This window comes from Vanessa atalanta, chromosome 10 (assembly GCF_905147765.1).
Source record: "Vanessa atalanta chromosome 10, ilVanAtal1.2, whole genome shotgun sequence".
NCBI lineage: Eukaryota > Metazoa > Arthropoda > Insecta > Lepidoptera > Nymphalidae > Vanessa > Vanessa atalanta.
The window spans coordinates 8620715-8764893 of NC_061880.1; the positions used below are offsets into that span (position 1 = coordinate 8620715).

Here is a 144179-nt window from a genome sequence, read left to right on the forward strand (position 1 = left end):
ACCGATGATTTCGGGTTCAAACCCAGGCAGGCACCACTGAAATTTCATGTGCTTAATTTGTGTTTATAATTCATCTCGTGCTCGGCGGTGAAAGAAAAACATCGTGAGGAAACCTGCATGTGTCTAATTTCAACGAAATTCTGCCACATGTGTATTCCGCCAACCCGCATTGGAGCAGCGTGGTGGAATATGCTCCAAACCTTCTCCTCAAAGGGAGAGGAGGCCTTTATCCCAGCAGTGGGACATTTACGGGCTGCTAGTGCTAGTGTGCTAGTGCTTTGTAATACAATGATTACTTGGGAAAATAAGACGTGGTATATTATTACTGTAGAGACATTACACGAATTCAATATGCTAAATCGCTAAGTAAATTACAGACGCTAAGAATATTTGCTAAAATCACCGGTATCTTGCAATTCGGTTTCCAGAGATATATTCACTACTCCTAACAAGAGTAAACTGATCGTGCCGTTGCGAAATTCGTTATTTAAATACAACTATTATTTAACATCGAGAAAATTTTCTAAGTATATAGAAATATAAGTAACCTACATAACATAACAATAAATAGTCTAACAACTCAACAAAACAAACGTAATACAACTTGAAGCAATATTAAAATAAATAATATTTTAGGTCGTCATCGAAGTTTCCCGATTATTTGGGCTCGATACTATACGATACGAATAGAAGACTAGTTTTGATTATTATTAACCAAATGACTGTTGAGTGCTGTATTTAGAATTGATGTGTCATTGTGTTCGTAGCAATATAGTTCAGGATCCATAATACATTTTTGCACTATTATATTAACTAAGTAAAAAAAAAAAAACAGCTAGTTAATAATCATTTTTGACGACTTCATCATCGATACATATTGGAAGGACTCTGATCAAACCATACATTTTGTAGGACCAATATTTTTTCAAATATTTTAAATGATTATTTTGTGATTAAGCAAAAATAACACCAGCTAGTAAGATATTTTTGAGAATCATCAAATCGACATATTTTATTACTGTTACCTCTGTTAGCTACCGCAATCGAGAGTATTCGTATAGGAAATTGTTGGGCGTCTCATCATAATGAAGCTACTCACGAAACATTAGCTTGATAGTAATCAAGTGCAAAATGGTCCATGGATCCTGGACTAATAACTATAATAAGTATAATTTTTTTTTAACACCCTATTTTATCACATACGTGCTCGATAGAGGCATGCGAACAAATTATTTACAGTCATTTTTAAAAGTTGTGTTTATTTTAATAAAAAATATATAGTTGTTTTTTTTTGGTGCGGTTAGTGAATTTATTATTTATGAGTATTATAATATTTTATTTGTTTTTTAATATTTAGTTTATTATTTTATATTTTTCCTGTATTTGGTTCTTTTGAATAGGTATTGAAAATCTATTAGTAGGTATTTAGAAGCTTAGCTTACATATGTAATAAAATTCAGTGATGAGGCAGCTTTTAATGTCCATGAAATTGGCTCTGATTGACAGATCATATTTAAATGACATTTATTTTTAATATGATTTTGAAATTATCCAATGACGAAAAATCACAGCAACGAGGAAGCCAGTTTATTGGTCCAATTTGTGAAATGAATTGTTCGAAAAATCTGTCTTTCAATTATTTAATCGTTAATTGGTCATCTTGTTAGTGCGATTTGAAACCATTGGATTATTTCTGGCGTAATATAAACCAGAAATAATAAGTAAACTCGGAAGCCAAAATTCAGCACGTTCTTGCCGAAATACTGCAGAGTTATAAGCGTTAATAGTTAAATACTTAATGTTGTCTTAGATTTTCGCGATTATTACACATTGAAATAAAACTAGTTTTTTAACGGATTTAATCGCGTATATTAATTATTTATTTTAACATCCCGACGTTTCGAGCACTTTGCAGTGTTCGTGGTCACGGGCAGACTCCCCGACAGTCTATACGCGATTAAATCCGTTAAAAAACTAGTTTTATTTCAAAGTTAAATACTTTTTTCTATCATAATTAATTTGACATTTGAAAGAATAAGATAGCATTTTATAAATATATAACCCCTAAACAACGTTTATGTTTAATAAAAGAATTGTTAAATAAAATTAGATATTTTTTTTTAATTAATTTGTTTCATGTTACCTAAAATATTCGAGCTATTAACTAAACTTTTCGGAGATTGGCTCTTGCGATATTCATCTAACTCGTTAAATTTTCGGTTTTAATATTATTAAATGTAATCAACGCTTGTACAATGTTTTTACAATATAGGTCGGTTTTAATCATGAACGAATACGTAATGAATACACGCACGGATTTAAACTTATTAAACTTATAAACCTAAAAATGTATCACGATTGTAATAAATAAAGGGTTTTTTTTAGTACAATCCTAATATAAATATATAGCAATATTTTTTCCGTTGGAATATATTTAAATAAAAAAAGTGACTACATTTAAATTTTCCAGAAGTATTTTTAATTACCTATTATTGTTTATATTTTTTTGCCTTATTGTTTCCAATTTTCTTCAAATATTTTATGTTTGCGGGTTCAAGTCCGCGCAAGCACTGATTTGTCATATACTTAATTTTTTTTTATAAACATTTCATATAGTAGATCGTTTTATATACCCGTCGCCCGTTTGTTCTATGTATATATAATCTGTGTTTCATGTTTATTATCCATACCTATTTCATATAGTGGTATCTTTACTTAATATCGTTTTGTAAAAGTGTAAAAGCCTACTTGTATAAATTATATTTTGATTTTGTGACGTTTATAGTTGGCTTCGCTCTTTCGTGTATAGGAGTTGTATACTTTTTATGGTGTAGGTACGTGTATAAGCAAATGGGCCTGATAAGTGGACGGTGGTGTTATAGACAATGGTGCTGTAAGGAATATTAACCATTCCTTGCATCGCCAATGCTCCACCAACCTTGGACTTTGGTTGTGCCTGTAGTTACACTTGCTCACGGAGCCTTCCAACCGGAACACAAAAATACTGAGTACTACTGTTTGCGAATATTTTGTGTATTTTAGAAGTTATATAATTTGTATTATTAAATAGATAATTTAAAGCATTCATAATTATTGAAATCGGACTGGGTGTGAGATGTGCGCGTAACAAATTCGCGAGCATTTTATTAAACATTAACATAGGTATACAAAAAAAAAGTTATATAAAAAGGACTTATTGAATCATGTTTAAACGGAGCTACAGAGATGTTATTGTTATTCCCAACATGTGTGTGGGATCGAATTGTCTTATTTCGGTCAATAAACCGCGGGTAGCTTTACTTCAGCCCCTTGATATTTCACGAAACCTCGACGTTAAAAATGTAGAACGAAAGAAGGTTTTGAGTGTTTCGTATGTGCAAATAACGTTTACGAAAGATATTTGTAAGTAATAGTAAGTCGCTTCGACTTTGAAAAGGTCTTATGTAAATACTGTTGTTTAAAAAGAACTGCCCTTTAAGTAAATATGAAAGTAGTATGCTTAGTAATATACAATAGATATAATATGCTTTATGTAAATAATTGAAACCAAAATCAGAATTTTTTTATCTGCTTGATCTTCAAAAATTATAAAAATAAAATTATTCCATTTTATTGGAATGAAATTCTCCCTAGATTCCTCTCTATGGTTTATCTATCTAACGTTGTATATAACAGATCAACTATTACGTAAATATAAGTTTACTACTATTTTAGGCAACTAATGATAAGAAGGTACTTAATTAATAACTAAACGCTAATTAATATCTACCAAAACATTATTCCAGGTGCAACACAGATTAATCATGTGTAAAACTGTGGATAACAGCTAACCGCTCAAAACTTAGTTTTTTGTAATAATTTATTTTCTATTTACTAGATAGAGATGCGTGTGATCCCGTTAAGTTAACAACAAATTAAATATAGATTTAAATAAAGTTATGACAATTTATGCAAATTAAATATATCGTGACGCATGGATTAAACGACCTTGTTATGTCAAATAATGGTTTCATATAATGTAACGGACATCCTTATTCACGTGACAAATACAATTATATTGTTTTATAAAGAAATGAAAGTGTGAGGTATGCTATTATGATGATAACTGCTTCGAATATTATAAACCTATATAAATTTAATAAAGTTTTTACATGAAAAATGATAAAAAGGCATTTTTTTTTAATATATTTAATTCGTCGCCTCAAACTCCTGGAAGATTGGTTTGGTGTACCGGGTCCCTATAAAAGGTAACGGCTCAGACCCGTCTAATAATAGGGGTATTATATAACCATTACCTCCTTGTTCTCAAAGATAATAGTCCATTATTAACTGCCAGCTCCTGTGGTACCTGGAATAATAATACCCGCTAATAGCGATCGTCAGCACGGTTTCCGTCGGGGTCACTCAGCCGGTTATATTGCGGAACATTTGAGTCCGAGGAAGAGGCGTAAACAGCCAGTTTGTACAGTAGCAATACTGAGCCTTGTAAAAACAAGGCGCTACTTTCAATTATGCAATTAGATCGCCAGGTTTTTGGCAGATTGGAGTATCCAGGTCGTTGTTGACGGTGCGTGCTCTGACTTTATATTCATCAATTCTGGTGTTCTAAAAGGGATCAATCTATAACTTTATCTGTTTTTTCTTCGTATCAATAATATGTTGAATAACAAAAGCATTCTCAGAATGATGCTGATTTACTGAAACGTACCTTATACACCGGCTATACTTATATATTTCAGGAACTCATCGACGAGAAGCGGAACAAACTTACATGATTGATATTCCAATTCATGCACCCCACGTGGTACTGTAGGCAGGTAGGCAGGTCGGTATGGCAGCTATCTCGTACCAGCTTCTTTTTTCTTGATATTATTCAACATTTATCAGCTGGAATTGTTTACGATCAAACATTTTTCGAACAGCTCGATCCTCTGTCTTTGCACAGAGATTTTGGATTTTACTTCACATTTTCGTCATATCTTTCACGTGGGCTGCTAAATTTTACGTTCGTTTCAGAACTCCTAATTCTTTCCACATCACCTCGAAGTCTGGAAATCCACAACAACGCGATTTTTATGGCACTTTCTGCATCACACAACTCGTCTGTGGAACCGGCGTCATCAATTTGACGAAAAAGACTTGGGAACCTGCTAATAAAAAACTCAAGGCATCGGCTAGCCCTTCGGTGTTGCAGATGTTTACGGGCAGTAGTCACTTTCCATCAGGTAATCCTCCCAACCGTTTGCCTCGTATGAGGGATATAATATTTTAAAGTTTCGGTAAACAGGCACTATCGGTGCTCTGAACTGTTTATTTGGTAAGAGCCCAGTTTAGCGATTGTTTTATTTATTCTGTAATCATGTATTTAACTTTATTATTTTATGTGGAATTAATTCTAATCAGTGTTTACAAATAAGTATAATTAGCTGCTATTAAATATACTTTGTTTACTTATATATTGGTTTTACTATTTATTTGCCTTTCGTTCTCTCACCCTAGCTATATTAGGAAATAGAAGGTAAATAAAGGTCTACGGATCTTATGATTAAATTAAGTAATCATTATACTGTACTATTTATTATTATTATTATTATAACCATTCATACTTTAATTGGCCCCTACAGCCGCTTTTACAGTATTAAGCTGCTACTCGCTTTCAATGTAGATTCTACTGATAAGAACCGATAGGATACTAAATTATTCGTTTTAATTACTTGAATTGAATATATTCATTGTGTGTTTTTAAAACATTTACACAACATTACAACAACGCAACATTTATACGTTTACTGTATAAAAATAAAAAAAAATACTGACTTAATGTTTTTATCTTCTATTTATAAAGTATAAAGTAAATATGCCTCATTTATTAATTCTTCCGCCGTCGTATTTGAATCATATACATCAATTTATAACCAGTACAGTATTAATGAAATTACGAATTTAATTATTAACAATAGTGCATATTTAAAAATATTTTAATTCTCAGAAGTTAATTATGATTATTTAATATTCAAAGGTCATAATTATCCACAATTGCAAGGTTTTGGCAAAGTAGAGAGCATTTTACGCGGTATAATGGTCTACCGGATTGCACTGATTAATATGGTTAAGTTTTGTCGTTTTGTATACAAATAGCAGAATAAATTTGTTGATTTAATAAAATGTTTGGACAGTTTAATTTAATAATATCAACGTTAATATCATACAAGCTGAATTACGGTTTTATTTCGTTGTATTATTTTTAAATTTTATAATTAGTTCGTGTGATAATTAACAGTTACAATTCATATTTTATTTTATTTGATGATATTACTGTATGACAATATTTGTTAAATTTATAGTTTATTTTCATTTTGTTTTATTCATAACTGAATCTTTATGCGATGTTGCAAACTTTCCTGTAGACGTACAAAGTTTTCATGTTTCACCTAATATATTTTTGTTAGTGTGAATTTCAAAGCAACGGTACCGTTTATTACTTACCGATGTCGAAACAATAAGTTTAATTTAAAATTTCTCAAAAATTATACATTATTGTTATATTTATAAAGCTTTCGTCTATCTTTAAGCAATAAACAATCGTAATATAAAAGTTAGTCAGAAAATTAATAGGCATATTTTAGGTTAGGATTAAATTAAATTTGATAAATTCACGTATTGTTTTGTTATAAATTAATTATTTAAAAATATATCCGCAGATATTTTTAACTTTGCCGATTCATAATAACAAATTATTTGATTAAAATACAAATAAATAAAACATATGTTAGCGAGCAGCCCTAGCCCCCAATATGGTGTTATGCATTATATCATTAATTATATCACATTATTATTATTATTACAGATTATAAATATATACAATTATTATTGTAATTAATTGATCTATAATTTGTACATCTTTAAATAATGTTATTTTATATGGAATAACATTTAATACTGGCATGTAACACTATTTCTTATTTTAAAAATGATTGAGCTGTCATTTGGAAAACAATTGGATGATTGTGAAGGATTGTAAAGAAATATAAAGAGATTGGAACATCATTGTAAAACATAATTTTATTTTGCCATCCCGAACTACTGAAATTACACATATCTTTCAACACAAGATTACATAGATGATAAAAAACATGGAGGTCATACTTTTTGACTTTCATAGAGGATATATTATGTATAAATGTATTTAAGTATTATATCTAAAATATTAGAATAGCGTAACTACTGCGTTTCTTACCGGTTCTTCTCGGTAGAATCTATATTCCTAACTGGTTTATTTTTAATATAGTTCTTTAAAATTACGATCTAAAAGTGCTTGTAAAAGCCTATTGGAATTAAGTATATTTTGCTTTAATTCAATATCCACTCGAGTTATAGTTTCGAAACCATAATTTTTACATTAAATTTATTTTACAACATACGATACCGCTTGCGTGACAGTCGCATAGAAATATGAGGGTAATATATTATACAACAAAACCTTTGAGTATAATCTGAATTTTGGTAAATCGTCATTCAAATTCGGTGGTTGTGGTGTACGACTTATGTTATACATAAATATATATGTAGTAACATGATATTAATATAGATATACCTGCTTATGTATATATATATATAGAGTACATTTGAAATAAATGTAAAATCACCATAAGTTGTAAAAGAAAAACGCTTATATATTAATAAGTTATTAACGATGTGACTTAATATAATGTCAATTAGTGGTTTATATTCGTATAAATATAAAAATATATACGAAGTGCAATAAGAGTATTTTCTTTGGACGAGTAAAAATAAAATTTCAACCTTTATATTAATTATCGGCTTTTTATAGGCAGGTGGTCTGTCTGACACCACTGTCATTATACATTGATACTTCAATAATTACTATTGATACTATAAGAATTTGAAACGGGATATTTACCATGTTTTTTTTTATTTCTATTTGGTGGAGCTCGATGTTGTTAATATCTACCCGCTAACATCAGTCTCGTGAACATTACATTCGTAGATAATATCGAAATATCCAGCTCTACCAAATAAAAATGAAAAACATGGTAAATATCCCGTTTCAAATATTTATAGTAATAAAAATAACCGTGTTAATTTAAGATCTTCTATACTATAGATACTGAGGTATGTCACCAATGTGTGTACAACAATGCTTTTGTAAAATATTGCTTTTTGATTGATTGCGGAATACATGAACAGTGGGTACCTACATAGATAGGCTGGCACAAAGCTTTACTACCAAGTATTTGATTATAAAGATTATTTAAAAAATAAATAATTATTATATTTCGAAGTGTATCCTATACTCTGCATTCACAATATACATGAATATTAATTATTTATAGGCTTTAATGAACTAATACATATAACAAATTAAGCCCGACTGAATCACATACCGATTTACATCACAAATCATAATTACCTATTGGAATTCCATTCACATTAACTGTAAGTGCCGCGTGACATATAAACTAAACAATAGATTAATATCAGGTCTGTGAAATATAATTGATACTAATTAAATTTTCCACGTAATTAGATGGATGGTCGAATCGGAATTTGTAGCCGAATAACGAGTTTCAGTCCGTGTGTATATATGTGCATCTGTTCCTGCATAACTTGTAAACTATTTATCATAATTCAGTATATTTATCGTAAATGACAGTTGATGTTTATTTCGAAGCTTTCTCCTCATAATACACTTTATAATGTAACATATTAGCTATACGGGAATTTCAGACTAGTCTCGTCAATAAATTTAAAGTAGATTAAACTGCGCATTTCAGTTACATATATAATATATAATACAATAAGGGGACTACCTCGTTGGTCTAGTGGCATATATCTTGTGTTCAAACTCCGGGCCGGTAAAAAGTAATTATTCTTTATAAATATTTTGAATAGCTACCCAGCGTCTAGAAATTCTAATTGTATATACTCCCGTGCCTCGGGAAGAAATTAAAACCGTCGGTCCCGCGCCTGAACTCTTTATATTGGCCACGCGATGAAAATCGGTTGGGATGACATCAATATTGCTAGTATACCAAAACCTTCTATAAAAAAGCACTACATATTCTGGTATAAGCTGTAGGTATATTTGTTGAGTAGTCTTTTGAGCTAGGCATTACAAAGATTCGGATCTTTTCATATAAAAAATATTATATTTATAGGTCGCGAACGTATAAAGATTGTATATCGCAAATGCAATCTTATGTACGAATACCAAGCGTTCCAGTTTTTAATACCTACAACGATACCTCTAGCAATAATTGTTGGAACATATGCCGTCAGTTCGTTGTTTATTTCTATTTAAATTTATCAAACTATATCGCACATATCGATATATTTTTTGTAGGAAACGAATTCTTAAATTAATCCGTTGTTTTTAAATATTATTTTCTTAAGATTTAATTTAATAAAATTATATCTATCAAATCATAAATAAATATATTCGTAGATAATCTAAATATTAATAAAACAATATGACTAGATTTTACTCGCTAACCTAATGACTATAGTAGAACTGATACAAACCCTCTTCGAAACGAATATCTCTATTTGCATGGCTAACTATTCTCGTTAGTCTCGTAAACTGAAAAAAATCTATTGTTTTACAATGGGGAATATTGGTGGAAAGAGGCAGATTTTGTATTTTATGTTATGTGTGCAGCTTAAAAATGCCGGTAACGACGACCGTCTAATGATTGTTATCAAACCATTTTCAGACGGTAAAAATAAAATAGCAAGTAGGTACAAACCATAAAAAGAAACACATTGTCAACTTGTAATAAAAATAATATACTATCGAAACTAACTTATTTTTATGATTTTATGAATTATTAGTAAGGAAAATGCTAATATTAGATAAAAGAATATTGTAAAATAAGTTATTTTTTATTCAGTCAAAAACGTATACATACAATCTTTTTTGCTGTCCTTTACTTGTATAGTCTACATAACTCAATACAATGGTAATTAATGATATCGGACTTTAAAAGAGGGGTACAGTGCCGTTTGCCACAGTATATGCAATGCGTTAGGGAGACTCCCAAATTTGGGAGGGCGACGAGGTCTTAGGTCTCCTCAATACTGTGCTTTACGCATATCATGTTAGAGACAGTCCTTGATCACACGGCATGTTTTAGGAGGGGAATCGAGTGACTCTCATATATATGTCGGAACACGATAGCTTAGCTACCACTTACGTCAATTTTAGTGAGAGAGTGGTACTTCCCCGCGCGTACCGGCCCATTCAGCTGCAACCCAAATGTATGCAGCGTGGCACTACTACAAGGAAAAGATGGTCTCGGGACCAGCCTAATCCTAATAGCCCAGTAGCATTTCCAGTCCTAGATACCTAAATTATTAAAGCTGGCCCTGATTGTATAGCTGACATTGATTTACCTTTTTTACCTCATTTTAGCACGTAGTAAGATCAGTTCAGAAGCATATTGCCAAGAAATAAAACATTCGTCCCATTATTTATTGATATACAGCAAGAAACTTTCGTGTCGTGACCGTTTGTGTCATTGATAGTGTCTTTATGATGACTTATCGTCTTTAGTATTGCAATATTATGTATGTGTTACAACATTTTGGAAACATAATCAGGACCAAAATAACATTTTGTTAGTTAAAACCTTAAAATTAGGTCATTTATGTAAGGTTTTAATAGATGAATTTGTTAAAATTATTTTATATTCCGCATAACATATAAAACGATGCAGATTATTAAAATATTTGAAAATGTTTATTAATAAATTAAGTTAATTTTGACCCTATCAATTAATTTTTCGATTATTGGATGTTCATTTGACTAAATCTGCGATAACCAATCAGAAGCGTTGGCCAATCACATCAACTACTGAATCGTAGATGAGCATGGCGGGCTAACGACGGGCACTCTGGCTTGAGCAATCATCGAAGACATAGCTCCAAAGTTAAATAATATATAACAATTATTGAAACTAATTACAGTGTTTAATGTAACTGTTCTAAGATCCCTTTATTTATCAGATAAACTATTATTTTTAGGTTATAAAAACGGTCGCATTAAATTCAAATCACGTCAACCTTCAATTTAAAATAGTTCAAGCTTAGCTGAATGTTCTTTGTAAATAATTAATTCTGCTCCGCGGTTTTATCTACGCCCGATATAATATATTAGAAGAGGAAACGAAATGTATTTGTCGATATTTATGGCAACTGATTTGCAGTGCTATTCTTTAAGGATTCGCTTCCTATCTTACACATGAGATATTGAAAAATTGCGTTATACGCTATTTGTATGACCTCACAACGTCAATGACACGAAACACTTCTTCAATTTCTTATATCTATTATTTAATCTATCATGTTCTGTGAGAAACTAGTTTGTACGATGTTACTAGTTACGAGCCTACTTCGATAAAATAACTACTGATTTTGGCATTATTATGATCAACAGCAGCTTTATAATAGTTATACATTTTTGTTTTTTTATATTTTTCGGGTAGGCATAGGACTCCACTGCTACTGCTTGTAAGCGGTGGAAAACTAACTTTACAGTCAGAAAGAATGAACTGCACTAGCCGCCTATGTCTCGTTTGAAGGAATCCAAGTTATAAGAGGAAGAGAACATGTGTGCTGGTAGAGAATTTAATTTTTTAGTTGTGCGTCAAAGAAAAGAGATGCCAAATTTATTCATGAGCAATAGCATTGATGACACAGCTAGGCTGTAACATCGCACATCTAGACTTGTGAAGGAAAGGTAAAGTTGTGACGCAATAGTAAAGTTACAAGGGTGTATGTAATCTTTACATCGGCAATATTGCTGACCGCACGTCGCTGCAACTGACCCAAGGCCTCCATTAAGTATAGGTTCGATATAATCCCTTGGATTAAGGTCGCAGCGAACTTCAATAGCCAACATGGCAATTTTGTATCACCAACGTAGTGGCACAAATTGGAACAGGGGATAATGGTGACTTTTTTGCGGCCATACCTACGTTTTGTGGGCATTCAATTTAACAAGTATCAGACCAATATAGTCACCTAAATAACTCAGCTCTTAAAATAAGAATTTAAAAAAAAATAATAAGATACCCCTTGAATGAGTTCTAACGCCCTATTGAGTTCAACAGCAAGATCCCTCCGCCTCTCCTCAATTTGAACTCGTCCAGCTGCTGCACGTCCGAGGTAACCCCCATGCACTTTACTATCATCTATATTTAATTTTTTTTGGAGAATTCAAGGGTGAGCAATGAGCATATAATTGATATGAAAAAGAATAAGTGCGGGAGAAAGCATGGAACCTTGGGATCATCCAGGATTCTCAGCTTTTCCCCTTTCTTTTGCCTGATTTTAACGTTAGTCGTTGTGTGCCCACGTGGAGGTATTGTTAGAGGTAGCGCAGTATAATCATCGATCACAGAGTTGTCAGCAAAGAGTTTTGTCAGAAGATCGGCTTTCTACTGCGGATTGTAAGCACGTACTACTTAGCTAGTGGTAGGTCTTTGTGTATGCCAGTGTGAGTAGGTCCCACCATATAGTATACGGCTATTTAGCAATACTAAGTATTTTTGTGTTCCGGTTTGAAGGGACAGTGAGCCAGTGTAGTATTATTGTAATAATTATATTATAATTAGTGTTATTAATATTTCTTACAGTGCAAAAGTATATGGGCAGTGGTGACCCCCTACCATCAGATGGGCCGTTGCCAGTCCGCGTAAATATATGACATAAAAAAATACAGACGTAAAGATTTAATGTTCCCGGGTATCATAGTTTAATTATTTGTTGTCGGATACTTACTGCATTATTCAATTACATCACAGGACGCTAAATTCCAGAATCACATTCGTTTGTGCGATTGTAACGATTACGATTTTCGCTTCACCGAACAATAAGGAAATAAATCTTTGACTTTGACATGCAGTTCTGTTACAATAAGTCAACTGGATTTCTCATTTGAATACATTTTAGAATGTCATATGTCTATGCGTATATGAAACTTTATAAAAGCAAATAAAAAAAACTCAACAATATGTTTAATAACATGTTAAATTTTAAAATGTGATTATTTCTCAGAAAACTTTACTAATTAAAAAGCACCTTAATAGATCTATTAATAAAATTAATCTTCAAAGAAATATAGCGTAGGAATAACTTTGTGCTCCATACTAATTTCCAAGAATTCATTAAAGTTAGATTATTAATTATATATTTTAATTTAATATATAATTTAAGGTTTTGGTTTAATCACGAACATGTACGATCAACGATGTATATCTAGGGTTTCCGAGAGTTCGATTTGATTTGCACAATGCACACTTAATATTAATTTCATAAAAATATTTTAAATAATTATTTCAATTGTGTTTGTATCGTTACGCTGATTATCATGTTTAATCTTACGTTTACTATACGTTCAAAGTTACTATTGTAATAGTGCATCATTAGTCACCAATCAAAGTCGAGGATAGTCCTTGACCGAGCGCCATCTTCAAGTTTTGGCGGGTAATACGTAGTGATTATGTAGTCGGTCGGTAGTGATGGGACTTTGGAAAATACGGATTCAAGATGGCGGGAGGCTGGATCGAGACGGATCATTGGATAAGTTAATATCGCGGACCTGTTACTCAATTGTAACTGTTTGATGGATTATAATTTATGTAGTGATTAAACATTGTGAAAATTTAATTAAATTGTACGAAATAGTTTATATATTGTTTGGATGTGAAGGCTATGGATGTGAAGGGCCGAAGATCGGGTTCGATGGCGCGCCTTGGGGGAGGCCTATGTCCAGCAGTGGACTAATAGAGGAAAGTGTTTTTTGTCGCCAACATGTATACATATCGAATTATAGAGTTAGATTTATTCTATTAATTCTCAGATTAGCGGATTAAGATTAATAGATATATTATGCACAATACATATGTGCATACATCCGTGTCTTACTTAATAAGGGAATCCCATCCGGTTCGCACTGGTTACACCCACGCTTAAATTACTGTATCATTAGAATTCTGTGTTGTGTCCGGTTTGAATGTGAGCCAAAGTGATTTCTGATCCAAAAAATACAATATCTTAGATCCATGATTGACAACATATTAAGGTTGTAATGAAACACTAAAAAAATAACAAGTTATCATAACTTCAAAATAACCAAGACCGAACCGGAACTGGATCGAGGTACTAGCAGAATAGGAAAATGGCAAAACGGCAATGATTACGTTTTGATTCAATTGCGATTAAGCTACAATTTGTTAGTAGAATTGACCCATCTCGGTATTTATTTATTTCGTGACGCACGATCGTTATAACGGAATAATAATAAAACCTACTTGTTTTAATGTACGTTCTTTAACTATCATAATTACGTTATGTGCAATGTTTTAATTTATTCAACGTTATTTTATATGAGTTAATCTAGACTATTTATCTAGATCATTATAAAGAGGGAAAAAAAACCTTTTTTTTCTATATACAACGGGTAATCTCCAGAACTAAAAAAACAGTTCTAAAAAGATATTGGTAGAATGTAGTAACATTATTACTGTTTGTTTTTGGATATACGTTAAATTTATAGCATATATATATTTTTATTATTAAATTGGACCCGTGCGAAGCCGGGGCGGGTCACTAGTTATCAATATAAATAACATTGACCTTTTAAAGGTAACCCTTTTTTAGCTAAAGGTAAGTAAATACACTTAGTCATTTGAATAAAAAAACCCTCAAATAAAATTCAAATTGTATTTTAAACGAGAATTAATTGAATATTGCCAAACATGCATAATTATATCATTGATGAATAGTTTTTACTTCGTCGTATTCGATAATGACGATTTAAAGGATATACAAACACTTTACGGATTATTGTTTGATTTTATCCGCATTCTATAAATAAAGAATTTCCATGACTAACCAGGGTTAAAGACCTCGCTGGGTTTACTCATAAATCCGGTAAAAAGAAAGGTAGGTCGACCTAGAGATACATAAAAGGTCACATTCTATAACATTTATTATGTCTTTTTTACTACATTGTTAGTACGAACTCGACAGTGACATAAAATACAATAAAGACTCAACTGGTAACATTCGAAAAAATAAGTATTACGCAATATGGCAACACGATTTCAATGTCAATTAGTAAGGACTTAAACGTAGCTTCTGACGAATTCTTTATTCATATTATGAAAGACTAGAGCCGAGATGGCCCAGTGGTTAGAACGCGTGCATCTTAACCGATGATTTCGGGTTCAAACCCAGGCAGGCACCACTGAATTTTCATGTGCTTAATTTGTGTTTATAATTCATCTCGTGCTCGGCGGTGAAGGAAAACATCGTGAGGAAACCTGCATGTGTCTAATTTCAACGAAATTCTGCCACATGTGTATTCCGCCAACTCGCATTGGAGCAGCGTGGTGGAATATGCTCCAAACCTTCTCCTCAAAGGGAGAGGAGGCCTTTATCCCAGCAGTGGGACATTTACGGGCTGCTAATGCTAATGCTAATGCTAAATATTCCACTATAAGTTTTGTAAGTAAGTAAGCTTTACTAGCTCAACGTTACACGAGTCGCCTAGAGAGATTAAGGTAGCAGGTTCGATAATTTCTTCAAACAAATAAAAAACTAACAAATACTTTAAAACTTGTTTAGTAACGCAATGTTTTAAAGGTATAAATAGTATAATGTGTATAGCAAAGTATTTTTAGTAAAGGAGCACACTTGCTTTTTAACCGACTTCAAGAAAGAATAATAATCATTAGGCTATTTTTATGTTCGTTACCTAAATACTAAGATTTCGTCGTAATTAGTATATCGTTCTTGAGGCAGAGTGTTCGATTCTATTATAAAATTCCGCTAAACATTTTATATTTACCCATAGCATTATTAAAAGAATTATGAAAAAAGAACAAATGAAGGATAATATTAACCTAGAAAAATTACGATTCAGAAATACTTGAATAAAGTATATTCAGATAAAAAAAAAAAAACAGATCTTCGTAATTTATGAATCGGTTTGATAATTCTTTTTTTTTTATAGCTTGTACTATTATTTCCATAGCAATTTAAAGAAATGAAGATTTTTCTTATACGTCAAGATGAAAATAACCATTCCATGCATAAAAGATTACTTAAAAAATATATTAGACTGAAATGACCTTATTACGTCTCTTTTATACTATCAAATTTAGTACGATTTCATCGACTACTAAATTTATTCTTAGACACTAAAGAATTAAATTAAATTTTTCGACACGAAGTATTAAAGAAAAGTAATCCATTGTTCGCTTAACATTTATTTATTAGAAGTAGCGGTGTCGTTTTTAATGTATTTTTTATGACAATTTGAATAACTAGTAACTACTGCGATAAAAACTCTTATCTATTTTTGTTTTATTTATTAAGCTTGCTATATGTAAATACTTTGTTAACGTTATGTATATATCAAATAAGTAGGGCTATTCTGTAACCAAAAACTCGATTTGCACCGCAGAACACGGGTGTGACTGTTACATTTTTACATTAGTAGCCTGTAAATTTCCCACTGCTGGGCTGAGCACTCCTCTCCCTTTGAGGAGAACCCTCTCCTTGGTTGGCATGTTGGAATATGCTCTAAACCCTTAGAGCATATTCCAACATGCTGCTCCAATGCGGGTTGGTGGAATATATGTATATATATATATATATATATATATGGAGTATGACTATAATAATTAAAAAAATATATAATTAGTGATTGTGGGTTCAAGCCCAGGCAACTAGGCATCGGTTAAGATGCACGCGTTCTAACCACTGGGTCATCTCGGCTCATGAAACCTTTACGCGATAAAAGTTCTTCGTAATACAGGCCCAATTTACTACACAGACGTGATTTACGTTTGGCCTTAGATGAATGACGGGCGTAATACCTAGATTACTAAAACCACATTTTTATTATTAATGTAATGAAGGCAATTTATGTAATAAGCTTATTATTTCTCGGTTCGAATCGAAACAATGTTTTCGGCTCTGTTATTAAGTATTGTAATTTCTTCACGTCTAAGAAATTGATTACTTGGACGTTAACTTGGTTCGGTTAACTTTCGACTGAATTATTTATAAGAATAAATATGTATTCTTTTTTATTTTATGACATAGTTGGCGGACGAGCAAATGGGCCACCTAATAGTAAGTGGTCACCATCGCCCATAGACAATGGTGCTGTAAGAAATATCATTCCTCACATCGCCAATGCGCCACCAATCTTGGAAACTATGATGTTATGTCCGTTGTGCCTTTAGTTTCACTCGCCCTTCAAACCGGAACACAACAATACTGAGTAGTGTTGGGCTGTTTGGGGGTAGAATATCTGATGAGTGGGCGGTACCTATCCAGACAAGCTTGTACACACCACTACCACCACCAATATACATATACGTGTATACAATTTTTCGCTTGCGGCTTCGATCACGTTTTAGCTATATAAAGTAGATATTCTTCTTTGTGGGTTCAACTTTGCTTCATTCTAAATTTCATCAAATTTGGTTCAATGGTTTGGCCGTAAAAGAGCAACAGACATACAGAGTTAATTTCGCATTTATAATATTTGTATAGATTATATATATGTGTGTGTGTTACATATGTGTGTCAAAATAATCAATTCTGTAGTCGAAATTAGCTTCTTTATGTATAACATGTATCTATACATTATAAGTAACAACATATTAGCTGTCATTGTCGCTGGGGAAGCTACAATAGGATTTAAGGAGGTGAAATATTACGACATATTAAACGGCATTTATAACGATCCATGTCAAGAATATTTTTATACAATAAAAACACACAGATGTGTTCTACAATTTCTAATATTATAAATATTTTTATAACGATTTCCAAAGGGTTCTCGAACCAGTTCTACCCGTTTGTATGTAGTACGTATGCTGATATTTGTTTTTTTTTTCTTTGGTTTTTCGTTTCTATGAAAGTAGGTTTTTACATGTCCTTTAATGAATTTTAATAATTTATTTATTAATAATTTAAATTTATTCTCGAAAACTATACTTTAAATTTTAAGCAGTATAAGTATTTTCAATCGTGAAACTTATATATTATTAACAGTCGTCTAAAATTTTCTAAAATATGGCACTAATTTAGTTGTTTTACGGTTTTGAATAATAAATACTTATTTTCAAAGTACTTATTGCGTATGTCGACCCGAGAACTTAGTCTCAAGTTTTATTGCCTCCAGCGGTGCCTGGTGCTGATAGTGGTAAGCGAATACTGCTTACAATTAATAAAGCTTACAAAATTCTGTTCAAATTCTTTAAAAAAAAAATAGTTTTTTTATTTTAGTTGTAACTTTTGTTATAAAGGGCCTCTAAGAGGTATTCCCGTTAAATAAAAATAAATAAATTAGCACAGCGAGTGAGGATCGAAACAGGAACCTTCATGAATTGTTTTTATTTTAAAAGATAATTGCTCTCATCGTTCAGTACTTTCTGTTTGTGTGTTTGTTTAAATGTTTATTATTGTAATATTATCCTGCAAATCTTTGATTGAATATCCTAAAGCATCCAATTCGAGTTTTTTATTCAACATAGACGTTTATTTGTTACATTTGCTTATTGATTGTCAAAAATCTACCATCGGCTCGGAAAGTAACACCTCCGACTTGAGAAGAACCGTCAAAATAAACTCAGTGGAATTATTTTTGTTGCTTATATTCAATTTATTGTATTTTGCAATTTCTTTATCAAAGCTGTTTATTTGTTTCATAAAAGAATTCATTGAAGATTCAATGAGCGTGATGTTATTCGAACATTTATTGACAGTGTCAATAACTTTTTTGAATTCATCTCTTGTGGAACTTTGAAGGGACTCAATTGATGAATTCATTCGACTATAATGCTTATTATAAAAGGGCTGTAAAAACCTTCGTATCTATGTTTACATTTAATTGCGAAATATCTTTTGTTTTTTTGTACTGTTATATTAATAATTCCATGGAATATTTATTTGTTTATAGATTTTCGAAACATATTTTAAGAAATTATTTAGTAAATGTAGGAAACAAGTAATTGTATAGCGTGATAATTAACGCAATACTATTGAAGTAATTACGTATTAATTATGCGGTCTTGTCATACGTCTAGAGTGTTTTTAAGAAACCGGAGACGCGAAGTAGTTGTTCCTCATCCCCGAAGCCGAAGGTCATCGCGTTTCTAAATTGTTGATAAACTACCTTTTTTCAGGTGTGTCCTTTTTCTATGAACGGAAAACGAATGAGGTAATGATAATCAGATGACTACAAGAAGTAAAATTAGATAACTAGTTTAAACATATTTTTTAAACAAATAAACAAAAACTATTTTTTCGATTTTGAATTGACATTGCTATTAAGGCATATTATTTCGTAGTATTTTTAGATATAACGTTATTACAATTATTTTTCACTTTGTGTTATATTTATTATTTTATTTGACATTTGCAAAACTATTTTAACCGACATTTGACAATACAACAAAGGATTGTTTGGCATTAGTTCAAATAAGACAAATTAACACCTCCATAATAATTTACCGTATATATAAAAATGTGTGATGTTTACACGCTCACACACACAAGCACACCAAGTGTTTCCTCTTTGACGATTATAAATGACAATATTTTTTAACCCAATATTTAATGACCAAACACCTCTTTCGTAATATTATCATACAGATTTTTATATATATTTTATATATACATCATTATTAAACAAGATATTTAAGCGAGGCAAATAAACCGACATTAAGAATATATACATACGAATATGTTTTTTAAATTTAGATCCTATCTAAATATTTAGTGTATTGGCATAAGATTCCTCAATGATAAAAACACGTGGATCAGACAAAATTGCAAGAAAACACCGCTGTATATAGATGCTTAATTTGTTACTAACTCAATATGCCTAAGCCTAATAATAAGCCATTTAATTAATCATTGTTTGTACCATGACTTGATTAAAGAATATTAAGTATATCTTCTTCTATCTTATGTAAAATTTATAGTGACAGAAAGAGAACAACGTTGTTACTAACCAGTTCTAATGTAGTTGCTCAGTAAATAGTATAAATATCAATATGTTGTTGAAGTCGAAAACCAAAAGATTTTATAAGAAAGTAATTGAGTTCTATAAATAACTGACTATTGCATCAGAGCTGGTAACATAATGTACTTATAAATGCATATCAAGTTGTGTGCTATAAACCGGTTAGAGGGACTTACCCAACATCTTTCAGTTGTTCTATACAAATAAACATATTTACTATATATTAATACAAGTAAATACTTTACATACAAACAGTAGATACTATACAATATAAAAATACAAAAAAAGAAGTATATTTTATTTTCATCTAAAAAAATACTTTCAAGATTCATAATAGAATATGAATGCCCACCGCTGGGCTAAGGCCTCCTTGTCTTATTTAGGTAAAGGTCTGAAGGTTACTACCGCGCTGCCTTTAAAATCAAACACTAATCTCTATAATATTATAATTTAATAATTAAATATTTAATATGAATCAACAGGATTATTATTATTCATTCAAAACTTAAGCCTTGACTATGAATAGGTTAAGAAATACCAAGGTAAATCATTGAACGGTACGAATGATGAAGTGACGTGTATACTATACGCGTCATACCTACTAGAGTCTAGTCATATTTAAGCGAACTCCTCAACAACATTGAGCGACATTTCACGATCGGTCCGACACCTAGCAATACACTTAAAATGGAGAATATATTTCTCTCAGTCGCGATCTTATACTTAGCAATGCCAATACATACGAGGCATACGTATTATCCTGCTCACCCTTGGCCGAACGCTATAGTATTCGAAGGCCCAACAAATTATGACGAAAAAAATTCAATCAGTGATTTATCAAATAAAAATGTGGATGAACAATTTGAATTGGATGTGAGATTTAATCGGCCTGACGATAACTGTCCTGATGGATATCATAAGGAAGGAGACGTGTGTTTTCCCAATGATTAAGTGTTAACATTAGTTTTAGTGGATTCATGATTATTTCCAGTGAAAGTGAAGTTGTGTTGCAAGAACTAAAAACAATTAGGACTAATTAAATTAGTCTTAGGGAAGAAAATAAGTGTACAATTACAACAGAAGACAGAATAAGTGCAAAAGAACTTTATTGAAATTGTAAAGTATGTAAATATTGTAATTTATTATTATTATTTTAAAAATTTTTAATTTATTTTACATTGTTTTGTTTTATTAACAGCTTCCATTATTCCCTATTTTACTGTATGTTTTTTTGTATATTTTTATCTACTTGCCAGTTCTATTCATAGTATTTAATATAATTGACTGATTATATTTACGGAATCTGTAAGAAAATGTAAAAATTTATGTAAAACATTGTCATACATTTAATAACGAAAACCAAATATCGAATACTCAACTAATTTTATAGTTTAATAACATTATATAAAAAAATCTATGTTTACTTGTATAAATTTTAAAAATTAAGTATTTATCGTAATATTAAAGTGTTTTAAATCAAGCTATTAGAATAAATACGAAATATATCCCTGGATAAACCACTGATCACTTTGTTGTGTTAAACAGTTTTATTGGCTATAAATAAAGTCTGTAAGCAGCGATTTTTTTTTTTACGTTGACGACGGTGAGTTATCTAAGAGAAGAAGAAAGATAGTTGGATGGTACAAAACGAATCGCTTTTTGTTTTATTCAAGGCAGTATTTTACGGCCCATAGAAACGACTCCCGTTGTAATCTAGTATGTTTGTTGTAATTACAATATTATCACGTACTTAGGAACGCTAAATTTGTGCTAAGTTAATTTACTTATAGGTGAAAAAATAAGCAATTAAATAGGTATATATATATATTCAAGGAAAATTCTTGTATTTTTTTTATAATTGTTGAAATAATTATTCTAATCATCATCCTATTAGATCAGCCTGATCGAAATTCTCGGATGTACAAATTACACTATTGTAATTGCAATCGTGGAACCATTTACCAGAAGACTATTAATTGTTGGTATTACTTAAAAAAAGATTAACTAAATAGAAATTGTAGTTTTTTTTCTATAAATAGTATGCCTGTACATCAAATGGCTCACTGTATAATAATTATTATGTTAACTTATTTAAATTTTGTAACAGTCTTTCTGTTTGCAAATTGGACATGTATAATAAAAAATCTTCCATATTATATATTAAAACGTTTTTGAAAAATCATCTTACATTCATAATCATTTCTTTGTAGATAGATTTTCTACGAGTATATAAATGAAAAGAATTTTCAAATGTCATATCAATATCTTTGCCCGTTGTAACAATTACCTGCCTACTTTAGTTAAAATATAACTTTAAATTTATATTTTAAATATTAAATATTGGTTTGGCTCGTGAATTTGTCTAGTTAATTAGGGTCCACATAACGTTGATTTTCTGAAATAAACTTGTTATTTTAGAGCGTCAGAGTTTATAAGTTCATTCGACTTTTGCTTTATTAATTTGCGTAATAATAATTGGAGTTATGAAATACCAGTCTCATTTCCTTTAACACCTCTTACGATACTTTTTCTATCTTTATATATTTAACTGATTTTGAACAATATAAAAGGAAGAGGTTGAATTGGCCCCACCCGCTATCTACTGTAGATTCCAACCATAGATCGGTGAACCTTGCACGAGTATGGGACGTGCAATTTTATAGTACACCCACACTTTGTTAAATACTACATGGACTAGAACGAAAGTCCAGCCTAACAACCGAAGCTAAGATGTGTAAAAGACTATATGTCTTATTAAAAAACTAAACCGTAATCCAGCGGATTACACAGTCATAACTGCGGTGTTTATAAAGTAGCCAATGCCACAATAATAATAAAAATAAATGATCAAAGTAAATAGTGAATCGGTCATAGCTGAGGTAATCTGTAGCCAAAGGGTTAAGCCATGTATTATCTTAGTATTAAATCACTGTTTCTCATTCTAATTCAATTGCACAACTGCCATGCGGCCTAATGCAAGCAAAATTTTCTCGTGCCTATATCCATTGACGTAGTGTCGTTATGATATGTAATAATTCCAAACATGCTGGAATAATTTTCAATCAAACGCATAGATTACCGCGTAGGATTCATTTAAGGGGATTTAACATAATTGTTATATTTTGTAGCGTAGTAGGCTCACTTGTTCATTGTAATGCTATTTATTAAGTATGAAATATGAATGAATATGCTCCAAACCTTCTCCTCAAAGGGAGAGGAGGCCTTTATCCCAGCAGTGGGACATTTACGGGCTGCTAAAAAAAAATGAATGAATACTTAACATATCATATTTATGATATGTAAACGCAGTACTCTTTTTATAACTGAATCGAACGCTTTCTAAACTAGCTTATAAACCTTTTATACGCTTTGCGTATAACGTTTTACTTAAATCTAAAACTCAACAGTGATTATAAAATTTAACACTAGCCTAAACTAGTCCTTAAAAGGACAAAAGTTATTTTTCCTACAAACGACACTTCTCGTAAAATTAAATTAAATTAAACTAAACGATTAATGCGCCAAGCCGTGCAATGAAATCCGTTGTTTGAGTTCCGTTGTTTTCCCTTAAGTGATCATACCAAACAGTTTTATACTCCAATCTATTTACTGATAATATTTTTAGAGTTTTAAAACGACCGTTTTACGGACTTGCGTCTGTCGATCGACACAATTTTACACGAAGAGTTGTGATTTCGATCGGAATACAAAAGTGCGTCTGGCCGGTCGTCATAGTATTATACAGGTGACTGGTGAATTACTATATGAATATTTAAGGATGACACTCGGTACATGATTCTCATTCGAATTATGTAAAAAAATAGGTAAGTAATTTTTGACCAAATTTCCAAAAAAATCCATTTAAATAAATTATGTGTAGACACATTGCCAGCGGCGCGTGCGGCGTTGTGTTGCACTGTGCCGCTTATCGCGCAACCCCCGCCCCTTGGGTCGTGGCTCTAATAAGCCACAGTAGGGCGAGCGTGACGGTAACTTTCTTATGTGCGTCTACCCGCGCGCGCGCCTAGTGGTTGATCTTACGAGTATACCTAATCTACCGTGTGTGAGTGTGACCTGTCATTAGTAATTAGGTATGGCTTATCAATACACAAATGCAGAGTACTTGGACATGTTTCGTACTTATTCGCGTGCGAATGATAGCTTGCCGCGTGCTAACAATTTGTACCGAGAGATGTTCCCAAATCGCTGAGTAACAGCATAATCTTAAACGCTATTCAAAGACTATGACACTTCGGAAAGTTCCGTATTCCAACACATGTCCAAGGAAACGTCTCGTGCATGTTAAAGAATACTCTTCAAACAGACAGGTGTTGAAATTAAAAATCACCAGTACTTTCAAACCGTTAAAAGTGACCGATTCGTGTTAAATCGTGTGAAGGACAATATGCGTAAACACGCCGAACTTTGTATCACACGAGAAGGTTAGTGTAGTTATATAAATTAGGTAGTTTAAAGTTTGTTAATCGTTGGAAAACGTATGATTCCATTTTTAAATAAATCGGAAATTCCATGATCGGTAAACAGTTCTTATTAATTTTTTGTCCTAAGTTCACATCATTTAAGTAGTCAACAAATTTGTTGTTTAAACGAGTGAAATATCTTAGTATTTTTGCCTGTCCTAAGCGAGAATTAAAGTATGAAGGGGGATTGGATCATGCTTGTTTATCAAAGGACGCCTGCTACCCTGTTAATCCGTGGCGGCGTTTGGACGTAGGTGAACTACCGCGCGATAACTAAATGTACCTACCTACATACCTGTTTTGTGTCGACAGTGCAACTATGGTGTCCACACGACGCGTAATTAATTACATAGCTTTTGGTTAACTTTACTTTTAGTTTATTAATATTTATGTTATATGTATTTTTTTGTCACATATGACCATCAAATATCACGTCCTTAAATATCGATAGTATTCAAACAGTCATGAGGTATAATATCGCTAGTACTTGCTTCGTTTACGGTTCACAAGAATCTGCAACATAGAAGACAAAGTTGACGAGCAATATGTTTTTTATTTTAAACAAATTAATGATCACTGAAGGAATTTCAGTCATTATTATTTATAGCCTTATTGCTGTTTGTTAATATACTTGATTTAACTTTCATATTAAATAGTCATCGAGGTAACCCTCTAGCATTAGTATGTATGTATTCGTAATTTGATTTACTCGCAAGATGACTACCATCAAACCGTTTTTATATTATATTAATTTAAATTAAGGTAAACCCCGACCTTTTTATATTGATTTTATATAGGCCAACCCACCATATCGTCATTTATTACAATTACTATTTTTATAATTTATAGGTAAAATGCACAAACCGCTTCTCCATTATAATTATATTTTGCCATGCATTCCATTGATATAAGAGTTGGTACTACACCGACACACGTATCTGCGTCACTCCCTTATTCCAAAATAATCAAACATAGATAGCAGGCTCGTAGCATCACCTGCCCAGCTGCACCGCCTGGTATCATCAATCGCCAGTCATCGTATCAACCGTATGCCTGGTACTGCCATCTCTGAACCGAGACATGACATTTGATATATGACATGACATATGACATTTGGCATGGGGTATCCTAAAATCTCTAGATTTTATTATTAAAACCCTAAAAATATGATGTTGTAAAAGATACGTATAATTTTCAGTATTATTAAATTTTATCGCATTGTAAAAAGTTACAAGTCGGAAACTTGTCGTGAGTGGCACAAAGTTTTGTAATATGTGTTATAATTTTACAAGCATGCCCAGCGGAAACGCGCCTGCAGTGTTAAGTTACTCCCCGGTCTGAATAGATAACTAGGGCCCTTTATCATGTAAAATTTATGTCATGGAATAGTTTTGTCTCGGTACGAAAATAATAGAAGCAGTCAAATTTATTTCATTAATATACTAGTAACTTTTAAAATGATCTTCTAAAATATTTTGCTTAACTCTCAAATAATTATTGACTCATAATATTAAGGAACAAAACCTGTTTAATCATATATTTGTATATCTATTTTATTTTTGATCATATTACTCATATTTTTGTCATAAAATAAATCTTTTCCGGAGACCTAAGCTATCTCGATACCAAATTTCATACAAATATGTTCAATAAAATAATTAATTGTGAAGGAAGTTTAAGGCACAAGTAAAACTTTTTGCGACGGTGTTAGAAAATAGGTTTTTACAATATTATCTTCTTTTTATAAATTTGGTAGCCAATGTCTAAAGGCAGAAGGTACCTGATGATAATCCACCACTGACCATAGACGCGACAACTTTATCGCTTCATATTAATTAAATAGGTGAAAATTAAATAACACAACTTTGATTAATAATAATTTTTAAATAGCTTGAATTACAACTGTTCGATTTTAGAATATTGTTCGACAAATTTAAATTCCTAAAATCGAAATATTGTTCTATTGAGCGTTTTGTGATGTCGTTCGTATCTGACACGAACGACCATAAAAGGTTTGAAGGCCAGACCATTTTCTGTCGATTATTGGGGAATAAACATTCTAAGTAGAATCTATGTATGCGTTACTAAAATCATGACATGATATAGTTTACTTGTTTCCATTTCTAAAATTCCTTTACTTTAAATATTTCACATTTAACTAAATCTATGATATGAAGTCTTGAAATAATTATTTGCCTGCCTAGTTTAATGATTGGAATTCTTTCGTTTTTTATAATAAATAGTAGATTAGTTTTTAAAAGTTACGATTAGTGATATACACTGTACAAGAATTAAAATAACATCGAGTTTATACCTAATGCATTCATATGATATAAACAATTGAAAGTGGCACGGACACAAATATGAAAATATCAAATTAAAAACGAATGCGTTAATTACTTCTTTGTGAATCGAACACGTACTATCCGTGGTTAATGGTATATCGAGTACGTAGTATATATTATATATTTCTATGAAACATGTAATCTAAGGGCTGCCAGGCATAAATATGTCACGAGATCGTGACAGATATGAGTGACAGATATGAGTTTATAAACATATAAGAACTAGCCAAGTCAGACCTTAGGCAACAATATATTACCAAGTTATAAGAAGAAATGATATTTTATGTAGTTATAAATAAATTTCAGAAAGGACTATTTAACTTGGCACAAATTTAGATCTCACTTCTTTTGTCGACGAAGACAACAACCAGGGTATTTATCATAATATTTAACTTGGCTCTCATTTTTACATTTATGTTTTTGATGGGATATCATTACTTTTTGTATATAAATTATTAGTAGGTACTTATTAATAACAAAATTAATACCAAATGGTTTTTGTTAAGCTATTCTATTTTCTTATGTTTACGGGGTATAATTGTCTTTTTTTTATACGTTCTTATTTTTCTTGTAGGTACCTCTTAAATGTTCGAGTGAATTGCCCATTCAGTGTCCGGATATTTTTTACGCGTTTTCTGTTTATACTTAATTTGCCCAAGTAGGGATTGTATAATGTGCGCAGACGGTTGTACTCTACAATAGAGCTCTCTTGTGTCTTGATTTGACTAGGACCTAAATTGATAAGATGTACTCCATCTAAGTTTTTAACTCTAGAGAGACCAACGTAAGCCTGCTCTTTACTTTATATAGAGGAGCCTATGTCGAAAAGAGCACCGTCAAGGCGAAGGCCTTGTGATTTGTGTATAGTAGTAGAATATGCTAAGCAAATAGAGAATTGTTTCCTTTGAACGTATATGTACATTACTTAATATCTGTAACTTGGTTTGGCTTCTAGTTCGCAAATTAAATTATGTTTAAATTGAATTGTTATTTTACGTGCGCTATTGCTGTTGTCGACGTCCTCAATGTACTTTCTCTATTTTTCCATTTGATCCATTCACCAGTCCTTTGCTGACATCAGCATGCTCGCTCGATACTGTTCTTCCAAGCAATAAAGATCCCCGTTTGTAGCGCTAGAGTACAAACTTAAATCATTCCAGTTACGATATACATACTCTACTACAGTCTCACGAAACCTATTTTATTGTTGTATACTAGTATACTCAAACAAAAAATATGCAGTCGAATAGACGAGGCAGCTTCCATCGGAAGGTATTGAAATAATTCTTATGAGCGCGGTTGCCACTCGCTCAGACACGTCCGCGTTAAGGTTAAATCACAACGCTTCTATCCCCCTGCTTCGGCGTCACGTCGCGCGCCGTGTACCGAAATGCCTATTATTTTATTTTTTTAAAATATATATATAGATTTTGCACCATTGATGTGCGCTAAATGCTAGTTAATAACGTAATAAATACCAAAGTCGGCTATACTAATAAGTAATAAAACGGAAATATTTGGATTTAAAAAACTTAAGGGTGGTATTCAACTTGTTATGTATTCACGTGAAGACCTTAAAATCCACATTAAGACCGGCTGTCATAAGTTTTGATTGCTGGTTCTTACATCATTTTTTTTATTACAGTTATTACAGGAACTAAGTATATAAGTGTTCCTATAGACCCAATAAAATGAAAAATTATAATAAAATGATAAAAAATTACCAGTTTCAGATTTTTTCCTTTATATTGGCCTAATTATCTACCTGCATGCCAAATTTCAACTTTCTAGGTCACCTGGAAGTAGGTTATAGTATTGATCTATAGGTCAGTCAGTGATAAAAATGTCGATTTTTAGACGTTAATATCTAAATAACCATTTGAGATGCGTTTATGAAATTTGGAACACATATGTATCTCGCGAGTCTCAATATATGAGGCAAATTTGACTCATTTATGTCAAATAGTTTTTGAGTTATGAGGAGGTCAAAAGTGGCTCCAAATGGTTCGTGTAATATTACACACGGTGCTGCACGCCAGTTCTGTTACTAGAACTTGGCTGACACGCTACCGCGTGTCTAGATTTGCCTGCCTAGTTTAATGATTGGAATTCTTTCGTTTTTTATAATAAATAGTAGATTAGTTTTTAAAAGTTACGATTAGTGATATACACTGTACAAGAATTAAAATAACATCGAGTTTATACCTAATGCATTCATATGATATAAACAATTGAAAGTGGCACGGACACAAATATGAAAATATCAAATTAAAAACGAATGCGTTAATTACTTCTTTGTGAATCGAACACGTACTATCCGTGGTTAATGGTATATCGAGTACGTAGTATATATTATATATTTCTATGAAACATGTAATCTAAGGGCTGCCAGGCATAAATATGTCACGAGATCGTGACAGATATGAGGCAGCCCTAAATACCCTAATCGACGTGCAATCTTCACCGTGGTTTCGTGGCTTACCACTGCTGGATCATTGCAAGACTGGGCTGACAAGTTAGATTCAGGTCTACAGAAATACAGTCTACATTAGAATTAAGATCGACGCACTTCTTCATAATATAACTTTGATATATGACTAATAATTATTTATTGGTATTTTTTAAATATCAATTAACGATGTTAATAAAGAAATTCGGTACAGTTATAGCTAGTCGTTAGCGTGGATAATACCGGTGATACTATCTGTACTAATATTATAAACACCTCTTCTCGCTTAACTTCGGGGCTGAGGGTTTGTATGCCATGGGTAAAGTCTTATAAAGTTCGTGGTGGTAAAGCCGCAGGTTCGGCTAGTTATTAATATAGTAATTATTCATCATATGATATAATCAATAATTCATGAGAGAAAATTCGTGAATATAAGATTAATATAGTCATTATCAAACAGTTTGAGTGATTAAATATGCATATCGCTATTAGTATCTTGAAGCAAGCCGAGCAAGGCCAAGTATCAACTTGTAGCTGTTAACAATTCACCCAGTTTAATGTTTTATGATTAACAACCATGTATATGTTACTGTAAAAGCTCGAACTGCGGTAAATCCTCAGATTTTCCAGTAAAACCCAAGATTTAACAATTCTTAATGGTCAATGTCCAAAATGGTTTGCGATTCGAACTTTTACAACCATTCACTTGGTAAATCTTAGGATTTACATTAAAGGCACTCATTAAGTAAATAACCTAGCATATACTGAATTCGAATGGTGAAATCCCGAAAAAATAAGACTTACTCTTAAATGTTAAGATTTGACTTATTTATATATTATTATATGATATAACCAATAAATCGAAATATGTAAAACATGTTATTTGTATCAGTTTATTTAGATATACGTTCTAACTCAATCTATACGTCCATTATGTGTATAATATGGTTTATAAAATAAAATGAAATCAATTTTTAATATATCTCCATTATAATAATCATTATTATTATTATTATTATAGATGGAAATCACTAAGTTTTCCTATCAAGAAGAGAAGTTTAAAGTCTTCCATCGATTAAGCACACCGGGATTGGGCAAACGGAATATTACAATCCAGTAACGGAAAGAAAATAAAAGCATTTGTATTACTCTTTAATTTATTTCCGGTCGTGACTGACAGCCGTCCCATAAGATTATGATAACGAGACAAAAAGTACACTTGCGTTTACGTACCTACTTAAATACACACGTACTCTAGTATATACGAGTTAGATTCTTTGAAAATAAATATTCTTTGGGCCAATGCCCAAATTCATCAGTTGGACGACACCATAATATTCAAAACCTACTTCAATTGTCGCCTTTCTTAAAATGCTTACATAGTATAAATGTTGTTATTTTTTTATAGTGCAGCCTGTAAATTTTCCATGCCTGTCTTAGTTAAAATATAATTTTTACTTTTTATTTTTTGTATTTAAATATCGGTTTCGATCGATCCATATAACGTTGATTTTTTATAATAACCGTGTTCTTTTCGAGCGTCAGAGATTATAAGTTCAATCGACTATAGAGGAGTCAAATAAAACCAGGATTAAATATAGATTTTCTACGAGTATATAAATGAAAATAATTTTCAAATGTCATATCAATATCTTTGCCCGTTGTAACTATTACCTGCCTAAGGAAGAATAAAATAAAAGTTTGTATTTACCTACGCATTTTTTACAAAAATAATATTTACACACCTGTAAAAAGAGAAACGACATTTAATGTTTATTTATTAACAATGTCTGTTCCTAAATCACAAGAATCTTTATACTTTACTTTTCACAATCACGAGATTGATAATATTTTTCATGGCTAATAAAATTTAGTAGTCATGTCGTTTGATCATGGTTGATGCGCGGAATTCAAATTAAAGAAAAATACATTTTTTTCTTTACATATATATTGTAAGTTTGAGTGTTAATTTTTGTTTTTTTAACTAGCCACATAATTATAAAATTCCTAAATAGAATCCTTTGTTAGAATCATAATTTACCAATTGTAATATTTATCACAATAATCTAATCCATTTTTGTGTGAGGGTCACCTTAAATACTCACCTATACCATTTCAAAGCGAAATAAAAACAATTGCAGTCAAATAAGTAATAAATGCAAGTCAAAACAATCTGTGATCTTCACAGGGTCTTAAACAAACAAGAATTAGTCTGTAGTTACGGTTCCTCAGCAAAACTGTCTGAACTTTCCGAGAGATAGTTACTGTTATTTCAAGAGAGACTTAAGAAAAACTTGTTAAACTGTAAAAACATTTACAGATTTTACATTATTTTACAGGAATGTTGCTACTAATAAAATATGTATTATATTTGAAAAATGATTAATGTATTGTTATTGCTTACTGAAAAAAATGTGATAAAATATATTTATATTTAAAGAGTTATTTTCGAATCAAAATTATAAAACAGCTATCCGATCTTATTCTAAAATATTGTCTTGTTCGCTCATAAATAAAAAATAAATTATGAATTCACTTTAAGCTCACAATTTTTTCACATTTAAATAAGACATATAATTTTCGTAAAAACTTTTTGTGATTTAAATACGAAGTGTTTAGTAATAATATATTTAAACTATGTTTGCAAAAACGCATAGGAATCTGGGAAAACACATAAGTCGAGTGGGTATGTTTCCTATAATTGTGATTGTATCATACATACCAAGACTTAAACGTTAATTTTACGCGCACGGATTCGAATCGCGTGGTGATTTTTTTTCTGTTATTTTTTAGCCTTTTATTTATCTAAAACTATATAGAACTCTGGATAAAACTTTTAATTGTACTCGAAGTCGAGATTATATCCCGACATAAAATAAATAACAACTCTATTATTATGACCTGCTTATTGTTGCTTTTCAGGCGTGGGATTATTTGTTCGTTTAATATGAAACATATTACGTTCTTAAAATAAATAATACATTGTTCGAATATCTATCAGACGCTTATTTACTATTGATATCAGATAACTTACGAGTACTCAATTAATATATAATTTAATGAATATATTACATGCGAGCAAAGCAATATTGTTTCTCAATAACAATTTACTTCAACTTTTGCTTCTTATTGTCATTCGAATGAAAATAACACAACTATTGTTCTTTACATTTCCCATGACCAGATAACGAAGCATTCAATTTACAATAAAATGGAAAAAAAATGCAGCTTATAATATTAAAAGTTACTGTTTAATTTAGTTGAATCCACCCCATTTTATTGTAGTTTGTACAATAGTGCTTATTTTCTCTTTGATAAGAGTGTTGGCCAAAGCGATGCAGCCCGCTTGCGAGCTATTATTTTCAGCGGTGCTTAAAATTGTCCGTTGAAATACGTAAAACTTTTGTATCCCTGTGAAATCGAAATAAAGATACATACTGAAATTATAATGAATCTTTCTGACATGCGGAAATTGAAAGCGATTGGAAGTATAAGGTATGAATCGTATGCGGATGTTTTGCGCTCGGCATCAAAAGATCTTTTAGAGCTCCTCAATCAAGCAACCCCTTCATATCTCTGTACGTGTCTTTACTTCTGTCACGACATCTTTGTTTCGAGCAATCTGGGTGAAATTTACTTTGAATAAAGGTTTCTTCCATAAATTAATCCGGATCAACCCCAGACAGATACGGTTATATTATAACGACAGTCTTCACAGAATAATCGCAAAATAAATCAGTTTTAAAGCCTATTGTATGTCATTTAAATATCATCTTTTCTTCAATGAGATTTGTTTTATGTATTTGACGATCATATTTGGAGCCACATTATCCATTAGGCAGAGAGACACCTTTTCAAATTTTTATTCTGTCTAGGCCTCTGCCAATGCAAGGCCCCTAGACACATCCAAAATTAAGAAAGAAGGTTTTAAATATTGTATTAATAGTGAAAGCGAGTTACTGATATATCTTCGTAATATAATAAGACCATATCAAAATTATGAATAATTGTTGATTTGTAGTAAAATAAAATAATTTTAGAAATATACGGGTCGATACTTTTTACTGGTACTGATCGATACATTTACAAAATTAATGTAATTAGAAAACTCTATTAAGGTTTCGTCGTACTAATAATTGGGATTTTCAAAAAATGGCGGAGAACACCGTTTTTGATAACTGACGGCCGCAGGGGCCGAAAGGTTACTAAAAGCGACCATGAACCGAAAGACGCAACGTGGACCGACGATCTTGCATGGATCGCGGGAAGCCGTGATGCGAATACTGCAAGACCCGATATCTGCTATCTTCGAGTAACTCCTTCGAAAAAGATAACGTCCAGGAGCAAAAAAAATTACAGCTTAAATCGATTAAATGGATAATCTAATTGTTGCAGTTAATAAAACATAATCGCTATTTCTATACTTTTGTGATAATTAAAGAACGTTCATTATGTGACACGTTATTTGAGTAATAATAGGCAACCATGAAAAGTTGTTTGCTAAAAAAAAAATTATGTAAGTCAAATGATATCGATTAAAAATATATTTTATAATCGATCATGATTACGATTCATGCTAGAAACTTAACTGTCAAAAAACTGATGTGAATATTTAATAAAATACTATTAATGAAATGTTTATATTTATATTATTTAAAAAAGATAAAAAAAAAATAAAATATTTTCTAGCAATTTTCATACAGGCCATAATGTTAATATCTTAGATGGAAAACCGGTCCAAGTTATCACAGTACGTATTTGATTAGACCTTACCGCCCTCGAAACACCTTCGTAGCTTTAGGATTTATGAGCGACAATTTTATTTCTCTTACAGTTCCTGTCTGGTCTTCGATATACAAAACACTTGTGGCAGGAAAATTATAATTATAATAATATTTTTTTTTATTTACTCATACTATTTACTACGATAAAGTTTCAAATATAACAATAACGTTATTAATCTGACTAAAAATTAAAATGGCACATAACATATTCAAATTTTAAGCAGTGCTAGATATTAATTGCTTACTCTATTAAATTCAAATTTGACGTCATCAAAGACAATTTAATCTTAATACAGAAATATATTAAAAACAAAATGATGAGTCATAATGAATGTATCGTAATGGATTAATTATTTATGAGCGGCAGAGGAATTTCAAGTCGATATTAAAAAAAACCCAAACACCAAAAATAAAAACACTCTGAGGAAGAAACTCCTCTAAAATATATAGAATCGAAGTTTGGCGACTTTAAATATACATATTTCTATTTCCTAAAATAAGGCCCACTACAACTACCAACTAAGTTAAAAAACATATTAAAAAGTCTTGTTTCAGTATAACTTCAAGCAAAAGTCAATTATCACAATTTGTTACTGGATAGGTTGATTGGTTATTATCAATTTAAAACAACTACAATATACATCCAACATTTACCGGGCTTCCGTCGTTCCGGTTCAACAGCCGGGCCGTTCTCAACAGACAATAAGTTATTGCCCAAGGGTTTATAGGCGTAAACATATCAATCCCTCACACGCTCATAATCTGAACAGCAATCCGATGCGATTGAAGAGGGATCGACCACATAACGAACGGCTGACATCTTGTGACTTTGACACGTGCAGCAGAAGTAATTATAATGTTTCCCGAGAGAAATCGTACCAGAAAAGCCGATTGTATAAAATAATACGTTAATATAAAAGCCTGTCTGGGTATTTAGAAAGTAAGTTATTAAAGTATAATATTTTAAAAATCACTAGTAATTAATGAATCAATTAATAATTATTATAAATAAGGGCCCATACATATGGTTTTCTTAAAAAAAAAGACATTACTTTTTCTCGTACTTATTAAAAGCTTAATTAAGTAATTAGCTACTGAGACTAAACAAGAGGAAACCTGTCTTTGCTTCAAGAGAAGATAGAAGTGTGAATAATGAGTACAGGTTTGTTTTTCCACCAAAAACAGACCACGACAAAGAAAAACTTATGGTATAAGAATACAATCACCAATGACAAAGATCATAATAAGATGTTCTTAGACCTAATCAGTCGCCAGATATATCAAATGTTAACAAATTATCAATATCCTTAATATGAGGGGAGACAGATTTAAATACTCCTTATTTAGCGATGGCGAGGATGAAGAAAAACTAATAAAATATTACTAAAAAGATTATGATACATCATAACATATTATCTTAAATAGGCTTAAGGGTCAAGATAGGTCCAGCGACTTTTTACATCACAAAGCGGCCCTTAAACAATTGACACTTCAAATTATATATTTATAAAAACAAATCCTCCCTGACTCTTTGTTTAAACGCAATAAACTCAAAATTGCTGAACGGATATTCATACTGTTTCAAAACAGGAAGTGTAATCCCTTAACCAATAAAAAAAATTAAGTGAATATAAAACAGCTCTTAAATGACAAAGTTCTGAGGTAACAAACATAAAAGAAAATATAACCAAATTGGTAGACCCCTTCTTTTTTAAAGTCAATAAATAGTAATAAATGGTAGCATCATTGGAATGAATAGTGGAATGTAAAACTAAAACCAACTTAAACGAGTAGAACTTTTTTATTCTATTGACGGTTCAATCTTCGGTATATTTTAATCATAGTTTGTGCTATAAAAGGTTGTTTATACTCACCGAAAGATTCTTTTCTGCAAAACTAATCCTTTTATGCAAAGATAAAGTTTTGGGTTCCTTTGTATCTCTTTACGTACAACTTTATGATATTACTTTGTTTTTTGAAACCGTGCTCGTTAAGAAAATGGCTTTTTATGGGATTTATTTTTCTTGTAGTGTAAGTGTGTAGGAAAAATATCTTTAATAAGACTTCATTTGTTTGGATTCATAATATTCCAAATTTTACTTATTTAAAAATTGTGAAAATCAATGCCTTTGCATTGTCCAACTTTGGACCAAGGCCTCATTTCCTTTTGGACTGTAATGCGAATAACGGATATACAATAGTCGTGTATCAGAAGTTCATCCGATTTATGTTAATAAAACGCACGAGATGAATTATGAATACAATAAATTTAACATTATTAATGCAACCTTAGATTTGGACTCGCAAATTAAAACTAAGATTATCACGTTTTATGACTAGATTTTATTTCTATCAGTAAAAAAATATATACATTTTTTATTTATCACCGTCTTCTGTGCCCTTATGACGTCCATACGATTTCAGAGTCCCCATTATTATAGGGAACAAAAGGCTAGGCTAGGCCAGGCTTATTGTAACTGTTTTTTGGTAATGTTTGACGGTGCGATGCACTGTGGACCCATGAGGTTAGAGGAGAGGTAAAGGAATGTAAGTATGTAATATCTGAGGAAGATGAAAAATAAAATGTCGGAATGGTTTCTTTTCACAAACTAGCGACATCCGCAATATATTAGTAAAGGCATACTTTATGTATAATAAAATTAAAACTATAAATCATAAACATAAATAGAGTAAGTAATTTTATTATAATATTATTAGTTCTATTTTATGTGATTAGGAATGCTCACAAACAAATTCAAATTAATATCTAGACTTCTTTTCTTTTCTCTTACAATTTTCAAATTTAATGTCCATGACCGAAACTATCAAAAACAATCTATATATAATCTGAACTAATTTCCTATTTGTAACCCGTAAAGTATTATTCATACTTCCCCATCCACACCACGTCCCTGCTATAAATAATTAGCAAAAATCTTATAACATTAATACTGCCAATAAAAATTAAAAGGCACTTTGTTAGAGATTAATTAAACATAATAGTGAATTGCTTCGTTTTTTGTTTACTAAACCGAACTAATCCCTGATATTGATATAATAGGCTATTAAATAAAATATAAGCTTTATTGTTTCAACAATTAGATATTCATTTTAAATGATAAAATTGATTAATTTGTATTACTTATAAATTTATTTAACATAACTTTACTAATAAATTACCTTTGGTTTTACTAGCTTACATTGTCATAATTCCTCGAATACATATTCCATATATAATATTTGTTGTTTAAAGTAATACTGTATTTTCTTGTGCTTGGTATCTAACTCGGAATGATTTGACAATCGACTTACAAGTATTCGCCATTTTGATACTTGTATATAACAAATTTTATTATTATTATATTCAATGTAACATATCACATAAACATTTCAAGCTCGTATTCTGCAGTGAGTTTTAAGTTTTGTATTACATAATACTTCCACTCTCGAGAACTCGATCACGAAATGTCACGAATAGTTTTTTATATTTTTAAGTATTCATAATAAATTTAAGTTCGACAATATCTTGTGAAGTATTTTTTATAAAACTTTTCTTAATAATGTATAATCCCAAAAGGAAAAAAAATACATAAAAAATATGATTTACCTTTGTTTGTTTTGTTACTGGAAGCAGAACTTCCATTAAATAAAATTGCTGATGGAAATTATTTTTTTATAGAAACAAGATTTATAGGAGTTACTATATAATATAACTCCCAAGGGTATAAAATAATAGCTCGATACATCTTGTAATCTCCATGGGTGGTTCAATTCCATTAATCAGATAACTTATTTGCTTGTCTGAAATCTTTATTAATATTATATATGTTAAAATGTCCATGTCCTCCTTTCAAACAACAACAGAACAACGAATCAACATGATTTTACATAGAAATTAATAGCTATATATATTAAAGATATATATACAGCTACATACTACTATACTATATACCAGGAGAAGATTTTTAAAAGATAGTAGCTTACTATAAATACCAGTAAAATGTTATCCTATGAAATCGATTTATAATCTTATGTGATTTAACTACCGCTTAAAACGGTTTCACTAATTTTGAAACAATATACTATATTGACTTACTCGTAAGCTTCAAAATAGCACGTGGGGTATTTTTTTTATAGAGAGATTAAAATGACAGCGCCTTGTGATGAAATTGTGGAAATTAATAGTTGCAGTAAAAAACAAACATGTGTTCGTGTGTGTATGTGAGTGTGACATCTGTAAGTATAAACATCACGAAGGTGAGGGGTTTAAATGTTTAAATCTAAATATATAAAACAATGAAGTTACTATATTATATACTTGACTTCAAACGTGTGTTAGGATTTTTTTACGTATGTATAGTTGGGCTGTAAATCGAAGTGATACCTTCTACTTCCCGTCAAATATACTAAAAATATAATATGTAAGTGTTAAACTCCGTCAATCATGAAAAATATACTTACTTAGATAGTCGCATATCCAGCGGTTTCTTAATAGAATAAACAATGAACTATAAGATAATAATATTCCATTAAATTGTTAATTAATTATTCATATTTGAAGTAGAAATTAACTGAAAATCTGTAAATACTTAATTTTATTTATTTATAATGAAATTATTAGAGAACAGAATTAATTCGATTAAGTTTCATAATATAATTTTCAACTAATTTATACATTACCTATTTAGGTGAAATATTCATATTTGTTTTGAAATGTTATGTTCTAGAATACTTTTCTTTCTTTATTGATTTAATTATTTTTGATATAAATGAAATAGTAGCGCATGGGGATGGAAGCAATGGTTGAATTTTGTTACGGTAATCTTTCCAATGTCAATGGACTTTGGTGATCTTTTACCTTCAGGTGGCTCATTTCCTCGTCGTTATAAAAAAGAGTTTCCTTATAAAGAACTATTCTTTCTATTCTTTCTATTTATATATATATATATATATGTATCTGTATAATATTTTGAAACAGATAATACTTGCCCAACTATTGGTCACAAGCTAAAAACGCTATAAGTTTTTTTTCAAAATGATTAAGCACAGATTTAAATCAAACAAATTAAAAACAGCTTATCAAACCCATAATATAATTAAGTATGACGTATGAGTAGAATTTAATAATCCCTTTAAATGGTATTAATTGCATTTTAAATAAACAAGTTTAGATTATATATATAAAGAATAAAAAACGGTATTGAGTTACGGCTGTAGGTTAACAATATTATATAGTCACGCTGAATTATAATTTTGCTATAGTTCATAGATTGGAACAATAAAACCCATTGCAATTAAACCTCTATTTGCTGAGTTATTTAAATAGTATATATCGCCTCGATAGAATGTTCAAGACTCGAGACTTAAATTTTGTAAAATATTTCACAGCATAAAAGTATAGCAACATTTATTATAGTAAGATAAATATATTATACTATATATCACTATGTATCCAGAATATAATTGGAGTTCGAAAGTTGGGAAGTTCAGAATGCATGTTAAGCCGTGGACCTGCTTCCGGTCGTGTCAAATTGCCGTCCCATCGGATTATAAGGAAATAGTGAGTGCACGTGTACTTCCATTCTCATTAGTTCACTACAATATTGTACCCACTAGTTATATGTAGTTAGTAAGCCAATATTAACTAAAATGGCTGAAATATAGTGACGATAGCATTTTTATTGTCAATATTATAAGGTCTTACGTACGACGATTTGCGCTTAGAATTATCCGCGTAAGACGCGCGGGAGTTGGGTTGTAGTAATGGTATTCGTTTGGTGAAACGAAATTGACTCATAGAAGAATGCAAACAAAAAAGATTATCAAATAAAATTATACAATAATGTCAACTTTTAATCAATAACATTCCACTAGTTCACTGATCCAAACAAGTTAGGATTAGCAACGTATGTATTGGCTTTCATAGTAAGTCTATTGACCAATATAACTAACTATTCCTCTAATCTAATAAGTACAATATATCGCAGTCGGAAATAATTAAATATAACATTAAGATACACTATGCAACATAACATGGTCAATATTGTAATAATATTGATATTATTAGTGAACGATACAAAAAAGCAACTCAAAATTAGTACTTGCAAGTTCATCTTACAGCGTCTACATTTACACAGTTAATATTTCGAAATAAAACTGATGAAAAATGAACATCATTGCAGAGTAACGAATCATAACTACTTATAAAAAATGCTCCTTTAATAAAGAATATTTAAATTTGTTTCAAAAGAAAGTAGCGAATAGTAGAATCATATTTACATAAATATTTTTCTTAAATAGAATATCTTTGAAGAGTAAAGTTCTTACAAAGTCGAAGAATGTTCTGAAGGCACTAATGAGGGCTGAGAATAAAGTTCTTTGTTTTAAAATCGTGATTTTATGACAGGATCACTATTTTAATCAAATGAATGAGAGTCACGTTATGACTTTGAAGTTTTATTAAATTACTTCTCAAAATATATTTTAGCGGGTGCGCTTGCATACTATGATGATTTGAGGATAGCAAACCTGTATTTATTCTAATTCTTATCGTATTTAAACAATCATAAGTTAAATTGTTAATATATGAAATTTGCTAAGCATAAGAGAGAGAAATAAATAGGCTGAGAGAGAGAACTTATAAAAAAAAAATATAGCAGTATGATATTAACAAGATGTTATTCATTCAACATTTTTCAGACGAACAACGACGATATTTGCTAGCTTTTAATAAAAAACCGTTTTTAATATTGAAACAATCAAAGCTACTCGAGAAAATACCTTTATAAATAAGTTTTGGCATTAAACATTTTTCAGGCCACAACTTTACAAGACCAAAGAGATGCTCGCTGGGTCATAATGAGGAAAAAATTGTGATATGAATAAGGAAGTTCAAAATATGGAGTATATGTTAAGCGCAAGCGAGTTAAAGAACTGTTTTTATTTTTATAATCATGAAACATTGAAAACATATAGCGACCTATAATTTAATTAAAGAGGAACCATTTTTGCCCCATATCATATAAATAATAATTTAAGAACTTTGTAGTAGACAATACAATATTCGAAGTCATTGAATAAATATAATGATAATAAAGTACGATGACAAAGTTACAGCCATATTTTCATACTCACCTCACTCACCAACAGATAAAGATCAACAATGCAATTCTGTAAGACATTATTTTCTCAATTAGATAGAATTACGGTGCCTTTACGCCTTTGATGTGTGTATCCTATTAAGTATTTAATATTAAATTCGGAATTTCGTGTTTGTTTTCTGTGAAACTTTGAAGGTGAGTGGTACCTACTTGAGTATGTTGCGTAAGATTCTAATTCGTCTTAGCAAACTATGTTACGATATATAGAATATTAAGCACAAGTAAATTTACTAGCTAACATAACTGTTATTATTTTGATTTTCTTTTCTATTCACTTAAGAAAATAATATGAAAACGTAAATAATTTCCCATTTTCACTTGAACCAGTTCACTAGATGTTCTTCGTCGCTCTCATGTAGGCTTTATCGTAAACTGTTACTAGCAAGACATTCATCGGTATATATGGCTTTATCCTGAGATAGAGCGGATATAAATTTTTGAGACATGACTATAACAAGAGATTGTTTCTTAGAAATAGAAGCTGTACTAACGGTACTATATTACGATGTACTAGAATTTCACTTCAACGTTTTCAGGACACAATTTTTTATGTAAAGGGTAAGCGAATGTGTCGCCTGATATTATGTGGTCACCACCGCCCATAGACATAGGCACTGTTAGAAATATTTAACTTTATTTACATCGCCAATGCGCCAACAACCCTGGAAACTAAAATGTTATGTCCCTCGTGCCTGTTGTTAGGAAGGCCATTATGAAGCCAAAAAGCTGTAAAACTTCATTCTACCGGTTGTTATAGCTTTCCATCGAGGCATTTAACTGCTATAATTTTTAGTATACCTGCTTATGTTAGTAGTGTTTTTAATACGATTATTTTTGAAAATTTTAAGATAAAATTATATAATTCCAAACAGTATATTAAACTAAGCTAATTAACTTCAGTTAGTATTATAATTTAGTAAAATGATTCTAGGGATAGTGTCGATATCTTTAACTAGTTATCCTCGTTATCCAATGTAGTTCAATAGTAACATTATTATAGAATTTGGTCTGGTCAAAAATATTTCAACTTTTTTCTCTAAAATCTTATATGTTCGTAAAATTAGATAAATTAAAACCAATAGATAAATTAATCTTTTGTAGATAAATTGTCTGTGAGTAACAAAAATACGTTTTTAAATGAATCGATGGAGCATAAATTTTATCAATCCTTTCTCTAATTTTAATGAAATCTTCAATAACATGTTTATCTACATAATCTTCCATTGTTCTAAGCTTTAGGTACTATACGCACCATCACTTAGATTTGAAATTTGATATTCAAGGCACAGGATATTAGGAATTTTGCCACAAACATTTTTTACATGGTAAATTGTAACATTATCAGATATAGCGACAAAATTCTGCTGAAACTTCGTTAAGCAAGGTTGCCCTAAGAAATTAAAAGCATTCTTTACTTCACTTTACATCAACCTTTAATATCGGTCACGTTTAAGAAAAACGATTTTATCTTTAAGAAACTATCTAAATGGTTAAAATATATATATATATATATATATATATATATATATATATATCCCGCTGAGCTTCTTTCGCCGATTCTTCTCAGGTCCGAAGTGCTAAATTCCGAACCGGTGGTAGATTTTTGACAATCAATAAGCAAGTGTAAACACTTCTATATTGAATAAAGATTTTTGACTTTGACTTTGATGTGTTAATCTAGAATCCATCGCTAAAAAGTAGCCCCGATTACAAAACTGAACTTCATATTTTTTTAAATAAAAAGCAACCAAGTGCGAGTCGGACTCGCCCATGAAGGGTTCCGTAGCAGCAAGTAACAAGGCTTATGTTTATGAAAATCATTTTTTTACTTTTATATTTGGGTTGATTAAATAAAAAGTAAATTGCGGTTTACGATTTGTGTCGTATTAAAAAAACGACTTACTTACTTTTCGGTGGAAGCTTGCATGGTAATGTACATCACATATTTTTTTAGTTTTATCATTCTCTTAGTTTCGAAGTTTGTCCACTTTGGAAGTGTCTCTCGTGCAAGCTATTCAGGTTATAAAAAATATATATTAGAAACCTCCATATCATTTTCGAAGATCTATCCATTGATGGAAACACGTATGGGATTGATGAAAAAAATATATTAAGTTTCAGTTTTAAGTATGGGCATCCCCCAAAATTTATTGGTTTTTTTTCTATTTTTACCTTACCTTATTTACTAAGTTTCAACAGTATAGTTCTTATAGTTTTAGGAAAAAAGTGGCTGTTACATACGGACGGACAGACAGACAGACATGACGAATCTATAAGGGTTCCGTTTTTTGCCATTTGACTACGGAACCATAAAAAGACACATGGTATCTCATTTTTGAGATGTGGTTAAAATTGGCATATATCTTATAGCCAGATACCATAAAATTGTACCAATGGCTAAGGCTTCATACGCCGCAGTAGTTACAGAATCTTTTAGGTATTCCGGTGTAATATGGTCTAAGCTGCTAGCAGTGTGCACAATAAGTGGAATTAGAAGTGTAGATACCATGGCATATAACGCTTTTTTTGCCGAGATTCCAACGTTTTATCAGTTAATTATTTCATTTAAGTTATAGATATTTTCCTAAAATAACTTTCTCGTCATAATATATATGAAAGGAAGATACAATAATTAAAAGACAATATCTAATATATTTTTTATTACAAAATTAGCATAGTGAACAAAAACAATATATTTTAATATCCCTTTTAAATAAGGGCTCAAATTATTTTAAAGGGATATAATATACACCAATATTCTTTTAACAACTCAAATGATAAAAATTCAGAAGGTGATATTATTATTAGAGAAGCCATTAATTATTTCCCATAACATTATTAGAATTAAATTTTCTTATTATTTATGACAACTATGTACAAGAAACAAGATATGTATTTACAGTTCAATTATTATTGCTATTTACATTAAAATAGTTTTCGTTGGCATTATAACCTTAAACTATTAACTAATTTAATTTTTTTACTTGAATAATTTCATAAATCATCAACTTTTCTACTGTGCTATGCACGACCTGCACTTATTTGTATGTACACTTACAGTATACGATATCATACAATATAATGGAGTAAGTATAATAATATGTTATGGTAAATACTACGATTGAAGTAAGTATTGAAAAACATTTATACTATACAAGAACTTCTACTAAGTCAACTATGCTATAGACGGTTCACATCATACACTAAATTTACAGAATCGTTAATTTTCATAAATATTATTCACAACTCACTACATTTGTAGAACAATTATAAATTTTCAAAACTTTAGTTTGAGCAAGTCAGCGGCTTTAATGAGTACAAGCTTAAATCTACTTCTACCACAAACAGTTTGGCACGATTGCTCATTAAGTTTTTGAATCCTCAAGGCTTGAAACAAAGTAGTTTTTTGAAGGCTCTTCTAAAGTCCATATTGAATATTGTATATATAAGTGGATTTAATGCCGAATTTATATAACCAAGCCATGTCACAAAGTTGATGAATTTATTGGATAAACAGCAGCTTGCACAGAATGGTATAACAAGATACAAGACAAAGAAAGGTAACCAACATACGACAAATACTCCCATTATAATTCCTAATGTACGAGCTGCTCGACGCTCTCGTGTAAGTGAAATACGCTGTTTTTCTTCTATAAATTGGTAAACAGTATTCTGTTGATTAGGTCTTGATCTTTTCGGAACCTTTACTGTAGTAGTTTCAATAACCTCAACTTCGTCTTCGTGTGTTTCTTTAGAGTTACTTTCAGAAGACGTATTACGATTTTCAATATTATCCGCCATATCTGTGACAGAATTGTCATTCGATAAAATGGGTATAATTAACTTATTTTGTGATTTATCATCTTTGCTCCAATATCGTTTCCTTTGTTTCTTTTTTGGGGTTGCCTTTTTTGGTTTCTTCTTCTTCTCACTGTCTGATACAAGACGTGTGACTCCTTGGTGTTCGTTATGGTTCGCCTCCGAGCTTACCGAATCTTGGTCATTATGATCGGATTCTTTCGAAGCAAATCTATTTTGCCCACTTGATATAGTGCTAATTTTTGTAGCTTTAGCACGATCTCTCAACCTTTTCTTAGTTGCTAAATATATTTCAAAGTAAACTACGGTCATTATAACTAATGGTATATAAAAAGATCCAGATGAAGAGAAAATTACAAACCCAGGTTGTGAAGTTAAGCGACATGGCGTATCTGGCTCAAATACTTCTGGCCAATCGTTCCATCCAAGAAGTGGTGGAGAGCTAATAATTAGTGAAAATATCCAAACTACTCCAATCATTACAAGCACCCGCTCCAGTGTTCTCTTTTGTGCGTAGTTTATTGGATCAGTTATTGCCCAGTATCTGTCAAGAGCTATTGCGCAAAGGTTTAGTATGGACGATGTGCAACACATTATATCGCATGTTAGCCACATTTTACACATATATATTCCAAACACCCATTGTCCGAGAATCGAGTAAGCTACATTGAGTGGAAGGACTAAAATTGCTACTGTTAAATCCGCTACAGCGAGTGAAACTATAAAGAAATTTTGGACTATTCTAAGAGGTTTATACGTGAACACACTTAATATTACTAAGATATTACCAACAATAGTCGAGATAATAATAAGGGTCAGTACTATGGCTGTACAAATGGCCTCCCATTCTGGCACGGCCAGAGTTATTCCTAAGCTACTTGGATATTTAGGGTCATCTGCGACGGCACACACGTCTTTATCAACGTCTATTACGTCGTAAGATTGCGAGTAATTTATCGAAGTTAAGTTAGCGTAGGCATGCGTGTAAGTTTGGCCCATTTTGCTGTTTTCTTGGCTTCATTTCACGTAGCATTGTTCCCTTTGCTCGGAAAGATGTTCCGAATACTTTCTGAGAGCATACGGCTGAAATAAGTCTTCATTTGATCCGGAAATTTAATTTCTTGAAGGTGTACCATGTTATACGGCATTTTTCTGTAACAAAATAAATGAACGTTTTGTATTTAAAGCAAAGAAATGAAATTTTTTGCTTAAGTAATTTTTGTTCAAAATGAAAATTACCCGCTGCTTGAAGCTCTTTTTTGGATTTGCCACTTACATAACCGGTTCATTGTATGCGAAGACTCAATCTGTAACAAAAGAATTATTTTTTTAATATGAATAAAAGTCGTATTTATATAAAATATAAGTAAATATTATAAGAGCAATCCACTAAGTATGAAAAAATGTTTTTTGGTAGAATATCCTTCACCCCATGCTGCTCCAATTTGGCTTGGATGGTGGTATAGAAATTTATTGTAATTTATATCTTAATATTATGAGTTCAACTTAATTAATTAATCAATTATTATTTTAACCATATAACCCAAAGTTTATCAAAAGGTTCTATAATAATGGAACCTATTATAAAAGTATAGTGTATATAAATACTTAATTTCTTGCTTAAGTCTCCATAGCAAATTATATTCCCATATCACTACCTATCCAATCATGTGTTGTTGTGATACTCATTTCTATCACAACCGTTACTCCTAAATTGAAAGGAAAATTGGTATATCAACGGGTATTACTAAAATGCTTTATTATATACCGGGTCTTGTATTTTTAACGTAATATCAGCATTTTATGTGTTTGGGTATCTATACTTTGTAATGTTTTCGTTTTGTTTAGTCATACTATGTTCAAGCAGTGGTATCCTGTAATCGAAGGCCATGCCCAAGTTATATGTGCGTTTGGATTATTCTTTATAAAGATTTGTCGCGTTTTTTTTTTGTCTAATAGGTAGGTTGACTGGTAAATGGGCCACCTGATGATAAATGGTCACCAACGCCCATAGACATTGGCGCTATCAGAAATGTTAACCATCCGTTCCTTCACCAATGCACCATCAACCTTGGGAACTAAGATGTTATGTCCCTTGTCTCGCTCACCCTTCAAACTGCAACACAACAATACCAAGTGTTGCTGCTTGGCGGCTGAATAGGTATCTGATGAGTGGCTGGTACCTACCCAGACGGGCTTGCACAAAGTCCTACCACTAAGTAAAATTTCGGTTAGCAATCCCTTCATAGATAAACAGGTCAATATGGAGTAAACTAACTTTAAATAACATTATTGTTATTAATGATCTGATGATGTTTCTTTAGTGAATAATGAATTACTGTGAAAAAATATTTTTATTTAAGGTTTGAAAATGCAGAAGATATCTCAGATAAAGCGCCACATAACCGCTATTCCGCACACGTGCCGAGTTAAAAACGGACGCAATACGAATAAATGTAAATTATTTTTACTAATCGTGCAGACCGCTCTTGATAAAAGGTGGCTTCAATCAAAATAAAAATATAATTTATTCATGATTCGGAATCAAGATTCTACCGAGAAGAATCGGTAAAAAACTATTAGTTACTCTTATCCAACTTTTGATATACATCCTGTAACGATAACAAGTATATAGATAAATATCTGCGGAATTATTAATTCTAAGCTTATCCTTTTTTAGTAAAGTGATCAATGTTATAGTAAATATAACTAAAATTGTTGTTAAAAACATCCCGATTTAGCTCTCGTTTTTGAAATTAAAACAGATTCCATATCTAAAGCGTTACCCCAAAGTAACATGCCATAAGAATTCACACTATGAAAATGACCAAAATATACTAGACGACGGGTTTCGTAATCGTATTTTTAGTTCAACGAGTCATTACAGATCAGACCGAATGAGAAAACGGATATTAGGTTTATAACTTAGCATTTGCGGCGTTCGTAATATAGGCAAGGAATTGAATTTTTACTTTTTCCTTCGAAGTTTATAACAATTTTCAAGGAAGAATAGCCCATTGTGCTGAATATATTAGATTCACAAATACAATTTCACTCGGTTTTCTTTCATTCTCATAATCCGAAGGCAGTAAATCGGACACGTTTAAAAAGAGTGCAGGCGCAGGACCAACCATAACCTTGGAATCTGCTTTATCTTTAGCCATTAGACCATTCAGAACCTCATTCAATTATTAATATACAACAAATTTAATTATAGTCATGTTTAAATGTATATGTACCAAATTGTCATTACTTATCAAAAGTGTACGTGTGTGTGTGTGTTTTAAATAAATTTTTTGAGAAACCATCGATCAAACAGATCATCTATTGGCTAGTGATCACGACCTTTAATGACAGTTACTTCAAGAAGTCACTTACAGCATTCATAATATATATTCTGTAATCAATATCTTACTTTTTTTAGGAAATAAATTAAATAATACATACACTTATGTATCATATGGATGTTTATGACATATATAGTACTCGTTGTCGCCCGAGACTTCGCTCGCGTTTTAGGGGTTGTTCGTCAGTTATTATAGGCATAAAGAAGTTCAAGCTTGCTTCTCTGAAATACGGTTCAGTGGTTTGACCGTGAAAGAGCAACAGATAGACAGACAGAGTAACTTTTGCATTTTTAATATTAGTATAGAGTGTTTTAAAAAATAGCTTGTATTAAAAAGTATATTTACCTTTATTCCGAAAGTATAAAACCAATAAAATTTACAATACATTATACAATACCATCAGCGAGATTTATTTTAGGTAAGGATTTCTTTAAAGGTAAAAAAATAGTTAAGAGATGATTTAAAAGTAAAATGTTCCTATGAATACTTAAACAAAACAGCACAATAAAAAAACCCAAAGAAATAAATCCGAAGATAGTTATTCTTTAACAGGGATGTAATTTTCTAGAAATAATGAACAGCGCTAAACTACTTCAAATAATGAACGTCCTAAGGAAGGTTCATCCAACTAATTAATGATAGCTGCAGTTACTTCAAGTTTCTAGAATTTATTAGTGCAACAAAATTACAATTTTAAATGGGAAAATTGTTAGGTTTATGGCGTTCAACGGTCCAACATTTCAGTTTCGAAGAGTTCAGAACTTTCAAATTGCTTGAATATTTTAAAAATAATGCAAAATTTACTTGCATCTGATTGATAAACAATTCAATCCAACGAACATAACTGCTACGCCTACTACTTCTTGATACTTTCTTGAGTATCAGATTAGTATTTGTTCCAATATGTTTTTGGTAATGTCTGATAGAGAAGACATTTTAATGAATATATTTTAATAAGATATTTATGAACACAGTTATTGTGTAAACTTGAACCAAACTAAATATATCGAGTAAATATTTAACTAACAATGTGTTAATGTTTCCAACTTTACTTCCTTGATATAAAAATTTATATATATATATATATATATATATATATGTTGGTATTGGTCTGAAATGTCTGAATGTCAAGCTGGGGAAATAGATCTTCAAATTATATTTATTATAGCATAGCAGTCACTGTCGATACTTTTTAAATTAAAATATTCTGCTACGATAATTCGTTTTCTTAAGTGAGTCTCCGTGGAATAGTAAATTTAATTACTTACGAGAACTTAAGCTTCGGAACCTATGCAATTCTATGAAACCATTTGTCTGCACATTGCAGCGAAACCATTAGTGGCAGTAATTTAATTACGAAACTGTCAAAAATATAACTCAAGCGTGTCGTTTAAAATAAAGATGGAAATATTTTGCAGTGAACATTAGTCTCGTCAGAAATTGACAGTATTTCTTTAATTTATTACAAGTTTATTTAACGTATTAATAACCTTTTTCCCGTCCTCTGAAACTTAGCGTAATTTATCTTCACTATCATAAACGACCTTGTACTCCTTGAGTCCTCGTAATTTGCGAACGATGCGAAGTTATTATTGTTATAGAAGTTTATATTTTTTTTACAATAATGTAAACGTTGAAAGCGAATTTAATAATAGAAGTAATATTTATCTTGAATTTGCTTAGACAATACTAGGCAAAAATATTTGTTTTTTTTTTATGGCTTTACATAAAAAAATACACGAATTTATACAATATTCAAGCTGTACTCGCGGCCCGCGTGGAATTCAGCTTATCACGAAAATCGTTAATTTTTTTAAAGGTTTTTTGTTAGATTTTATTTATAATAATAATGCATATTTCAATTTAAGATTTTATAAATGGATATAAACAAAAGTATGCGTGTGAATTCTACTTTTTTGGCGTTATTAAAAATACGTCCAGTCATCTCTTAGTAGTTTCACCTCGGAATTCGAGATACCCATCTATAAACTTGTATAAACTATTACTTAGTTTGACTATGTACATCCTAAAACTTGTCTAAAATCCTACATACTAAAAAAAGCATTTATAATATATATTTTTAATTAATATTTTTAGGGTTTAATTAATATTTTTCAATCTAATATTAATGTGTTCTTATTTTGATCGTCACAGCCTTTTGTCCTTAAATGAGAGGATCATTTCTTTTACATAGTTCGGGACCCTACTTCACTGCTAAATCATGCAGCAGATGCGATGCAGTTAATGCAATCGAAATAGTTCGACTGCTTCTTAATCGCTGAAATAGCTAGAAAAATTGTAGATTCTGACAGTTTGTACATATTTCCGAGTAAAATTAGAAGAACATCAGTATCAGAATGTTGGGTCCTTTATTATTACACGCTATACTCAACTCGGATCTCTCTGTCACACATTTCTTTATTTAGAACCAAGTTTTTTGCAGGCAACCCTATATCAACGTGTTCGCAATAAAACAACGCTTATATTCATATAAAAAAAATCTATTATCAGGCAAGTGAAGGTAACTGGCATAGACATACCCACTTATATCTGACAACCGAGTAGTTTGTCCAGGCAAAGAGTAGGCAACCCAACGGCTGCACTTTCTATACGTTTGATACTTTAAGTCGAGGTAAGAATTTTCTTATTATCTTGATGTTGCAAAATTTAATTTAAAACCATTTTTTTTAACAATAATTAAAAATAGTCGATGATTTTTTTAGACAACCCATTCTTGACATATTTTCTAATATACTAAATTTGTTATAAAATGAATAAAAATGTTTCATTCTATTATTATCAGCTCGGTGAAGGTCGTTTAAGATTCGGATCTTCTACTATTACACCATTTTTCATAACGTGCCACAAACAGTATAGCTTCGAGTTATAAATTATTTGGAAGCAGCGTGAGTTCAGTGTGGAGACTGTTGGACTGGGCTGAATTATTTTTGTATTATATTTTCTATTAATTATTTTGGTATCTTGATAAAGTTAGGCATCGCCGTATGGGGTCCTACTAAATTTCATCCCGTCATACTCTACCGTATTTTGTTAGCTTTTTCAACGGTCAACATACCCATTTGTATTTGTTTTCCAAACTTTCCATCTATAAGGGTGATTTAAAAGAAAGAAACATATGTCCGTCCTTGGGGTTCAAGCTTGCCTGCGTATCTAATTTACAAGCACTATCGAAAATATTTTCGAGAATAAATTCGACGAACATTATACAGATAAGATGATATTTAATAAAATTTAGTCTATATTTATAATTCTCTAATAAACGACGATTAAATCAATCATTAACACAAGAAAATAAGGAAGATGAGGAGAATGGACTTACAAACAATGTTATTTCAACGTTTTCTGCAAAGTAATGTTTGCAACAATTAATCACATTGGAGAATAATTAGTGAACGTAGCCAACTGTAGAATGAATAACAATATAAATTCGATACAAATCTTATACTTTTTTGGGTATATTTTAGTATAAGCTGTTATTTCTGAACAGTCTGGACAATGTTAATTATCATGTGCCGACCTTTTTATTACAGCTAATAGGTCTATATCATAATCGTATATTATGGACGTTGTGTAAAACACTGTGTGGTTAAATGAAGTTTGTCTTCTTCTTTCAAATGTAAAATTAGAGATGACAGACAAGGAAATATACATGTGTGTAATGTACATGTAATTTACTAGCAAATCTAAATTCATATTATTGGATAGTAGTGAGAAGCTTTAGAATGTTTGGAATTAATATCAGGTCAGGGCGTTTTCTTTTCCGAACCGGTGGTAGTGTTTCATTTGACCATCAATAAGTAAGTGTAATGCTTCTATATTGAGTAAAGGAATTTGAGTTTGAATAATTTTATATTAAACGTTTGTTTGAAAAGATCATATAATGGATATAAAACATTACCCTACATATATACCGGATAAGTCATCAGAAGCATTAGCCAATATGGCAAACGTAGAAAAAAACTATTGGACTCAGTCAATGCAAATAAATAAACATCAGTCCAATTGTTAGGATCAGATCAAAAATACGTACATATTTTTTAAATTTTATAATAATAATTCGATTTTAGCTTTAGTTACACATGACAACTTAACGTATAGTATAGTAACAGACCGTAAATATCTATTATATTAATGATATAAATATAATATAATAATAAAATAAAAAGTTTAATTAATAAGCTTATTCTTAATTTTAAGTTTCTAATTAGCATTTGTATTTTTATTGCTATGTATTATTTTTTCACTTTTTATCTTAATTGTATTTAAATATGTTTTGATTAATAGTGCATGATGTGGTCTCCTATAATTGAAGGAGCACACAATTTGTAACCTTTATATCGTTTTATTTTAAGAATATGTATTTAGCGTGTATCTTTTGTTGGAGACTCATAAATTAAATAAATGAATAAATATCTAAGTCCGACAGTATTAGGTTTCCTCAGGATTTCTTTCGTCAAAAACGAAATGAATTATAAAGACAAGTACATGAAATCTCAATGTTGCCTCGGTCTTCTCGGCTCTTCCAGCGTTTAAAGCCAACATAAAATGACGTCAATTTTGTTGTCAGCGTTTTAGGAGTAGATTCGCGACTGATGGATCGGATAGATGATAGTAAGAAAAGCTATTTTCTACATGGATATATATTATTTATATTAAGTAGTGGGTCGCCCACGATTCGTTTATTCATTCGACAGGTTTTGTTTTGATTTAATTCCATTGTAAACTGATGACGTCTGGTCGCGCGTTTTACATTTGTTTTTTTTTTTTTTTTTATACATACACAATGCCACTCTCTACCCGGCCAGTAACATTTTTCCTCTCTTTGAAATTAATTTATTGTTAAATCGTAACTATTTAGTTAATTGCAATCAAGAATCATCTTTATATAGTTTCTGTACATCTACGGCTCTTTAAAATAAGACCATAACCGATCTTCTACGTGAAGCTATCGTCCCTTCATCGCTGGAACAAAAATCGGCTTACGCTATTAATATATAAGATAAAATATTCAAAACTTCAACTAAGAGGGTTCTGATAAATATTCAATGACTCAGTATAACAATGGAATTTATAAAAAGCAACTTGAATAACAAAAATAAATTAAAAAGATCGAATCTGTTTAAATAAAAATATAGCATTATCAATGAAAAGAGGTTGTCAAAATAAATTAAAATGCAAATTATTTTCCATCACTAATCCCTCCGTTTGGAATTCTGATGTAAATATAGTTTACGGAAGGCGCTCTACACTGTAGTTTAATTGAGATGATCAGAATGTCAAGAATTAACATATTGAATATTCAATTCATCAATATGCCCAATTTCTTGCTATTATTGGATTATATTTAATTGAGATCTTCAAATTGTTTTGTTTTTAATTCAATTCGTGTGCAAAGTAGATCCATCAATTGAGCCTTAACAACTTATAAGTTCGAGTTTATACTCATAAGTTGCTCTCAACTTTTGTTATAATAATTTAATCTTCAAAGTCATAATATTAATAATAAAAGCTTAAATGATTATTTTTTAAGTTTTGTTTATCAATTCGACCACAGGTTAATTATGTATGTTAATAGATCTTAGATTTGTATGTGTCTGTTTGAGTGTGTGTGTGCCCACCGTGAATGTAATATCTTGAAGATAACATATAACTTTCAATGAATTCATCTTATATAGTTTAATGCTCATTTTTTCCTGATTTTAATTCTTTGTATTTAAATTAGTTAAACAAAATAAAATTACGTCAAATTCGCTTTATTAGACTGTTTTCGTAGTCTCATTAAAGCCGCATATTAATTTCTGTTTTGTTTAATAAATCCACGATGTTAGGTAAGGTATGATCAACTTCTAATTGGATTCCTAAGATGAGCCAACATAACATCATAAAATCTTAAGCGAGTTCGGTACCAAAGCTTATCGTCCACAAATTACTAATTTAGAAGTCAATTATCTCACTTTCAGTTAGATAAGCCTAAAGTAAATCCTAACTAAGTCAAGTAGAAACTCAAGAGTATTAGAGGCCGAGGCAAAATTCATTAGTAATGCCTTAGTTATTAGTGTAGGTTCGATGAATACCTCATTATTATTTCAATTTATATTAGAACGGCTACTGACATCTACCGGAATAGGTGACGTACATACATATATCACATACCCTTATTATTAGGGTTCCGTAACCAAAAGGTAAAACTGGATTAAGACTTCGATGTTCGTCTGTGTATGTGACCAGGCTGTATCACATGAGATAGTTAGACGGTTGAAATTTTCACATATAATGTATTTTTATATATTATGTTATCACTATATTAAAAAGCAGAATAAAATAAATATTTAAGGGGCTCCCATACAACAAACTTGATTTTTTTGCCGTTTTTATAGAGGAGATAATGAGATGGGATCCTTCATGCACGAGTATGACTCGCACTTGGTCGGTTTTTTTTTCATAATATCATACACTTAACTGACTCGTTTGGGTTTTAGACCGAGACAGACCAATTAAACTTTATTGTATTTTCTGTCGAAAAATTTTCAATGGCAGCCCAGAATCCGGAAGTGTGTTATCACCCGTGTCCCGAAATTTACGTAAAAAGGTTGAAAAATCTGTGGGACTGCGGCTAAGCTCTTTCCGGTCGTATCGTGAGAGTGAGGGAGTACAGAGTGTCATCTATGTTTGCGCACACACTTATGCACGATAATATATTCCAAAATCAGTCAGGAGGATATCATGATTATGGATCTGTTTGTCTTACAGTTAACCGATCATTGGTAGCGTCAGAACTGCCATACTATCATATTATGTATGAGTGTATTGTGTATTGTATTTTGTTTTATTGTTGTATTGTGTATTGAGGCTCGTCCTTACATATACACCTAGGCATGATATATTTCCTGCATAAATAATGAAGTCGTCTAAATTTAGGAAAACAGCTGAGATCATCATTTGACATTAAACTAATTCTCATGAAATTTTAGCTGTGGAATTTAAATCGCTTAAACCTGAAATGTAGCATGTATTGTACGAGATAAGTAACTTTACTTAGCTTCAATTTGAAAAGTGTATTATTTTCTTACAAAATAATTCTACCGAGTTCTATTAAACGAATAATTTATTATATAATAGTAGACTTGATATGAATCTTTTTAGCAATGAAAAGGTATTGTAAAAGAAAACATTAAACGTCAATATGCGGACTCAGACTCCGAACGCGCTTAGGGCAAGCTTAGTATCATCGCGATATAAAATAAGATGAAAATTATGTATTTATTTCTCAGTTAGAAACATAAGGATATAAAGTATTAAAGAAAAAGTACGAAAATAAATAATATAAAAATAACATAGCCACAAACTTAAAAAATCAAGAAAACGTAAATCTTCGGATCGACACAAATACTTATAAAGATGAAAAAAATATATTAATACCAATATTTGAATGTATCGTATGCGTCAGAACTGTTATAGATTGTAAAGTTTTCGCGTAAATAACTGCAGTATTAAAGACAAGACCAATTGATCTTGTTGTTTCTCGCTGAATTTAAGTAATATTTTTACTTTACGACCTTTTGTAAAGACGTATTTTTGTGTATATTTTGTCTAAGATTTCAGTGAAAATTAAGCAAAGCCTGTATGAATCTATGAGGATTAGGTGATATACTTATTTTTTGTATATGATGTTTAAAAAAAATCTTTCTACCAAAATCACCTTTCAAGTACACCTATAATTGATTCGCCAACTCTAATACTACTTATAAATTTTAATTGTTTTCATACATTATTGATAAATACAAATAGGATCTGACAGACTGATAGAAAATGTTAATGTTAATCGATTCTCTTTCGTTACTTTCTTGTATAGCGTCTTTTTGCTGAAATGGAGGTTATTAGTCTGACTTGGACAAGAGATGAATTTAAATGAGATTTAAGGAAAACCGATCCCAACTAAGAAAAACATTTCCTGTTTTAAAACTAACTTAAAACTAATGACTACTTATTGATCTACATTCAACATTTTCATTTCTTTGGGAAAATAAATAAATTGAATTTATACAAAATATTAAGCGAATTTAAAGCTACAGGCACAACAATCCTTTTTTTTTAGTTTTAAGGACAATGGCAAAGAGAGCTTTTGTTTCAACTCGACGAAACATTTTAATTTGTTAAAGTAAAGTTTACTTTTAATTATATCGTCGACGCTAATTCATTCGTTTGCTGTTAGCTGTGTACTTTATTTTTCACCCAAAATAAATATTTAAATAGCATGCTTGCAAACACCACGTTCAGACTTAAGCAAAACCTTGGTATAATATGTCCGTAGCACGAAAATATATATGATGTGTGATTTAGTATGTTTCATATGAGTAAAATAGAGGTTTTGCCTCGAGATATCATAATACAATCACTATCGCTCCCAGCGATCTCTCCGCCATTACTTATTTAATATACATCGAACCGCGTGCCCCTGGGGATTTTTTCTCACATATTCAAAAAAAAATCTGATCCAAATTTCATAGTCAAGAAGTTTTTACTGTTATTATTTTTTTTGCAGAAAATTTTAACAATAAAATTAATCTAATTTTTTTTTTACAAAATTGAATAATTTCCAGTTACTTGGACAAATAAATCTAAATAAAACTAGCGTTTGCTTTTATTATTGCTCAAAATATATTTACTAATATACATCTAAAATCATTGCATTCGCAAATATCTGTATATTCTCTATAATTACAGATGTGCGATGAAACGTCCTATGTAGCTTACATGTGTGCATAAACTATAACCTATCATAATGTGAACGTTTTAAATAAATCGGGTCAATCAATTTCAAGATTACCTCTTATATAGAAAGTGACCTCTGTACATACTTTTGTCTCATTGATTGAAATTTATAATCTGCAGTCCTTGGAGTTACATCAAGAAGTCAACGACCCTAAAACCCTTAAATAGCAGCTGTTTACTACAGAGATTGACCATGATAAGGAGAGCTTCGGCACTATTTTAATTATACGTAATACATGTACACATACGTAGGGTCCCGGTTTCCCATACTTAATGAGATATTATGAGTACTTTTTTTCTTGATATTCCTATCGACCATTTATTAATTAATTTGTTTTTTGTAATACTATTTATCATTTATAATCTATAGACAAATTGTTTTCGAAGAAATTATTTTTAATAATAAAATTTTGAATATTTAACAAACAAAGTCAGAATTTATTTCGGTAAACTTGAATTACTTCTGTTTTTTCGACAGTCTGATTTTATTTGATTTAGTAATATTATAAAATAGACCACAATTATTTTCGCGAACGCATCGTATCATGTCGTCGACATATCGGGCAACTTGTCAACCGACTGCTGGATTTCTGTATCTCGTTACCTATAGTGCCAGCGTAGTTCTAATCCACTTATCTTCCCAATTACCAATTATAACGACATATTTGGCCGAGACTGGTATATAGAAGGGATGTTATGGAACTTCGTTACCGTGATCGAAACTCTCGTATATCCGAAACAAAAATCCATCCGTAACCGTAATCGAAACCGATAGAAAATGTTTATAATAATTTTGTTTTAGCATAATGTTTATGTACGTGTACGTAATGTGTATATACGATTATATATAATAATAAATCATAGCCTACAAATAAAGTCAAATCCATATATTGCAATTTTTCATTTTTCAATTTCCTAATAATCTAATATCCGTAAATGAAAGTATCCGAAACAATCGGATAATCTAAAATAATTTTGTTTCCGTGACTTAATATAATATACAGATCAGAAATTACACATCCATAACATTCCTGATGCATGGTTGCAATCCTCTTCCGAATCTCACGTTGAACCAGTAAAGTTTGTTAGTTTTATGTGATAGACTTAAAAAAAAATCAGTGTTCTGGAGTTTCGTAGTCAGCAATGTCAGATTCCTGTACATTGAAGTATATGTAAAAAAGTACGTACGTTTTCTAGGGCTTAGTATGTGTATGTAGATATAGTTATATAAACTAACACTAAGTTATATAAAAGTGAGGATATTGAAGTTGTTTTGACGCCTGTGTTTGCACTAAGTACCACTACATACACTAAGCAACACTACTTATATTCTCGCACATAATCTATCATAATGGAGTTTAATTTATTTAAAAAATATCTTTAAGCTAACAATTAAATAAAAACACAATATTTTGCACTCAAAAATATATCTAGTACTTTTGATTTTTCCAATGACAACAATCATAATCAGATTATTGAAGATTAAATAATAAAATATATCTATTTAATTCAAATAAAAACCATAAGTTTTAAATCATAGTGAATGTGGATACATTATTATATGCTGTAATGGAGTTTGTCCCGTGAGTATTATCACACACAAATACCTATTAAAATTACCGATTCTCGTGTAATTTAATACGTAAAGAAGAACATTCGTTTGTTTAATTTATATCGTGTTGCCTTTACTCTACAAATACGTTCAACATGTTTTATACAAATGAATGTAATTTGATAAAGCTAAAGTATATTCACTTACTCCGTTAAATGTTACATAAGTTATATAACAAAACAGTATATAGATATAATTTGAGAGCGATGTGGGGCCCAGTGGCTAGAATATTAATATCTTAACAGAGCTGCGAGTTCAAACCTCCAGCAAGTACCCTTGAATTATCATGTGCCTAATTTATACATATAACTCATCTCATTTTTCATCTGTTGAGACGTCATAGATAAGCTCACAGCACGTACAAATGAGAAGTGAAGGAAAAGGCCTGGGCAAAGGCCCAGCAGTGGGACATAAAGAGGTTACTTTTTATGTTTACTACCTACTAATAAGTGCTTTAATATATTTATTAATCAGTTATTTTAACAATAATATTTGAATAAGAACAAGCTATTATAGACAAAAACAAACCTTCATTAAGTCGTCTGTTTGTACTGCAATAACAAAAGTATTCGTAGTATGAGAAAGACGACACAAGATTTTATGTCTAACCACGGAAACCTCACATTCGTGGCCAATTATTTTCAAACAGTTTTCCTCAAACAAAGACTTAAGCACTCTCGTGAGAAACATTTTAACGCCTGTGTAATGAAGAAAAAATGACATATTATTTTTTCAAATATGTTTCCCATTTTTTTCTGGTTTTAGTCACTAATTGTCACGCTTTGATGAAACTCAAGAGAAAAATCTATGTTTTGGCAAAATAGACTTGAATGGTCAGATACTGATTTTATTGTCAAATAACTTTAGAACTTTATTTAAAAATCATGGGATAAAGTCATTAATTTTACCAATTCGAGGTCAAAATGAGAAGCTAGTAAATACTACTAGATAATACCAGAAAGTATTATATTAATAAAACTGAAATTAGTATGCGATAGTTATAATTGATTCTTTGATTGTACCTTAACATTATTAAAATAATCTCAAGTCAAATTGAAAAATTTAACTTATGTATATTTAGTTATATAAACATATATATTTAACGTATAAGAAAGACAGCTTAATACGTAAATATATCAATTATTCTATTTTTACAAAATAAAAAAGTTTTTAAGAAAACCACACATTTATTTGTAAAGCATTTATACCGAGCGGATGAATAGCGAAAGAATTCGGCTTTTACAAAACATCTAATACGTAATACATCATTTCACCTTGTGTAGTTTTCTCTTTCAGTAATTCTTGTAGAGCTTTTAGTTGAATATTGCGTAAAAGTATTGCTGGGAAAAAGAAAACACGAATATTGCGGTCACTCGAGGTTAGCAAGCCATTCTTATAACTTGAACTAAGTGAAAAGTAAATGGCGTTTTAAATAACTAAATATGTACAGTTTTGATAAAATCTTTTTAGTATACTAGTAACGTATATTATACTTACGAAATTCTCACATTGGTAAATAGTGAACACGCTGGCTAACTATCAGACTACCATCGACTACCATCTATACCAGTTTAGGAATCCCAGAATCGATTAATATCAAACGACAACAAACCAAGATATAAAATTGACTAACCAAAACTGCAATCCAAAAATTTTGATTATGATGCTGCCTGTTTTGGATTCATTGGAAAAAGGCTTATGTGAAATGTAGAGTAATACCTAAGCACTCACCGGTACCGAGTGCATCAGAATACCCACAACGAAAACAGTCCCTACGTTTTTTTTTCAAGGGGCGCCTTGGGATCGCTTGCAAATACAACCGTGACTATTATGACATATCCTTTATTTTTAAACATTTATTTTTTAATATAATAAATCCAAAAGACGACATTTTATGGATGGTTATTAAAAAACAAAGTCTGGATAGCAAATAGCGAAAGAAAAATTCAGAATAAAATTTTTCATGCTAATTTAAGTACGAAATGAATATTTAATATAATATAAAATGCTCGTTTGATCACAAAATGTTATTTTTATTGAAGTATTCCACACAATTTTTGTACTAATGTCATGTAAATTGGCTGAAAAGCAAGGCAAAACACTTTGGCACGTAAAAAGCTGTTTTTCCGAGGATTTTAACCCGTCATTTTTAGTTAAGACACGTGGGCTAATCATTCTCCTGGTACATTAAAGTATACTGTTTTTTGATAGTAAAAAATATATAACATGTAATATTCTTATCACTTATACTAAGTCCTGAATGATAAAAATATACTACATTACCAGCGTGTGAGTGGCGTAAAGTGCTCTCTTCAAGTAAAATACAATCTCAGTACAAATATAAAATAAGTATACAATATACAAACTATTCACGAGACTTTGAATAAATAAAATGAAAGGAATCGAAATCGGATGTATAGATAAAAATAGAAATGTGAAAATTTAACGTTTTGAATGTTAATATAGAAAAAACACATAAAATCGAAAGAAAAATACAAAAATATGTTTGTTATAAAACTATTTTAATTTCTTGAAGCCAAAAAATCAGCTGAGTTACCAATCTTGTTATTCGCACTACAGACTTCGTTATTATTGTTCCTTTTTAATACAATCGTTTAGTTTTAATTTTACGTGTTCTATTCACTTTGTCGTATGCCTAGTATAAAATTCTATATTATATTCTCCTTATTCTCAGTATTTTCCCAGAATTTTTCACTAAAGGTCCTGGACCTTTACTCCAGAATTTCAGACACATTTGCCATGTAAAGCGATCTCCATCTAATCTTATTATACCTTTTTGGGTGAATTAACGGAATAATAGATTGGTACATTTTCTCTCCTGAATTATTCAATGAATTTGTAATAGTATGAAATGTAGATGTTCTAGACAAGGAAAAAACTAGGGTCCGATTTTATAGTCCATACTCTTAATCCAGATAAATGTTCGGTCATAAAACCTGCTTAGACCGACACCTAACCTAATAACTTTTGTAAGCTGAACAAGGGAACTACAATAAAAATATATTTTGTTCTTTCTTACATTAAAATCTAAGATTTAAATATTATTTACTTTTATGTAATCTATTTATATTTTTTCCCGTGGGAGTGTAACCGCATCAGGCTATGCAGCTTTGAAGAAATCTTATAAGAAACTGGGAAAATCTAATTCCGATAAGAAAAACTTGGTTTAAATACGTTTAAAAATTACTTTATGAACCGACAGAGTTGAAAGGTTTTTGTAAAAGCAAAAATTGTAGTTAACATAATGCAAGCCATTATTTAAACCTAATAGTAGCCATTTGCCTTATCTTTATTGTTGGTTCTCGTGGTTGGTCAAATAGGCTTACATTTTATGCGCCGATGGAACAAAACAAATCTGAGTCTGAATTGTTCTACAATATTGTTTCTTTTTTTAACACAGGAAGCTGGAAGCAAAAGAACCAGCTGAAGACCGTCACCTATTATAGAGACATTGGCGTTGTTGCAAATATAAGCCACTCCATAAATCACCAAATCTTGCGAGCTTAGTCTCTCGTGCTTGTAATTACCCTAGTTCGCTCACTCTTCAACCCGTAAATAACAATACTAAAATAAGCCTTCATTGATGTTTTAACTTAATCTGAATAACAATATATTTAAGGTTCAAAATGCAGTTAAGAAGCTAATATGAACTTAAAAAACTTTTGTCTTGGCATTTGGTTATTCTTCCCTCGTAACAGCTTGTCTTTCGACAAAAGCAACAGGCGTAAAGACTGCCATTTAATTCTGTCTTTGCCTATGCGTATCTATCGTACCTGCTACTTTCTTGTCAACTTCTCCATCGTTTTGTTTATATGCATAGTAATGCGAAATTATTTTAATATCTATCAGATTTATGGGTATGTTTTAAACTGGATTGCTGAATGTGTGTATAGTAGGAGTTGTCAGAACTCAGTAACTCAAAGAAATTCGATATTTCATAATTGTAGTTCTCAAAACAATATCAAAGCTAGGAATATCATGAACGAATAAGAATTTTTTTTTTTACTTATAGATATTTAGAACAAATTTTGACGTATGATTTTTACGCAAAGGAATATCAATAAGATTCTTTTTCGTGAGGAAAATCTGAGCATTTTTATTACTTCGGAAAATGAAGACATTGAAGGCTACTTTGCCTTAATATTTTTGTCTTATGAAATATTTTGTATCAGGTATACAAAGGTATAAGAAATTTGACGTCTTTTACATATCTTTGAATGTTATTAATAAATGTAGCAAAATTGAAAGGCAGTGACAACGAAACATTCAAGATGACATCAAAGTCAGATTCTAGTGATCTTATAACATCCTCATAAAGCTGACATCGTTTACTAGATGTGATGGTTATATATAATAATACGTGTGTAAATAAAAAAAATATTTGAAAAAATAAGCGTCAATAGTGCAACGGTTTACGGGCTACCTTGCGATGTAAAAAAACGCAGGTTCGATTCTTACCCTTCGGACTATTGGCGTCCCTAATCCTGACACAAGCTTAAAAACAGTTTAATTGGAGGGGTAAAAAGGAATATTAATAAATCCTTAAAATGAGTTACTGGTAAACCATTTGGAAAAAAACTGTTTTAATCTTTTGGATGCTTGGAACAATTCTAGTTTATTAACTTTCATAGTTAACTGTTGTTGACGCAAATAATGAAGCGAAAACCATGAAATCTCGTTTTAAAAACTTATCCGGAATAGAGTTTCTGATTTTCAACATCGTTATTTTTAATATCCAGATGAAAATTTTGGCGATGAAAGCGGACATGCTGAATAAATATTTAAATTAAGAATCACAGTATTTTTTTTTTATTTTATTCCTGTCTTAGGTCTAACATATTCCACCTATATAAACTATTGTATAAAATATTTGATAACCTAAAAAAATATAATATTTGAACTTATATATCATTTTCCTTGAAAGAGGTCATTAAGCAACAAACACTTTATTGAGAAATATTATTTGAATCAAAACAAAGCAAATCAAAATCCTTTATTCGATATAGAAGCATTACACTTATTTATTGATAGTCAAGTAAGATTAATCTAACAATGGTTCGGAAAAAAAATACCATACCTAAGAAGAACCGGCGAAAGAAACTCAACCTCAACTGAACTCAACCTCAATTTTTTATCAGTTTCTAATTGTTTACAAATATAACGCCACAAGGCGAATATTCCTTTAAATATAATTAAAATTACAGGTTATTCATTTTATAAAATTGGATGCAATATTTTTGTTTTTTTAATATTAAAAATATTATTAATCGCTGGGCGTAAATTAAAATATAGTCAGTTTAATTTCCGCTCAATGAAGCGGATGGCATACGGCTAATTAAGTATATTCGCAATTAACATATTATTTATTTTCAATTAAAATAAAGCAAAATCAATTAATAGACCTACTTACAGTCATATAAACGATAAGTGAACACGTGTAACATTAATTGTGCCCAATTAAGGACGCCTGGAGCAATTTCTAGGTCATACTAGGATTTATTGTGATTCCTGAATTTATTACTGTATAACGAAAGTTTACCCATTAGTATTTAATATCACAATGCAATGACAACTATAAAATATCTATTTAAAAAATATATATCTTTATTATCTGATTTTATTAAATCATTATAATATTTAATAAAAAATAAATTACATTTTAAAAAAAAGAGTTCCGCTGAGTTTCTTTCGACGGTTCTTCTCAGGTCCGAGGTATTAATTTTCGAACCGATGGTAGATTTTTGACTATACATAAGTAGATTGAATAAAGATTTTGACTTTGAATAGTATTCTTCATTATCCTTACTTAAGCAAATATATAGTAATACTAAAAATAATACGAATGAATAAATGGAATGTTATATATTAATAAATACTAAATATATACTCAAATCAGATGAAAGTGCCATTCTGTAAAAAATCACTTCGTATCTCACTCGTGAAATGTTGACAACTGACTTATGGTGTAACGCAATTTTTAAACAACTGACATATCAAGCTCGTTTTATGCGATGTGTTTCGAGTTTCTTATTACAGAATAGCCCTGGTCTTCGCCGTCGTCCAACGTCAACGATCAAACTTAGCAGTATTAGTAATTCCTGGAAAACGGGTACTGCTGGTATATTAAATTGTACGTATGGATATATATGTGGAATCCATAGTTTTTTGTATGAAACAAAGCTCGTATTTTGGGTTGCATCATATGCTGCTGCAATACCGGTAATAAATCAACCTTGAAATCATCATCTGGGAATAAGTTTTTGAAGCACATGCAGAATATTTAATTGCAATGTATGTTTGATATTTTTGACTTACGTGCACTAGGAAACCGAAACGTATCATTTCAATAATTTATGTCTAATGTTTATACGATTATAACATAGGTTGGAAGTTACAAGCTTTGTTTAATATGAGAACTGTATCTAATATGCTTGGTTTGAAATGTTGGTAATTGTAATCATGCTATTTCACGCTGTTAATGGCGTTTAAACATATGTAATGTGTACAAGATTATAATAAGGGTACAATCATTATATGTATAATTTAGTATTATATTAAATATTCAAGAATAGATAAACATGGTAAGAGGTAGTGGTGTCCAAACGCGGACGGACAGTATACAATCAGGGAGAATTAAAACTAGTCGCCCTAGTCATACCGGCCCGCAAGAAGCCTTTTCACGCCTCGTTTGAAGGAACCCGACTTATAAGAGGAGGGGAACACGTGTGTCCATGTATATATATCAACGACATACGGCTTTTATTTCGTTTTGAGATGGAAAGGTTAGATACTCTGATTGCTTTTTTATTTAACTTGCCATTCAAAAATACATTCATAGATCCCTAGATATGTAAATCTTCTGGCTGAGTACCAAGCTTATGTTTCAGTCCTCTCACGATTAAGAGATTAAATGGAGAGTAAATGGAAATGTAATTTTTTAGCGGACACTTTCGAATTAAAATCCATTAACAAAAATAGTGCGTTGGATAGTCCAATGCACTATTGATAGATAACTCAGCTACTAAAATGTTAGAAGACCGCCTCTATCGATACCAGGCTAGCAGGAAACCCGAGAGATTTTCTAATTATATAAGCAAAATTGTTGTATGCCTTAAAAAAGTTTTTAATACTATTAAATTTTCTTTCTTATAATTCATTTTGTACTGTGTAGTGAAATGACATTACTTTGCTTAGTATCCATGCATTAATTTGATAAATATTTTTCCAGTAATTCACACTGGAGCTACTAATAAACTAACTAACTAAATAACCCATCTAATTGTAATGATCGATCATTCATCATTAACGTTCCAAGCATTTGCTCAGCAATAAAATATTATTGTGAATGTGATCTTAAGATATATATCATATTAAAACTTATATCATATTATATCTTAAGACTTATATAAATATTAAAAGAACTTTTATATAATTTTCTTGTTTGTAGATAAATATGAACAAAAGTCAAAAAGAAAATATTTTTCATCAACGTTCATTATGAATTATAAAACTCTGTAATTAATTTATATTTGTTAATTGAATGTGAAGCAACGTGTAATTAGAACAAAATTTGCTTAATTTATTTTAAATTTAAGCTCCTTAATTATTGAACGAGCAGAAATTTGATTAATCCATCAACCAGCGACATAAGTTTCAAAGGTTATTAAAATTAAATTTTAAAAGATTTGAACCAGTAATTTATTCTAGTCGCCGCCAATGGCTTCGCCTGCGTTTTAGGGGCTCGTCGAATGTTTGGCATTAAAAAGTATCATTGGATGAAAAAGTATCAAGGTTGTTTCATATCAATTTCCATCAAATTCGGTTCAGTGGTTGAGATATTTTCGCATTTATAATATTAGTATAGATTATTTTAATATTGTTTATGTATCACATTAATTTAAAATATTCCTTTAAATCTAACTATACATATATTTACTACTAGCTGTGCCCGCGACTTCGTCCGCGTGGAAAAGTGAGTTCGGGTAGCATTTTAAATGATTTTGGCTAATTATTTTTAGAATAAGACACATACGTATAGATACTTAATTAAGCTTTTAGCAGGCGCTTCTATGATACAGTGGATATCCGTTATCATCGTGGACAGTCTCTTTATTAAGCTTGCGAGGATATATTTTAAATATAAGTTTTATGCTTCTAGTTCTGAAAATGACAATACTTTTATACAACATTTCATCCCCCTTTTCAATCCCTTGCAACACGTTTTTCAGTTTAGTTTAGTTTTGGCGTGAAAGCGAGACAGACAGACAGACAGACAGACAGAGTTACTTTCGCATTTATAATATTATAATAAGTATGGATTACAAAGAACTCATATGCATTAAATGCAAGTATATTTCTCGTGAAAAGGAACGCTGACTATATAATTAAATAAATATATTTTATTAAAACTACATTTTTTTCTTATGATCACCATCTGATCGTAAATTATCACCACCGCTCATAAATATTAGCCCTACTTTCATTGCTTAAAATAGCCAATGGAATTCCAACCATTGGAATTATATAATTTAATATATTGGATTGCACCATAAGCATATAACACCGGAACATCATTGTATTACTGTTTGGCGTAAGAATATCTTATGAGTGGCACAAATCCCTACCAACAAATAATACTATTATTTTATTAAAATATTGAGTCATTGTACGATTACTTGATTTTAATCACTAGATAAAGAAACATTAGAAAAATTAATGGCATTATGTACCATCATATTTTCCTTATCAGCCTCCAGCTTCATCGTACTTTTATTTTAAGTTTCACGGCTTAATCAAAGCTGTCATATCTAATTTTGTATTGTATATTCATGCAGGGCCTTGATTTAATTGCTAACTCAACTGAACCGTCATAGATTGATTAGACAACATCACTATCGATCTGACCCCGCTGCATTCGCACGCAGAATGTGTGTGAAATGAAACATGTTCATTATAGTGTATAAACACGTTTTTGATTTGAAATTATTGGGTGTCCATAGAAACTTTTTTGCAATTTGAGTATTTATAAAACTTCAAATAATAAAAATAATGTTAAATATTTATACGATAGTTACGTTAGCTACAGTCGAAAGGTCGAAAAAAAACCAAAAACTAATTTAAACTTATTTAATTAAAAGAAATTACAATAAAACTTATTTCCTAATTAGCATGTCTAACCTACTCGATGTAAGTAATTGGAATGAAATAAAATAATAATTAAATTATAAAATCACATTTGCAATGTTACACTTAGTTTGGTTCTCACGATGAAGGAATCGCTGCATCATCAGTCCTCTTGATGTGTGTGTACGTAACTCCTCCACCCTCAGATCAGCAACTATTTTAGAACATTGAGATAAAATGTTGCTGGCATCTTCTTGATTGATTCTGACGTTCCAGCTTCGTCTAATTGCTCACTAACGTTATCTTTCGAAGTGGAGATTTTTATTTCACTAAGGTTCTTCTTTTTTGCAAACTTGTAGCGATAGCAAATCATTGCTATGATAAATGCTCCTGTACTTGACATGAAGATGTATAAGGGAATTGTAGTATGATAGAGAGGATCCAGTTGTGGTTTATCGAGTTGTAATGTTCCCTCTTGAATGATTTTATCTTGAGCACTGTGAAGCTCCTGTAGATTTATTGAGTTGAGGTTGAGATGAGTCTGAACATCTTGAGTGGTTGCACTGGATGTTATTTGCAATAACTTCAGCGGCTGGCCTTTTATTTCATCGTTGTCGTTCATGATGGTGAATTCTTCTGTTTTCATGTGGCAATTCACAGGGATGGTAATTAGGTAGCTGCCCTGGAGCGAAGTGAATTCTTCTCTATTGCAGACTAACTGTACTTTCGTAAGATGAGGAAAAGAAAGTACATAATGTTGATCATCCAGCTTTTCCATTGCTTCTCTTGCTAGAGTTACGGTTGTGTAACGACAGTATTCCTTTAGGACCTGATGAACAATGAGTTGTTGCACGCAGTCTGGTTCTGTACGGATGCGTTGATTTACTTCCTTTTCACAAAGATACCAGTTTTTGACCTTCGGACATTATATACTTCATTTCTGGTTTCTCCTCGTGAATCGAAGTCTGGATTCGCCTTCCGGTTCTGCAGCTGGTCCGTAGATTCTGGATACTAGTGATGACCTAACTGTCCCTATCTAGTATCCTACCGACTGCGCCAGTTACGTTAGCTACAGTCGAAAGGTCGAAAAAAAACCAAAAACTAATTTAAACTTATTTAATTAAAAGAAATTACAATAAAACTTATTTCCTAATTAGCATGTCTAACCTACTCGATGTAAGTAATTGGAATGAAATAAAATAATAATTAAATTATAAAATCACATTTGCAATGTTACACTTAGTTTGGTTCTCACGATGAAGGAATCGCTGCATCATCAGTCCTCTTGATGTGTGTGTACGTAACTCGATACAGACATTTCGCGTATATAATAAATTATAATATATTAAAATGATACTTTTATGTTTCCTAAAACTTACTAATAAATTCAATTCCAATTTTAGTTCTTATATTAAAAATAATAATTTTAGAGTGAATTTATATTTCTGGGTATTTCTTTAAGTGTTTTATTTTTTATAGTAGTAAGTTTTATAGTTGTAGTAGTACCGTCGTAATACATCACTGTCACATGCTTATTTGGAAATGAAAGAAACGCAACTTAGGAAAAAGATGTATTTTCACACTTAAACCATATAAAAACACAGTACAGTTACTATTGGTGCCAAGAAATAGGTAAAGTTTAATAGATTTTATATTGGAGATTCGCCTTATCCTAAGAAAACATTTCTGATAACAGGGTGTGGCTAAATTCTATGGCTACAAATAAAGTTATTCTGGGCTATACAGCCTTGAATTGGTTTCATAGAAGATATTGAGTTTCAACTGTTAAGAAATTCTCAGAAGAGTCTCGAAGTAAGAAAGCTGTCCGTATTTACACACTTACACGCCCCGTAATTTAATTCACAAAGAAAAGATTAAAAAATTAGGTTTCAATATAAAAATCACTTTGCTTCAAGATGAAAAGTATAAAATAAGAGCAAAAGAGCCCGGAATTAGAGTACATTGGCTTTATAACGGTGTATGTAAATAAAGGAAAACTGAAACGAGATGAACAATGAGGTTATTTTTTATTCTCTTCTATTCAATTGAAATTTACACGAAATAGAAGTGAAATTTTTGCTAATATTATAAAGACTAAAATACCTCCGTCTGTTACCTCCACACGCTAAAATCGCTGAACTGATTTAGATGAAATTTAGTAGAGAGTTAGTTTGATTCCCCGAGGAAGGACATGGGTTCTTTTTTCTAATTAACCCCCCCCCCCCTCGACGGGGTAATGTTTTATAAATTTCGCGTGGATAAAATCACATGTAAAACGTTCAATAAGCACTGATTTCAAAAATTCACAATTATCGAGAAAACTATTAAATCGATCTATAAATAGAATTTTGCTGGTACAACGTATGTAACGCAATGTACGAAAATATTTTAACCATGTTAGTTTTTCAGTTTTTCGTTTAGCTTCTATAATCTATATAATGGAAGACAAATTTCACAATGCGACAAGGTTGCATTTTACGGTTTAGTAAAATACCTGAAAATGTATTTCAGGTACTTTCCGTATCCAACTTTAGCAACGAGTATTTGGAAATACTCTTTAGTACAAAACACGAAGCCGAAATCTTTATTCAATAGTGGAGTATTACCCTTGCTCATTGACTGTCGGATATTTACTACGGGCTCGTAAAGAAATACCGCAATCCTTACAAAAACCGACAAAATAATCTCAGGTAGTTTTTTCTTTCTTACAATTTTTGTTTACGATTATATTATTTATTTGAAAAGGCCTCGAGGTGACTGTTTCATTTCTAAGAATTGAATATAAATACATTAGTGTATTAGTATTTAAAAAAAAACACTCTTAAACAAAATGATATACTTTAAAACGTTTCAACGTTTTCTATGACGCTGTTGAAAAAAATTGTACGCTTTGACAAACATTTTTGAGTCGTCATTTTCCAGAACTATATTAAAAGTCTAGCTACCCCCTGTTCCGGAAATAGATTTTAGCGAGAAGAACCAGCAAAAAAACTAAGTAGTAATGAAAATCCTATGTACTGGAAATAAGGATAAGCTTATAACGCCAAGTTTCCGACTCCGCAAAGTCAATAAATCCTTCTTAGGGCAAGGTATTCGTTTCTATTTTTAAATTTTGCCGATAAATAATGATAAATCGTAAAAAACATTAATAAGCAAGGCATATTATTCAACATATGATTATAATATAGATAACGTGGAGTTAATACTTTTTGACATTCAGACAGGATATATTATATTAATATATTTGTATTTAACGGACATAACTTTATATTTCAAGTGTTGGAAAAGAGTTAGGTACTACTGAGTTTCTTGTTTATTCCAAGCTGGTAGTAATTTTACGTTAATATACAATTCTATAAAATAACTTAAGAGTGCTTGTAAAAGCCTACTTAAATAGAATATTTGCTGATTTTGATTGGCTAACAATAACGTTTTATGAAAGAGTTTAAGATTGTGCTTGTATTTATAGGACTTACGTCATTAATTCAACAAAAAAAATTACTTTTTAAAATTCTTTATTTGAAATTAATGAATCGATCTTTAGTAATATGAACTAAGTTTTCAAAGAGATAATTTCTATAGTGGCTTTGTGCAAGATCGCCTGGATAGGTACGTTGATCATGTTAAATATTTCTATAGGCATTTGTGACATTTGCCAGTCAGACACATCAGTCAGTTGTTCTTCATACAACATATTATATATTAGTATTAATTATAAATCCACTCTATTAAGAAAGTTTTAAGGGGGTGTTGTTGCATGCTAATTCATATAACAACGACCACAATTAGCTGCGCATCGTTTTGCCACAATCCACCCATATATAATTCGCATAGCTCGATTAAGCCAGACAAATCTCAAGATGTCAAAGGTTAGGTTAACCTTTGTCACAAAAAACTCAGAACTGAAGCTTTCTTTGCGTTCCAACAAAGTTCAAATAAGTAAATGAATGAAGATAATACAGATAACATTGTAAATGTATTAAGTTTTCTTTTTGATACTAAGTTAAATGAGATAAAAAAATGTAAGTGTTGCAAGCAGCAGTCTATTGACAGTTTTACCCGAAAATGTTTTGTACAATTCTATTGTGATATGTTGTAAATTAATAAAGATACATTTATTTTGTTTTATTATTTATGTAACAATCATGTTGTTAGGAATATTTCACATGAAAAATTTGTTTGACAAACGTAAAACCAATATCTATAAGAGATTATTTCCAGTTAGTTTGTTGCGTGAGTAATGAGTTTGTATGTATGTATGTATGTATGTATTTATGTATATATATAGCCGAAATGGCCCAATGGTTAGAACGCGTGCATCTTAACCGATGATTTCGAGTTCAAACCCAGGCAAGCACCACTGAATTTTCATGTGCTTAATTTGTATTTATAATTCATCTTGTGCTCGGCGGTGAAGGAAAATTTTGCCACATGTGTATTCCACCAACCCGCATTGGAGCAGCGTGGTGGATTATGCTCCATACCTTCTCCTCAAAAGGAGAGGAGGCCTTAGCCCAGCAGTGGGTAATTTACAGGCTGTTAATGTAATGTAATATATAAAGATACCTACAAAACTGATGCCATACAATTGAATTAAATTCCTGAACAGACTTGCAGTCTTTTAGTTTTAGATAGATGAAAAACACGCAGTCGTGCTAAAATAACAAAGACAAATTACCGCCAAAGGCACGGAAAATATGTCACATGTGGAAATACAAATGTAACAAAAAAGTGAGAAGATCAAAATGTTACTTGTGTTGACATTTTAATATTCTGCCATAGAACTTATTTCTAACCTTGAATTACAAAGATACGATCAATTTATAACGATAGAAAAAGTTAAATATACTTTGAAAATGATTGGTAAGCTCAGCTCCATAGTTGTCGACTGGAACGAATTCGCTCGGAAATCAAACGTCACTCGCATTCATTATACGATGTGAACAAGCTGGCTCCATTATGGATCCACATTGTTGTTGTACTAACCTCTTAGTCGGTAGAGGAAAAATAATGAGCATATTCACCTACATTATGATTATTAAGTTCTTAAGAGGATTTATTTATTTTCTTTGTTTTCTCGCGTTAAGAAATAATCATTTCTTCAAATTGGAACATAAAATATTTTCTTTTAAAAAAGAGTCGCCATTGCTTTATAACGTTACTAGTTATCGCTCATGGCTCTGCCTGCGTGGTAGTGATAGATTTTAAGTAGTCTATGCCCTTCCAAGGGGTTCATGCATACTTCATAGCATAATTAATTTATTGCAGCGGCTTAACCATGAAAGCGGCTGTACTCTCTCTGATCGAACACGGATAGCAGTAACTAGGATCAATAAAAAAAAACTGCTATATACAGTAATAAATTATCATATATTATTTATTATGGATTATTTATATATTAATTTAAAATAAAAAAAAAAATGTCAGTGTTGGCGACGTCTTCCAAGAAGACGACAAGCTCGAAGTCCAGCGAAGATCTGCTGATGTTTAGTAAAAAAATAAAATAACGCCAAAAATTATAAAAGTAATATGTAAAAAAATGCACGGGCAACTGTAGGCCGTGGATGTTGTAAACTAAATAAAAAAAAAAATAGCATTTATAAAATTTGTATAGATATGGCATATTTAACGTTGACCTTTCCCAGCTATCCGTAATACAAATGTTATGACGTCACTGGTACCTGAAAAGCTAATTCATCATCACTCGCTTGCCTCGTGAGGTAGCTCAGTATGTTCTCTTTCCAATTATTTCTTCTGTTACTAATTGCTTCCTGCATATTTTATTTTTCAAACTGATCCTTTTTTTCGATTTTCCTCCTGCCTAATATCTATGTACATATAAATGTATATTAAGATATGTAGAGTAGTATAATTATAGCACTTAAGTGTAGTTCAGATTAAGTATAAACCTAACACTCATCTTGTCATATAATTTTCATTCTTCCACACAATATGTTTGTGCAATGGTAAATCATGATAACTACTTTTTAATATACTTTTTTTGTAAAAAAACTATCTTCTGCACAGCACTACATAATAACTATATTGTTGTTTGAATGTTAAAAGTTTAGAAAGATGATTTCATAACATAAGTAATAGTAAAGAGAATTACTTCACCATGGGTATACTTAATTTTACAAAAATTGAATAATAAAATAAAATGTGTCTGTTCGGTTTTTTGATAATTGTCAATAATGAATACAACAATTGAAACAGTACTTTTAATGTACATATGAACACCCAATATTTTGTCACAATAACGCATTAACTTGCGATCGTAAGAAGTATCATAAGAAGTCTTACCTTTAAACAATGTAGTATGTTTTTCTCTATAATAATAATTTAAACATTTAGCTTAGAAGGTATTTGTTTACCCCTGGCAACATTATGAAGTATAGTACATAAAATTAACAAGCTCTTTAAATATTTTATTAACACGTAATTAGTTTAATATAACACTTATCGAAATGAAGCTTCATTTCTCTACTTTAAGACTCAATTTAAAACAACACGTGAATTTTGTGATCACCCCTAATAAACGAATATACCCGTAACACGGCATACAGGGTGTTTACCCTAATTCAGTGCTATAATAACATTCAAGTCCGTATTTCGAATTATGTTTTTGTCAAACGTTATAAATTTTGCCAGGAAAAGGAGGATGAGTCAATTTGAGTCGCCTACGTCACAGCATCCTTAATTAATATATTTACCGGTAAAATTCATAATGAGGTACAATTTTAATAACACAACATAATGTTTTGTTTTGATCTAAAGGTATGGAAGTGGAAACACACACGGTTTTAGCATTATTTTTTAAGTATCCGTTATGTTAAATGTTTACCGATCTTAATGATATGAATCCTTAATTATTTTTTTTTCTGACTATTTAGCAAGGTATCCGAGTACAGTTTGCATTTGATATCGTTATCGCGTAATATTGGCAATCATTTGAGAACTCTACTACCAGCTTGAACGATGAATAATTATAGATGAAAAAGAAGTTCGATTAATAAACGTTTAAAATTTAAAAGTACATATTTAAAAAAAGACGCTTTATTTTGTGTTAATTTAAATTTTTTAATTTTTAATTTTTATTTGTCAATAAACATTCAATTGCATACGCAATATATTTAAAAAAAATATATATAATACATAGCACAAAAATTTTAACAACATTTCCCTGCATTTAAAAGCCTAACTAACGTATGATGTCCACGGGAACTTTTTAATCCTTAAGGACACTAACTTTACAACTGAAATGCTCTAAAAGCACAATCTGGTCGTTGAAGTTTAATTAAGCACAAACTATCTTAATTACTTATGAAGTGGGTAAAAGAGTTTGCCAGGAGATTCGTTATTCTCGTTAGATATCAACTTTGCGCTAAGCGTTGCCGGTCATATTCAATTTAGAATGTTTAGAAGTTGCAACCGCTAAGATAACAGTGTGGTCACCGAACCCTTACAGTGTTGCCACAACATACCCGATGGAACGAAGGAGATCCTATGTATAAAATAATTTGTAAAAGAAGACTTCTTCCTAATAGTAGGACTGTCAAATATAAATCTTATCTTTCTTAATATATGTATAATTGTATATATTTATTTTATAAATGCTTTATTGCACGCCATATAGGTAAACATAAGAGAACCTAAAAAATAATAATATTTAACAAAGGCGTGCAGGATGCGCAAAGGCGGTCTTATCGCTTATAGCGATCTCTCACAGACAAACTTTGGTGATAGAAGCTTAGAACGAAAACAGGCAAGAGTATGAGAGAGATAACTATTTTATTAGAATATATATATTAAAGTATAACAATAAACTATACAGAACGACATCCCAATAATGGACATCATATATTTTTACATATTGAAGGAAAATCAGTGTCATGTGTCAAATCCCAATATTTGGTATTATTAGTTTATTTTTTTTTAAATATTTTATAAGATTGCGCAGATGATCAATAAACATGGATATGACATTAGTTGATATTTACCAAATTATAATACATATGAAAACAAATTTGCCAGAAAAGAGTAAATATAGATTTTTCTGACAGTTATCTGGATATCAAGGCATCGTAATAAAATAAATTTCTTTGTTAACAGCGATTTCGCAATTTAAAATTAGCAAGTTGATCAAAATTACTACATGATGTTTTTTAATTTACTTCTAACGATTAAGACAAATCATATTATTGATCGTAACGATACAAATTCGGTGCAGACCTAAACACACCCTAAGAAAAGGTAACAAGTTAATGTTCCCTAGTGCGTGCAGTTACTTTGTCTCACTCAAGCTTCAAGCCGGGACACAACGATACTGAGAACTACTGTTTGGCGGTAGAATATCTGATGAATGGGTCTACCCAGACGGGCTTGCACTACCGTACCCCTAGCCGTACCACCAAGTGAAGTGAATTGATTACCGTTATCTTTACACTTCCGAGGCACAAGAATTTAAATACTTAATAACTTCGGATTAATACCAAAATTATCTTGACAAGAATAACTTAGTAATCTGTCTCAAATAATCCAAAACTTTATTAATCCGAGCCATTATTTTAAGCCACTGGACATTATCTTAAGGAACAGGTTTGCTCTTATCAACTAGCTCATGGAGGAAGACTTTAAGTGAGACATCGAGATATTAATAATTTCGAACAATTAATTTCGTAAAATATACATCATAAAGATAACAAAAAAATGTTAAACATTAACTTTTTCCCGTAAACGTCGTTAGCATCATCTAAATTCTGAAAGGGATTTATAATTAACATATTTCAAGCTTAATATTTTGCAGATTGCAAAATGAATGGTATTTTGCTAACATGCTAATTTTCTTTTCGAGGGCATCCCTAATTGAAACCACGCGTAAACGATATTCAACTTTATGTATGACTACATATGAAGCACTATTGAATAGTGGTTATATATACAATACCATAATTTGCGGTAAACTTGAAGATATAATGAATCTTGTTTCGGCGTGAGAATTAACGCTGGGTATATAAAATTATAATGGCAAGGGTCTTTGCAACATATCACTCTAAACGGCTCATTTAACGTCATATTTTGTGAAGATAAATTACTTCGTATATATTAGACGTCCATTTCGAATTAAACACAAATTTAAAGTACAATATTTATTCATCTAGTAAATAAAAAGAACGAAATAAAACTCGAGTTCTATTACAAAATTCCTCGATACAATAACTTTTACAATGTTGAAATAATTGAAACAATAATAGAAATGTGATTTGATTTACAAATAACATTTTATTTACGTTAGATATAGGAAACAAAATTGGAAAACGTTTCTAGAAATATAATATCAATTTATCGTGATCCTTTTAACATTTGGGATTGATACGAAATTGAGTTGATAACAAAAACTGAACTATTCTTCGCGATGAAAACCAAATAATAAACGACAAGTTAGCAAAGAAATATTCCGTACCATTTCACAGCTCTCCGGAGTCGTATCGTAATAATTGCTGCTTCGTCCAATAACCAAACAAACAATCAAAATATAATTGAATTTAGCCCGCAGCCTGCTCGAGAGCCGTGTGATGGAATCTTGGGTGTCTACTGCAGTTTATTTACTTTAGAGTCGATTGAAAAGTATTTCTTATAGGTCAAGATTTTTGTCAATTGTATATTACTTGGTGGTAGAGCTTTGTGCAAGCCCGTCTGGGTACGCACCTCATTAGATATTCTACCGCCAAACAGCAGTACTCAGTATTGTTGTGTTCCGGTTTAAGGGTGAGTGAGCCAGTGTAACGACAGGCTCTAGTTAACATCTTAGTTCCCGAGGTTAATATTTCTTAAAGCGCCATTGTCTATGGGCGGTGGTGACCACTTACCATCAGGTGGCCCATTAGCTGGTCCGTCTACCGATATCATTAAAAAAATTTACATTCAATGCAAAGTTCTGTTGTTACCTTTACTTGTAAGTTTACTAGGCTTTAGCGTATGGACTAAACAAGTAAAGGTAACTGGGTTTGTGTCGTATAAACTTGAAAACAGCATATTAAACATATAAAATATTCAATTAGTGTTCATGCCACAAAGACAAACATAGTCTTTAATATATATAATGTAAGTAGTTCTTATGTAAATAAATGTATTTTATATATATTAATATTATAAGAGTGTTCATAATGTTGTTGATGATTGATATTTGGATCATATCTGTTTCTACAATTTATTTTTTATGAGCGGCATAATATCCAATATGCAATCCAGGCCACTTACGACATACTTATCAATTGATTATTCTATATTAAACAACAATAACAGTATTGCTTGATCAAATAGGCGTTATGGTGATTTAACCTGTATTCCGGTTTATAGCGGGTGTGAACCAATCAGATTTTAATCTGGCACATACAGATTTCCTTACGGTGAGTTCCTTTACCGCACGAAATTAATTATAAACAGATACTGAGCTCATGAAAACTCATTGGCATATATACATATTGATTTCCCGGGATTTTCCATTTAAGATTCAAATATTCGATGAAATCTTTCCCGTATCTATCTATTAAAAACAATTTTATAAATAAGATAACTACAAAAACAAGATGCCTTTGCAAGACTTACATTGATATATATATATATATACAAATATTGACATCAGTGATATTGATTAGTAATGTCATACGTTTTTTTACCTTCACAAACGAGCACTGAAGATGAATTAGAAACACAAATCTTCTGTTAATATTCAAATTTCACTACTAGGTATAATAAAAACTGATACTTTTATAGTTATAATATCATAAAAATGATATCGACATGCTAAAACAAAGTCTCCCTTCCTTAAACTTTTGTAATATAAGGATTAGTAGACGTAGAGCTTAGATTTGTGTGAACTACCGTTTTAATGACCTCGCTAGCGCTTTTGTCTGCAGACTTGCTCAAACAAGGCGGAAGGGGTAGTTGACAACGTAGCATATAAAACAAATCTCATATGCACATAATTAAAAAATCTAACATTCTAAAGCTGTTTTTTCAGCAAAAAAATTGGAAAACAAATTTATTTATTTATAGATTTTCGTAACACCATCGGTATATTCACAAATGTTTGGGTAAAAGCAGGAAACAAATTCTTGTACAGTGTGATACACCACTACAGACTTTTACATTATAAAATATAAATTGTATATTTTTTTAAACAAGTTACAGTATTTTGTGGATTCACACTTAATTGACAAGAGACATTTTTGGCACAATATGACGTTTTTAAGTTTCTATCACACTAAATCATGTTTTGTTAAGTACAGTATCTTTACAACGGTATGCAAAATATCTTAATTCCGTGTACTAAGAAAACTATATATTAATAAAAATTGTTGCCGAATTTTATTATTGAGGCGATTTTTATTCAATCGTAACGCATTATGTGTTCTTTTGCATCGTGAGTCGTGCAATATGAAATGAAGTAATTTTATTACAGATCCATCAATCTTTCTAAAGAACAGCGATGCTGTCGTTCACCTGTATGTCTTTTTTTGTTCAATTTTAAATGTGTCAGCACCAATAACATTAGTCATTGGTGTTGACACATTTATAATCAAGAGCATTCAAATAAAGATGTAAGTCTTATTTAATTGTGTTTTCAGATGGATGCCAAAATTGTAATTGCTAATTTAATAGACACATTTATAAAAATATTAATTTACAGTTTCATGATCAACATACTATGTTACATTATAAGAGTTTGTTGTATGTGTTTGTACGCTTTTAAGTGTAAAATTATGTTAGACAAAAATACGAAGAAAAGCGTAATATTTTTATATCTCGTAATTAAGTCCTAAATAGTTCTCACTGTGTTTATCATTTTATGTGATTAAAATAACAAACTTCCCTAAAACTCATTTGTAACGATAACAGAGACATTTTCAGTTTTAATGACTCCGTTGTAATTGTCTTTACGCTGCGTGGTATTATAATCAGGAGCGTGTAATGAGAGGCTACGAAAGCGTGACTAATTGTACTAAAGAGCTACGGATATTTAAGCCTTAATCTCTCAACGATATAAATGATTACTGGCGTCGTGATTCACTGCTTAGTCCTAGCATCAACTTACCTTGGGGTATGGTAAGTGTATTCGTTTTTATTCATTTATAAAAGGTAAGTAGAGTGGTAAATGAGCTACCTGATGGTAAGTTGTCGCAATTGTCTATATACAGTGAGATCAAGTCAAAATATTATTTATTTAAGTAAGCTCAAAAGAGCATCTTTGAATCATCATGTTGAATTAAATTAAAGCTACTACCGGTTCGACAAGTAGATTCTATCTATATACTAACCATTCTTTACATATATGCGCCACCAATCTTCGGAACTAAGAAGTCGTGATTGTGCATAATACACGGCATAGCTTATTCAACTCAAACTCAAAAAACCATATTAAGTATTACTAGTGCTATTAAGTGGTAGAATAAATCATGGTGGGTGGTATATGGGCGGGTTTGCAAGAAGAACTACCACCAGTCACTCATTATACTTTTGGTGTCATTATCGGTAAGGTTAAGGGTATAAATACATACATGTTCAATGAATTTCAACAGATTAAGCACAACTCGGTGTTTAACAAGGCACAATCGGTGCTCTGAACTGTTAATTTTGTAATTAATTAACTATTTAAGTATTTTGTTTGTATTTATTATGTTAACAATTTTGACAATAATACTATTTATATGAGTCTTTTATAGAGTGTTTGTGCAACCGGTGAAGCCATCCGAAATCACGACATGATTACCGTCACGTCATTCTCGTTTGCGGGTCAAACAAACTGTTTTTTGTTGTTTGTTTGGGCAAAGGGGGTTCCCTGAAAGTAGGCGGTCACCCCTGCCCATGGATATTAACGCGCGAATGCGCCACCAACGATGGGAGCTAAGATGTTACACTTTTTGTGCCTGTAATTACACTGGCTCACTCACCCTTCAAACCGGAATACAACAATACCAAAAATTACTGTTTGACGGTATGATATATGATGAGTATACAACCTGTACCTACCCAGACGGGCTTGCACTGACGCCCTACTACCAAGAAACACACTGCAGACATGGAGGATACTGCGAACGTCAATCCGGTGAGGAAATTTAAAATTTGGTCTCTAGATAAGTCGGAGCAGAGAATCGAGCACTATCGAAATCGATTGAGCGCGTCTGAACAGGCAAACGACCGCAAGCATATTCATCCTTTGAACTTTGCCAAAATACCGATACTCTAGGAGAGTAGCGGTATCTAGCGGCGAGCGCGTGTACGAACGGCCGAACAGTCATTAACACGCTTGTGCTCGTGATCGTGTCCGTTAAATATAACGTTAAATGCATTAGCATTAGCAACCTGTAATTTTTTCCCACTGCTGGGCTAAAGACCTCCTCAATGCGGGTTGGCGAAATACACATGTGGCAGAATTTCGTTGAAATTAGATTAGATTAGTTTCCTTAGGATTTTTTCCTTCACCGCCGAGCACGAGATAAACAATAAACACAAATTAAGCACATGAAAATTCAGTGGTGCCTACCTGGGTTTGAACCCGAAATCATCGGTTAAGATGCACGCGTTCTAACCACTGGGCCATCTCGGCTGTTAACGTTAAATGGAAGCGTGTTAATTAACATAAGTAAAATGTTTGCTATTACTTTCAATGATGTGTTAACTTATGAACTGATTTTGCATCATCATCATCCTCCTGCTCTTATCCCAATTTTACTTGGAGTCAGCGCAGCATGTCTTCTTCTTCCATACTTCTACATCCATCCATCACTTCTTTGGTCGTCCCCTACCTCTCAAAACCTTTCTCACGACATGGTCCTCATTCCGCCGCATAACATGCCCATACACTTATACTTATTATTATTTTTATTGTTATTTACATGAACTGATTTTATTATTTAAAATAAAGTATATAGTTCGTTTGCTCAATAATTACCATTGTAAAATATTTCACATCATTTGAAAATATGCTTACATGTAACCCGAAATAGTTTTCTCATAATGAGAAATTATCGGAGCCTGACAAACCCATCCCATTCGTTACGCGAGTAAGTTTGATGAGCTCTTCGTTTATAAGACGAAAAGCATTAAACATTAAATTTTCGTATTAATTATTGAACTTTTAATTTAGTCTCTAGACTTATAAATATTTCTTTTACTTATCTTTTATAACAATTAGGAAACAAACTCTGAACGATATAACATTTTTATTAATTGCGAAATAAAAATGTATAATTATTTTATTTTATTGCAAGTAATATTAAGGGTATTTTGCTTTAAGCTACTAACCATCCAGACTCTTGTGTTTTTGATTGGGTTTTTCCTTGGAGAAATCAATCAATATACATATTTAATTAAAAATCTGTACCAAGCCAGCCTACCACTATAACATATAGCATGGTTGCGTCTGACTACCTCTTTGGCCTATTGGCTAGATATATGGCTGCAGATCCCGAAGTCCAGGGTTCAAAAAGTCGGGCCGATAAAAAGCTATTTTGTTTTTCCATCGAAAAATTCTTAGTAACAGACCGGAGTCTGGAAATTACAAGTGTGTACACTCCCGTGTGGAAGTGTGTAACTCTTTCCGATTGTGTCGGATTTGCCGTCACATCGGATTATCAGAGTGAGTGTAATATCACCTGTGATTGCACATACTGTTGTTGCACTATAATTTAAAATCTAATCTAAATTAATCTAAATAGTCCTGCTCAGTTGACTATTCTCCTTGGATTAACCACCGTGGCTGAAATTGGTCAGGACGACATGATAGTTGCGCTTTTAAATACGGCGGATAATAAAAAAATTTTTGAACACTTGAAAGTGAATTCGAATAGTTATAGCTTTATTATTAGTACTAGCACAATTAATTGCATTTATTAATTTATTTCCGCCAACATTGTATTTCTTGCTCTTTCGTTGTAAAAAAAAAAATGTTAAACTATTGACAGGATGATATTGAAATTTTAAACATTGTTATTAAAGGTATTATGAGATTACTTTATTAAACATTATTATGTATTGTTTCTTTACATATTATACGTCAAAAAATAATTTCTTTCGTATATTAAAATTTATTCGGCTAAGTATTATTATATATATTTTTCTTAGGGATTTTCATTGCTTTGTGAAAAAACTGATTTTTTAGGCAACACTATCAATCTTATTGTCGCGCGATGTCTCGGGCTCAGCAATCTAATCTATGTAGAACAATATCATTTATTTAACGCTACGCTTAACAAATAATTGGTAATAAAATCACGAGAAGAAGGTTCGGAGTTTATAACACCACGCTTCTCTATTGCAGGTGCTACACATGTAGCAGAATTTTGCCGACACATGTAATAAAATATTTTAATTTAATGAAGAATATAATCAAATTATAAACACAAATAAGAACATGAATTGGTGTTTGCCCGGGTTTGAAACTGCAATTTCGGTGAAAGATACACTTCTGTTTTCTAAAACTATTTTTTACGAATCTGTGAATGTTTTTAAAAAATATTTAAGAACAAAATAAAACATTTTCACACACTCATTTTTTAATTTAAAACCAAGTCGTATAGTGCCCATTTATTTTTAAATTGAAAGCCGCGACGTTGAAGATTTTTAATTTAAACATAAAATAACTCTTTGAAAGCCTAACTAGACTTCATTTAACACTTTATTGAAGTATGAGGCACTGAAACTTTTAGACTAACCTTTTGAAGCTTTTAAAGCAAAAAAAGGCTTAAATAACTCGAGAGTGAAATGATTTAAAGTAATGTTACAGAAGAGTACTCTTAAAGAATTCTAAGACAGATTTTAATGTATAGTTAGTTATTCAATGTTTCAACTCCTTTTGAAGATTTATTCTCGCGACAAGATTTATATATTAATACAAAAAATGTACAAATTATAGGTTCAAAGTTAATTTTCGCTTTTATGGATTATTTAATTAAAACCTTGCTTTTAAAAATGGTTTAATTCAGTAGAATAGTAGAGAATTTCCACTTTGAATTTGAGTAAGATAAAAATGTAAATCACTCAATGTATTAACTTTTATAGTTTCACTTAATAGAACTATAAAACGTTACGTGGATCTTAAATATCATACTTATGTTGTTTAATAAACTCTAAGCTAACAATCGGTTTTATTATTATTTATTTAATGATGGGTAAAGATCTTGTCTTCTTGTAAGGATCAAATTTAGAACTTATTATCGCCATACTGCTTAAGCACATCTTAACAAAGTTTCTTGCTTGAAATTAATTCCGCTACCTTTGGTTTAGATTCACATATTCTACTCACTGAGTCATTATGGACTTTTATATTTACGCTACCCTACGATGTTTACAACCCGTAGTATCGTTAAAACTTATCACATTGACGAAGCAATAAGGCAACATTTAGCGTCCCTTCCATAAGCCCCGTTCATTCCATTCCGTTCAAAAGAATGTTTTTTTGCTATACAAAGTATAATAATGGCCCCTTTCTTATGACTGGACTGACGGCCTTAATTGTACAAGTTATTCAACGCCCATTTTGTTTAAATAAGCAAATAAATTGCCAAAACGTGAGAATATTCATAAATGGTATTTTTTCATCTGTTTTTTTTTGTATTTAATTCTAATTGGATTCTTTTATACTTTAAATTAAAAAAAAAACTTTAACATAAGTGTCACGACATGAGTGCGTTCTATGAGTCAGTAATTAAACTGACTGACTATTTTTCAATCACTTCATTCAAAAATGAAACTGTCAATTTTTGGTGAACTTCAAAAGTGATCGCATAAAAAGCATTTGGTTAGTTTAGAAGTCCCATGATTATGACAGATGGGAACAACTTTAGCGACTCATTAATCATAACTCTAAAACGATCGGTTACTGAAATACAATAACGATTTGTCAAATATGGAAACCGGTTCAAACCGGAATTGAGTAATAGGTAATATTGATAATTTACGTAGAACAACTAATGAGTTGGTTGTATCTAATAAAATAGGCTTGCAAACATCACCAATTGCCTATCATTTGTTAAATGTGCCTAGTTAAATAACTCAATAAAAATATGATCTTTAATAATATTTTGTTACAATTTTTAAGAAACAGCTTTCAGGCGGTAGAGATTTCTACGAGGTATATTTCAAAAAATCTTTTCGATTGTTTGGAATTATGTGTGGATGTAAAAAATAGGAAAGACTTTAACAATGAGTTACTAGTAACTCGAAAACGATTGCCGATATCAATTCCTCAAAAATATTGTGCCCCAAAAACTATTAATATGTAGAGATTAGCTTCCAAGTGAATTTTATTTAACACCGTAAGTCTACTTCATAGATAAGAATTACCTTTCACTTTAGCACTAGATAAATACGATTTTTCAATTGTACAATCTTAGCACGAAAGCAAAACTCTCGAAGGTCTTTCAGACACATTTGTTAGCTTAAATCCTTCAAGAAAACGAGAATATAAAAACACTTAGTTAGAAATTGTTAGACTCGCTTAAACTAAAATGTTCTAAAACGCTTAGTATGTTTTGTAAAGAACATCAAGTGAACTATTTTACAGTGATGAGTTCATTTTTAGAATTAGTTTCAGTGAAAATACTTTATAATATAAAACTACAGCTGATTAATAAAATAGTGAGAAAGATTTATTTTCAGGGATAATGTAAAAATAGCTTTTTATTTTATTTTATAATATATTACAATGTGTTAATGATGTACATCGTACATTTTTTGAATAACACAATTGATAATGACTGGCTTCTACATGTGACTTCGTCCCTATTTTATTGAATAAAAATTAGTCTCACTCCGACCCATATCTCATCACGTTCACGTTGATCCGTTTTTCATGACAAAGAGACACCAAACCAACTTTTGTATATATATATGTATATTAACAATATGAACTACAACAAAACTAATTCTGTTATAGAGATCGTAATATGATGAACTAATTTTTAATTGCATTCCTACTGAATATCTTTGTGTTAACTTATGATCAACACGTGACACTGTTGATGAAACGTCTTCCTAAAATAAACTCCATAACAAAAAAATCTATATATAATGTACTGTTGAGTACAAAAATATTTGTTCACGAGTAACATTTAGGGTACTATATTTTAACAGCATATTATATCCTATTACGCAACCCCACATATTTGGTTATGAATGGGATATGAAAAAAAAAAAGAAAAATCATTGCATTTTGATCTCTGTATTTTAGGGCATAAAAAACAAAACAATTTTTTATGTCTGCAAGTTGTAAAAGACGACATAAATATACAAATACGCTTTTTAAAACCATTCTTGTGTAATCGTCGGTCCCTGCGGGCGTTGAAAACAGACTGAGCTACAAAAAAAAACATTTATACGATACTACACATAGTCCTTCTAAAAAGGTTTGCCCTGAAGTTTTAAGTTTGGTTAAAAATATCGCATTGATTTTAGGTTACAACTTTACTTTGTTAAGAGAAACTATTATAATGTATGAAGGGATATCATATATCACAGAATGTTGAGCTCTTCCTCCTTTGAGGAGAATCTGCTTCCAAAATTAGGAAAGGTCCTTCATAAGTCTACTCGTGTTGGCTCACGATGTCACCGCCTAACTGTGACATCAATTCCATCGCGCACGAAGAAATTTGGCAAATCTTTTCTTTGTCGCGCAGCCAAAAAATACTAGTGTACACGTGTTGCCCTCCTCTTACGACCTGGGTTTCTTAAAGACGAGGCGTGAAGAAGCATCTTGCTGGCCGGCATAAAAACTAGTAACTTATTTCAAAACAATCGAAATAAAATGACCACAAAAGACGCTTGTGGAAATTCGTATTACGAACAAAACTTAAATTAGCTCTTTTAATGTCTCGCAAATAGGTCTAATACATACCCAACCGTAATGCATATGGGATATTAAAATTATCGCAAATAATCACCCCTATCACCTCCTAACGGGAAAACGTCGAATTACCAATAACTCTGTATATAATATGTAGTGAACATATTTAAATTTAACATTTATCGGTAATTAATAACAATTGATAGTTAATTCATATTAAATGTTGAAGCAGCATTGTTAATTATTATTTCAGAAATATTGACTGCAATTTTTATATTTAGAAATATATGTACGTAAATGTTTGTTTTGTTGCAGCTACCGGTTACCTATACCAACGCTTCATATAAAAATAAATGTGTAGTAGGTAGTAGGTAGTAGGTAGTAGGTATTGCCAACAGCAATACTCAACCATGATACAAAAAACACATAGGACGGTTTTTAGTTTCAGGTATCCAAAGACTACGCGGTTTACAGTCGACTTGATAGGTCTAGTCTAGGGACTGTATCTACATGTGGGAATTTGCCCTGGGAATTGGAGACCCACATAGGCGGCGCGACCGCCAGGGCGTCATAATAACATGCGAAAGCGATCCTGAGACGCCCGCCGAAAAGAAAGAGAGGATACCGCTGGTCTTTAGTGAGTATTCCAATGTACAGCCATGTGATTAAATATGTTCGGTCTCATGCATGTAATAACGCTGGATCATCCACCCAGCGGGAAATCAGCGATATTATATTTGGCAGTAAAATAATTGATGACTCAATAGTATTATGTATACCATTGACCAAAGCGGATCGGTACATAGCTTTCAAACATATATTTTTATTAAGATATATATTGAATATTTAAAATCCGTTATAAATAAGGTTGTGACGTCACTATAAATACTTTATACAAACGATGATATTGTTAAAACCCGACTGTTTCCCTTAAAATTAAATTATCATCCTGTAAATGTCCCACTACTGGGCTAAGACCTTCTCTCCCTTTGCGGATTGGTGGATACACATATGGCAGAATTACATGGAAGTTAGACACGTGCAGGTTTCCTCACGATGTTATCCTTCACCGCCCAGCAAGAGATGAATTATAAACGCGAGCACGCGTTGTAACCACTGAGCCATCTCGGCTGAACTGATTCCCATGTTGTATTCAAATTAGAACAGACCTTTACGAAGAATCAAGCAAGCAAGTTACCATCTTATATTTTCAGTACCGTCTCGCCATTTTATCCGTTGCATAATATTTAAATAAATAAATATATATATATATACAGATTCTTGTGTTCGTTTCAATTTGAGTTCCCTTTATGTTTGATGTATTACCCCGTTACGGCTCCGACTATATTATCATTAATAACTCAATTAATGACATTACATATAATTACATAATGCAATGCTATTTAATAATTGTCTAAATAATTTATACATATTAAATACAGCCGCGAATTGCATTAACAATGCTTACACTAAGGAAGACGGATTAGCTTTAATTCAATGAAGATCTAACGAGCTGCAGTTACGTAACTTGGTGGCTGGTGGTAAAACTTTGTACGAATCAGCTTCAAGGGGGGCAACTATCGACTCGTCAATTATTTCACTATCAAATATCTTCCCGTTCGGTGGGTGAATGAGCCAGTGTTATTAAATGTATCAGAGATTACATCTTTAATCCCACGTTGAATACTCATTGGTGTTTTAAAGAGTAATATATTTATAAAGCACCCCTAACAATATCCGTACAATGACTAGTTAGTATTTTTTATGGTAAAGGTTGGCGAAGAGCATATGGGAAACCTGATGGTAAGTGGTCACCACCGCCCATAGACAAGGCGCTTTAAAAAGTATTAACCATTCCTTACATTGCCAATGCGCCACCAACCTTGGGATCAAAGATTATATGTCCCTTGTACCTGTAGTTACACTTGTTAACTCACTCTTCAAACCGGAACACAACAATATAGAGTAATGCTATTTGGCGGTAGAATATCTGATGAGTAGGTGGTGCCTACCCAGGATCTTATCCAAATTGGCATTATCTTTTTGCTTGAAAATGTCGTAAGGTGATTGACCGAACTTCGTTTATGACATCGTACTGAATACATTAAATATACTTTTAATGTGCTATGAATATTTTATAAATACTTAGACATATTTAAATACATGCGAGATATTAAGGCTTGAGGTCGTTATTATACGTAAGAAAGATTATCGTATATCCTGTTAAGAAAATTATTATTAGTGGCTTCGTGCTTAGAGTTCGTAGACAAGTAACACACTCTCGCACTCCAAAAACACACAAACAATAAGACCATAGCCTAATCTCTTACCATGCTTGACCGATCACCATTAAATAATGAGTAAAGGACTAGCGACAGCAAACACTCATAAGCCTTTACATATTTACCGAACGGAAACATATTAAAACAAATATTGCAAGTTTAATATGTATTTATTTACTTTTCGAGGACATACAATTTAAAACAAATTAAGTACCAAAATTTTAATATTAAACACAAACCACAATACTAAACATAAATATTTAACAATATTGTATATTGTTGATCATTGATACGTTGATTGTATAAATACAAATATGTATACATTTTTTGGATTTTTTTTTAGATTTGCGTATCTTTGAATCATCGTATCAAATTATTATAACATTAATATATACAAACTATTGATAGTTTTGTGTGTTGTGAAAAACTTTGATTAATCTTGGACACATTATGACAGAGCCGAGATGGCCCAGTGGTTAGAACGCGTGCATCTTAACCGATGATTTCGGGTTCAAACCCAGGCATGCACCTCGTGCTCGGCGGTGAAGGAAAACATCGTGAGGAAACCTGCATGTGTCTAATTTCAACGAAATTCTGCCACATGTGTATTCCGCCAACCCGCATTGGAGCAGCGTGGCAGAATATGCTCCAAACCTTTTCCTCAAAGGGACAGGAGGCCTTTATCCCAGCAGTGGGACATTTACGGGCTGCTAATGCTAAAAAACATTATGACACCTTATATTTTTAGTAATATAAGTTTTATTGCTCTTATTTAATAATAATCTATTATTTAATAATTAAATTCTAAATTGAATTATTAAATAATAGATTACGTAACATAAATACATGATATATATGTTACTGTAAAAGCCCGAACTAAGGTAAATCTTAAGAATTTTCAGTTAAAAGTAAGATTTACCGATATGAGTTGCTAAATGTAAGTATTTATTATAAAGGGACGACTTTTCCGGACTTTTACCATTCCAACCTAACCTAAACTAACATGTAAATCCTAAGATTTACCAAATGAATGATGGTAAAAGTTCAAATCTCACAGTTTTATGGACATTTACCATTCACAATCGGTAAATCTTAGGTTTCACTGGAAAATCTTAAGATTTACCGTAGTTCATGCTTTTACAGTAACATATAAATTATACATATTTGATTTAAATGGAATATTTACTAATGAAGTGTATAACAGTGTCATGTATATAAAACAGTCATTAATATTATTTATTTCAAAGCCAACCGACATGCATTCACTTTTTTAGAAAGAATTTTGCCGTGTAAACAACAGGAAAAAAACAAGTTGTCCATGAACAATGTTAACTAAAATAAAATAATATAAAGAAAAAAAATAGTTGACTCTATACTGACTTTTATAATTTTGTTTTACAAGCGTTACGTACGTCATGTTCATATACTGAACAAATAGGATTATCTTTAACTTGTATATGGATTCTAACAATTGGCTCATTCGTCAGGATTAAGTATCTCAATTCCAATTTAAAACTTCACGTGAGTGAAGAAATTGTATTGTGCTAATGTATAATCCAACTTTAACAACGATACGCTTCCCGAACGACATTTCTTAACAAGTTCCTAAGTCGTCAGAAAAGTATTCGATAAGAAACGTCGAAGAAGATAGAAGACAGTAGGAAATTTTTCAATTTAAAAGTTTTACTTAAACTAACAAAACCCAACCGTTATATCGAATCGAAACGCATACATATTTTAAAGGAAATACATTTTACATAACTCTGTATCCGTGGAATGCTGCTCTCTTATAACCCAATTTCAGATAAAATAATATTCTGATTGACATTTTCTATTTTTCTCTTATAATGATAGTGTCGTCCTACTGATTCGGCGACGGCGACCAATCTCAAGAGAGAACATCCAACTACACAGGACGCAGAATTATTGGCTTAGTTTAATTATAGATACCATATTATAGGAATCGTAAAAAGTAATTAAGATTAAAATAAAAAGGAAAATTGTATGACAATAAATTATGACATTGGGTGTAACTTCTGCCGAAATAACACGGATTTTAATTGACGCACATATATACCGTAAGACTTTAAAACTAATTACTTAAATATTAATAAGCCTTCAGAAACATGATGTAATCAGTCACACGGAGGAGTACGACACAAAACACTCGCAATTTCATTTAAATAATCGCTTTCAATAAAATAAAAAAGAAAACCAAATTTATAATAAGTAGGTGTAACTTATATTACAAATTATATTATTTAAATAATAAAATTTGGATTTTATTATGGACTGGATAGATCCAGTTAATAAATTAATTAATGCGTTTGTTTATTCTTGCGAAATATTTAAATAATATTATAAAACAAGACTTATATAATTACATAAAGCCAACTTTTGGCACAATATTGCCCACGTACAGAATTACGTACAGCCTTTACACATCATATAACATAAGTAGATCTTAAATCGAAGGAAGCTGCGAATATCCCCTTCAATAGAAAGTGCCAACAGGCGTAAACTCAACGAAATATGCCGATGGTATTAAAATTTAATATAAAGTGTAAACCGTCGTAAGGGTATATGAAACATCGCAATAATGTACATAGACTCCGTATATTAACATTTAGGGCGCGACAAAAAGAAAAAAATATATTTGTGTGATACATATTAAACTATTTTGTGATAAATACTAGCCATTACAGTTTACTAGAAAATAATACGAATGAACTTTGTTTTCGTTTTCCAAAATCCGATAAAAGTTGTTACATTTACTCGGCCAGTATTATTCTGGTTCTTTTTGTTTACGTAAAGTTTTCATTCATTGAATACGCGCTGATAACATTTTCATCCAATAGGTTTGTTCGATCGACCGGTTTTGACATGATTCTATATTTAAAGTTGCGACTGGTCCCAATTCTAATACAAACCAAATCATATCGAATACAATGATATTGTGCATCATATCTGTGTACTTATTTCTGAAAATATGGTAAATATTACTCTAGCATTGTCTTTATTTTCGATAATACCTGTGTTACCTATTTGTCTTTATGAAAAACTTTTCACATTATACTCGATACTGTTCTGACATATTTTCAATGAATCTGTCATTTGTTTTATTGAACTACCTTATTATTGTCCATAAAATTTAATAATTATTTAAATACAAAAGAAACTTTATTTTGTAATGTTATCACTTTCCATATTATTCTTCCACGTTTGTTACATCTTGGCAGTTGACGTATCGTCAATTTCTTAATTAATGATCTGAATTATATATTTCCTCGTTAATTAGCCACCTTTTGACCAATCGGCTGCCATAACCATTCAAATTGATCTGAAGAACTAATTTTATTATCTCTTTCAGAAAGCAAAGTCCTATAAAGATTATTACATAGATCTTGTATTCAAGAATGTTTTTCTTTTGATAAAAACTATCAAACATACATGACAATAAAAAAAGACATCAATAAAAAGAAAACTTAAACTTGTCAAACGCTTATTATGTTAGACAAACTACGAACTAATAAACTATTTCACAAAAATGTAAAATTTTAAAAATTAGTCTTTTGTTTGGCGAGCTTTTCATAATTATTAAAATTAATTATAACTATGATAAATTAATTTAATATAAAATTAAATACACAGTTTTAATTGATCGATGAATGCAGTCGATTGTTATTTTGAATTTAGACAACAATTTTTGAACGATGTTTTTTACATCTTCGAGGCGTCAGTTATGTCGCAAGAAACAGAATGATGCCTTCAGTCTGGTCGATGTGATGAGACTGTCAAGACAGAATTCTAATTCCATTATTATTCTCACACTCTTTCGTAATACCTTCTTTAAGCTGATGACTTGCAACTTTACAGAGATGGCAATATCGACACTCTACCACGAACGATCAATTTTCGAAATAGCTTCTCGCGATCTGTCATCATACTGACATTTTTATGTTATATATAGTCAATACTACTTAAAAATCCTTAGAACTATTATAAAGGTAAAAGTTTGTATGTAAAGATTTGTGTTACTCTTCCAAAAAAATACGGAATCGATTGTAATTAAACTTTGCAACAATATAGCTTATATATCAGAATAACAGATAGGCTATAATTTATAAAGATATTAAAACAACCCCTAAAACGCGAGCAAAGCCATAGGCGAAAATTAGTCTTAAACAGTTAAAAGTATATTTGGGTTCAGTATGTTGTCAATCAGCACGCAGCAAGAGCCGAGATGCCCCAGTGGTTAGAACGCGTGCATCTTAACCGATGATTTCGGGTTCAAACCCAAACAGGCACCACTGAATTTTCATGTGCTTAATTTGTGTTTATAATTCATCTCGTGCTCGGCGGTGAAAGAAAACCTGCAGGTGTCTAATTTCAACGAAATTCTGCCACGTGTGTATTCCGCCAACCCGCATTGGAGCAGCGTGGTGGAATATGCTCCAAAACCTTCTCCTCAAAGGGAGAGGAGGCCTTTAGCCAAGCAATGGAAAAATTTACAGGCTGCTAATGCTAAAATGTTATCAATAAATATCCGCTTAGTGTTAAAATGTTTAAAGAATTTGTCATGCACACGCATAAAACTTCTTTTTTTTGTGCAATAAAGAATAAATAAAAATAAATAAAGAAAATACGTGCAATTCCAACAACAGTCGTTTTGTTTTTGGTACATATTTGTATATAAAATATTAGCATATAAACTCACTTTGAATACAGTATAAAGTAAATGCAATAAACTTCGAAATGAATCCCATTGAAAACAAAACAGATTTATTATTATTTTCCTTACGTTTCAATTATTCTCAATCTCCTAATATTTTTACTTAATACAATTTTGTGAGATTTAAACCTTAGACACTCGGTAAAAGCAATCTAGTCTGTAAGGATGGATCTATTGTGAGGGTCAGACGGTAGAAGTCTGGCTTATAGATTTAAACCTAACCGTACATCGAGAACAAAAAAAAACAATCAGATGTTACTTACGGATTTACTCCAATGAAATTGCGTAATTTTGTATTCTCTATATTATTATGTTAAATAGTTTTCAGTAGAATCTTAAGCTTAAAACTTCTTAATCCAGTGCTACGCATGGCTACGAACCGCTACGCACGACTAATAACGGTTACACACGAATAGACTTTGTGTAAGTTTTGTAGATAGCACCTAATGAGTTATTCTACTTCCAAACATCAATAATTTATACAGATATATCTAATTATATATAGCTACTTAAAGCTGTTGTAAGAAATAGTAACCAATGTCTTTTGCTACTGAAGTAACATTAGCTAGCTTTAAACTAGAACCACATCAATTATCACCATAATATCACAATTAACCACATAATATCTACCGCTAAACAGCCGTAACTAGAATTGTTGTGTTCCGGTTTGAAGGGCGAGTGAGCCAGTGTAACTACAGGCACAAGGGACATAAAATCTTAGTTCCCAAGGTTGGTGGCGCATTGGTGGTGTGAGGAATGGTTAATATTTCTTATAGCGCCATTGTCTATGGATCACAATTAACCACATAATATGTACCGCTAAACAGCAGTACCTAGAATTGTGTGTTCCGGTTTGAAGGGCGAGTGAGCCAGTGTAACTACAGGCACAAGGGACATAAAATCTTAGTTCCCAAGGTTGGTGGCGCATTGGTGGTGTGAGGAATGGTTAATATTTCTTATAGCGCCATTGTCTATGGGCAGTGGTGAGCACTTAACATCAGGCGGCCTATTTGATCGTAAAACAAATTAAAGAATAAATTATGAGTGAGTGGTACCTACACACGATTACATTCACTTAATACTACTCTAAAGACACGCAATGTGATACTCGCGATATGTCAAAGATAAACTAATTACACAAAGGCTAACACTGAGTAGCTTGGGTTATGGTTAATTAAACAACGCTGAACTGAGTGGACCGATAGCTAATCGGCTACGGTTGTTTTCATTATCCAAGATTAGCATTTTTATTAATTTTGTTACGAAAACATCTTTCAATTCGTCGACCGACCGACAAGCGTTCGAAGACCTCCATGGTCGAGTGGGTACACCGGTTTTCATGGGTACGCCATTCCTATGTCCCGGGTTCGATTCCCGGCCGAGTTGATGTAGAAAAATTTCATTAGTTTTCTATGTTGTCTTGGGTCCGGGTATTTGTGGTACCGTAGTTACTTCTGATTTTGCATAACACAAGTGCTTTAGATACTTTGGGATCAGAGTAGTGTATGTGATGTTGTCCAATATATTTATTTATTTTATTATACTGAGGCTTTTTTTAAGTGTGTATTTTATATACATGTTATATTTTATAATCACAAAATTCGAAAATAAAAATTTTATAAAAAAAGCTGGTTCTGATATTTCTCCTTTATATACAACAGCGATACTGTATACAGTACGGCTGCTGTATGTATTATCGCTGCTGCTGCTCCTATGATATCTAGACACGCGGTAGCGTGTCAGCCAAGTTCAAGTAAAAGAACTGGCGAGCAGCACCGTGTGTAATATTACACGAACCATTTGGAGCCACTTTTGACCTCCTTACTATCTTAAAGTTATAAGTACCTGAAATGTCATACTGTTGAGATGGTATTTTACTTTCGATAACGAAATTTAATGCTTTATGAGTTGTTTTAGATAAACAAGATTGCTTTTTTTGTAATGCAAGCTTTTAGATTAACTTATATATAACGATATTTTTTAAAAATGCTTCTGTTGAATTTTGTTATCAATTAAAATACTGCTACAGTAATAAAACTGGTCGACGAAATACAATAGTGCGTCACCTAATTTTCATACATATATATTATGTTCCATTAAAAGTTCAAAATCAACTCAATGAAATATTTGCACAGAAATATAAAATGTATGCTTCATCTGAATATTTTAATGAGATTCACTCTAGTGTTATAGTCATCACAACATTGAACAGATTCAACTATAAATTGCTTTAACAAGACAAATTGTATTTACCAATATAATTCAATAGTTATTTTTAAATTCAATATTGATAGGACTTTGCTTGCTTGTCTCGATAGATACGACTCAATCATATGTTCTACCGCCAAGCGAAAATACTTAGTATTGTTGTATTCCGGTTTGAGAGGTGAGTAAGCCAGTTTAACTACAGGAACGTAACATCTCAGTTCCCAAAATTGGTGGCGCATTGATTATGTAATAAAATTTCATACGGTGCTAATTTTTACTTCGTACTTTCATTAAAAAGCAGATGAGCAGCAGGATAACTTGATGGTAAGAAATATTCAAACATATTGCCACTATAAGTAGTATAACTCACTCCTTACTTCCATTCACCGCCAATTTAAGATATCATGTATTTTTTATTGCACTGATTCCCTTAAAAACAATATATAATAAAACCAAAGGCTCTTTTGCGGCATCATTAATTTGAGTAGAAGGCATCCATTCAGGTACCTGTACATATACTCAAATATTGTTATCAAGAGAATGATAAACGCAAGGTAAAAAATTGCAAGGAATAAAGATAAAAACACTATTTCATTTCTCATATTATGTGTCCTTTATTTTACACATATTCTCATGTTGTAAGAAATAAAATATGTGTTCATTTGTCACATTAAATATTGTGTGTGTATTTTTGTGATTTTATTATTTAATTTTTGAATTATTTTTACCTTATACTAGTTTTTTTTTTTACTACTTTTGCATTATTTGTGCAAATAAAATAAATATTATATTTATTACATAAAAAAAGGAATATTACTACACCAAATACATTTTAAATTCATTCAAACTTCCGCCTACGTCTATACCAGCTCTTCCGACGATAGGAGGGAAGGTGATAGATAGATTATGTGTTAAACTATCCCTGAACATAATTTCATCCTAATCCATTCAGTAATGTTTGCGTGAAAGAATGACAAAGTGAGATCCACCCATCCTCAGAAACTTTCGCGTCTATAATATTAGTGGGATATAAGTATGAAGACGATAAAAGAGTTATTATAAATTCATTCTTGCCCGAAGTTTTTGAATTTACGTAATACATGTGTTAATTCTACCGAAAATAGCTAAACACCTATTAAACGTATTCTGGATACAATTCACATTGCACATCGATGGTAGACTCGCGTTAAGCATATCTGTTTAGAGACTCGAGCCTAAATTATGTTTGTTAGCCTGAAATCCTACTTGAATAAGATTTTTAATTCACGCCCTGTCCCAATTAGAACTAGTAATCTGTATATCCATAGAATTACTGGTTTCAGTTCTACAAAGACAGATTTTAGCTTTGTATTAAAGATATATATAGAATTACTTAAATAATAAGTTAGAACGATCATATTATGTTAAATTCTTAGTTGACATTATTTTTTTATTTAATTTCGAATCATAATAAAAGAACGATAAATGACGATGGGAAAATGCGACAACGTCGAATAAAAATCATACCAACAGTGTTCTTGATAAAATTTAATTGGTATTATTATTTTAATATCAAATTATGAAAAATTTAATAGTTCCGTTTTTAAAGAACCGTTATAACGAATACAACTATATTAATATTTAATGATTAATATAGCTAAATGAACTTCGTAGATTTGATTCTGATTCCTTTAAATAAAATAAAAGTAAAGTAAAAGCCTTAAAATATCCCACTGCTGGGTCAAGTTCTTCTCTCTCTTTGAGAAGAAGCTTTGTAGCCTATTCTGAAACTCTGCTCCAATGCGGGTTGGTGGATATACATGAGGCAGAATTTTGTTGCAATTAGGTACATATAAGTTTCCTGATGATGTTTTCTTTAACCGCCGAGCTTGAGATGATCAACACAGATTAAGCATACGAAGATCAAAAGAGAGAAACACTCAGTGGTGCTTGCCTAGGTTTGAATTATGGATTAAAATAGATGCATTCAGACCACTACCCACCTCGCCTTATACATATTATATACTTAAATAATTTCAGCACAATTGGTAACTAGCCTTTAAATACCAGCGTGCATTTTGTGTAACGTTAGTATCGATGTGAGGCCTGTGAGGCCGCGTCGGAATTTCAAATGGTAATTACTCACCAAATACATCCACGACGACAATATTACCGATTCTGATATCAATGTGGGCTAACCATGCAGCTACTGAAAAGCTGGGTTCGGTATTGTGAAGAGAGAGGACTAAACTAGCAAGTCGAATACCTATCGGGGCCTCTGAAACCGTACGTCAGTACGTAAAGGCTAAAACTCGTATAAATAAGAAAAATATTGCACTGAAAGTACTTCTTTGTAATAATATTTTTATTCGACTACAGCTTTTCTAATATAATAAAAGCAACTAAAATGTATTATTAATTACTATTAATTAAAACGTCAATTATAAATTTCATTAAGTGGATATGTCTGACGGTCAAACCATCCATCTTTCATATTATTTAGGCCATTAAGGTCCCCTTTATTTGTGCCATCTGTCTCTGTCGATCTTTGACAATTTATGCACATAATATTGCCTATTGTTACAGTATAATATTAACTAAACTATTTGGGTATTGATATAACCTTACTAATTGAAAATTTCTAAAAAAAAAGTATTAAAAAAGAATTAAAAAATATTCTACTTAATATACAAAGCTTAAAGTATAACGAAACATTAATTAAATGTGTAATTTTTTCAACATTCAAGTAAAAGAAAACAAAAAAAAAGTACATTAAAATTATAGTATCCAATGGCATCCTTTCCGTAGCCTCTTCTACTCTAATCTATTGTAAAATATTACATAACCCCCAAATTCTATGTGTGGTCAAATATAACAAAAAGATTTATTTTACTAAAACTCTAGCTCAAAGTTACACAAACAGTGAAGTGTAAACTTGGACGTAAGTTTAATAAAATCATATCGAAAAATCTTTTGACATATTTTCGGTCGCGAAAATGTCATAAATTTTAAAGCGAATATACTGATTTTGTTTTTCAGAAATTCCCAGTATTACAGTCGATACGAATACAAAACGATATCTCTATCGTCATGTTCGCAGTTCACAATAACAGTTGACGACAATACCTTCAGACGTTAATAATAAACTTACTCAATTATTCTTGACCTGAGTCAAGTATTACTGTATCGAGTAAAAATACGATAATTAATAATTATTATCATAAGATTCTATTTGATTTTTTCTTCAGTGTCGTAACATTATTATAATAATGGCATATTTATAAAACATTGAACATCAAAAAGAAATGATTCGAAGCTATCCGTGATGTTTTTATTTATTAGTTATTCGCTTTAGAGAAATGAATACAAACAAGTTTTTTATTGATAAATGAATTAATTTCTCACAAGATTTTTCTAGCTAAATCTAGAAATAATTGGAGACAATTTACATACAATACCATACAAACATTAGGCATATAGTATAGTAGTACCAAAAAAAGTATTTTTACATAAAGTATACTCTTCATTGACTATCAAAAATTGTATCTATTTCCACACAAAAAGACTCGCTATTCACACTATTGATAGAACTCATTCAAAAACTTTTATTTCATATGCAAATTATACTCGAATGCTTACGAATATTGTAAATCGATTAAAATCCAATCAATCATATTGAATGGGAACAGAGCATATGGTTGGGATGAATAAATAATACTTTTTAGTTTTATCCGAGTATGACACAATGAATGAATTACATCGTTTTGCGGTACTTAATATGCAATGAGACAAGAAATAGAATTCAATTGACAGTTTTAACATATCATTTAGTCTTTAGGAAAACAAATTGTGATGTCTATTGCATGAAAATATTAGTTATTAATTGTGATTTTATTTAACACCTTAATTAAATATGAAATTTATTAAAAATAATATATTTTTTTCATAAATAAAGGAATGGACATAAGAGTATACGTTTCATTTACATATTCAGAACAATACAAAAATAAGATTGATTATTAGAAGTTACGTATGCTACGTGCGTAGCTACTTATACGTGAAGCTACTACCGGTTCAAAATGAAGAAAAGAAGAACTAGTAAAAAGCTTAGTTCTTCCTCCATTTACGTTTATCGTTTATTTTAATGTTTAGAAGGTACTATAATTATAATAAGTCCGGCATGAACTATCGAGAAATATTAGTTCTGTGTTGTTATCAACTACTTACAAAGTAAACTTTAAGCTTAATTATTATACAAATTGCAATAATAATATCGAGGCAAATTATCTACTGCAATATTCGTAATTGATCTTAAAAATCCATGATATTGACGTGATAAAACCTTTCAAAAGAAATCGGATGCAATTTTTCGTTTCTTGATCTGGCATCGACTTGACCTATTTTCACTATTCAATCTCGCCTCAACAATAGAGTCAAGATTTTGTCAGTATTTCAATTATTCTATAAAATCGGTTATTAAAACGATTATTCTGCCATAATTTTAAATTAAACGGAAGGTTTTTATTTACGATGTATTTTTTTTTTCAATCTTTAATCATTTATTATAATAAAAATAATACGTTAAATGATTATTTATTAATTAATTTAAAACTTACCTTATTCACTTTAATCTTCGTTTCAATAGAAGTTCAATAAATAAAGTAATCATTTTCAACTACACACTTTCAAAATCCAAATTAATTTTAGTTCCGTTGCCACCTTTTTGTATTTTTTTAAAATAGTAAAATTAAATAAATAATCATACGTATAATATGTTCAATGTTCTTTAAGAAATCAAACACAGAATGCAAATTTAAAAAATCGTAAAGTTAGCAGACAGTTCCGCAGCCACTTTCGTAGTGTAACTGATGACGTGTGCACAGCGTAGCGCTCAGTTATCAACTAACGTTACGAGCTCTACGCCGTAGAACAGACGACGACTACGTACGATACTTGACAAAGTAATATTTATTGCCTTTTAATGTATACTTTTTTTTGTTTTCCTAATATTATTTCAAACTAATTTCTCTTTTCAATTAATCGTTCTTAAAAGGAAAACGGCTTTTTTGTAAGATTGTTAGTAATATCATACACTACAATGATCTTCAACTTTCATAAATAAATTCGTTAATTCTAAATCTTATAATAAAGTATATTATGTAAGACGTGTAAATGTGTACTAAAGAATATTGCTAGTTTATGAATTTTAAATTCGGAATGATTTTTATTTCATTTTATATGTATATACTACATAAAACCTTGTTAGAGCTATTTTGATTAAATGATAATGAAAAAAAAATCAAATTAATCATATTATAATCTAAAGAACATAAAACCTGGCTTAGAATGGAAGTTGGTTCTGCTTTCGACATTCAGCTTTTTGCGGCACCGTATAGTTTGTAAACAAACTTTTAAATTAATACTTTCTGACCAGAAGTGTAATACTAAAGTAGCAAACACAGAGAGAATTGTTATATTAAATAGAAGACATTTTATCGCGTAATAATTTTTGTAAGAGAACCTAGTGAGATTTTTTTTTGTTGAATTGTATTTAAAATTAAATTTAAATTAACCATTAAATAGAGGTTAATAAAACGAATAGTAGTAGTTAGTAAATTGAATTGCGAGTTGAAGCCCAGGTAAGAATTACTGAATAACTTAATCTTATTTATTGTATATCTTGTGCTAGACGGTGAGGGGAACATTTTAAGAAAATCTGCGCGCAACGGATGAAAATCTTTTACATGTGCACAATCCATTTTTACATTTATTCCTTTTTTTTACTCTTCAAACCTTTGCATCAAATAAGAGAGGAGACCTTAGCCCATCAATGGGACATGAACTAGCTGCTAATTATGCTTAAATACTTGCTTGGATTTTTTAATCGAGTTCACCTATTGTGCATGTCTTGCTGTGTTTAGTTTAATATAAAATTAATTATTGCAATTCAAATTTTCTATTAATTATAAATAAATTTAAATAAAAATAAAATATATATAAATTTCCCTATTAAATAGACTGAAATGAAAAAAAATCGGAAAACGAAAAAAAATTATTCAGGAATCAAGAAATCATGTTATATATCAAATATAAGAAAAAAATAGAATTTTAATTTCTTTTAAATATGTCTCTGTATGTACGTGTGGGCTATGTGTATATGTAATAAAAACACTAGGCTATTACTTGCAAAGTAATAAAATATACATAGATTCAAAACATAAAGTGAAACAACATGAATATCAAGTGAAGCTTTTATTTATCCATTTAATATTCACGACATACAAATTATTATAACGGTTATACAACGATTCATATATACCACTTCTCGGTATCTTATAATTCCCGAGACGGTATCAAGGGGTGTCATATAAAACATTCACACATAGTCGTAATTTAGTGTCAAGCGATGAACGTATAATTTTAACGTATTTTCAATGCGTTTAATAATAATAATATACTTGTGATGAACCGTAAAACATAAATAGTATTAATATTCTTAGCTCGTAATATAATATTTCTCTAAGTTAATATAAAACTAGCATCCCGGCCCAGCTTCGCACGCGTGCAACTATTTAACATAGAAAATGATATGATATAAATATAATTTATCATACTTATCATATTTTAACATTTTACATTAACAGCCTGTAAATTTCCCACTGCTGGGCTAAGGCCTCCTCTCCCTTTGGGGAGAAGATTTGGAGCATATTTCACCACGCTCCTCTAATGCGGGATGGTGGAATACACATGTAGCAGAATTTCGTTGAAATTAGACACATGCAGATTTCCACATGAAAATTCAGTGGTGCTTGCCTGAGTTTAAACCCGAAATCATCGGATACGATGCACGCGTTCTAGCCACTGGGCCATCTCGGCTCTGTATTTCATTAATTAAAACCTGTTAAATTCTTTGTGAAATTTTATTATGAAGCAATAGAATTAAGTGCTTTACCTAATGCCGCATAATTTTATCGTATGTATAAGTATACAATAATTTAGGTAAATCACAGAATAGTTCAATTCATGCTGTAAGAATTTACTTTGTATCTTACTTGGCGACTTATGGTGATACGTAATTTTGATACGTGTGTCCTACGAATTTTATAATTATGATAGACAACTTCACATATCACATTCCGACATTTCACGCTAGCGTTCTGTGGTGAGTTTTGAGTTTTCTCCTACTCTCTTTACAGAATACCTCTACTGACATAGTTCCAAACAAATGTTATTAAAATACCTTAAGTTTCAATAATGTTGAAATAGTATCGATATACATTTATTGTTATTCCATATTTACAGATTTTCATTAATCTATTACTATTTTGTCTCTATAGCCGGAACGGCAAAGTTCCAGTTTCATCCGATCTCCGATAAACCCATATAGCTGTACTGGCACGATAAAAGTTTAGCTTTTATGGTATTAAGCCTTTTTTTATTTACTAACGTGTTAACGTGCTGTGCATCCGTGTAGGGATTGATAACATTCACAGTTATTCATATTGTAAGTTTCAAAACCATTATATGAAATAACATCATTATCATCCTCCTGTCCTTATCCCAATTTTACTTGGGGTCGGCGCGGCATGTCTTCTTCTTCCATACTTCTCTATCTGACGTCATCTCACAAGTAACATTCTTTCCAGCCATATCATCTTTTACACAATCCATCCATCGTTTCATTAGTCATCCCCTTCCTCTATATATGGATTCTATATTCGGATTATTCCTCCGCACAATATGACCATACCATGATAGCCACCTTCCACATAACTTCTCAGCTATCGGTGCCACTTTCAAACTTCCTCTTATGTACTCATTCTTTACTCTATCCATTCGCCTAACACCACACATTCCTCTCAACATTCTCATTTTAATCATTACCCTGTAGATCAGAACGTTGTATCTTATAACGGGATAAGAGATTTGTATATATATTGAAATAAATAATAAAAAACAATTATTAATGTTACAATAACCGTTAAATGAAAAATGTCCATATTGAGTAAATCTTACGTATTATTTTTGCGTTAGCTTTAAGTGTTATTTTATACGTTTGATATTCCAGACAGTCGACGATTTCGCGTCCACTCCATTTCCTGGAATTCCAAATAACTATCGATAAATAGCATATGTGAATGCGTTCATATATAAATATGAGCGTATTGGCATGGAGGGTAAATAGTCGACCTAAAGATGAATGTGAACGATCAGATGACGAATAATAGAGGAGAATGGAAGAAAAAAACATGCTGCGCCAACCTCAAATATATTGAGACCAGGGCAGGGCAGGGCAAAAGAAGGATATTTCGTTATTTTTTTTTTTTGTTTAAATATTAAATACGTTGACAAGCAAATATTCTTTTATGAATATTTGTTTTTACTCATATTTCCATATCTAAAATGTCCGTAAAAATATTTACATAGTTATAAATTAATTATCCCTATAACCCTGAAAAAATAAGTGTTATGTGAGACAAGAAAACCTTCTGCTACAAGTAAATTATGACTAGGAAATTCCGATTACAAAGGATCTACATCTTGATTTACTTCCTATTATACGATAGAGACAACAAGTAGCCTGACACAACCAACTAAATTAACAAAATATTTGTTTCTAGTTTCGAAAATGTTGTGACAGAGAGACATTCGTTTTGAAAATCTGCAATTATTACGCGGAATTTATTTTCCTTGCAATGAGTTAAAATCTAGTGTATTTTTTGTAAATATTGAAAGTAAAAAAAAATAATGACTTTTAAATACCTTTGAATTCATGACGTAAATCTTATTAATACTAGTAACCTTTTTTATTAAATCTTTATTATCCTTTTATTTATTTGAATGTTACTTAAAACTTTCCACAATATTATTTAGCAATAAAATTTAAAATTATTATAAATATTCGTATAAATACATATTTAAGCTTTATGCAGTCAAAAAAAAAGAATAGACTAGCTGTCTAAAGAACTTCGGTATCGACAGACGTGTTTTATAAATAGATATAATATTGTTTTTGACAATACATATAAATGTGTATCACAGTGGAAATTTACGGTTGCTCGAACATATTCACGAGGTAATAACAAAAGATCAATGTATTTATTGTCCTACCGGGAATCGTATTGTGTTGCAATCGGCCCTACAGTGATTAAAATAATGAGAAATGTTATTTGAGTAACGAATACGATAATATAAAATAAAACATTATATTAACATAATAGGAAAATGATGAACGGATACCCAAATCCAACAACCAGAGGACAAAAACGAAATAATTGACATGACATTGACGCGATATAATTGGAGGTCTTGAATATTATCATTATTTGCCCGTTTGGGTAGGTACCACCCACTCATCAGATATTCTACCGCCAAATAATAGTACTCTGTATTGTTGTATTCCGGTTAGAAGGGTGAGTGAGCCAGTGTAATCACAGGCACATGGGACATTGCATCTTAGTTCCCAAGGTTGGTGGCGCATAGGTGATGTAAGGAATGGTTAATATTTCTTACAGCCCCTTTGTCTATGGCCAGTGGTGACCATTTACCATCAGGTGGCCCATGTGGTCATCCGCCAACCAAAACCATAAAAAAAATCTATGATATTCATCGTGGATTTGTGAAATAATGGTGTTTTAAACGTTATCGAAGCTGGTATCGGAACTTTGCAAGTTAAATTTAAGTTAAGTGTATTACTATAAGTAAAGCCATTTTAATCTAGAAGTGTTAATAGTGCACAATATAGGTGAGCTAGCTAACGAACCAAATGCAATATAAATCTTAGGTTTGTTAATCCTCATTCCTTCTTCGATTTGAATAGGCTATAGAAATAAAATAAATGTTGAGGAGTTCAAAATGATTTCCTGATATATAAAGGGATTTCTATGATAAACTTGGTAAGGTAAACAGAGGCACTATATTATTTTATCATATATGACGCTAAGGCTCAGGACCGGTCTGAAAACGACAAAAACCGGAAAGGTCGACATCCAGGGCTCTGAGTTTTATAGCAGCATATTTTAAGTTTTTTTTGATGACAAAGAATATGACGAGAGTTTTGTGTTTTTCTATAACGCACGCACACATGAGAATTACATGATGACAAATAGTGTTCTCTGTGACGTCGGCTGTGTGTCTTCTAAAAGGCAGCGAAGCACCGAAGTGCGGTATAAAAATTTCAATGTTCTCCGAACTTCGCTACATCTAAAAGAAATAAGCTCTATATATACGATGCTAATGAATATTAATTCCTGTCAAAAGCTATAAATTGTGATATTTGATTTTAAAACTATTGAGTTCATGTGGAAAGTATAAAATATGAAAAATCTATATATTTTATTTGATTGGTCTAGATGAAAGTCTGCGCCTGACATTCGCGCTTTCAATTTCCAAGACAAATTATTATTATAGGTCAAAGGCAGTCTGGAACAGTAATGAGCTTCTCATTAGAAATATAAACAGATGTAAATAGAAATGATGTTTATTCAAAATAGATTTTATCGTTGTTTTGTTCTCTAAAATAAGTTATTGCTGTCATAAAAAAATAATTATAAAATAATAAATGTCTGTCACAGTACAATAAGTAAATGTAAAAATTACCTTTATGAAGAAGCTTTGAGCCTCAGCCTTATTTAATATTACATTTAATATATAATATATGTTTATAGGATTGGTAGGCGAAAGGGCAGTTGGGCCACCTAATGATTAGTGGTAACCACTGTCCATAGAATTTTGGCACCAACTGACATTTAAGCAAATTTTTACACAAAGGGCTTGCACATAATTCCTAGTAAATAAGTATGACTTTAAAATAGCAACTAATATCGTTTTGGGATACCAAAACATACTGAAACATTTAACAGTTCCTTCATACTTAATGTTTTTAATTTATTAATGACAAACATAAATAAATATGTTGTTATAAATTTATTAAATCGATATTGTTCGTGATGTTCGAAAACTGATTTTTCTTTTCTTAATATAAATATTTCTTAAAATTTATTCTTTTTACATTAATACTTTTTTCTTTTTCTCTTGTCTTCCAGCTAAAATAAAATTAAAAAAAAAAAGCTAAAATTTACCAGCTTTTTAATAACAGATTTTTTTAATAACAGATGTCAATAAACAATTAAATTTGTACATATACTGCCTAGAAATCAACAAATACTTAGGCCCGGCGTTATATTTTAAGAAGTTGTACTGATAACAAACAAGACGCGAGCGTATAAAATTTTTGATATGAAAGTAGTTTTAAAATATGTTTATCGCTTTAAATACGAACGTCTTTTACATTTGCATCACGATAACAAAAGAAGTGACCTACTTGTCACTTTGCTGGAGGAACGATTTTTTAGGTCACGTCTTTAGACAAATGTTTTTTATAAAACACATTGATAATTAAAAATTAACAAAAACCAAACTTTTATTACATTACTTCTTCGTACATTAACTCCAGAAGATAAAAAGACTAAAAATACCTAATTAAAAAGAATGCAATTTTTTCAACATATACATCTACATATTATTGTTATTTGTATATATAATGTACTAGCTGTCCGTCGCGATTTTGTGCGGATAAAACATATTGTTATGTTAAAAATTCCTAGACTGCAACAACACCAACTAAGTCCGATCTAAAGCATACAGGGATCCACTTAAATACACAAAAATAATATCAAAATCCACCCGTTTTAGAGTTTAGTGACAAACAGAAGAATCATATCATAAAATATTATAAATATCGATCATAAGAAACTTATTTCCTTGAAAACAACATTATCATAAATCACACATAGTATATGTCTATACAATATACAATGATATTCAGGCACATAAAAATAACATAATTATAATGATAATTACGATTATACAACACGGACAGAACGTCTGTGAATAAATTATAATGCTTCATTTTACTAACCCAATTTATTCCGATTGATATTGAGATTGACAGTTGGGCAATGTCCAACAAGTACCAAAGTCACCACCGGCCACCAGTCGCCGCACCCGTAGTGCAATAAAAAAGCACAGCTAGTCAAAGTAATATGCAGAAGGAGAAATAAGGAACTAATAAGAAAATATCCAAATGACGACTACAACTCATAGGCATGTTTTTATTCCAACGCTACTGGAGTGGCTGACGCTCAGCTCCGATACGTACGATGTCAAATGTATAATTGTTATGATTTTTAGTCGGTATAAAATAGTTTCATGAAATCTATGTTACCTCCTGGTCTATACTTATATGAAAAAATAAAAGGAATTTAAAATATTTTTATAATACATATGTATAATAAAGCATACAATTAGACTGACAGAACATAATCTATGGCAAGAATCGGTGAAGTCATGCAATTAATTATTCTTGTAACTTGAATTGATAAAAAAGTACTTATGAATCTTTATAAGTACATATAAATTGTAAGAGCCTACTTAACTAAAGTTTACTTAAATAATAAATGAGTACTTAAGTAAATTTGATGTTAACTGTATAAATTAATCTAATAATAACGTAAGCTTTAATGGAACGAAATAAGACACCAAAAATATAACTCACAAATCAAAGTAAAGACAAAATACATTCAAATAAAAAAGTCAAACATCGAAATTGACGATTATTGTTAGAATTAATAAAAAAAAAAAATGTATAACTCTTAATCAAGTCAATCTTATTCCCAAAGCGCGCCAAGAGAGACGAACTTCGTAACGTTCCAAAGATTAACCGTGCGAGAGCCGTGTGTCCATCGTGTGACAGATAGAGAAACTTAGTCCTATGAACTTGTACATACATTTAAATGAGATAAATTTGTAATTACTTATTCAGATAATACGTTTACTACTTACTTGCTTTCTTACGCAAACATAACGAATTCGGTTTTTGTTACAAACAAACGATGAATATTACGTAACTATTTATTAGTAGTTTAAAGAATAGAATCTACCTCTAACTTTCGTTTATGCTTTGGCTTAAATTATTAAGAGATACACACACAGTACAAGAGGTACACAGTTAGTAACGCAAATAGTTCATTATTTGCGTTACTAACTGTGTACGTCTATATGCGCGATGAGAGTATACTGTTGAAAGATTAGCGATATAATAACAGTAAAAATAATTTTAATATTTGGTATAATTTTAACTTCTTCTGTTGTTCTGCTCCAATGCGAGTTATTGAATACATTTATATATAGCAGATTTTTGTACGAAACATACATAAACATACAGGTTTCTCATTGGGTATCCTTCACGGTCGAGCCAAAGTTAAGTCCAAATGAAGCAAGCAATTTTTACTACACTTCACTGTCCTACGAGCATTCCATAATATGTTTTTGAAAGTAATGACTGAACTCAGATTTCCACACACTCATATAAATCTATCACGTACTTCCGGTTCTACACGACGGCTATAGATCTGATCTAAGGTAACAGTAAATTCGTTTGTATTTGATGATATTCGAAAACAAATGATTACTATTTTATAGGTCAGTTTTTTATAGTAACATATTATATACAACATGTTATTATGTAGTATATAGATTATATTATAACTACTCCAAAACTTTTCACGAATATATAACGAGTGTTAACAGGATTCTTCTAAAATTCAAACTAACAAAATGGCTACATCAGCATTAAAAACGATAAAATGGTAGAGTTGAGATCTAAGTACAATTCGATATTGAAAACCGAAACTTAAAAATAATTCACATTTACAATATTGATCATTTTAATGTGAATTTTCATATAGCTAAGTTATAATTTATATTTAATATTCACTAACCGGCAACAGTAGAACTATTAATAAGTTAAAAGTCTCTTTCAACAATTATAATCATTTAAACATAATGATATCTTTACTGACCTCGGTCGTAGTGTTAAATCCCAATAGTAATTCGCTCGCACAGGTGTTTAATATATTGTATGAGTAAATACAGCAAACAGACACAGGTGCATTATACTCGTATATTCAATAACGATCAAAATCTGTCAATAATATGACCATTTATTTATATAGCGATGTAACAAGTAAAGTTTCGTAAATAAAAATCTACTATTTAAACATTCCAGTTAATTCTAGCCTACAGTTTCAGTCCATACAATACAATAGAGTTCATTTCAAAAGTTTCACAATAGAATTTTTATTATTTATAAACATTTTTTCCGATTATCCAATCTGCTCTCGAGATACAACGAAACTGTCCCATTGAAGTTAAATTGAAAACTAGAACGGAGGATATTTTATAAGATGTTTCTGGACCTGTTGCTGACGGAATGAAAAAATAACTTGCAGCTACTCTCAGAGAGCACACTTAACGTTCTTTTAAAAGCGTCGATATAAGTTGTGTTGAGAATCGTTTGAAACATTTTATCACAATGATGGATTTGTGGTTTGTTTAGATGGTGAAAAAGGTCTTTTATTTTATTGCCTTCCAATTTTCACAATATAAAAAGGATAAAGTTTGGCCATGTCTCTCTTCGACCCATAAACAATGCAAAAAATATACTTCGATTAATGGTTCAGTAGTTACATCAAAGGACTAGTAGACAAATCCCGATGTCTTAGTTTCAATCCTCTGGTCGGGCGAAAAAAATATTGTATTTATCTGTTAATAAAATCTCAATAATAGAGTATAGTTTGAAAATTTACAATGTTCACACTCCCATATCCCAAAAAGAAAATGACGGTCTGGGCGTCAATTCTACACACAAATTATCGCTTCATCGAAACGTTATCGTACCGCTTAGCCGTTTACCTATTTTAATAAATTGCAGGCCGGTCGAATGTGTATTGAAATATAATCGGATTCGTATATATAAGTTTAGTTTTATTTTTGTGTTGAAGAGTCGAAATTGTATCAGAATAGATTCGGGATCGTATCGTATCCTTTATATGTTAGTAGAATTGGAAATCTTTCCGGTCTTATCTGAAGTGAAAAAATAGAGAGTGCATTTGATTTTATACACACTCGTATAATAAACCCGCGTGTGTCCCACGTAATTGCAAAGTCTCTCTCGAGACCGCCGTTTCATTTACAGTCTATTCGATGGTAATAATATTATTAGTAGTAGAACATTTGCAGTGACAACTAATGCATAAATTGTTACAAATTCACCCAATATCGTCTATAATTACTTATACTAAATATATTTTTTTATAAAAAATCATAACAATTTTTTATGGAATAATTATATACTTACTTACATATCTGAAATATATTTCTTTGTTTTTTTTTTTGACAAATTGAAATTATCTTTGAGCGTGAAAATTCTGGTACTTTCCAATATTGATTGTACAAAAATCTCTCTGCCCTTTAATCAACGTAAACGAACCAAAGCGAGTAACCAGATATATGTCAAACGTCTTTCTAAATATTCAACATTTCCGATCGAAGCTTTGGACAATTCCAAAACATTTATAATCGTGACACCAATTAAGGGTATTAACAAATATTTGTAAACTTCCTTCATACGGTTTCTATATATAGGTTTCTATTTAATAAATACATTCAATTTGATTGCTCCTTGTTTATTATGAAAATTGTATATTGTATAAAGGCGTTGTACATAGGTTAAGTATTAATTATGCTAAAAAAGGAACAATTAACATTATGAACAATTTATTTCATTTCTCAATCTTCAAATTAGTATTTTGTTTTTAGTTGAATAAATAATAAATAAATATTGGACAACATCACATACATTGCTCAGATCCCAATGTATGTATAATGTAGCTAAAGCACAAAATCAGAAGTAACGACGGTACCACATACACCAAGACCCAAGGCAATATAAAAAACTAATTAACTTTTTCTACATAAATCGGGCGGGAATCGAACCCGGGACCTCAGAATGGTGGCCCATGAAAACCAGTGTACACACTACTCTACCACGGAGTTATTTTTGTTATTAATTGGACCGCTATTGTATGAATTATATTTTCTTGGACGAAGCCAAGTCATTGTTAGAGAATATAAAAATAAAACTATGTCAACAATAGTGACATGAAACTAAAGTTACGCGAGTAATTATTAACGCCCCGCAACTCAGCGACGTTCAACTGCTCAAGTCTCCGAGACTAACCCTATTATGCATTTAATAGTAAATTGTTTCATGAATTCCGAGGCTACGTCGCGGAAATGGAACCTTTGCAAATTAACGTCGAATTCCTTCTATAAAAACCATGCATTGCTGCTAATAAATATTTACAAATGAAAAAATAGTCGCGTGTGTTTCAATAATAATTTACATGAGTTGTATGTAATGATAATAATATGTAAAAATAATAATTGATCAAAAACATTTATTATTTTAAATATTTTTTTTACAGACACTTGAAATAAAAATTCTAATGTAAGTATTTCATTTATTATCTTCTGTGGAAAATGCAGACCTAAATGTGGGTCAAAATTAAAAAAAAGGCTTTATTTTTTTATTTTACATCATATATATACGATAGGGCTAGCAAATGACCGATAGCAAGTGATGTCCACTGTTTAAAGACATATGCACTTAATAAAGTCCATACATCACCACTGCATCACCGACCTTGGGAACGACCTTGGGAAATGGAAAATGTTATGTACCTAATGCTTGGCCTACACTGGCCTTATCACCTTTCAAACCCTAACACAACAATATGACAGCATTATTTAAAGAATTGTCTATCTTGATCGAGTCGAAAATCATAATCACAAAGGCTCTATTTGAAATTATATTGATAAAGACGATAAAATCTATAATTTATCTTTTCCTCGTGATATGAATCCTACGGACAATTGACCAATATTTAATTATAGCAAAGAAGGAAAATAAACAAAATAAAATCATCGCTTTGCTATATATATATATATATATATATATATATATATGTTATAGCGGGCAAACGAGAAAGAGGCTCATCTGATGGAAAGTGATTACGACCGCCCATGAACATCTACAACACCAGGAGGGTTGCTGGTGCGTTGCCGGCCTTTAAATTTGATGACAACTAGCCAATGATATTTTGAATACGTCTAAGTAATTCAGTTTTATCTCCAAATTATTTATATGGAACAGTTTTATTTCATTTAGAAGCATTCAGGCCTATTAAAGTTCTATTAGAAAGATTATGTATAGACAATACGTGTCGTCAAATATGGAAATACCAATACCATATGTTTATTTTCATTATCGATTACTGATTCGTTGGTTTCGTGGTTCATATATAAGGTTATAGATCCAAGTATAACAGTTTCGAACTCCGAGTTAGGTCAATAAGAAGTATGTAATCCTGTCATAGAATTTAATCCAGAGTTTGTTATTCGGCAGTGTGTAAACTCCCGTGCCTAGAACAACACGTATCGTTGTCTCTACACCTACTGTTAGAGTAGAGTAAACATTTCCCTGATATAATGTACAAGTTTGTGTGCAAACACAGGTGTATGTGTTTGTGCACAAACTTGTACATTATATCAGGGGAAAATGGCTATTGCAGGTAGAAGTGGTGAAGTGGATATGAAAAGCATTTCATATATCTAATCAACAATGAATACTTAATAATATGTATTTTATTATAAGCAATTTTAATATATTTCTATCTTCACAATGTAAACATTAATCAATGTAATTATACCAAATATGAACCTCGTATAATAATGATAATTAACGTAGAGAACTTTAATAAAAGAAAGAAAAAGAAAATACTAATTGAATCAATAAATAACACAATATTACAGTCATTTAATCCTGAAAATGAAAACCAGAAACATCAGTAATTGGAATGTTTCAATTAAATGACGGAGCTTAATCGGATCGATCTCTCACATGCAGTTCGACTCATCTATTATGAGAATACTCAATCATTGGCTTGTTCAAATATACACATGTCATTGATTTCTTCAATAGATAGCGAATCGTTATTCAGCAAATTAAAAGTACAAAATTGCTTAATACGTTTTTGATCTATAATAAAATAAAAGGCTGTTATAAAATTATTTTAATGGACTTTCAAGAATACACTTTAATGAAAACTCAACCTAGATATGATAAATATGGGTACCATACCTAACCTAGGCTAGGTTAGATACGTTATACGTACGGTGTTACAGATGTCCATAGCGATCGCAGTCACTTTCCATCAAATGCACCTTATAATTATGCCATCTATGATATAAGAAAAAGAGTACTTACTAGTAGAAATATCAACTCAAATAAATTCAGAACCTAATATTTGATGGCGATAATTTTATACGGTATATAGTTTCATTTGAGCCAAGATGGCCCAGTGGTTAGAACGCGTGCATCTTAACCGATGATTTCGGGTTCAAACCCAGCCAGGCACCCCTGAATTTTCATGTGCTTAATTTGTGTTTATAATTCATCTCGTGCTCGGCGTTGAAGAAAAACATCGTGAGGAAACCTGAATGTGTCTAATTTCAACGAAATTCTGCCACATGTGTATTCCACCAACCCGCATTGGAGCAGCGTGGTGGAATATGCTCCAAACCTTCTCCTCAAAGGAAGAGGAGGCCTTTAGCCCAGCAGTGGGAAATTTACAGACTGTAATGTTAAAATAGTTTCATTTCTCTCAAACATAATTATCTACAATAAAGATACAGGATATAAAAAGAAATCATAATATCGATGCCTATGATATGCCAATTTTTTTATTCATAGAAAACAAATGAAGCTAAGTTGTTATTGAAGTCAATAGGTATTGTCACTGTAACAAATACGAATATAACCAATGGGTTAATTAATGAATTAAACGTCCTGTTTACCATTGGTGCCAACAATATTGTCTCTGTTGGTACACAAACTGTAATACAAAGTAAAATTATACAATTCCAGCATTTCGATTGCTGTTCAATCATACAGTGTTATTTGGAAATAGGATAAATGATGAGTAAAAGTGTGTGAGTGCGTTTCTTTCTAAAAATATATAACTGACCTATTTACTTATTAAGACCGTCCCCACATTAAGAGTCAAAAAGGCAACGCGATTATTATAAAATGCGCATACACTGCCGCGCTCGGTCCGTATCTTGGAAGAACCGAGAAGCCGTCTTAAACAAGATTCGTTGACTTAATTGCCCATAAAAAGAACTCTCGTCACACTTTTCTGACCAGGATCTATCTCGTAAACCAGACTTATACCTTTATCACAATGCTGGATCTAATTTGATATCATCCAGTTACTTCTATATACAGAACCACAAAATTTGAAAATTATAAATCTAGGAATACAAAATGTTGAAATTTCATGTATGGGCTTATTAAAATTTTAATCTATGTATAGATAGACGATTTACTATTCACTAGGTACTATTTTTGATTAGTTCGTCCGCAACAGGGCGTGGTCAATTTTAATCGTCATTTTTTTTCGATTGTATTCTTGTATTGCTTTTAAATAGCCCAAATAAACAATAGATAATCGAAATAACTTTTTTTTACAGTACCATATGCATCACAAAACTATTCAATCAGCCGCTCATTGACAACTAATACTTAAAACGTTAATCATTGTGTAAATATCATCAATTATATAAACCAATTAATTCTTGCATCGAAAGATCTTATGGATTTATATTAATTACTTACCTTTATAACGTATTATATTAATTACACACCTGAACGCAAGCATAATCAGATTTCATTGTCTAGTTGCGTCCAGTCAGCAATTCTACTTATCTACTAATAACCGACGACAATCTAGGTAGAGCGATAATTATAATAATCATGTATGCCCCTAAGTGAGTTAATGTTATCCTTAGCGAAGCTATTTTGTGGGCTTTTTGTAAATAGGACCAGAACATATTCCCATGCCCCGAGAAAAATCTTTCCTCCGTTCACACCTTGATTTTATTAGAGTAGTTTTAGTATATTTAATATAAAATAAATTTAATACTAAAAATAAAATAATTATTACTGATATATTATTTTGTAGAACATTTAATAACTAATAATAATTAATATTTGACACCTTTTTTTTATTTCATATTCTAAATGTATATTTAGATGTTGTCTATTTCTATTGTTTAATTTTATTATGAATGACTTCGACCTTTGTAATTTTGCACTATGACGAACAATGTTAGGCGGCAACAATATGACAAGGGTCTCAAGATGCTTTTAAAAATGTTTCCACTATTTTCTATTGTATATATGAAAGCCGTACCAACTAGCTAGAATACAGACTTATTTTTTTAATAAATAGACGAAGCCTTGCCTAAGAATAGCCCGTGGCGGTCACAATATGCATGCATTTTTTGTTGCAAATATTTTATCTCCAGTGCATACATTACCGTTTGTGACTGTTCATGAATTTCATGGTTCCGCAACAGGTAGACTTGTATCTCTTTCAATGTATTTTGATAAGCATTACTAATAATAGACCTTATGGTCAAATATAAAAGGTTCTCTTTGCATTAGCGAAATAAACTACATTTGAAACGATTTTCTGATTCTAACGCGTGTTGCAAAGATAACAGCGGAATGGTACACAAGCATTGTCAGTAATAAACTCGCCGTGAGCGTTGGAGATAATTCGTACCGACATTCAGTCTAATTTAATTTAATGTAGAATACACTCTGACATTATTTATTATTATTGTTACAGTGTTACTCGTTTTAAATGTAAAATTGTTTTAGTAATATGGTTTTGTTATTTTTTTTAACATACAATACAATGAACGTATGTGAAATGAAGACGATTAAGAGCTTTGGCGTATCTTAGAATCGGCCTATATTAGTTCAACTCTCAAAATATATTTATTATTTTTTAAATTCTGTCTATAACCACTTATTTTTTTGTTTTGGCGTTGGTTGGCGGACGAGCATATGGGTCACCTGATGGTAAGTGGTCACCACTGTCACTGACAAAGGCGCTGTAAGAAATATTAACCATTCCTTATATTACCTATGCGCCACCAACCTAGGGAACTAATATGTTATGTCCCTTGTGCCTGTGATTACACTGGCTCACTCACCCTTCTAACCGGAACACAACAATACAGTGTACTGTTATTTGGCGGTAGAATATCTGATGAGTGGGTGGTACCTACCCAGACGGACTTGCACAAAGCCCTACCACCAAGTACAGATTTTAGAGGAATGGCTTCGTCCCATAAGTTACTAATGCTCGTAAATATTTATTTTGCTACACATACTTTTAGAAAAGATAATCCTCTATATTTAACCCTTACTACCATTACCAAATACTTTAATTAAATATTTTTTATATGAAAATCAGGAAAAATTTTATCGATAGGTTTCATTCACATTTTTTACCTTGCATGTTAATAAATAATATAGAATAAGAGTTAATGTTAAAATTACTAACTGATTCAAAAAGTAGACGAAAGACATACGATTTCGTTGTTGGTCATATGGTCATATATTTTGTGTAGGTCATTGTGTGGTATAATATAAAAAATACTAAATATCCGAAATAGTATTTAATTTAAAAAAATGACTTATTTAAAATAAAAAGTATACATTATTTAAAGCGACTACAATATTCTTCAGTGATTTTTCATTTTCAACGTTAAAAGTGGAAGCACTTTTTGCTTGAGAGCCGGAAGTTCGATCATTTTATAAAGAGCACTTGTTCGATCTTACAAAATCTACCAGTTATTTCTGAGCTATCTTTATCGGTTAGAGCCAATGCTCTAACAGGAAGGTCAACCTTCTTTTATTGACAGGAAATAGTCAGCTTACAGCATATAGAACTCTAAATTAAGTAGACGAAAATATGTCTCACCTCTGGTTTCTTGTCCTGACACAAACTCGTGTCCCAAGTCACTCTTACAGAGTTATGCGAAGCTTAGTAACACACACACAACACTGCATAAACAAAAAAAAATGAATTGGAAAAATCTATGCTATTGATATTGTAATTGGTTGAGGACTATCCGACGGCCATCGGATTTTACCGTGAGCAAAGATGCCTTGTCGTTTGACATGCGTAATTTGTATTTTATATGTTCAAATATTATCGAATCAACTACGCTTTAAAATATAAAAGTAGGTACAATCTAAATATATTCTTTTGTTCATTATTAATATATTTTTAAGTGGTCATATATTATAATATAAAATAAAAGGTATTTTAATTTTAGCCAATCCCATTCCGACGCTGATGTGTAAGGACATACTAAATCACCTTCCTTCTAAGATTAGTATTCGCAATCTTTTATATTATAGTAATATTATAACATTACGTGAGATAACGCTCAGGAAGAGTCGTAATAATTCACTTTAATGTATTCTATTACATGCATTATTACATATTTCCAAGAGCTTCGTGAGACAGCGTTATGATATTTTTTTGTAATATAAATTGAAGATAGGGTGGTTTTTTATTTATGTCGAAAGTGAGTAACGTACTCACGAAATATAATATATTTGGTTTTTCTTTCATAAATTCCTGAGTAGTCGAAGCTTGGAAGCTGAAAGTGTACACACTCCTGTGCTTCGAAGTCTGCATTAACGCCTGAAGTCTGTCGTGTCGGATTTGATTATAAGAATGAGAGGAATTGAAGTTGCACTTACGTTTGCACACATACATGTGCATTATGATATAATATATCTTGCGTAGTTGATCAGACTTCCTTTATAAAAAAAAAATGTTCTTTTAGTTAGAGATCTGGTGAATATTTCGGTACGCGATTTTTATTTTATTATGTGATATAAGGAGGTGGACTAGCAAATAAGTCATCTGACGGTAAATGGTCAACACTGCCCATATATTCTGGTATTGTCGGAAATATCAATCAATCCTCATATTAGCAATGTGCCACCAACGTTACCAACTTCAACTGAGTCGCTCTTTAAAACTCCACAATACCAGGCATTGCTATTTGTCGGTAAAATATATGATGAGTGAGTGGGTGACAAGTGGGCATACACAAAGCCCCAATAACCACATATTTTATAAGTCTCCTATTTCATAACAATAAGGTTTAAATTTCGAATCAATCCGATCGATAAAAGTAGCTCATTTTTGTTTTACGTATTTCAAATTTGTAAAAAAATCTCACGCGTAGAATAATTTACCCTCGTTCGCCTCTAGGGCTGATCTCTATATCTAATGATCTAATGAATCCCTCAGGAGCCGTGGTTGAAAAAATGTTGTATAAAATACCTCCACTCGTTTTTCATTGCTTTGTGAACCAAAATAATGGAACTCTATAATTTTATTACTAACTAAAATTTTAGTTAGTAGGAACCGTAGTTGCGTTTGTTTGAGTCATTATGACTCCCAGTAAAAACATCCATTTTGATCACGTTCGTAGTGCTATTCCTTGACAGCGCAGAGCAACCACAAAAGTAGATATGATACTTTACATATTTATTCTATGTAGTATATATTTTTTTGTATTTAGTTTATCAGTGACATTACATTCCTTATGGGTTCATCTCGTATTTGTTGACGTTAAACATCTTATTTTTGCCACATGTACGAGTATATCCAACCCTCACCGGCACTAGAGCAGCATAATACAATAAGCTTCAGACCTTCTCATTAAGCGACGCCTCCTCACCGGAAGCCATAGGACATTTACACACAGTTACTACTATATATTTTAAATATGTTGTATTAGGTGTTTGTTTCCCGAATATGTATAAAAATATTTTCTTAACTAGATGAAAAACCTGGCTTCGCTCAAGTAAATATATTAAACTGAACAAATACGGTTATCCTTTAATTTTCATATAACGCACCCGTAAACATGGCTGCCCGTTGAATTTTGTGGATTTATATTGTTGACTGAAAAAATCATTATTTTTTAACGATCTATATTTTTTGATTATAGATGTAACGGAATTTGATAAAGATATCAAAAGATCGGAATGTTCGCTCGTATCAAAAGCATGTCAGATCCGATCAGTGTGTATACTTAGCATAAGATATTTCTACATATCAAAAATATCTAGTGAAAATTCGCATCTTACATTCATGCACATGTAAGAGACGTTTAGACGTCTGCTATTTAGATGAAACTGAGTCTCGCGATAGAACTAAAATGCTGCTACATTGCAAAATAGATTCATCCTAGCATGAAAAGCAACCGCCTAGCGCTCTGACGGCGTTTGCATACCATTCCTACTTTTCATGCCTTCGGGTCTGTCTATCAATTTAGTAATGTTGTCTATTTTAGAATCTATAATATTAGTATTATAAAGGGGTAAAGTTTGTTTGTTTGTATTTTGGGGGTAATCTTCGGTAATAATGAACCAATTCTAAATTGAATACTATGTATGCTACGTTATTCCTGAGTTATCATAAAATTTTCTTTATTAATAAATTGCAACGTGCACAGTGTGAAGCTGGGGCGGGTCGCCGTAGCACGCGAAAGCGATCCCGTGGCGCCCGCCCGAAGAGACGAAAAGGGTATTCCGGTGGTTTTTAGTGGGTATTCCGGTGTACTGGAGATCGGCGAGTCCAACATGCCACATCACTTGGGGAAAACGCGTATTTCAATTAATTTCAAGTCAGCATACAAACTGAAGCAATAAGTTTTAATAGAAGTGCATACATTTTGACGACCTCCGTGGTCGAGTAGTGTGTACACCGCTTTTCGTGGGTACGCCACTTCGAGGTCCCGGGTTCGATTTCCGGGCGAGTCGATCTAGTAAAAGTTCATTAGTTTTCTATGTTGTCTTAGGTCTGGGTGTTTGTGGTACCGTCGTTACTTCTGATTTTTCATAACACAAGTGCTTTAGCTACTTACATTGGGATCAGGGTTATGTATATGATGTTGTCCAATATTTAATTGGTATAATTGTATGCCCTTAATTAACTTACATTATAGTATAAATTCTTAAATAAATGAAACATCTCTCAAAAATTTATGTTTATGTTGTTATTTAGAAGACAAAGAGTGACAATAAAAACAACTTATTTATCATGAAACAATTATATAAAAAATAATATAACTGTTTGATGTGTGATAAAATCACCTTCAATCCGATCGATTAACACTTCCAAAGAGCTATTTATAAAATTTCTATATTCCGTTCCCGGTAACATCACTATTTCGAATTAAAGATTTAATCAGGGTCCATCGTGACGGACATAATCCGTCCGTTCAATTACACGCTTCAATAAATCCCTTCAAATGTTAATTTATTACTATTAAAACCTTGGATTAATTGAATCACATTATGTTTTATAGTATTATTTTATAGGCAAGTAAATAAAATAAATTAAAACATTTCAAACGTCGATCTAAAGAAACAACCATACTTGTGAGCTATTTTATATACGATTAAAATATATATATTTTTTTAAATCTTAAATTGGAATTTTATCTCTTATCGAGATAAAAGGTCCTAAATAACTCAGGATAAAGAAAGTAAAATTTTAACATTTCCTTACATTGAACTGAGATGTTATGCCCTTGTGCCTATAATTTCACTAGAACCTTCAATGAATTTTCAATATTGTTATAATCAATATAATATATAATAATCATAAATGCACCAAATTAATTATAAAAACCTAATTATAGATAATTTCATTTAGTTGAACCTTCAAGAAAAGAGCGTCCTTCTTCCTTAAAGGTTGGCAACGCATCTACAAGCCCCTCGGTGTTGCAGATATCCATATTAATTATTCACGAGTAGCCATTATGTGCATATTAAATGTAATATATAATGACCATATACTAATCCTTATGTCAATTAATAATAACACGTACCATGATTTTATGGCCCAAATACCATAACGCTGTGCGAATTACCCGCATCGTACCAAAACTTTGTTTGGATGTAATAACTTGTGGTAAGGGTGAAGTCACGCTTGACATTTCTCACTCAAACTGTTACTGGTTTTGACACACAATTGTTTTGTCCCTATCGAGTATAAGCGATGGTGTATTTAAGTATCGAACATATTAGTGAAACTGCACCATGAGTGAGAAATAGTAGAGATACGACCACCGTAAACAAAAATGAAATATTCTTTTTTTTAAATAAACATTTACCTTTATATAAATAATTAACTAGTAGCCTATATTCGATCTATCCGCCCATATCCCCTTATCATCTTATAAAATATCATATAAAATGATTCGAAGTCTGAATTTCAAAACGTAAAAGGTGATTTAAATATATATAAAACGTATTTGTTATTTTGAATATGTATGCTTAAAAGATAGAGTTGTCGTTTCAAATATCTTAACATAAATATTTAATAGGTAAACTGTCTTAAAAATTATGTAAATCGGGTCAAAATCTCCTATGTAACCAACATAGAAATAAGTAGATAAGCGCAAAAACGAATGCACGCAAAACACGACTATGTTTTCATACTTTCAATATGACGTTGTGGCAATTTTAGCGTTCATTTAATCATTCTGATCGATCCCCTTATGTGCAGATTAGGCTTTAGTAACAAGAACCGCAGTATAATTGAGAATTCGATGTTTCAATCTCATTAAACTATATCATTATATATAATCAGTAGATGAAAGACCGCCTTGGCTCGGGTGTAATCGAATCATTCCGATTATACGAATTATTCGGATATAGGTATATCGACTAAAAATCATTATTCTTTAACATATATATTTGTTGATAGGTTTTGATCGATGCAAGAAATGAATATAGAGATATCGTGTCTTATAATTATTTTATAAAATGATAATATTCTTACTTTTATTTCTTTTATACGTCGCAACTAGTAAAATTAATCTGTTAATTAAGAGCCTAGTCATTTTTATAAACGGTTCCATTCAACCATTGAAAGGCCTGATGACATTCAGCCAATATATCTTCCGTTTATTAAATAGGTTAATTTACTCACTAATTGACTCACTTGAAAAAAAAAACATTTTATAAACTTTTTGTACATTTTATTATGTCCATTTTTAGAAGTATGAAGGCCGGACTATTTGATGACTAATTAATCTACTTGCCTGTAAAATGTTGTACACATATAATACTAGTTTTCGCCTGCGGCTCGGCCCGCGTTGTAGGGTTTGTTCGTGAAGTTAGTTAGGTATAAAAAGTATTTTTCTTCCTTGTGACTCAAGCTTTAAGTTCAGTGGTTTGATCGTGAAAGAATAACCGACAGACATACAGACAGTGTTACTTTTGCATTATAATATTATAATATTAGTGATTTAAAGTGTTTATTGCTATTGCATTTTTACCAAATTTTGTACAACAATTGTGTCGTTAATTGCAGGTACTCTTGTAACCACTCTAGTTATTTAAAGATATTTTAATATTCAAATTTTGCGACCATAACATTTAATATATGAAATAATAATTAGCAATCAGTAATTATGTTTAACAAAACAATTATTTCTCCCATGAAATATTTAAAAAACTAAAATATATAAAAAAATATTATTAATTTAAATGTATAATAAAAACGTATATACGTTTGCTTGATATAAAAATATGAACTTCAAAAAACATATAATTAGAACAATGTATGTCTATATTCAGTTAAAAAACCTTCGTTGTCAATGTCAATTAAGAAAAAAAACCTAAAATGGATTTCATAGACTTGAATGAGAAATTGAATAAATGAAAGCATACGTATGTTGACTTCATTATATGTTTTTAGTTAATCCCAAAACTTCCGTGAGAACACGTCTTGTGTTGTTAATATACGCGAATACGCGCGAAAGTTTTAGGATGATGTAAGTCGCTTTTGTGGGGGTTCGATTGGCTTAATAGGCGATTAGGAGGTAGAATATTAATTATATATATAAAGTTAGTTTCAAGTTCTACCAAAGGTTCCATGACGATCTAACACAATTTATATTTTGGTACTCGTAAGTAAGCTAGTGGAAATTCTAACAACTATCTTAAGTGTTTAGACCGTTCTTAAGGCTTTATAATCGTGTTATTAAATGTATGAACGGATAGATCCGTGCTTTATTTGAAGGAGTTTAAATTTAAATACCAAAGTTTTGATTAAAATTTAAATAGAGACATCAAAATATATTCATATATGCTTCCGCTTGTTATTTCTTTCGAAAAGATAGCAAAGATATTTTAGAAGTTATTATCAGAACGCATGTGAACCGAAAAGGTTGATATTTTGTTTACTTAAGATCTTAAGAAGAACTTAATATCTTCTAAGACCCCGTATATAATATAACTCTTATAAGCTTTAAAGCTTAAATTAGATTTGTCGTAATGGCAATGGCAATGTCGTTTATGGCATTGATTGGCGGACGAGCATATGGGCCACCTGATGGTAAGTGGTCACCACCGCCCATAGACATAGGCGCTGTAAGAAATATTAACCATTCCTTACATCACCTATGCGCCACTAACCTTGGGAACTAAGATGTTATGTCCCTTGTGCCTGTGATTACACTGGCTCACTTACCCTTCTAACCGAAACACAACAATACAGTGTACTGTTATTTGGCAGTAGAATATCTGATGAGTAGGTGGTACCTACCCAGACATGTATAATGGGTTCGTTCAATAAATAAATATTCTCATTGCGTTACCTTCAGATGAAATATCATACAATTTAAATATAAATAATATTTAATAATAACGATGTCTAATTAAAAATACTTCTTTAGTAACACTTGGAAAATAAACAATAAAAATTCTTACCATAAATATAAACGTGATTTTATACTTCAATTCTTTCAATAAGATTTTAGAGAGCTCACGGTTTCGTATAAATCGATTGCAATTACGAGGACTCTTTGGTCAATACTTCGAAATAATGAGAATAAAGTTTTACGAGTGATGCGAAGATAGATCATTTGGGTATATGGTCTTTAACCTAAATACCGATTCTTTTAAATAATTGTTTCCTATATATTTTATACTAAATTAAACCAATCCTTTCGTAACTTAACTGAACTTTACAATTCGACTGCCTTAAATACTCTATAGGACTACAGATCTCACACAGATTGCTTGAAACCCTGAGTCAGGTGATATTGAGTTTTTATATCAAGACATTCTCATTAGCAGCCGGAGTCTGTAAAGGGTTTACACTCTCATAGCTCGGAAAGCCTGTGAACCCTTTTCTACGCCTGAACTGTTACTGGCCGCGTTAGATTTGCCGTACCAGCGCATTATGTGGCTAAGGAAATTGTTTTCCTTTGTTTATATTTTATATTTTTTATCTATACAAGATTAAATGTTATACCAATTAACAAGTACGTAACTCTTTATAATTTTCAAAGACACAATGAACGTAAAAAAGTATGTGTTACAAATCAATCACGCTTCTTCGACGCTCATGGGAAAATATAAATATCTAAGAAAATTTTCCTCTGCATGCACATTTCTTGACAATACTTTCCCCATCGAGCAAGAAATTACTTGCAAACTCACAGTTGTTACTAGAAAAGAAACAGTCTTGTTGAATGAATCTAGTAAAAATCACATTCGTTCCATTCGCTCATTTGTTGCATTAAATGGAATGCGGGTAAAGTTAGTAAAAATATAAATTATTTTCGCTAACTTTTCCATGAAATTTTGTAACTAAAGATATAGACCGGGGAGTATCATTGTTATTTTGTGATTATTTATTTCTTATGATTATTCTAAATATATTATGTAATTTATATTTAGCATTAATAGACGACAAAGTCACCAGACTAAGACAAAGTGATAGTTTTTTATGTAAGCAATTGTACAAAATTTAAAGCTGAGAACAATTTTAAATGATTTTCACATTGATTTCCGAAATAAAACATATTATAAGATTATGCTAATTTTTCAGTTTATTCCGAAAAAAAATCCGGTTTGGCCTTGAAATACTGACCAGCTTTCAATTTATTATAATGTATATACTGAACGAACTACTTGCAATGAAAAATGATGAAAATCAATTATTAAATTACTTTATTATTTTCAAAGCTATCTCCCGGACTAGCGTTCCTTCCTATGGCTTATGTTAAATATGTTGTACTAAGCAAAGTTTCATTTAGCGTTTCTGAAAGAGTGTTTTTACTGTGAAGTTAAAGACTACTTAAGGGGTGAAAACTATATACAAGGTTTCTATTCTGTAATTTAAAAGTTAAGTTTTAGAATGAAAATATTTTCATTCACTTTTTTAATGAATACTTTATAAACTATATATTTATAAACGATTTAATTAAAAGGTATGCAATGCAATAAATCTCTTAAAGAACACCATACCTAAATATTGATCTATTTTTAAGATTTTAAATTTTTCCCTTTAATACTTTACTATGGTTTTGACAGTTAAAACAAAAAAAAAACAAGTATCATTAATAAAAACTTCAAACAATCGAAACCAAAACCGTTTGACGTTTTATCCCGTCTCGATATTGTTTGAGCCGTCTTACTCAATCATCTTTAGAAAGCCATTGTCGATAAAATATCAAAAGTTTAATGAAAGGTCGGAGTAAATTTCTTTACGGATAACTCTTCATTCAAAACTTCAAACCTGTAGATGAAAGTAATTAAAAAAATGCTTCTATTGTTTCACGATTAAATTTTATTGATTTCGTGAAATTCATGTATGACCAAAAGAATAGATTACATGTGAGTTGAAGTTTAGCGTCTAATTATGTTTGGTTTATTTATTTTTTAAAGTATATATATATATATATATATATATATATATATATATATATATATATATATATGTTATATGTTAGTGTTATATTAATATGTGTTAACTTTTTTATGTTGTTTTTTATAGTTCTAAATTTAAAAATAAGTTTTTTTTTAAATCCACTCGCGTTTATCACGATCAGAAATCACGTTTTTGTATCTAAAATGTTTGAAAATGTTGAATTTCAATTGAAAAATACTATGAACTAACATGGCTTTAACATGAATTAACATGGCTCTGTTATATTTTATTACACATGGATACAAACAGCTGTTTAGGTTAAAGCGTTGGCGGTATATCAGAAAATGAATAAGATATAACGTCTATCTTAATCAATATCAATAATATTATATTTAACTACGTAACGCGAATAAAATCAACGCTTATATTAATATTAACGCTTTCGTTGTATCTCATAAACACCGAGTTATTCATTTTAATAAACCGAAACTGTAACAGAAAATTTTAAGTTTTCGAAACATTTAATAGAAAATAAAAGCCGTGAACATAACCACGTCGAATATAACCGATGATTGCAAGTTAAAATCTTGGTACAAACTCACGTAATTGATATGTGCTAAAACTTCATTACGTGTTCGTACATGGCTGTCAAGAAGAATGTAGTGAAACCTGAATATCAGATGGAATTTTACCATATATTACATCTACTATACTGCTCTAGAGAAGCTTGTATTGTTCCAAACTCCAGTTGAGAAACCAACAATCTTGTGTATCATGTGAATTCATTTCAATACAATATTCTTTATAAAAAATTGCACGTGTAAGTCATTTTTTGTGGTAGTGCCATGCTACATACCTTCGGGTTGCAGCCGAGTAAGCCGGCACGTCCGGGGAATTACCACTTCTTCACTAAAAATTGGTGTAAAGTGGTAGTTAAGCTACCGTGTTATCTGTTATGTGAGAGTCCCAAATCCCCCTACGCCCCTAAGATGTCATCTCCTCGGCTGCTTTGAAAGATGAGACCTATCAAATATCTGGGTGCGTGAACAATGCGATGATCATCCGCGAATCTCCTCGTGCCTCTATAGGTCATAGCGGTATATGTCGGTGGTAGGGCTTTGTGCAAGCCCGTCTGGGTAGGTACCACCCACTTATCAGATATTCTACCGCCAAATAACAGTACACTGTATTGTTGTGTTCAGGTTAGAAGGGTGAGTGAGCCAGTGTAATCACAGGCACAAGGGACATAACATCTTAGTTCCCAAGGTTGGTGGCGCATAGGTTTTATAAGGAATGGATAATATTTCTTACAGTGCCTTTGTCTATGGGCGGTGGTGACCACTTACCATCTTACCAGGTGGCCCATTTGCTCGTCCGCCAACCAATGCCATAAAAAAAATAAAAAAAAATATTCATTTCCCTTCTGTAATCGTAGGACCACTATCTCTTCCGGAACACAGTTTCAGTTGTGCTCTACTCTCAGTCTCGCTTTTTGGGCATCAAAATTGCTGAGAGAACGGTGCGTCTTCCTTCAGGAACACATGTGTTCTGATCTCTCGCTTAGGCTATCTTTGGCAATTTCGGCCGACTTTCTGTTTTACCTTTCCGTCACTATACAGGGACGGTGATTCATTAGCTGATGCAACAAAGAATGAAACTGAAAAGTTATGCATGAGCTACACTAATCGCCCACGCCATGCAAGCCCGCAAGATGCCTTTCACGCTTCGTTTGAAGGCACCCAGGTTATAAGAGGAGGAGAACACGTGTGCTGGTAAAGAGTTGTTTGGCGGTGCGACAAAGAACAGAGTTGCCAAATTTATTTGTGCGCGATGGGATCGATGTCACAGTAGGCGGCGATATCGCGAGATAGCACGCGTAGATCTGTGAAGGAAAAGTGAATTAGGAATTAGAGAGAACAATAAATTGCTCCAAATATTATATTCCAATACACCGGATTAGTAATTCTCTCGTCGAATAATATACCTACTTTATCAACAAGATCCCATAAATCGTTCAAGCTATTTCTTATGTAAGGTTAAATATTGTATACAAAAAACGTTCTAATGTTAAATAAAGTTATTCGAATTTGTAATAAGGCTTATACAAACCTGTCATGGTCGGTACCGCCTATTCACCAGTAATGCTAGAACCAAACTGATGACCCATTCGCTGCTGATTTAAAATATTTAAAAAAAAAATTTATAATAAGTAGGCATAGTTATATTATTTCTAGGTGAACCAGATGTGCACAAATGGACGAATTTCGAAAATAAATTATAAAAGTACATATAAAGTTTAATCAGCGACAAATTCCGATCCCATTTTTTTTCCTTGGGGTCTCGAAGAAATATGGGTTCTAAGATAAATTCGGCCAATACTATTTGTTTTATCGTGCGTGCCGCGTCACAAGCACCCGTATCAAACACGCTTACTTATTTGATAGTTTTTTATTGGTATAGAATCTTTAACGATACAATCATTGAAAAAACTGTACTCTATTACAATGGAAGAAAGAATGAAGATAAACAAACATTAGATCTACGTATGTCACGCGATTTGCTAATAGCTCAGCTATATTGTCCGCTACTAGTAATTTCTGAATAATAAAAATATTTTTATAATACAAAATTATTCCACTAAACTACTTACATTCACTTAAGTTTTACTTCCGAAGTTATGATAACAGTTTCGTCGACGCTCAAAACTAATTTTTTTCGCAAATACACAATTAATATTAAACATTACTCGAGCCCTCGACCAATGATACTGCGTCAATTCGATGTTTATTTAGCATTCTTGCAGACATAAATTTTGTTTAAAATAAATTAACAACAGTGTTGTAGCAGCTCAATAAATAACGAACTAAACCTTAGTCTGTTATATTAATAGCATAACGCTTTGATAGAGAAACGTTTTTGAGCCCCCTAGATGTCCGAAAATCTACAACAGCGCGATTTTCAAGGCATTTTGTGTCTCGCACAAACAGGTGTAGAACCAGCATTCGTCGGCAGTTTTTCCATACCAATATAACTTGGGATCCTTTAAGAAAAGCAGGACAGATACATTTTTTAAAGGCCTGCAACGTACCTGTAAATGTTTTAAGGCCTTATTTTTATTTCTTTCACTGCCGAGCACGATAAATAAAAATTAAACACATGAAAACTTATAGGCATGCCCGAAAATTTTTGGTTATCATTCACGTGTCCTCTGTTGGCAGTAAGTATTAATATTCCTCTATCTCTAAAATGAGTGGAGCAAGAGCAAACACTAATTGCGTTATATTACTATTTCTGTTACATTTGTAATATAAGCCGAATATTTGGCTAAGTAATGACTACTGGTTGGCTTCATAAATAAATTGTATACGAATATATATCAGCGTTCTGCAAGCTATCAGGTAAGGGCTAAGTCAAATATATTTTGATTTTATTCATATATAAAAAAATATAATAAATAAAAATCTTTGTTCAATCTATGTAGGCAAATTTTACAATTGCTATGCTTAATTAAAATTAAAATTATAATTCATTTATTGTGAACTCTTAGGAAAAACATCTTAAGAAAAACTGCTATAGAAAAATCTGAAATAATCCTCATTAGAATGAGATAAAAAGCCAAACTATTACATATACAATTTAAGGTATTTTCTAGAGAAAACTAGAACCACTGGACCAACAGTAATAAAGCTACAGATACCGAGGTTTAAATTTCAGGTCGAGCCAATACATAGATATTCGACATCGTATCAAGAAATTCTTAGTAAAACGAAGTTTCGAATTTGCTTTAGCTTACATTTATATATTTATCTGTTCTTTGTAAAGCACACATCGCTGTTGGTCATAAAGTTTTTGCATTCGTGCAGGATTGCCGTCCCATCGGATTTTTAGAGTGAGGAAATGCACCTGCAGAGTGTACACCTTTGTTAACTATGATCGACATAATCATTATCAAAATTATATTCGAGAACATCCAACTATAGAAAAACAAATAGAGACGTGTTTGTAAACGAAGCTTACATGAAGGAGAATAGACTCGTTTATTAAACATTGTTTAAAATTAGTTATTCAAATTGGTAACTTTACATAATAAATCTAATCCAAGCTTTATTTACTCACACGTACGTAAAGCTAAGACACACAGAGGTGAACGTATTATTTTCTAGTGAAAAAAGTTTATTAAAACCTGGAAATGTAGTCTAATATAACTGTAAAAATCTATCGCGTTAATTAAATGAGTTGATAAATACTGTTACATAATAAAATAAACCTTTTTAATATATTAACACCCTGACTTGTCCACTAGTAAATACCTCGCGAGATTGTAAACTGTCAATAATTGTGAACGGTCTTTAAAGCATTATTTGTAGGTAGATTATATATTTCTATAATATCACATCTTCAGATTTAATTTATACAATGTCATAATCTTTTATGAAATTATATTTTCGTAGCTTAACAAAAACCAAATCAGAAGCTAAAGAAACATGGGCAGAATTCGTAACATTAATTTTAAATCGCTCGTATAAAGTAAAACTAATCTTAATGCTAGTCCTTGAATGTTTAAGAATTTAAATCAAATAAAACTTTGATTAAGTTTGGTATAGAACCTTGTGAAATTATGTGTTTAGAATAGTTTATTGAAAAGCATTAATGAATTCTAAATCCTTAGACTGAGGATTGTGTAAATCTAACAACTAGAATTATATTTAATTTGTATCTCCAAGTTTTCATTCCAACGCTGTAATTTAAATCTTGTTGATCGAAATAATTGGATGAACACTTCTTTCTAAATTACTTTTTCTACGACACTCTTAAGTTATTTTAATATTTCACATTTAAAAACTAACGAATTTCTTTCAACTCTCTGTTCCTCGAAAAACACTGCTATAATAGATATCATATATATAAAAACCAATAATGTTAATTTACTCTTGATGTGATCTTGAATGTTGACCTATATATTGATATGGAATATTGTCAACTGTCTATGGCTCTTATAGAGTTATAACTGTAACATTATTTTTATTGTTATTTCAACTAAGGTTTTTATTCCATTAACTATCTAGACCAATATTATAAAACGGAAAGAATCTCCGTCTGTTGCTCTTTTACGGTCAAATTACTGAACCTAATTTGGTAAAATAAAGCTTAAGCTTGTTTCATGCCAAGCCACGGACGATAACTAGTGTGTGATAAATTTATAAAGTAGCTCATTTGTCTCAAAAATGACAAGCGTAAAATTCTGCGGGGCATATACTTCAATTAAAGTCGTCGATCATTTATTATTATCTGTCTAAGATGAATAATATTGTGAACATAATATGAATATACAATTCAAAATAACTGCACAATTATCCCGTTAAATCACAATTCTAGAACTAGATCTCTACCACCTGTAGCCAATGGAGACATTAAAGCAATACGGGTGATATATCTATTCTCATATAATAAATGAGACAAAGTAACTCTGTCTGTCTGTCTCGCTCTTTCACTAGCAAACCAATATACCGAATTTGATGAAATTTAGTATGAAGCAAACTTACATAATACGAAATTACATTACAACTAGTGTTTAATAAATTAGTAACTTATTATAGATTAAACAAATACTTATTATTTTAAAAGTTGGATAATAGACATATGTTTAATAAATTGCATTCTAAATTTAAATTAGATATATAACTAAGGCTCATATTGTAAGCCTCAACTAATTGTCGGCTCCTAATTAGCAGAAGTTTCGTGGTAGAACTCGCAAACAAGACTAATTAGCAAATCAAATCGTAGAACGGCAGGATATCGCGCTATAAAAACCTAACCTTTACATATATATGAATATACGTGACAAATTAAATTATAAGTAATTTTAAAACATACATTATTAATATTCAATTTTGGAATTATAAAATGTATTAAAAACATAGTTCATCTTCACTTTCTTACTAAAAAAAATTCCGGAAGACCATAAACTTAAACATAAATTTACACAGAAATAAATGTTACTTATCGAAACACTTTTAAAGTAATAACAAAGAAATTAAAAATTACTTATCACACAAACTCAACTGTCAAAGGGACAACAAAAAAGCCACATGGGATGTCTATCATTAAGGAAATATATGTATAATTTATCAAAGCGAAAATCATCTGCTAATGAGTTATTAAATTTAACAGTAGTTTCCTTAAATAATGTTAATATTTCTTTTACTTACATAGGAACCACGCTAGCCAGAGATATGGTATATATAATATAATCCTCATTAATATTTAAATTTTAAATTCCAATCAATATGAAACTATTAAATTGCGACAAAGTTCCATAACATAACATAACACAAGCTTTATTTTGCAATATACGTATATGTCAACTCTATTAAAACAATCTATCTATCTATGATATAAGTCCAAACGCAGCCTTTATAATAAATACATGATTACTTTGTAAGATCAACGAAATTTCTACTGGAAAATCTGTGACTGCATATGTCTTTCTCTCGTCGCTATACTACAACACAAAAAAACAATCTTTCTATTCACAGAAATTATTAAATAAACCTTTTTATTAATCGTCTGTTATGATTATCCTTATTTAAATAAAATAAAAACACTTAAGCTTAAAAATACCATTAGATAAAATTATCTAATACTTCGTAATTTTGGCCAATATTTATTACAGAAAGGAAATGGCCGTACGGGCGGCGTAGTTGCCATTATTCTGCATACATTGAATTTGTCACAGATTACTAATAATCATTAGTTAATGTATATATACATACATATTAAAAGAAATCCCATTTACACGTTACAAAATTAAAAAAAATATCTATAATACTTTTTTACAAGATATTTGAAGCAAGATTACTTGCAAGCGAATATGATAAGATGTACAGGATGGATAACTTGACTCCATAATTATTTGTTTCAGTTTCATTATTTTAAAATGTCACATATGAGTAAATTTTAAAAACGTATAGCTCGTTTTATATAATCATCATTCACGTTCTGTTATGCCATTTATTGCGGATCGGTGAAGTATGTGGATCCCGCATGAATAAAAGATTTGGCAGACTTTTACGATCGTACGCCTACCCGAAGCCGACCCTCCTTGGGAATTCCTTTGCTGGTGTGTTATTTCCTCGCCACCGGTTGGATCAAACACCTAACAAAAAAGCTCTTAGTCGTATCATACAACATCCATCAGTTAGGTCTTAACTTGTCCTGTATGGCGACTTAAATATCATAAACTTTATTGATGGATAAAAGACGATATTGTTACAAGCTTTTCGGTTAAATTCTGCGAGCTAAGTTAGAACCGTTTCTTATCGTACGTGATCGAAATTTTACATAAATTTCACAAATTTTTATAGTACTCATGATCTGATTATATACTCAGTACTTGCTCCGAACGAAAGACTCGACAGTTGTGAGCATTTTAAAAATGCAAGATTATTTTTATTTTTTTTACTTAATAATAATTTAATTGTCTTCAGTTGACTACAGATTTTCAAACCTTCCCAAAATAATTTACATTCCAAATAGCTTGACATTTAATAATTTTATTTCTGAGTAAAATTACGTTTCAACTGTGCTTCTAATATTTTGATTATTTTTCGGTCTACTCTGCTGAAAACTACGTAATTTTATGTATACTTCCTTATTATAAAAATAATATTGATTAATTGAGTTATTCAATTATTAAATCATTTTATCTTAATTATAAGAGAAACCAGATCCTTTTGTGTCCTTGGTATTGAAGATAGCTGATCCGTTAAAATTACTTAATCATTCTGCCCAAACCATTGTTTTATTAGAAACCCCCAAGAACAGAAGAAATGTTTAAGGTCAAAGTTATCAAATAAAAGTATTCAAATTAATTTAAATATTTTAAATGAATATATATCCACTTAATACTAACAAAGTGATTTGAATATTTAAATACAACAGTTTAATTTAAAAAGAACCACTGTATAACAAAATTAGTCATTAATGGTCCTGACAAATTAAAATGTAACTAGAAAATATTTCTTTCAATGACTATGATAAAACTATTGTATTAAAAATTTAAGTCACACGACAAATTTTCTTCCCCTCTATACTACTATATACTACAGACACTATTTAGAAAATAATTAGATCTAACATTTGAATAAAAAAAAATACTGTCTTTTAACCTTTTTAAAAAAATGAACTATACAAGGCAAAAAATAGACTTTTAGGTCTTACTTAGACACTGGTAGATATTTTTCTGTTCAGACAACAACTTATCAGCTTAAAAAAAAAGTGAAAACTAAAATACTAAATTTTATACAAACCCTTGACATATTATTTTTTTAACTTGGTATATTTAGGAAACATTTTTTAAATCTCATGAGTAATATACATCCACCAGTAATCCAGTTTGTACTAAGAAGATACGTGACGTCATTTTCTTGATGAACTCGTGACTCCGAATTAGTTAATCTTAACCAATAATGTTATCAATACGAGTGAGTTTTTATACTTGTTTATTTGATGCGCCTTTGCCTGGAAGTCAATGTATATTATATACATATATAATTATTTTTAACTAACATAAGTTTGTATTTTAAATTTTAAAAAATTGTAACTACTGATGTTCTTGCCAGTTCTTCTCGGTAATCTACTACTAAAGCCTACTTGAATAAAGTATATTTTGATTTTTACGTTACCCACCGCCTTAAAGAGCACAAAATAAAATAAAAGTAACTGTTACATTCGATAATATATTCTATAATTATGTGATACATACATAATCATTGTGAAAATGATGGATTACACAAATAAAAACCAGCAGTATGTTATTTTAATGTGCCTCTTAATTAACATTCCATAGTTATGCCAACAAATAATATGCTCGAAAAAATCAATGATCAAACCGCAATAAATAAAATAGATATTTAGAAACAATTTTAAACAGCATCTAGACTAAACAATATAAAATTAAAAATTGTTATCGTATTTAATAAGTAATACCTAATAAAGCCAAATGTATAAAGGAAGTCGGTAAAACAGAGGAAGTAAATTAAATAAGATATTTATTACTAGTAACATTATTATATAAATGTCAGTTATAAGAATGGAACAACTGATGAAACGCTAACGTCAATATTATCTTCGTAAGATATTAATGAAATCAACGCTGTATTTATTTATGTTGTCACCGCACTTTATTGAGAAAGCAAGACATTTATTTACTCATACGTTCAAACGAAGCGATAAGATCTTTGTCGTGTAACGGAATTAATGTAATCTTCAATACAAATAAATAAATTAGTTTTCGGTGAATTAGAAAATTCCTATGATTTTGTGTATATTCTATTTTTTTGGACAAAATAAATCTTCATTTAATAATGACGGATATAAAAACAAATAATATATATAAAAAATATTATTTGTATCCGGGTTTAATAAACAAAATTATATAATAATATTACAAATACGAAAGTACCTTTTTTCTATCTCTCAGATGTTTTTTCATGGCGAAATCACTGAACCTAATTTGATGAAATTTAGTATGAAGGTTGAACTCTGGGAGACAGACTACTTATTTGTGGCATACACCTGATGACTGACCCGTAAAACTCCTGCGAAACCGAAGGTGACAAATAGTTCTGTATATAACACGTTCAGGGTCATTTCGTAGAACTTTTCGAATAAGTTTCAAAGAAATATAAAGTAAATATTTTAGTATTAATATACAAAAACTAGTTATTACCGGCCCACTTCACTAAGTTCCTATTATAACGTAATAATCATTTAATGAAAGTAATAAATAATGGGAATCGCTTTTGTTAATCGGGAATTAACGAAAAACAAATTCGAGGAGGCCATTAATGATAAAAATACATTCAAAATTTAATCATTTATAATAATATAAGTCATATGTTTATAGGCAGATGATCTTCAACTCTATCAGGATTTGCCATTTGTTTCTTCTTTTCTTAAGAAATTACAACGCCAGAATATAAAAATTATGAGAAACAAAAGCGATTCGTCGTAACGCTTGCAGTTGTCTACTCCACAATCATGGCGGTGTTCAACATTCCCACCAACCAACGATAAGACGCTTAATTAGACCGACTAGCTATCAAATCTTGTTTCCTCGTAATTTAAAAGATGGCGTTAACGATGCGCCGTCATGTTTATTTTATATTATATCGATTTATTTGTAGCTGTCACTGTTGTTTGTAGGGTAGGTACCCTATAAGGTGGTCACTGAACATCAACGTTGATCTTTGGGGGCTTAGCATTACATGTTTCCCCAAATTTCAACGTCGCTGAGTGACCTTATTTTTGAGAGACATTATAATATAGTGTGTCTTGTATTTAATATATTTTTGTGTAGCTGCAAAAAAGACCTTTTAAAAATCCCCTTGAAATTGAATTCAGTGAAAGCAATTCTTTGTGACTACTCAACAAAAGGAAAACGTGCGCCTATTTGTAGTTAGTCTGTAAGTGTTATCGTCCCAAATACATAAAGTCCTATATATTTATTTAGCTATAGAAATATGTACGAAAAACACCGTAAAACGAAATGTATTTAATTATTGTAAGAAATGCAACTGTATGAAGATAGGTTCGCCCGCTAGACATTAATGTTTTTTTGTTCTCTACAGGAATGGTATGGTAATAATTGTAATGAATTAAACATTTATTGAAGCGTTGTTTTAACACCAGGTTTGTCTAAAACCTCTTACAAAGACCTAGAAACTAGATGCCTACTAATGATCAGGTTATTAATTTACAAGTCAACCTCCTCGCACTGCGTTAAGTTTCTGTAAAGATTATTTTCTACTGGATCACATAATAACCATCTTAAAAAATAAAAGTATTTTTATTGAGATTTAATGATAATTGGTTAAACATGATAATATCTATGTTTTTAGGTCGTCTTGTTTTCCAAATTATTTAAGTAGTCCTTAATTAAACAGTACAGCACTTTATAGTGCAAATATTATGTTGGTATACGAAGTGTGTGATCTTGCATATAAATGAAATTGAAACTTAAGCCTAAAGCTCTTAATGGATTCCACTCGTCCACTTAAAACGGGTTTTCGATTGAAGAAAATTTTATAAATTAATACGATTATTCTGAGTGTAGGCTTAGGTTTCTTAGTGCGGTCGGAATGTTTTTTTTTTAATTTATGGTAAGACCCGTTGTATCCTCTTTAAGTACATTAGAGACTATTAAAATATAGCTCGATTTTACTTAAATAAAAAATATTATTTTAATATATATAATAAATAAACTTGCCGTAAAACAAAGTATAAACGCTGGTTCAATGATTTAAAAAAAAAATCACAAGCTATTTAATTACTTTAACAAAATTATCATCCTTACAAACAGTCTTGATCCTCTGAAACAGTAGCATCGACGTGATTTTATTTATATTAACGAATAATAGTTATATTGTTCCATGGAACAACAAATTACATTTGTAGCGGAAATTATATATTATGTTAAATTATCGCTCTTTATTTGTAATAGTCAACTGTTTTAAATGAGTACTTTAATTTAATACATTGTAAAATAATGTTTACAGGTAATAAAGGACCAAATGTTCAAACTAGTTCCGATAATCGAGTGTGTACAGACTTGATAATGGGCTATTGAAAGTGGACCTCATTGTTACCAGTCGTTGGACCTTGCAATATTGTAATGTTTTATACACATAGTATATTTATAAAAATATATTATTTTTAGCGTATTCAGTTACCATTGTTTTAATTTAAATATCATTCGTTTGACGTTTGTTCTCTAAAGTTTCATTCCTTAATTGATAATTCGTAGAAGACTAAATTTTTTACATTACATTACATTAACAGCCTGTAAATTTCCCACTGCTGGGTTAAGGCCTCCTCTCCCATTGAGGAGAGGGTTTGGAGCATATTCCACCACGCTGCTCCAATGCGGGTTGTTGGAATACACATGTGGCAGAATTTCGTTGAAATTAGACACATGCAGGTTCCCTCACGGTGTTTGCCTTCACCGCCGAGTACGAGATGAATTATAAACACAAATTAAGCACATGAAAATTCAGGGGTGCCTGGCTGGGTTTGAACCCGAAATCATCGGTTAAGATGCACGCAGTCTAACCACGGGGCCATCTCGGCTCTTAATTTATTTATGATTAATTCTCGTGAAAGATACGATTGACGGGTTAATATTGCTTACAGCGACACTTGTGCAGTGGTGACCACTTACGATCAGGTGAGCAATAAACAAAAAAACCCGTCCGCCCACTTATAAGAAAATGAGAAACCTTATATAATGCTAGAAAGATCCAAAATTACAATTTTCCTGGAACGGTATGCTTTATATATAATATGACTTTTGTTATAAGAAACGCTGTAATGAAAATAAACACTCTATTTACATGAGATTGTTATCGCGTTAGAGTAAAACATTTGACAATCATCATGGAAGTTAATACGCGATAAAAAAGAATTGCCTATTTGTTTTTATAGTTCTCAGAAGTTTCTTGTATATAACTGTAAATATGTCAATTCAACTCATAGTGGTCAGTTAAATAAAAAGAGAGAGTAAGCCTCTTTCTTGAGAAAGAGATGAATATACGTCGTTTACCTTGCTTGTGAGCGTTACCGAGAAATATGCAGAACGGAAACCGCACCTTGTGTTCTGTAAATGCGGAAAAAATGACATAGGTCCGTTCAGCACATCGGCTCTCCTCGCACCGATTTTTTATGAGACAGAGGGGTTTGTATCGATTCCTTTAAAATATATTTATTATTTTCACTATAATATACGACTGCTGTAGTATATTATATTAAAGAAAGGAAGATTATAAGCCGAAGGTTCCCTTAGTATTTAAAAAAACATCATAAAAAATAGAGGGATTTTTCATTTTCTTTTAATTCACATCTCCATACGTTTGCCAAGATATATTATTAATTACGGTATTAATTACTGAGGACAAAGGATTCAATGTAAGAAAATTAAAACCTTTTTTGTCGTAGATCCACGCTTTAAGCGGTTTCAGTAAGCTCACTCTTGATAAAATATGTAAATCAAACTCACAAACAAAGGTTCGCCTATTTGAAGTGAATATAATACACTACAATACTTCAACTATCATATTACGTGGCATTTAGTTTATTTCTTGAAATTTCATATCATCTTGTTACGACCGCAACCGACTTGATTAAAATTGACTATTATTTATGTATGATATATTTCAAACAGGTGTGTATTAAACCGTTTTAAGCAAGCTTTCTTCATATTATTTGTCGTCGGGCTAACTGTCGGATCAGTTCTCGCAGATTCTTGTTGATTCATATTAATTTTGACTTAATTTAGCATGAGAAAATCTAGTTCAGATCTAAAATTGTATTTATGTAACTATCAAGTAATAAGAAAATAATTTAAACGGTTCATTTTGAGATCAACAACATAGAAGTTTTGCCAGGTACTTAATTAAATATATCCATTACCGAAAGTTTGTGTACTGATAATTAAAAATAAATTTCAGTTTGACCTCTGAATTAAACATACGTGATTTTTTTTTTTGTTTCGGGTATTTACAAACATTCGCCAATCTTGGCAAATTTTGATGAACGTTTGTATTCAAGCCACTAGTAAAACATAATATTAGTTTCATGAAAATACGAAAAGAATAAGTATTTTATATAAAAATTAAAAATTTATCGACAGAACCGATGGAATCAAAATGTATTATAAAAAAAAACATCAATTATAATATCAAAATATATTTATTATTTTTCCAGTACCTATTTCGTCTCGTTCATATTATCTCTATCTTGTTATCTCTTTGAAATTATGAAACATAGCGTAATGTTATCTGTCATACTCTACGTATCACAACTGACAACAAAGTTCACTTCGCTATTTTTGTGTAACAACTAAGTATTTTCTATTTTTAACGACCATTGTTATTTATCACTACATCCTCTAATTCATCCTACGGCTTCTAATTTTTTGTTTATTTTTACTCCTTATTCTATAGGTTATTGAGACAAAAACTGGATGCATAATTGTTTTTAAACATAATGTAGTGCTGCTACTAGAACTCTTTTATAAATCCCTTTTATTGTATTTTATGACAATAAAAAACTTTTGGCTCTCACTACAATTTCTTTTCGCGAAAACCCATCTCCTGTTACATGTCACTCGTACTTCAAATATACATTCATATAATATTTGTTTCCTAAAGCAGTCGCTATTCTTTATTGAGACAAGAGAACGTCGAAAAAAATGGTGATATATTAATTTGTATAACATGGAATAAGAAAAAATATTGTAACATAATACTGTCGGTCATTATCCTACATCACAAACATAAAATGAGACAGGTGGATGAATCTAAAATTTTACTAAATAAGGTGAAGCGATGCCCCACACCTGAATTGTTTTAGGCTTTATATTATCAAGCCCAGGACCGTTCATTTATGGACTGTAGACAATAGTGGGATACCTCAAACAAACATTAGCTTGAAGCATTGGACTCGGGGCGTCATGACACTAAAAGACTCGCCTCGCTGATTAAATCGAAATTCTTGTTTGAATTAGACGCAAATGAGCGTGATTGTCGGTCACTGGCAAGTAATTCTTGGGAAAGTGTGGATAGATTTTTTATGACCACCCATATACCATATACAACTACGCTAAAATAACTATGATGACGTTAATAAATAATCACGAAAGATCAACGAAAGAGTACTATTTCTTTTTGTAATTTTTGGTTATTACACAATCCTGTGGTAATGTTTACATGATTATTGATCTTCAAACGTAACTAATCTTTGCGCAATTACGATTATAATTTTAAAAACAATTAATAAATTGGTTTTGTAATGGCTTGAAAATTTAATTTTAAATCATTGTTTTATATTGTAAAAGTTATTATGGTAACACTCGTAGTGTGTAACAATCAATCTTCGCTGAGCTCAGCCCTCATTATTTCAGTACACCACTCCTCAATTCGTCTTAATTGGACACAACTTTAAAATTCTTAAAACCTTTGTACTTTCCTTAAAAGAATTGCCATGTAAAAAATTACGCTTAGCGAACGTGTCCTTTCTTAAGCTTATAAAGCGAACTGATTTTTTTATTCTTAATGAAAAAAAGATACATTTTGTTTTATTTTAGACTTAATTATTGGTGTAATATATTTTGCCTTTTTAAATTTGTATAACAGAGTATTATTAAAATACGTAATTTTTTATAATTCTATTTTCAAATAATTTCTCTAAATTATATTTCGTATCGCTCCCAATATTTTATTAGGTATTCAGCAATACCGCAAACGCCGGTTTCCTTCTAACCACACTGTATGTACGGCGTCAGCTGTTACGCTCATTATTGCAAGATTCATAAGACAGTATTCCGTAATTACGACTATGTTATATATAAACGAATAAATAAATGAAAACGGATTTCTTATTAAATATGATATTATTTTTGGTAATATAATTTATAACATAACAAGTGTTCTGAGTATTCGTTTATAACCAAACCATTCTAAGACAATATGAACATAATTTCCACAAGGCTGATTGTGAAAAAATTAGTAGGATAAAATACATAAAACTCACTTTAAAAGCTATATTTTTGTATGTTTCAATTTTAAAACAGATTCTCGAGCTATCTGGTGAATTAAAAAAAAACACTTTCATTTTGTTGAATATCTTAATTTTAAATCATTTTTTTTTTTGAGAAAATGAACAAAGGAAATTATTGTTTTAATTAATTTATATACTTATACGTATCGGAATTAAGGTGGGACTCTTCGTAATTGGTAATATGTTGTAACTTTTATTTAGTAAAATTCGGTAAAATTACGATTATAAGTATTTGTGAAAGCCTACCTGAATATATTATACTCGTATTTTATCTTCCGATGGGATCGACTTTGTATTATAAGTAAAAAGTATACTTCCAACAATTGAATTCCGAATTAAAATTGCGCAAACGTACTTATCTGAATAAGCGATGTACATTGTTCATATGACAATATTATGTAACATTATAACTTTGTCTGTCATTTGTTTTGGAATTAACTTATTTCGACGTTGTCTGCTAAAGTACCTGTTTATATGCGAAACGAACTTTATGTTGGATGTACAAAGCAAGCGAGTTTACTAATAACGACTTTTTAAGTGTTGTACGTTGTTGAAAACTGAATATACTTCTGCTAAATACTGTGTGTATTTTATAGGAATGCGAAAAATTGTATAAAATATTTTTAAACTACAAATGGTTGTATAAAAATAACATAGTTTATTACATGGATGTTTTTATTTAAGTAATTATATATAGAAGTTATATACACGTAAAATACGTAATTTTTATTATTAAAATTTGTGAAAGAGTGTACTGTTTTATTTCATTATCAAAGTTTCCTTGCATCAAAAACATTTGCGAGAACTGAAAAATTTCCACCTGCATTGGTTTGATTTATAATTAAACTTTTTTTTCATTGTTTTCCACAAAAACTGATAAAATGTATAAAATGAAAGGCCACAGTGAAAGAATTTAAATAATTTATTTACCGAAGCGTGGTTACGAAGTTCGTTTTCCAGATAAAATTGTTCGTTCAAAAATAGCTAATAGTTCCGAAATATAAAACATATTTATAAATCTATATGTAAACATTCTCCTCGTAAAGGCTATAGTCCATCAATGATAAATTTACTTTACTATTAATAAATTAATACTTTGTACTGTAATTATATCACCGTTGATTTACTACGATAAATATTTAAGTTTTTTAATGTTGATGTATAGAGTCAGAAGAATTGTCACTTTGACCTTGTATAAAACCAATAATGTAAAGCTACATAAGACGGTAGTTAGAGTTTAAAACCCGATAGTAACCCCAGAGCGTTCTGTAGCACAGAGTTAGTAAGTGTAACAATCACATATCCCAAAGAGTAAGTAAGGTTAGTATTTCTCTGCATCGTTCTAGGGCCATTCACTTGACGACTCTTCGAACTATAGAATGATATTCAGAGTGCACTTGTACGTATACACTTATGCACTGTGATAACTACATACATAGTTAGCTAGATAACGAATGCAATGGACGAAAGGATACAACGATTGAATCAAAGGTTACATAATAGAATAAATTATATTACCTAAAATCTAAAGGTCTCTTTACACACGTAGACACACCCCTCCAAATTATTGACGTGCAAAAGTATAGCAGAAACGGCCCCGTGGTTAGAACGCGTACATCTTAACTGATGATTGCGATCCGATGGTTCCAACCCAGTCAAGCACCACTGAATTTTCTTGTGCTCAATTTGTATTTATAATTCATCTCGTGCTCAGCGGTGAAGGAAAACATCGTGAGCAAACCTGCATGTGTTTAATTTCAACGAAATTCTGCTACATGTGAATCCACCAACCCGCATTGGAGCAGCGTGGTGGAATAAGCTCCTGACCTTCTCTTCAATGGGAGGCCTTAGCCCAGCTTTGGGTTACAATATGTAATTATGAATGACGCTCGTACTTCCGAATTGTCTCTTTGTGCGGGAAATGTCTAATGTAAAAAAAAATAACACAAGAATGATTCCAAATTAGATTTTATTTGTTAATGCACGCCGATAT

General features: G+C 31.1%; 1 protein-coding gene across 2 annotated transcripts; it reads right to left on the reverse strand.

The window, feature by feature from the left end:
* Nucleotides 1–44482: 44482 nt before the first annotated feature.
* On the reverse strand, nt 44483–100724 carry LOC125066843 (octopamine receptor). 2 transcript variants are annotated; one of them, XM_047675130.1, is made up of 3 exons: nt 100667–100724; nt 46349–46416; nt 44483–46261 (listed from the first exon to the last, which is right to left on the reverse strand). In XM_047675130.1, the coding sequence occupies exon 3, from the start codon at nt 46106–46108 to the stop codon at nt 44672–44674; it is 1437 nt and encodes a 478-aa protein (XP_047531086.1). In that variant the 5' UTR covers nt 46109–46261; nt 46349–46416; nt 100667–100724; the 3' UTR covers nt 44483–44671. The 2 variants fall into 2 exon arrangements, with proteins under 2 accessions (XP_047531086.1, XP_047531087.1); XM_047675131.1 differs by lacking the exon at nt 100667–100724 and having other exon boundaries at nt 46386–46414.
* Between the last annotated feature and the right edge of the window lie 43455 nt (nt 100725–144179).

Excerpts from the sequence above, each read along its gene's own strand:
- LOC125066843 (XM_047675130.1), bottom strand. The coding sequence starts at position 46,108 with ATGGGCCAAACTTACACGCATGCCTACGCTAACTTAACTTCGATAAAT.